Here is a 124,761-nt window from a genome sequence, read left to right as displayed (position 1 = left end):
GGCTTAACGGTCAGCACGGAGCCCCATGCTGAGCTGCAGAGGTCAGTTTCGCCACCATAAGATCATGACCTGAGCCGAAATCAAGAGTCGGATGCTTAACCGATTGAGCCAGTCAGGTGGCCCGCAAATATACCATTTTAGATCCGGAAGGGTCCCCGGTTCCTTCATCATTACTGACTGATAACTTAAGCACTCTTTGGTTCCTGGGGTGCACGCAATGTCACAGCTGCTCCAGACTGTGCCTGCGGGCTTTTTAATCTTGGTTCCCTGTTTCCAATTATAATTTAAATGAAATGGAAGCTTGTTGGCCTTCAGTCACTTTCTGGTGTCATTAAACAATGTGAGAGATGCTCACGCCCAGGGCCCGGCAAGTGCAGGACTGATACTTAACTTGGCCTTGACTCCTTAAATTTTCTGTCCGCCAAGAGCCACAGGCTGCACCCTAATCCCACCCTGAGTCACATTATCCTGATTTTCTTTGTATTTATCGTCATCTGAAACTATCCGCTTCATTTATTTACTGATGTGAATAATGGGAAATAGTTCTCTCTCCCATCAGACTACAAAGCTCCATGAAAACATAAACTCTGACACACAGGGCCTCCAAATCCAGTAGGTTTCGGGGACACAGTGCACAGAGTGCTTGATGCTTTCAGGGGCTCACACGAGCATCTGAATGTTAATTTCTTCTATTATCAGAAACGCTATTTTCATATGGCTTCATTTTTGTTACACTGTTACGCTCCTTAATTTTTGTTTAATTCTTGTTAACCTAACAGGTGAGAAATGGCATCTCTGTAACTTTAATCTGCATCTCTCATGTTCTGAGTGAAGTTGAACATCTTTTCATATGTTTAAGGGTCACTTAAGCTTGTGTGTGCGCACGTGTGTGTTTATGCCTTTTGCTCATTTTTCTATCAAGTGTTTTGATCTTTTCCTTCTTAAATCTGAGTCCTTTGTATGTCAGAGAACTAGCCCTTTATCTATGGCATATGTTGCAAATATTTTTTCCCGTTTTTCATTTGTCTTTTGACTTTGACTAGTGCTGGTTTTTTGTTTCCTGTCATAACATTTTTAAAAAATACTTATTTGTCAAATTTATCAATCTTTTCTTTGATCGACTCTAGCTCTTTTTAGAAATCCCTTGGGACGCCTTGGTGGCTCAGCTGGTTGGGTGTCCGACTTCAGCTCAGGTCATGATCTCACGGTTTGTGGGTTCGAGCCCGGAGTCCGGCTCTGTGCTGACAGCTCAGAGCCTGGAGCCTGTTTCAGATTCTGTGTCTCCCCCTCTCTCTGCCCCTCTCCTGCTTGTGCTCTGTCTCTTTCTCAAAAATAAATAAAAACATTAAAAAAAAGAAAAAAAAGAAATCCCTTCCCTATACACAGGTTAAAGAGAAACCTCTATGTTTTCTTCTTTTATTTATTTATTTAAAACAATTTTTTTTTATTTCTGAGAGACAGAGAAATGTCTCTGTTTTTCAAATGTTTTTTTTAAATGTTTCTTAACTGTCCTTGCATGTTTATTTTACATATAAACTTTATTTCTACTTGTCCTGCTCCATAAACAATGTCTTGGTATTTTTATTGGAACTGACATTTTTATAATGTTGAGTAATCCTATGCAAAACAGAGTATTTGTGCCCTTTTGTTCAAATCTTCTCTTGTGTCTTCCAGGAAAAATTTTTTTTCTCCAATAAGGTTTTAAAACACTTCATGTTAAATTTATTCCCAAGTGATTTTTCCCCCCGTTTTTGTTGCTGTGGTAAATAGAGGTCTGTATACTTGATATGATATGATATGATATGATATGATATGATATGATACTATGATATGATATGTGGCTCAGTCGGTTGGGTGTCCGACTTCAACTCAGGTCATGATCTTGCGGGTTTGTGAATTCAAGCCCTGTGTCCAGCTCTGTGCTGACAGCTCAGAGCCTGGAGCCTGCTTGTCTCCCTCTCTCTCTGCCCCTCCCCTGCTTGCTCTCTGTCTGTCTCTCTCTTGAAAATAAACATTAAAAAATTTGAAAAAAAAAAAAAAAGAAATGCACTTTCTTGAAAATAAACATTAAAAAAACTAAAAATCTCAAATCTTCATATTTAATTATGGTAAAAAGTTTCAAAGTCCTTATTATTCAGTGAAGTCAAATTTGTGGCTGGTATCTGGTAATGTGAGGTATACTTTTTTCACTTGTCTCCTTCCCAGTTTTCTTAGAACAACTTGAAACATTGTTTATAAATATCAAGTCAATTACACTTGTGTAACTATGAACCATTTAAAACTTTAGTGATGTATTGGGGTAGAGAGGGTAAGAAGAAGCCTTCCTACACTTTTCTGATTTCCAAAAGCAATAAGTAGACAAAAGTAGCTTCAAAAAAAAAAAAAAAAATCTGATGTTTAATGTGTTGAAATGTATTAACTAAGGCTAGTACCCAATGAAGCACCTGTGTTGAGAATGCAATTGCACATTTAGGAAAATCCTCCCTAGTTGCAAAGTTGTGTCTGTGCTCCCATAATCATTTCAATTACCCTTTAATCTCCTACTGAAAATATTCATCTCATTCCTAATGAACGCAGTGGAAGCTTCTAATTTAGTGCGTAATTTATTTACACCTATGGCCTGAGTCTCCAAAGCGAGTCACAGCAGGGTCCACAGGGGCATATACATCTCACAACATAAAATACCATTCTAGAACTGATGCCAGTTTGCACCTCGTGCCTGGAAATCGAACGTTGAAAGGAACACAAAAGGAAGGGTGTGAGCCTCGTGTAAGCCTTGCAGCCGCTGTCTTTCTTCCGGCATCATGGGCTTTCTTAGAGTTAATTCAATGAAAGAAATATATCTCGTTATATTTTTCTATGTATCTCTGGTGAACTTTAGGAAAATTGGGTTATTACCTAGAGCCAATTGGTTATTTCAACACAGTCAGATTAAGAGGTAGAGTATTGAAGAACCGGTTTCAAAGAGGATAAATATTGATTCATTTGTTCATTTACGTATTCATTTGGGTATTTTCTTCACCGTTCTCGGTTCTGGTTTGAGGGGAAGGATCGCTTATACGCAGTGAGTGCCTATTTTTTTTCTGACCAAGGTGCTAAATTCTTCACCTGGGTTATTTGATTTAACCTTTTAAAAAATATTTTATTTATTTTGGAGAGAGAGAGGGCAGGAGGGGCAGAGAAAGAGTGGGGGACAGAGAATCCGAAGCGGGCTCTGTGCTGACAGCAGAGAGCCTGACGCGGGGCTCGAACCCACAAACTGCAAGATTGTGACCTGAGCAGAACACTCAACCGACTGAGCCAGCCAGGCGCCCCTGATTTATACTTTTTAAGGGCTCTGTAGAAATGGTCCTCAAATTCCAGATTTTCTGCTTCTAAAACACCCTCCCACTTCCTGCCCAAATGGTGATTACAGAACCCCCAGAGGAGGCCAACAGGAAGTGCTAATGAATGCCTTCAGGACAGCATAGGGTAGAAAGAGCATGGACTTTGGCTCCACATTTATCTGGGTTTGAATTCCAGTGCGGCTACTCACTGGCCAAGTTAACACTTGCAACTTACGCAAACATTCTGGGCACTCATTGCTTTCATTACCTGTCACATGAGTACAATGATATCGTGTATGTAAACATTAAGGTACTTAAAGCAGGATAGCCTAGTATCCACAGTAGATAAAAAAATATTAGTTCCTTTTTTCTGCCTCCCTTCAATTAGAAATGATGCAGATGAAGCAGGGATTGAACCTACTTTGAGGACGTTGATGGAGGAGAAGAGAGCGCTGTGCGGGTTGTGCCCCTTGAGGCAAAGCTCACTGTGGGGTGGAGTTGGGGTGTGTGGCCTGATCCCATTGGAGTTCCTTGTTCACGGCTTTTAAGAAAGGCTGATACTGGGCAATACCAGTTCTCTGGCCCAGTCTCTTTGGCTCTTGTTACCAGTTAAAGAAGGAACTTACAAGAAGGTCTGAATGAGCAGGATTGGGGATGTGGGTAAGGCTGACTTCCCAAGGGAAGCAAAGAATGCTCTGTAGTCAAGGAGGGAAAAATCGCCCCAAGGACCAGGGATAGAGCTGCTGACCTAGAGTCTCCTAATGTCTAGAAAGAAAGGGAAAGTGCTAGAAGAATCTGCAGCCTGGGAATGTTTCTCAGTGGGATCTTGAAATGAGTTCTATTTTGACTCATATAAGCCTTCACTGGACACTGATTCACTGAGCCTGTGTTCGTCGGGCACCCGCTGTGCAGCAGCTACTGGAATGACCCTTAGGAGCTGTGTGGCCCCTGAGCAGCCATTTAACCTCTGGATTCGGATTTGCTCTCTCTGTGAGGTGGGGAGAGTAGTGACCTCTAGAGAGTCTCATGGTGAAGATTAAATGAGTCCATGCGTACAAAGTGACACATACACTGCCTGCCACATACTCAATGTCCAATAAATTTGACCTATTTTGATATGTCAAGCTGGGCCAGAAGACGGAATTTCGAAGACTGGTAAGTTCCAGAGGGCTGCAAGGCACTTAGAAGTCCCTCATCCCAGCAGGGGGAATCTGGGTATCCTTGTCAAGGCAAAGACAGGGTCGGACAGATGCTAAACCCAGTTCCCAGCCCTGCTTTGATGAGGTGCTGTTTGAAAAGCCCAGGTGGCACCCCATGGCTTCAGGTCAGAATCATTCTCCCCTGGTTCCTGACTGGTCTTTTGGACCCATATCTTTTCTACCGCACACAGTGTAATGGGAGGGCCGAGCTTGGGGGAGGCTATGGGCTTGGATGAGGTGATATGGTGACTCTTTCAAGCCTGTGAAGTTGGGTGGAAGTTTTGAAGGTTACGAGCTTAAAGTAGCTGAAAAGTGCCCAAGAGAGCCCTGAATCCTCTCCCGTGCCTCTTCTGTGACCCTGGAACCTGGTGATGGTCAGTGACTCGACCACCCAAGCCAAAGGCAAGGCCAGAAGCCAGTCCCTGGTTCTGATCCCAGTCTCCTGGGATTATAGAATCAAAAAGGCTCCTGGGCTGTGTACTGTCAAAACTTTCTGGGTTTTTTTGCTTGTTTGTTTTTTGTTTTTTTAATGTTTATTTATTTGAGAGAGAGAAAGAGAGTGAGCAGGGGAGAGGCAGAGAGAGAGAGAATCCCAAGCAGGCTCTGCACTGTCAGCAAGGAGCCCGACATGGGGCTCAAACCCACGAACCATGAGATCATGACCTGAGCCAAAACTGAGTCAGACACTTAACCAGCTGAGCCACCCAGGCGCTCCCAAACTTTCTGTTTTTAGAGATGATAACGCTAAGGCTCAGTGATGTTGGAAGACGCTGCTTACTGGTCCTACTTCCTAGCTCCACTGAATCTAAGCTGACTTCTTGTTAATTAAGTTGTATTGGGAAAGGTGGCAACTGATTAGAGAATAAATAAGTTCCTAAGAATGGGCCTGGTGCATAAAGGATATTTTCCCACTTAACACCTTTAGATAGGAGAAAAAAGGTTCATTCTGGTAGCTATTACTCAGACTGAACACAGGGGGTCTCCACTGTCTGGGCCTACAAATAGCTCAGTTTTCTGGTCTTCCTTGAAAACCTTACTACACCTCTCACAAAACTGTTAGGATCTAGTCTTTAAGTCTGGCAGGGATAGAAGAGGTTACTTACTGCTCTGGGAGCTTCATGTTACCAGAAATGCAGCTCTGAGTTAACATTCAGACTTTTCCTTTTGCCTGAAAGTATATAGGTTTAACGCCAGAGGACTATCTAGGCAAATGTTCAATAGTTATTAAATGGGAGCAATGGAAAATGTGGAACACTCCTAATCCACCACATTCCAAGGAAAACGATTTCTTGTGTTGGGGGGGCTCAGGTAAGCAGATACCACGCTGCCATGACCTGAGAAAGATGACACCATTTATTTGAGGGGTGGGGGGCACAGTGAGCAAAGGGCAGAGAGAGAGAGAGAGAAGCAGGGCTCACCTGAAGCAGGGCTTATGTTTACCCAAAGCAGGGCTCGAGCTCACAAATTGTGAGATCATGACCTGAGCTGAAGTCAGATGCTTACCCGACTGAGCCACCCAGGTGCTTAAATGACACCGTGGAACATAGGATTCAGAGAGGAGAGAAGGGAGTATTGAACAAGTGTTCTGTTCATGCATTCCTTAATAGGGGGAGCTCATGAGTGCCGGTTTGCTCAGAAAGCTAAAAGAAGGAAGGAGGTTCTTTTCCTTAAAACATTCCAAGTCTTTAGCAGAGCCGACAAGACTTGCCCCACCTGGAACCAAGACCTTCTGGAGTGCTCTGCTCCCCATATGCCAACCACTCACGTGTCCTCTCCCATCCTGGTCACCTGGCTGACTCCAATCCAAGTCTCCCAATCCCTTTCAGCCTTCAGATTCAACGCCCCTTCCGTTAGGCCCCTTCTAAGTAGATTCCCCCTTATTCTCCATCGCTGGTCCCTGGTTTTATCCACCATGGAACTCCTCCTAGTTTCCAATTATGCTTTATTACTGCTTTTGCTGGGGTACTCGTTTCCTGCTGGTTACGTCTCACAACAAAATATGAGTTGTGCACCTCCATTTACATATCACCTCCGTATCACCTCCATCTACAGCTCCTCTACTGGCCTCAAGGGAGACAACAGTCCGAGTGAGATCTTTGTTTTTGCCTCCGACAGAGGTTCACAAACTTTGGTATCAACAAAAGCAGTTAAATTTTCTTAAGCACTTACTACGTATAGGCACCATGTAAATAATTTTGGGGTGTTATTAAATTTTTTTTTTAATCTTTATTTTTGAGAGAGACGGAGAGAGTGTGAGCGGGGGAGGGGCAGAGAGAGAGAGGGAGACACAGAATCGGAAGCAGGCTCCAGGCTCCGAGCCATCAGCACAGAGCCCGATGCGGGGCCCCAACCCACAAACCACGAGATCATGACTTGAGCGGAAGTCAGACACTTAACCGACTGAGCCACCCAGGCGCCCCTTAGGTATTATTGTTGCGGTTAATTCTCACTACAAAACTTTGCACGTTAATAGTATCTCCATTTATAGGTGAGGAAAAGGCACGGAGAAGTTAGGTAATCAGTTCAAGGTTGCAGAGTTAAGAAGTGGTGAGGTTACTTATTAAATCAAAGCCCTGTAGTAGAATCTATGCTTGCACCTATCTCATTAGAAGCCCTTGAAGAGATCTTCTGGATTAGCATTTCTCTGGGCAGGGCTGGGCGTGCCTGTCTTTAGCATGCTCCTTGGCGATTCCGTGCGCACCCAAGTTTGAGGCCCCCCGGCTCTAGTGAGAGGGGTCTAGAATTCTAACAGCTCCCATGGTCTCGGCAGGACTTTTGTCTAATCAGTGGGACCCCAACCCGTGTCGAGGGCGGTGACTCTAAACGTCAGGCTGGAGGCAGAAGTGTGAACACTGTGTGCAGGACAGAGAAGACTCTTCGGCCTCTTTTTTTTTTTTTTTTTAATGTTTTATTTATTTATTTATTTATTTATTTATTTTTAATGTTTGTTTATTCTTGAGAGCGAGAGAGACAGAGCGTGAGTGGGGGAGGGGCAGAGAGAGGGAGACACAGAATCCGAAGCAGGCTCCAGGCTCTGAGCTGTCAGCACAGAGCCTGACGCGGGGCTCGAACCCACAAACTGCGGGATCGTGACCTGCTCCGAAGTCGGACGCTCAGCCGACTGAGCCACCCAGGCGCCCCTTCCCTCTTCAGACTCTTACAAATGTTGCAAGGTTTGGCCAGAATAAATGCAGCCCAGTAAGTTGGGAATGCAGACGATGAAAATAAAGGAAAGTTTGATAAAGTCTAGCTAAAGACTTTAGCTAGGTCTGGGTGCTAGGGTGCTGGGTGCTGAACGACAACCGTAGTGGAAAGACCATGGACTTCAGGGTCCAGATCGCCCATCTGAGTTCCAGCTTTGCACCTTACAAGGGGGGTGACCTTCACAAGCTTAACCCTTCTGAGCCTCGGTTTCCTCATCTATACAAGAGGGATAATGACTTGTACACAACATCGGCAGCAACCTCAGTATTTTCTAAAATGTGTTTCCTCTCAACCAGAGAGGAAACAAGTGAGAGGAAAAGAATGTGGATTAAGAAAATAAAGAGGCGGGGAGTGGGGCGCCTGGGTGGCTCAGTCAGTTAAGTGTCCGACTCTTGACTTCGGCTCAGGTCATGATCTCACAGTGTGTGGGTTCGAGCCCCACATCAGGCTCTGCGCTGACAGCACAGAGCCTGCTTGGGATTCTCTCTCTCTCTGCCCCTCCCCCACTCTCTCTCTCTCTCTCTCTCTTAAAATAAATAAATGAACATTTAAAAAAAAAAATTAAAAAGAAAAGAACGAGAGGGTAGACCTGCACAGAAAACCTCCACTGCTGAGTGAATTCCTGCCAATTGTTTGCAATTCTAGATCAAAAGGGCAGAATGTTTTGCTTTAAAGATAAGATTAACAGCTAGTATCTATTACCCATTAACACTGCTTTTAGAATACTGACCCATACTAGAGAAGAGCCAGTATGAAGCTGGATATTTATGATGGCAAAGTATTTGTTAAGGACAGAAATAAGAAGGAAATAAAGTTCTTGAGCTCTTTCAGCAGCAGAAGAGGAAGTATTGTCTCACACAGGATTCTGAATGTAGGAGGCAGCTTGCTGTCATTCTCTCAGGTGACAATTTCTGCACCCGTGTGCATTCACATGATTCCCCCTACGGAGCCTTGGGACCATCTGGTCACCCATGCCCTCTGCTTGTGTGTGCAGGTCACCGTTCTGCACCATTCACTTCTTTCTCGAGTTTCGTGTGCCTCCCCTGGCCTGTGGCATGCTGGGGCCATCAAGCTACCTTGCCTTCCCGCTCAGCTCTCTCCCTTGCTTTGAAACATGGGAGTCGCGTTTTAACACGCTTTGGAAAACGTATTTAGGTCCGTGAGTATGCAAGGTTGCTTTATAAAAAATTTTTTTTTGATATTTATTTTTGAGAGAGAGTGAGACAGAGTGCTAGCAGGGGAGGGACAGAGACAGAAGGAGACGCAGAATCTGAAACAGGCTCTGAGCTGCTGGCATAGAGCCTGACGTGAGGCTCGAACTCGGGAATGGCGAGATCATGACCTGAGCCGAAGTCAGACGCTCAACTGACTGAGTCACCCAGGCGCCCCAAGCTGCTTTTGTAATAACGTTAACACAAATGAAAATTTACTACTAATAGTGAGAAGAGCTGTAATTATTCAGTAGTGACTTTTAAATCCTGGCAGCATCTTTAGGAAGCATAAGAATTATCATTTCCATTTTACCAGTGAGGAAACTGAGGCACAATGAGGTTAAGCATCTTGCCCAAAGTCATGTGGCTTGTAGGAGGAGGAACCAGACCGGCACTCAGGACTTTTGATCATAACTCCTCTCCTGTAAGTCAGTCCCAGCACTCAGGCAGGTCTGCAGCCACGTTTCCATGGGCAGGGGTGAACCCTCAAACTTTGCCTGTCCCAACTCACTCGAGGTCTAGGTTCTCCATCTGTTCTCCATCGCCCCTCCTGCTCCCTGCCCCACATTTTGAATCACCAGCCTAGAGGTTTAGTTCCCTTTCCCAACATATACATTTATCTAGGGACTGTGTACTTATGCTCAGTCTATGCATGGTCACAGGATTGCATGGGGAGTTTACAACTGAAAGCTATAGAACCAAAGACTGCTGTTCATCAGGGGCACCAGGGCTAACAGTTCTCTGGTTGACGTTGAAATTTAAGTATCTCCCAGGGAGGGGCACCTGGGTGGCTCAGTCGGTTGAGTACCTGACTTCAGGTCAGGTCACGATCTCATAGTTTGTGAGTTTGAGCCCCGTGTCGGGCTCTGTGCTGACAGCTCAGAGCCTGGAGCCTGCTTTGGATTCGGTGCCTCCCTCTCTCTTTGCCCCTCCCCTGCTCATGCTCTGTCTCTCTAAATAAATTAATAAATTAATATCAACCAGGGAGTTCAGCATATTCTGTAGGAGTCCGGAGGCTGGGAACATAGGACACCAGTGTGGCCTCAAGTTTCGGACCAACCTGAAGGCCTCTCGAATACGAGGGTATCTCCTCCAACCCAGCTATAAATCAGGCTCCCTCAATGTCACATCTATGCCTTGGGTAATTCATCAGTGTCAGCACTGCATATGCTGAGCAGCTGGCGGTGTGGCCATCGTTTGATTGTTTGAATCTTCAGAATTCCAAAGTAGGGTGGATATGAGTAGGGAGGAAATGGTGGCAAAAACCAGACAAACGTGGAATGCACCAGCCAGGAATGATGCCAACCCTTTTCCACCAGGACCCAGAGTGGGGAAGGCGACCCTAAGAACCCGGACTGATCAAATCAAAGGCTAGCCCTCACATGAACGTCTCGGTTCTTTCGCAGGTACCCGGTCTCACCCGCGCGCTGACGTAGTCTGCGTTTTTCATGGTGATTGTAACTGCCAGCCAGTATCAGGGTTCAGCTAGATTCCATTTTCTTTCCGGTGTAGCAACGATAACCATCAGCCTGGCTTGTTGAAGTATCTCATATTTTGACAACTCAAAAGAGAAACCCAGGAGCTGCCCCATCCGACCCATTTTAGTTCAGTTGGCCCTTAACCAGATAACCATTATGATTGGAGAGAAAGACCTTGTTGGCTTCCTAACATGCATCGTCTGATATCTTCAGTAAGTCTTGTGTATTCCCAAAGATTGCTCAGAAGGCAAGAGCCATCAGGAAGCATTTTGCATAATCGCACACACGAGATGCATGCTTCACGCTCGTTTTCTAAAGAAAATCTGGCGTCTACAGTGTGAGGAAGTAACACTTGAATAGTATGCACTGGTATATACATCATCTGGATAGATGATTACAACTCTAAGGCGGAGACGCAGGTCACTGCAGAGACATTCGTCTCGTTCTGGAATAACGTCACATATGGAGCGAGGTGTTGACGTGTCTGCATGAATCCTTCAGCATGTCCAGAAAAGATGATAGGGAAGACCACTCTTGGTACTATGTATGTAGTGATGCTTTTAAAGCCAATTTGTGGTCTCTGGAGATAATGGATATAATCTACTTATGGATGGACCAAAAAGGCTTGGCACTCCAGAGCTCTCCCCAAAAGAGGGCGGGACCTACTCAAGGTATCTGCCAAGAAGAACACGGAGGCGTGACGATAAGCCTGCAGCATTTGACTTGGTGGCTTTCCTACCCTCTCAAGGCTCTGTCCCGACCCTGCCACATCTCTGGGTCTGGGGGTCGCACCCCTCTTTCCATAAATCCCCACTGCAGGAAAACCATGCCGGAAATACGTTCATGTGGAGATGGAAACAATTTGACAGTTCCCATACTGCCTTTCCTGGTGATTCAGTAAGTGATAAAGCCCGTAACGTAAAGGAACTGCATTCTTGTGGAGTTTCTGCCTTAACAGCAACGTGTGGGCGTGTCTGTGCGCGTGCACACGTGTCCACGTGCGTGTCTGTGAATCAAGTGACACGCACACTCTGAATTTCTTGTCCAGATTACTAGCTTCTTCTCAAATCTCCAGAAGTACATTTAAAGTCCCACCTGATTGAGCATGTTTGAACAGTTCCTTCGGACATCGTGCCCTTATGCCCTGCGGCCAAACACCTTCTCAGGTTAATCTCCTTCAAGCACAGCTGTATTCCACCCACACGCTAACCCTTTCCGCTACACTTCCCGCCCCCAACATCCTCACCCTGCTGGAAAAAAACCCAATAGCTCCTCACTGTGTCTAAAAGTAAAACAAGTTTTAACCGACGGGCACCGGTGCCCTTCAAAACTTGGTCCAAACCTCCATCAGCAGCTTTAAAACACCTGCTATCCTAACTCATGCCACTTCTCAGCCACCCTGGGGACTGAGTGTGAACACTGACCCTGGGTGGGCCAATGCTGAGAGCACTGGAGGGTGAGGGGGATTTAGCAAAGGCAGAAGGACACGGCCAAGGAAGTAAGAGAGCAGAGCCAATGGTGTCCCGGAGGCCAAGTAAACAGCGTCCGGGAGGGGGTCATGAACAGTTTGATTCCACGTTGCTAATGGATGGACCTGAGTGAAGATCAGTGGGTTGGACACTCTGAGCTCACTGGCGATCTGGATCAAAGCCGCTAATGGAAGTCAGTTCAAAAGAATGTGGGATGAGTAGATATGAAGACAGAGTAGGGGTGAACTGTTTGAGGTATGACTGCACAGAGGAGCAGAGACACAGGTGGAGGCTAGCAGGGCATGTGGGGCCAAAGGAAGTTTGGGCTTATTTTCAAAAGATGGAGTATATTACCTCATGTTTAAACATTGCATGGGAGTGCGTCCGTGGAAAGGGGGGATGTGTGACACAGAAGAGGGTGGCCGTTGCAGAACCGGATCCTTGCTCTGTTGGGTGGGGGGGTGGGGACCTCGTGTCCCAGTGGACGCCCCCCGGGGGCCAGCCAGCCAGGTAGTCACAGAGGGATGAGCAGGTGGCGGAGGTGGGGGCAGGCGGGAAGCCTGGGACATTTGGTGTTTGAAGGATGAGGAAGTTCTCTTTTGATTGCTTCCATTTTCTCAGCACAGTAGGAGGCTGAGAGAGAGAGGCAGGAGGAGAAGGTGGAAAACATTCCTTCAGGAAAGGGCAGCCGGGTGACAGGTGAGGCTTCTCTGGACCCCCAAAGGCCTATTTACATTTGTGAGCAAGAATCTGAGGTGAGACCAGCCAGCCAAGTTGCGAGTTTTCTCCAGCTAAATTCAGCTGGAACTTTGCTTACACTGAAATTTATTCTTCATTCAAGAGTTACACTGGGTATTTATTATTGCCAGGAGTGCATATCAGTGTAAATTGATACAATCTTTCTTGATGTATGTATATCTACATCCTGTGTGTGTGTGTGTGTGTGTGTGTGTGTGTATATATATATATATATATATATATATTTCCAGAGAGAGAGAGAGAGAGAGAGAGAGAGATTGAGAGTCCTGAAAAAAGGTTTACTCTTTCAACCAGTAATTTGAATTTTATGGATTTATCCGGATGTGACCAGAAGCTTGGACCAAATTTGTATGTGCAAGATTTCCATTGTGATATTAAAAACCAGAAACAATGTCAGTATTTAGTTGTAAGGACTTAGATTCCGAATATCAGTATGTATCAGTTATAAGGAAATAGAATATAACTAGTCCAAGAATGGACTCTTTATATGTCCTCTAAGTATCGTTGAAAAAGATTAGAAATTGGTTTTGAGAAATTCTCACAAAATAACACGAAGTAAAAAAAAAAAAAACCACCATCCTGTTAGGAGTCACAATATCATCTCTCACCTGAAATATTGCAAAGGCTCTTAAGCCTCCCTGCGTCCTCTCTTGTCTGCCTCCAGTGCTGTTCTCTACACCGTCACTGTAGCAAATGGGACTATTCATAAACATCTATTATTTTATTTTATTTTATTTTGTTTTACTTTTGAGAGAGAGCGTGCACACGCATATGCACATGGGAGGGATAGAGGAAGACAGAGAAAGAATCTCAAGCAGCCTCCACACCTAACACAGAGCCCGACGCGGGGCTCCCTCTTAAGACCATGAGATCGTGACCTCAGCCGAAATCAAGAGTCAGATGCTTAACCGACTGAGCCAGTCAGGTGCCCCCAAAACATCTTTAAAAGGCAATCTGGACAGTTCTCTGCTTGTAAGCCTTAAATGGTTTCTCATTTCTTGGTCTCATATTCTGAGCCCCTTAAAGTGACCTCCAGGGCTCTGTGTGATCTGCCCCTCCCCACACTCAAGCTTTCTTGCTCCAATATCATCCAGCTTCACCTGCTCCAGGCCCCTTGGCCAGCCACATGCTATCCTATCTGCTTCAATGGCACTCCTAACCTCCCTCCAGGCTTCGGCCTGCTTAACTCCCATTTGGTCTTTAGGTCACACCTTACACCTCCTGGCCTCAGGAAAACCTTTATACCCCTAATCACCTTAATTACCCAAAACCCTGATAATCCAAACTAGCTCAGATAACTATAAAACCCAAGGTCAGTTTCAGGCTTGATTCAGGTCAGAAGAAGTCACCAGCACCTGATTATCTCCCTACCTCTAGGCCCCATTTCCTTAGCGTTGCCTTCATGGAGAAGCTCAACCTTCATGGTGGCAAGATGGCTGCAGCTGGTCCGGCCTCCTCATTCACCTTCAAACCCAGTAGGAAAAGCTAATATACTGCTCCAAGAGGATTCCAAACAGTGTCCCAGAATTCAGTCTCATTGGCTTGGGTTACTTGACTCCAGGTATTTGCTTATATTAAAACTAAATATTGTCACTGTGACAATGCAATGCTCTGATTGGCTAGGACTAGGTCATGTGTCACCTCTAGAGCTACCAGCTCGTGTGTGGGAGTACAGAAGCAGAGGCATGGATCCAGAAGAGGCAAACGATATACGTACGACAGGAATTTTTTTTACTACAGGTTTGCATAGCACCTTATCCTTTCCTTTCACAGGATTTGTGATAACTGTATATTTACTTATGGTACTATTTGTTCAGTATTTGTCTTTACTATGACCCTCTGCACTTGCTTTGAGAGGGACTGTGTCTCCTGTTCTAACTCTCTTATGCCTGGGAGCCAGCATAGTTCTTGGCACAGAGCAAATGCTCAATTAACATTTGTTTAATAACAATGTTACTAAACAAACCCCAAAACAGCAGACTGTAAAACAGTATATATGCTAGGATTCCATTTTTTGTTTTAGCAACTACGCCTTTCCCCTCCTCTGTCTCTACAGATTGCAAACCTGAAATACACCAGATATAATAGGAGTTATTTCTTGATACAAGAATGGGATTTTAAAACAACGCTTTTCTTGATTTCCCTAATCTACAATGAACCTACATTATTTTTAGCTGAAAAATTTCCTGAAAATGTTCTTTAGAAATACGTTGGGTAAGGTTCTTCCTCTTGGAATAAAAAATGACCTGTTTTGACAAGAAAAGGGATTTTCCAAAGAACATAAGGCCTTAAACCAACTGCTTAAGGACAAGGTGAATTCCTGTACACTGCAGAAGGGATTATTGGAGATGTTGATTACTTAGGACATTAATAGGAGGGCACTGGGGACCAACAGGGCCAGGCTCCAATCAAGTTTGTGTGCTGCAGTGGAATTATTACATAAGATGGCTTTGAAGTTGGCCTCTCTTTTATTGCTTCCTTTATTTTTTAACCTTGTAGCTTGACCCCTCCCAGTTTCTGGAAAGTTAGTATTTTTGGCTTACGGACTATCATGGTTTTACTTTTATTTTCATGTCCCTAATTTCTCCCCCTCCCCCACCTCCCTGGTTGGTGGTGGCTTTTACTGCTTTCTCTCCATCTTCTGTCACCCTGTAGTTCCGGAGCGATCTGAGAAGTGAAACTCATAAATCGAGTCGATCTCTTGCCAGGGCATTGTGTTGTGAATAAACGTACACGTACAGAATTGCGTTCGCCTGCTCTCAACCTCATCCGAAACACGTTAGTGCGCTGTGCACGCCGGTCTCTTTCTTAACAGTAGATTTCGAATCTAAAGACCCCATCTGGATTGCAGCAGGGGCCTCTTTCTACAGCGGAATGTCTTGAGCTATAGGCCTCTGGGTCGTCCTTGGGGTCAGTCTCATTGTTGGCAGACCTGATGTGGAGTTCAAAAGGGAGCAAAGATGGGATAGAGAAGCAAGACCCCAAAACGCAAGTTATTCCTCAGGGGCGCCTGGATGGCTCAGTTGGTTGAGCGTCTGACTCTCGGCTTCGGCTCAGGTCGTGATCTCACGGTTCATGGGTTCCAGCCCCACGTAGGGTCTGTGATGGCAGCGCAGAGCCTGCTTGGGGTTCTCTCTCCCCCTCTTTCCGTCGCTCCCCCACTCGCACTCACTCTTTTTCTCTTTCTCAAAATAAATAAGTCATCCTGAAAAGATGCAAGTTATTCCTCTGAGACACGTGGGCGTTCTGAATAAACATCGCTTACCACCCACTGCTGTGTCCCACTGTCACGTATGAGGCTTCGGGGGGGAACCAGCTTGAGGCTTGGTGCCGTGAGACCAGCCTTAGCTCTCCCTCTTCTTTGCTGCCTGTGCCTGCTTCGGTCTCACCACCTCTGTGTTCAGGCTCTCATCTGGACAATGGGCACAGTACCCCCCAATCCCAAGCAGCATCAGAGCCTGACATGGGGCTCGATCTCAGGAACTGTGAGATCATGACCTGAGCCAAAATCAAGAGGCAGACACTCAACCAACTGAGCCACCCAGGCGCCCCCCAAGATGAGTTTTGAAGTCAAACTCCCCTCATTTTCTAATCAAACGTTCCCTAACACTGGCTACTCTGCGAGGGAGCTTTCTCTCGCTCTAATCTTTTACCTAACCCTCTCGGCAGGAGCACGGGGATTTATCTTTCATGTACACCATTGATACTCCAGCTCTTTCTACTAGCAAAAAAAAAACCCTCAAAGCAGAGGGCGCTGGGTGCTTTTCATAGGCTCAGCAAGGCAAGTGGGGTAGGGCTGTGCGCCGCCCTGAAGTCAGTGGAAGGAAAAAGACCCGCAAAGGTTACGGTTGAACTGGGTGAAGTCGAAAGGCCAAAGACAGGCAGAGAGCACACCCCGGGGTGACAATCAGAAGTTCGAAAGCAGCTCTCCTGAATTCACAGTAAATCGTGGAGCATCTGTCAGAAGGCACACTCACCCCATTGGGATGGGGCATAAACTGTTACACATCCTCTTTCAGAATCCTCTGGAAGATGCCACAACACCAGGGAAGGAAGCCAACAGGAGGCGTGAAGCATGATGGAGGTGAGCTTTCTGAGAACTTTGCGGTTGCCGTCTTGGGGGCTGTAAGCCCTGTACGTGATGCCCTAAAGCAGAGAAGGCCCACAGGCTTCTGGTTCCTGCCATCTCTCTGACGTCCTATCACTTAAGTCCAGCCACAGAGGTCCCCTTTGGGGTCTTTCGAAAAGGACAACTCTCTTCTTTTCCTTCTGAGCACTGGCTTTTCACCTCCAGGTCTTATGTCACTGCCTCAGGGGCATCCTTCACCTGCCCCCCTAGGCTCAAGGTACGTAGCCTTCCCTGAGCCCATCCCAGCCACCTGCACCCACCTTCCTTAGAATCCTTTCACCCACTTGACACTCATCTTACTTTATAATCATTATCTTGAATCATCGTTGTTTATTTACCAGTTTATTATCTGTTGTCCCACAAGAGACTATAAGCTTCCAAAGACTGGCTGGCTCAGTCAAAAGAGCAGGTGATTCTTGATCTTGAGGTCGTTGAGTACGAGCCCCACATTGGGTGTAGAATTTACTTAAATAAATAAAAATAAAAATAAAAAGCTTCATGAGTTCACGAGCCCCACATTGGGTGTAGAGATTCCTTACATAAATAAACATTAAAAAAAAAAAGCTTCAGAAGTAAGACAGCTTGTTTCTTCTCAGCTGGCCCCCCATGCCCCTTCTGTAGGACCCGGCACAGAGTTAGCACTGATAAATGTGTCACCAGTGCATGGACGGATGGAGCATGCCTTCTAACCCATCTTCTCAGCCCACACCCCGTGGAAATTACACAGTAAATCCTAGGAAGGTCTTTGAGCAATTTTGGCCTCCAGGGAGCACCCGGGCAAAGGTTTTTAACCTTTCCGCACCGGATCTCTTCAGGTATTTGATAAAACCAACAGCCTCTCCCAAAAGAACATACACACACACTAAAAACTCTGCTTACAACGTGGGGGTCTGGACACTCCTACCGCCCCAGGTAAAAACTCCAGGCTTAAGAAACATCAAGCGGAGAAGGGAAGAGACTGGACATTCGACGCCACCAAGTCTTAGGAGAGACGTCCTAAAACCAGGCTTGTATAAAATGACCTATGTCCTTGGATTGCAGCATTAAAAAAATACACAAAGACGGGAAGAAATCGGGAATGGGTGGGGGGGGGTGGTGGTGGCAAGGGATCGCTTCTAGTTCCGGCTCTGCCAGCCGCTCCCTCCCTTCTCGGTTTAGGACAAGCCAGCAGCGTCTGGTCTGCCACGTTCCCTAAGTGCTGGGGGCAGATGCACATTTCTGGAATACAGGAATAACATATTCTCCGGGGCAGAATCAGGAAAGCAGCCCCCTCGGGGGTCCCTGCTCAGGGGTTCCCGGTGGCCCGGGGTGCAGAGGCGGGGGCAGGTGCTTATGCACCTGCCGCAGCCTGCGCGCCGGGCTGGGAGGGCTGGGGGGGGGGGTGGGGGTGGGGAGGAGGGAGAGGAGGTGGAGGAGGGAGGGGAGGAAGTAGTGGAGAGACGGAAGGAGGGGAGGGAGAAAGCAGGGGAGGAGGGAGTGGAGGAGGGAGAGGGGAGGGGAGGAGGGAGAGGGGAGGGGCGGAGGGAGGGAGGGGAGCCGCGCGGGGAGGAGTCTGCAAACTTTCAGTTCGAGGGCATTGTGGGAAGCAGCCATGGTCTGAGGCGGGCGCCTCACCTGTCAGCCTCCGGCTCCTGCGCTCGCCTTGCGCCCTGGTGACCCCCGCTCCACGCTCGCCGCTCGCTCCTGGGCGGCCGGAGGGGACGGGGCGGCGGAGGCCCGGCCACCATGGTGAGTGACCCGGGGGCGCGCGCCGGCGGGAGGCACCTGCGGCGGCCGCCGGGGGGACCCCGGGGTCCCGGTCCGCCGCCCGACGGTGCGGACGCGCGGGCCACCGGGACGCCGGCCCGGGACCCTCGGGGCCACAGGCGCGCTCCTTCATTCATTGGCTCGTTCGCTGAGCGCGGGGTCAGTGCCAGGCGCGCGCGGCCAGGTGCAGGGTGTCGCGGGGGACGCGGGGGACCTTCGCTGGCCAGGGGGGTTACCTTCTGGGAGGAGGGTGTGGAGACGAGATGGGGAGCCGGGTGGCAGACCGGGGAAGTAAAGGTAACCGCCGCGAGTGAGTGCTCCCCAAGTCTCCAGTACCACCGGATGGCGGAGGGGAGAGGCCACTCGGGAGGAGATCGCGGAGAAGGCCCTTTGCGGGAGGTGACATCTCAGATGCCGGAGATCCCGCAGGGGCCATGCAGGTGGTGGGAGCCGAGAGAGAGCAAAGAGGAGCGAGAAGAAATCCTTGCTTGTGGCAAAAAGAGAGAGAGAGGGGCCGGGTCCAGTTGAGGTGGGTCGTTAGAAGCCAAGTTAAGGAGTTTGGGTTTTATTCTAACTTAGTTGAGCCCTGGGAGCCTTTTAGCGAGATTACTGGTCTCATCTCATCCCTTCTACACGCAAAAAAAAAAAAAAAAAAAAAAAAAAAAAAAAAGTGCCTGTGGCTGTTGGCGGAGAGTCGCCTGAAGGACACGTGTTCGAGGAGGGGTTTCCATCAAAGTAGAAACAAGGAGACCAGTTCCAGGGCCCCAGGTGAGAGGTCGTGACCTGCCCTCGGGTGGAAGCAAGAGCTTCAGGCGCCTCTTCCGTTGCCTTCTGTCCAGGTTGCCTTCTGTCCAGGGCTAGCGTTTTGACAGTGAGGTGGCCTGAACTGTGCCAGTCGCACTTCCCCAGGTGAGTTCAGGTCCCACATTTAAGTAGGAACAGAAGCGACCCGCAGTCTGAGGGCTTGAGGGCCCGCTGCGGGCTGGGCAGGAGATAGTCAAGGACAGTGTGGAATGCTAAGCCCCTGGACGCAAAGACCACAGATCCTGGCCCCAGGGAGAGGCCTGGCCGCACAGGCCGGAGATGCCTTTTGTTGTTTGTTGAGAATTCCTTGTAAATACAGCACGGTGTAAAAAGGAGGCTGTAAATAATGGAGCAGCTCTGTTCGTTTGCTCGGGTTTCCCAAGGAACAAGGTGACAGCGTGCGGAGCTTGCCAGCATCACTTGCCTGTTGGAGGGGTGGAAGTGGGAATGAACTGGGGCAGGGTCCTCACTCTAGACAGCACTTGCCGTGGAGTTTGGTTTTTTTCTTGCTGGTTTCGTATGATCAGGTAGTCAGAAATGTGTGCAGAAATGTGTGGCTTTAGCACCAGGCCTCGCCCACCAGAAATGCTCATGTGATTGAGCACTTCGGATAGGCCCAGTGGGATGCTCAGCCCTACCATTCACCATCTCGGGCAAATCCTGATGAAAGTGAGTGTTCTGCTCTTTGCATTTTACCTGTTCCGACCTATTTTTAGCAATGTGGCCCTGGACGGTCTCTTGACCTCTCTATGCCACTTGGCTTATTTGTAAAGTGAAGATTGTAAGTGTTCCCGACTTGTTAGAAGGAGTTCTCCACATGCAGTCTGGGGACCCTAAGGAGTCCCTGAAACTTTTCAGAGATCCACAAAGACCCGAGGAATTTCATAATAGTTTATAACAGCACCATGATATTATGTGCCTTTTTCACATTCATTCCTACATGACCGTGTGTGGAGTTTGCTTGAGACTAACATGTCCCGGGATTATGTGACAGATTGAATACAGACACAGCTAGGAGAGTCCAGCTGTCTTCTACTGAGCCAGACATTGAGAAGATTCGAAAAAAATGTAAAATAGGGGCACCTGGGTGGCTCTGTCACTTGGGCTCAGGTCATGATCTTAGGTTCGTGAGTTTGAGCCCCACATCAGGCTGTCAGCACAGAGCCCCCTCTGGATCCTCTGTCTCCCTTTCTTCCCCCCCCCCCCCACCATGCTCTCGCTCTCAAAAATAAATTAAAAAGAAAACGTTTAAATTTTACAAAAAGAAAAACTATAACCATACATAACCTACATAAATAAAAGGTCTTTGGAGCTACCTGTTTTTAAGAGTGTGAAGGAGTCACAGGCAGGTTCTGTGAGTCAGTGCAAGTGAATGCATTTAGGGCAGTAGCTTTGCCCCCGTCCGAGCTCGGGGACTATAACGTCTCCTCCGATATTACTGCCACGTGCTGGGAAGAACCTTCTTGGTGAGGGCCACTTTGTGACCCTCTGTCTTTCTCCTGCTCCGTTCTTGACTCCTGCCAACTCTTCCCTTAGGAAACTGAAAGGTGCTTACGCTATCCTACTTGCTCCCTCCGCACAGGAGATGGTTCTTCATCCCTGTGCCCGTGGGCCAGATTTCTAGCACAGGGATTCTATACCTCCTGAATTTGGGGACTGTTTTTTTATCCGAATTGTCTTGTTTGAATCAACTTTGTACCTCTGCACCCTGTCTTTGTTTTAGAAATCTCTGCCCTGGGAAGCAATGAGAGGGTTATTGTGTTTCAGGGATCCCCGTGGCTTCTGAGCACAGTGTATTTAAACATCTTAGTGGGAAGCCTTTACTGTTGGATGGTTGACAATGTTGGTGGAGGAAGGAGGATTTTATTTTTTTGTTTATTTTTTTTTCCCTGTAAGAAGATAGCAGTGAGGATTTAGAGGGTGAAGTTTGAAGGGCTGTGGGGATGCCTTTACTAAAAATGCAAGCGGACATTGCTTTATGCAGTCCACATGCTTCGGATAATTTGAAATGGCTTTTAAAACCACGTTGCAAACAAAATAGAGGAATTACCCATTGAAAGAAACTCCAGGGGTGACCCATTTTTGAAATATGAAGAATCATCTTCTTGCGATGCAAATGATCATAATGGACGCTGCTTATATCTAAAGTGAGATCCGCTTACGCTAAAAACAAAAAGATCGAAGATTCTTTGGTGTGATTTTAAATCTTAGTTTAGAGAGAGACTCTCCTGAGCTGAACTGGGAAGCCAGTTCTTGATCAGCGTTGACGTCAGTCAGTTTGAAACAGCACGAGGGCACCTTCTCCTAAATCAAGTACATCAGAGTTCCCCGTGTTCGTCCTAATCTCACTGTATCGCCTGGAAACAGGAAGGATGAAGAGGGTTGCAGAGGGCTGAGGAGGGAGAAATCTAACTATGAACCTGTAGATCCTGCTACGATCCCGCCTCCCTACCCAGTATATCAATTTAATCGTCCAAGGCTTAAGTGAACTGTAATAAGCACGTAGTTATTTAGGCAGTTTAAGTTCTAGTTCCAGGGTGAAGTAGTTTATTACAGCAAGGAGCACTTTCCTGCTCCAAAGCCTCGTGTGAGCTGCTGGGCAGCTATTAGTGTGGGGGGGGAGGGGGTTGGGAAGAAGGGAGGGAGGGCAACGTGGCTTCGGTGGTGGTCAGTTATCCCCAGAGGCAAGACCACAGACGGCCCTTCCCCCAGGTCTCCCAACAACACCAGTGAGACTTGTGTTTACCCGACCCCAGGATTGTGATTCCTGAGTTCCCATTCCTGGTTTCTGTGGCCAATAATGTCAACAGCTTATGATTTTTGTGTGACATTTTACAAACAGCTGGAAGGAAATGGTCAGCAGATTGTGTACTCGCCACAGGGTATTTTCGATGTGTGTCCCTTTGGGTCCCATGAGTGATTTCATTATTGACTAAGACGTAACAGATAAAGCAAAGCCCATCCCCCACCACAAAGGACGAAAACTCCTTGAAGAGCCCCCAGAGATAAGCATTTTGGGATCTCCCCATGACCCATTCCTTTGATGATATTTTGTTGTTACTATGGCCAGGCCAGAGGTTCTTGCAGTGATCGGAGACTTCACTGGGGTTACTTCTTCCCTGGGGCCTGCCCGTGCCTATCCTAGCCATTTACCTGGGAGAAACTCCCTTTGGACCATCTGGAGCCCCCAGATCCTGTGCTGTGAGAGAATGGGCAGGGAAACCAGAAGCCAAGCCCCTCAGGCCTCCCAGGGCAGCTCTGACCTGTCTCGCCAGCACCCTGACCGGCCAGAGGAACTGTGCTGATTACGTGGCTGCTGATAGCAGGATAAATGGTGACTTTTAACAATGAAAAGGAAGCGCTACAAATCATTTAAGTTAGAAACGAAATGCCGTTGAATGTTATGAGGAAGCTGGCCTTCGAAAAAGCTCCGACCACGTCCCGAGCCCGGGAACTTTCCGACAGGTAGAAGTGAGTTCTGAAAAAGCTCTGACTAGTTTCTGCAAAGCGCCCGGGGGAAAATGATCAAGTGTCCGGGAGTCTGTCAGTGTGATGGGCCACTGACCTGCAGTACAAGAATAAGGGCACTCAGGATTTCCTATGTTCATGTCCTTGTCGGATCCTCTCTTAGTAGGGCTTCCGGGCTGGTGAGAAAGGATGGGAGTGTGGTGGGGTTCGCTGCGTACTTAAATGCTGCAGGAGGCTTCTGGCCACCCTGGGTTATTAAAGAGGAGAAACTTAAGGCCATGGTTTGCAAGCTGGGGCGCCTTGTACTTGGTCTTGTAGACAGCGGACGTCAAGGGATAATCGTGAGTTGCACAGATCATTTTAGATTTAAAACTTCTTTGCACTAAAACACGAATGGGGGTGCCTGGGTGGCTCATTGGTTAAGCGTCCGACTATTGATTTCGGGTCAGGTCACCCTCTCACGGTGTGTGGGACGGAGCAGCCCATGTCATGCTCAGTGCTGACAGCACGGACCTGCCTCGGATTCTCTCCTCTCTCTGCGTCTCCCCCACTTGTGCGCATGCGTGTGTACGTTATCTCTCTCAAAAATAAATAAACATTAAAAAAAACTCACAAATGCGTTTGAGTCCATGCTGCAGAATTCATACACACTTTAAAGATTAAATAAAAAAACCCTAAGAAGTAGCTTGTGTATGGCTAGTTGCTTAAGACTAGCACTCTACATCTCACAAGGCTACCTGCCTTTTTTGTTGTTTCGGTGATTTGGGTCGAAAAGGTTGAGATGGTGTTCGAAGACGGGGTCAGAAAAATTTTTCTGTAAAGGGCTGGATCGTAAGTATTTTAGGCTTTGTGGGCCCTAAAGTCTCTGTCACTGTCACTTAACTCTTCTATTATAGAGTGAAAGCAGCCATGGACGAGATGCAAATGGGTGTGGCTATGTTTTAATAAAATTTTATAAACACAGGGGGCGGGCCAGAATCGGGCTATCGGCTGTAGTTTGTTGACTTACGTTCTAAAGTAACTTCCATTCATTCACTATATATTTGACAAGTGAATTGGGCATGTGCCCCAGGACAGGCAGTGCACCAGGTAGAACTGGCTATATAATTTGTCACACCTAATACAAAATGAAAATGTAAGGTCCCTTGCTCAAAAAACTGTTGAGAATTTCAAGATGACTGCAGAGCATTAAACTAAGGACTTGCTCTAGGCAAGAACCCTGTGTCCACAGAAACCAGCCCTGGGTCTAGGCCTCAGAGCTTGTGTTAAATAAACCAGAAGCTCCTTGCTGTCCTGGAGCCCATGTTCTTGGTAGAAAGTTCTCGAAACTTTCTAAATATTTTGTACCAATGACACAGAAGAGGATATTATAAAGCATTCATAAATCATCCTCTCATTTTTTTACTTGATGGAAGTTGCAGGTGTTTCTGATGTGGGCAATGTGGGACCCTGTGAGAGCATGTGGAATTGGGGGCAGTCCTGGTGTAGGTGGCCACTTCAGGCCCTGCAATTTCACCCCTTCTCAGCCTGAAGAGGTGGGTCCATTCATCGGGCCAACTCAGCTGGCCCTTGGTCACTTCCTGAAGCAGTTGTGACTGGATAGAGAGTTCAGGAACCATGTCCTTCTATATCCCCTTGGGTACAGGACATCGAGGCTTCCCCAACCCGTTCCAGGTTTGCCCTAAAAGTCCAGGTGTGGTGTAGTTTGTCAGTGTAAATCCTGTACATTAGTTCCCCATTTGTGTAAAATGAGACCGATACGCCTGTGTATAAACTGGAGACTTCCAGGAGGATATGAAAGAAACAGTGATTGTTCCTGGGAAGGGCTCTAAGCATCCAGTGTGATACATTTTCATTTCGTATTGTATGTTCTATTAGATACTTCAGTTCTCTCTATTTGAATGTTAATTATCTTCTAAATTATGTGAAAAATCACTTTTAAAAATATCTCCATTTACATTAGTCCTCCAGCAAGACTCTGTTTGGTTTTTCCCTGTGTTTTGTAACTTTTTCTTAAAGTTTATTTATTTTGAGAGAGAAAGAGCACAAGCAGGTGAGGGGCAGAGAGGAGGGGAGACAGAATCCTAAGCAGTCTCCGTGCCTAATGGCACAGAGCCTGATGCGGGGCTTGACCTCATGAATAGTGAGATCATGACCTGAACCGGCGATCAAGAGTCAGACACTTAATTGACTGAGCCACCCAGGTGCCCTGCGTGTTTTGGAACTTCTTAAGGTTGGATGTGTCTGGAGTTGGGATGTAGGCAGAAGTTTCCTGAAATCTCAAACACACACACACACACACACACACACACACACACACACACACACACAGGCTTTCTCTCTGACTTGAGCTCTTGGCCAGCCTTCTGAGACTCCTATTAGTACCTGTTTTCATATGAGAACTGAGAAAACCTGAGGGGAAAAATGTGAACCATCTTTCTCACTTCAGTGACTCTGAAAACTTTTGGTAACGACATAGAATAATGTTTCTAGTCACTTCATAGAGGACTGAACCATTCAAGTACAGAGATGGGTTGGCAGATCACCTAGGGTTGGCCTTCCTGCATTCAGTGAAGAACTGAACATTCCAGCAAGATTAAGAAGTCACGTCCCTGAAAAAGTCAGGAAGGCCCCATCAAATGTGGCATCAGATAACGACTGTCACTGATTTGTTGTGCCCCTGGTTTCAGTGTCTGCTGCATATCCCCAGCTTCCCAAGCCTTCCTTAAAAAAAAAAAGGACAAAAAAAAAAAAAGGCAGCAACGTTTCGTTATATGGAGGTGAAGCTGTAAAAGGCTTGAAAAAAAGGTTTCTTTGAAGAGAAATGTCCGAATTTCATCAGGTGACAGAACGTGTTATTGGAAGACACATCTCTGTTGTGAAAACGTTCAGCTACTGGTTCCCTGTGGAAGTGACACGCGGGGCATTTTGCCCAGCTTCCCCCCACCCCTTAAAGCCTTCATGTGTTCATTTCCAGAGGCAGGTGTCAGATGTCAGTGCAATGTGTCCAGGAGGAGCACATGATGAGGCCGACAGCCCCAAGCCCTGCATGTGTGCCCTGTGACCTTGACCACTTGGGTTATCCCTTTCACACGGGGCCCACTTCCTCAGTTTACCTGCAGATTGAATGAGATAATCCAGTTCAAGCCCTTTGCATGCGGTCTGGCACCTGGAACACATTCCATAAACGTTAGCTAGGCTATTTTTAAGAGAAACAGGAAAAAACCCTAACAAAATGTTTAAAAAGGGTTATAAGTTGATTCCCGCCTCCCCCCCACCCCCCCAGTAAACTTATCTGAACCAATGAAATAAACAAAATATCATAGACTGTAAACACTGGGGAGATAGGAGAAGGTAAGGGTTTTTGTAGTATCACAGTGTTTTTCCAATGTGATTCAAAACCCAGTGTATGTATAGGACATTTTTCTTTTATTTCCTAAACAAGTACTTTCAGTTTCTTTACTAAGAAGCCGAAACCTCAATTCTAAGTGCACTGCACGTGCATCCAACCTTTTAAAGTTTATTCGGCCTCATGACTTTTATACTTTAAGGATTCAGATAATCTATATCAACAGTCTTGGTAAAAAAAAAATAAATAAATAAGCGGGAGAGGGAAGACTTGACTATATAGCAAGCCAGGTCTTTCTCTCAGATTGAACCTGAGCTTTGAAAGAGGATGATGGATGTGCCATTGCCCACCTCCTAACAAATTTTGTTCACCGGTGTAGACCTTGTTGTCAAGGTATAAAGGCGCGAGGGACAGATTTTTATTGAGTTCTGAGTAGTCTCCAGTAGGAGGAAAATGGAAGTTCTTAATAAACATTGAAGTGGTCATTACCATCGAGGTTAGCATATTAAGCATAGCCTCTTAAAGTTCCTGATCACAAAAAAATTCACATTAAGAATGATTGAATGAGCATCACTATGAAATACGAATAGGGTCCCAAGTTATTCATGTTTCGTTGGACTTCACAGTCATACTGAATGTTGCCTGGAATTTCTACCCACTATTTCCAGTTATCTTTTGGTCCTTAAATGATTTGAAACAGAACCAAAGGCCGGTCTGCCTCTCAAAAGACTCTAGAAGAAAATCTAATTGGAGTTATAGTTACTCTAAGACAAAAATGAAGCAGTTAACAGGTATTGTTGGTATGTTCTAAATTGATTACTCTGCCCAGAGGAAGTAATGAATGGAGAAATCATATATGAACCACTTCTCAGGCTTTTTTTTTTTTCCTCCTCACTTGTGAATCCTTGAGCTCTTTTAATTGGGGAAGTTATTAGAAAAGAAAACCCAAGGGCTCCTTGGTGGCTCAGTTGGTTGAGTGTCTGACTTTGGCTCAGGTCATGATCTCACAGTTCACAAGTTTGAGCCCCGCATCGGGCTCTGTGCTGACAGCTCAGAGCCTGGAGCCTCTTCAGATTGTGTGTCTCCCTCTCTCTCTGCCCCTCCCCTTCCCCCCGCCTCGCTTGTGCTCTGTCTCTCTGCCTCTCTCTCTCTCAAAAGTAAGTAAACATTAAAAAAATAAATACAAAAAAAGAAAAGAAAAACCCACAAGTGTAGATCTGTTTCTTGATTGCAAGATATGTGTGTTGTGGGGAAGAAATTTCTCACATGCACAGGAGTGGATGATTAAGCACTGAAGTATATTGTTCAGATTATATAATTGCTGCAGAAGCAGGACACAGTACGAGCTCATGGGAGAGATGGGCACTGGGCTGAGACCAGAAGGGCAGGACGATCCTGCCTGCAGCTTTTCAGAAGAGCACGTACTGTAGATACGCTGGATGTGCATGTGAGTGGGAAGGGTTCATAAGCAGACCGTAGAGACAGGCAGTTTGAGGGAAATGCAAGTCCTGGAGGAGAGCCTGGTTTCTCATCGACTCCACCTTCTCCAACTTTGCTCGTCCATCAGCCCCAGTGGGACAGGATTCATCCAGTATCATCTGGGAATGACACTTCTCCCAAGTGGATTTTCCAGAGAGCAAAATGGACAAACTTTTTTTTTTTTAATTTTAGAGTTAAAAAAGTGTTAATACCCTCCTCAAGCATTTGGGGAAGTTCATCAGAAGTAGTTTGAAGCAGCCTCACTTCCCTGCTTGGTTTTGGGGATGAGTTAGTTGCCTTCTAAGCAGCCAAAGTACAATGGTACAGAAATTGCGTGTGTGTGTGTGTGTGTGTGTGTGTGTGTGTGTGTGTTTTATCTCTGAATGGTTTAGTTCCTTTAAAATACTGGGGTGCCTGGGTGGCTCAGTCGGTTAAGCGTCTGACCGGCTCAGGGCATGATCTCTCGGTTTGTGAGTTCGAGCCCCGTGTTGGGCTCTTGTGCTGACAGCTTACAGCCTGGAGCCTGCTTCGGATTCTGTGTCCCCTTGTCTCTCGGCTCCTGCCCCATTCATACTCTGACTCTCTCTTTCTCAAAAATAAATAAACATTAAAATACCATCTGCTGTTCCTTCCCTCCACTACCCTGTATGTCTGCCCCCAAACTCTCTTCCTCCAATCACTTTCATGTATGTTTCAAGAAGGAAAGTTCATTTTTAAAAAAAGTTTGTTTATTTTGAGAGAGGCGAGGGGCGGAGGAGAGAATCCCAGGCAGGTTCTGCACTGTCAGCATAGAGCCCAATGTGGGGTTCCGTCCCATGAGCCAAATCATGAGATCATGACCTGAGCTGAAATCAAGAGTTGGTCGCTTAACTGACCAGGCCACCCAGGCACCCCCAAGACAAGGGAAGCTCATTATAATAGCAGCTTAAGACAGATATCACTAGGAAGACAGAAGAACATAGCATTGGTAGGGGTTGCCGCATTGGGAATGAGAGAACTCAGGGCCGTCACCCGGCTATACCAATGACTGTGACCTTCACTGCTCTCCTGCCTTCCTGGCTCTGTTCTTGCTGTCACGTGAAGCAAGCTTGGACCTGAGGCATGATCTTAAAAACTCTTTCTGGCTCTCACAGTCTGTTACCTGCTGCAAGAAAATCCCATGTCTCTCTAAACCTAACGTACACTGTTTTCTGAATGTGTCAGAACCAGAAGCAGGGCGGGGGTGTGATGTTGAGTTGTCGATCCGTGTGTCTTTACGTTGCTGTTGATGCCTGACATGTCCTAGGTGCAACTTGCAGGTGCAGTTTCCATGTCTGCAGCTGGCCTGAAGGTCTGATGGCCATCCCAACACTGAGGGTACATAACTAGGTGGTGAGTCATTGCATTCCTCACACATCTGTCTGTTTACAGCGCGTAAACGTCACGAGTGCATCGTTAAGTGCACGATCGTAAGTGCAATTTTGGCTTCAGTCAGCATAAGTGTAGAAGAAGCACAGCGTTATTATTCTGCTTTAGGTACAAATTTACTGAATACCTACTGTGGTCTAACCCCGGAAGTGGAGATTATTAAGCGCTGTAAGGGAAACAGAACTGATGATGCTTCTGGTCCCACGGGGAGGGAAACCTATAAATAGAGCAGTTTGTACTGCTAAACCGTGGGTTTCTTCAAAGAACGTTGAAAAATGAAGATGTGGTCAGGAGGCACTAGGGTTCAGAGGGAAGTGTGAATCTGGAGAGAGGTTTTGAAAGGATGTTACTGATGTGCTTTGGTGATGAGTGTATTTCAGACACGGGGCTCGAAGGAGGAGCCAGCTGCTGAGGTGGGTCCCAGTAACACGTGTTCTAGGGCCTGTAAGCAGATTGGCATGGCTGCATGGGGGAATGGGTTGGAAAACACACACACACACACACACACACACACACACACACACACACACACACCCCAAATACTTGGGAGCTAGATATCTCCCAAGAAAAAGTAGAATCCTTGGGTGCTTTGGTGGAGGGCATTGAAAGACAGGAGATTTTCTCTGTGCCATTCTGGAGGACAGTCCCGAAAGGTCTGTCTTTTCTGTTTTCTGTTCAGAACCATCATTTCACAGATGTGGAGTGTGAACAGCGGACAGGCACTGCTTGAGACAAACACCTAAACGAAATCTCCGTCCCTCTGTAGTATTTTTAGATGGTAGGGGGTAGCGTGTGCACATATAGGTGTAACTGATTTGAAGTTTTAAAGTGAAACAAAGTTTTTTGTTCATCTTGTTTGTATTGGTAACCACACCCATTTCTCGGAAGAATTTGAGCCTATCTTTGCCAATGATCATTTAAAAAAATTTTTTTAATATGAAATTTATTGTCAAATTGGTTTCCATACAACAATCAGTTTAAAAGAAAATTCAGGCAATAAATATTTATTGAGCAGCTGTTTGTCCATACCTATTAAAATTCAAGCCATTACACTTGCTCAAAAGTAAAAAAAAATTTAATTTTATTTATTTTTATTTATTTTGAGAGAAAGAGGGGGAGAGAGAGAGTGAATAGGGGAGGGGCAGAGAGAGAGACGGAGAGAGAGATTCCCAGGCAGGTTCTGCAAGGTCCACGCAGAGCCTGACATGGGGCTCGAACTCATGAAACTGTGAGATCATGAGATCATGACCTGAGCCGAAGTTAAGAGCTGGATGCTTAACTGACTGAGCCACCCAGGTGCCCAGGCACATAAGGGACTGAAAGTGAAAACTTCAATTCTGGCTCCTTGTGTAAAGCTTTGGAAAGGACTCTTATTCTTTGTCAGTTGCAAGATAAGTAACTATTGGTCTGAGAAAAAAAGTTTTTTAAAGTGTCTTTCTTTAAAATAATGCGCTTGTCTGATTAAGTGATGTTTATCCATATTTATCAGTTTCAGGGTCAAAATGCTGATACGCTAAAGACCACGCTAAATCTTTCCAACACAGTAATGGTGAGACTTTTTTTTTTAAATAAAACTACCCTTTCAATCCCATTTTCCTGAGCTCCTTCTTATAACCAGTGAGTATAATCATATTTTATCAGTAAGAGTTCAAAGAACAGAATATTTAAGATCAATAGGTTTGCAATAATGATTATATTTTTAGCAAATATTTACAACGTGAATGTTTCTAAAATATACTTCCAATTTAGAATTATATTCTGTACTACAGTCTTGACTATGGAAGCTAAAAATTTTAGACCTTGAGCAAAAGTGACCAAAAAAAAGGTCTAAACTTCTTTTTTGTTAACTGTGAAATAAGATAGTCATAAACACAGTAGGATTTCCTTTTTCTTACAAAGCATCTTTTTTTTCCTCCCCAGTTTTATTGAGATATAATTGACCAAAGCATCTTGGGGTGGTATTTTTTTTGTAACATCATAGAAAGATTTATAATTAAATATCAGTTTTACTGAAAATGCACACAATTATTTATGGGAGCCAATGACTTTAGAGTTTATTCCATAGCTACACGTTGCTAAAATTGGGTTTGATTTCTGAATTTTAAAGTAACTATTTAAAATGTTGCACAAGAAAAAGAAATGAGAAAACAGACTGTACTTATCTTACATTGCCGGTTTCTCTACCGAGTGGTATAAGGAATGGTGATTTCCAGCAAAAGTGACCGTAAAACATCTATTGTATTCTCCCGTAATAAAACTTTATGCTACATGGGAAGTCTAATAAAAAAGAAACAGGTGTTCAAAATGGAAGATGTTAAGCCCATCTTCAGCCCTACCTGCACATGGCTGATTGCTATGACCCCAAAATGGGCCAGCCCAGCGCAGGCTGTAGTCTGATGCTCCCTTTTGGGTAGGGAACTGGAGGCCACCAAGTAGAGAATAGAAACACTTCGGCCAATGCATGTGCGTATCACCATCCACCCTTAATTACTCACGTCTTAAGAATAGAAGGAACCCGGAGAGGAATCATATAATGAGCTCTGAGCAGAGGTCAGGTTCACTATCAAGTAATTAGCACTATCAGCAATTAATATAGCGTTAAACTATTTGCCTGTGACTGAAACTTAAATTGGTAACAATTAAGTAATGTCACCTTAGTGCATGTAGCCTGCACAAAATACCGTGCTGGTGGTTCTTAAAGTTTTCTGGGATAAAAATCCTTCTTAAAATCTGCTAAAATTTCTGGACCTGATTTCTAGAGTAATCGCTCATCTAAAAGTTTGCATCTAAAAGTTTGCATAGACTTTCAAGTCTACCAACACTCCTTTCCCTTTTAAATTACCCTTAGACCTTGGGCATTTATTATAAAGGTATAGAATCCTACCTGAATTCAATACCTAGCCCTGCCACCTATATTTTGAAGACTCCACGAAAGTCTTTGAAGTGTCAATAACTAATTTTTTTTTGTATTCAATATGATACGTCACCTAGGTATGTGGATTAAACAATACAATAGGACCCACATATAAATGTGCCCCAAACCGTGTCCGCCGTGCAATGGATTGTCTTTATTGATAAATAAATAAATTTGTCATGTGGCATAGTATGTTCATATGGGTTGGTCTGTTAATAGACTGGAGTCTTCCTGGAGAAAAGGGACCCTGAGAAGTCAGATGGTGATCAGAAAGTTTCTTGGAAGAGTGCAGGATCAGAGTAGCCAGATGGGGGGCCAGTGACAGTGTCTGTAGGGTGATCCCCCTCATAGCTGTCGTATCTACCTCCACTCTAGGTAAACAAGTCAACAGATGCTACTTGGAGAGGCCACACAGGTGCCTTTGTCCCTAGAGATGTGTTCACAGATTCTTCCAAATTGTCCTATTTTTTCAAGAACTCTAAGCAGACCACTGCTGCTAACACAGCTTTCTTCAGACCAGCTCCTGTAGAATAGGAGCTGGAGGCCCTTTCTGGTTGTCATCCCAGCCGTGTCATCCTGTGACCACACTGTGGCTGATTGAGCTGTGTCTTCTGTAGAGAGCTAATCTCACCACTATGGGCTATTTTATTTTCATTGCCAGATTATGAGGGTTACCTGCAGTCTTTTGTGAACAGGCTGCAGTCTTGTGGACCAGAGTGTTATGTATCTGTTTAACAGAGATTCAAAAGCCTCATGTAGTATGTCCAGCAGTCTCACGGGCGCTGTGCACATTTGAAGACTGCCTTTGACTGGCGGATTGTGTGGGAAAACCTCAGGCTTTAGAGTCGGACGTATCTGTGTGTTGGAATCCCTCTCTGCCATTTACTGGCCTTTGAGCTGAGTCCCTGACATAGGTATCATAGACCATCTATCCATGACCTCATATGAGTACTATCTGTTCCTTGCTGGTGGTTATCATGATTGTGATGGCTTGTGGCTACTCACATTTCCTGCTTCTCCTAGCAACGCTGCATGTTCATGGCCCGGAACCCTGGCTTTGCTCGAAAAGGACCATCTGATCTCTTGATTTGTTTTTGATGGGTTATCAGTTGAAGTAGTTTTTTTCCAAATGTATGGGGATGAAAAGAATAATCATCCACTCTCTGTCATAGAGGCTTATCACCACACACGTCACACTACGTTCCTAATTTAACCAATTAACCTGAGATGATAAAAGTTCACTCTGATAGTATTGTGTTCTGTGGAATGCAAAGCGATGTACCTATAAGATTGGTTTATGTGCTTGGATTTGCTGTGGAGTTAAAACCGTTTCAGATTTCTTAGAAACCTAGGACCCATTGCTTTAGGTTTTCTTACAAGGTTCACATGTTAAGTTGGTTTTACAAATCTGTGCATCATTTATTTTAGGTTAGTACTGCAGTCCTTAGGAATCTGATGTCGGTTCATAAAGTTAGGGGGAAAGTGATTGTTATCTGACCCTTAAAGCAGAAGCTAAAGATCTGTTACTTTGGGTCTTTCTGGAGTTAATTAACCCAGTCTCTCTGCTTTCCTTGGGTTGAATCCAGCATCAGCCCTGGACGGTTTTTCCCAGACTTACCTTCCCCAGACTCTCCCTCCCGAGGAATACGTGTCTTACACTGGAGCCCAGGACTAAAATTTACCATGCAAGGTGAATCCGAGACTGTCCTTAGTTTTATAGCAGAAGATACCCAAACATTTTCCAATGTGGTTTATAGAACATTTACAGAATCAATGGTATTGTTTCACTAACTCAGTCAATCCCACTGGTAAAATGGTTTAAAAGTCCAAGTCAAAAATTATATTGATGTTCATTTAAAATAAAATTGGGGGGGGCGCCTGGGTGGCTCAGTCTGTTGAGCGTCTGACTTCGGCTCAGGTCATGATCTCGCGATCTGTGAGTTCGAGCCCTGCGTCGGGCTGTGTGCTGACAGCTTAGAGCCTGGAGCCTGTTTCAGATTCTGTGTCTCCCTCTCTTTTTGACCTCCCCTGTTCGTGCTCTGTCTCTCTCTCTCTCTCTCAAAAATAAACAAACGTTAAAAAAAATTAAAAACAAAAAAAATAAAATAAAATCGGGTCTTTGTTATTACTGTCAGCCTGAAATATCTTGCACAGTCTTAGAATTCTTGCTATAGTTTTTAGTTTAATGTGCAAGCCTCATTTGGATTGAGGTACAGCTAGGAGTTGCTGTGTTTGAAGCCTGAGATTGTTTTGCAAATGGTGGATGTTCACACGATCAGTGAGAATTTTGTTCATGACGTTTGTTGGGGTCTTTGGAGAATCCGTCCTGGGCACCTGCCTCTGATTATTTTGGCCTAGGATGATGACCAGGGATGGTTTAAATGTGACTTTTCAAGTACATTTGGTTTCAGAATTTGGTAATGTCAGTCCCTAGGCTGTAGGCTGTGAACCAGACACAATGAAAAACAAAAGCAGAGAAGGGCCATTTCCTATTGTTAACAGAGCAGAGTGTAAGATTCCAGCTATTACCAGCTGTACCCACCACAGCCTCTTATCTATGATTTTTCTCAAACTTAGCATAGCCTTCCTTCTAGCGAGAGTCACAGGGAGTCAGGGCATGGATTGCGGGGGTGGGGGGGGGGCGCACAGGAAACGCAGGCTACTTCCATATTCTGAAGCCACCTGCACATGAAAAGAAAGAGAGTGCCCTAACAAGGCTGTGAACATTGTGGCACCTTTTCAAGCCTTAGGCTTAGCCAGTTAGCACAGGCAGCATGCATAAAATACCGCGCACTTTCGTCTTGCCTTTTGCAAAATGTTTGAGGGATTTGTAAACAAAACAAAACAAAACAAAACAAAACAAAACAAAACAAAATATATTGATTCACTGTGTATGCCAGGAGCTTGGACTGGTAATGGGCACACGCTTATGTCCGTATGAAGAACGTCTCTGCCTTTTGACCTCAGTGGGCCTTTTCTGTGACATCCTGAGTAGTATCCAATTTTAAGTTTGAGATCCTTTGTGGATGTGAGGCCTGCCCCTTCCTTCTAACCCCTTTCACTGAGATGGGTACCTCTGATTCTGAGGATGACTTATGTGTCATTGCTGCCCCACTCATTGCCACTTAGGGTCCATGTGTTAGAAAATGGCTTACAGGAGGTCAGAATGGCATACATGAGGCGATGGTGGAAGAAAAGGACATTTTTTCATTGGCTTTTTTTACTAGTTTTGATTCCAGTTTACTTGTTTTTGTGACTTTGTGGCACATTCCTGATTTCACTCCCCCTCCTTTCTCTGTTCTTTGAACAAGTAGACAGTAGTGGTCAAGCAAGGCTCCATGGAGACCCCCGGAAGCCTCCCACATCTCTTTCACCATAGCTGCTCAGATTTCTCTTTGACTCTTTGTGATGAACTCTTATTTCACTCTAGACACTCTGTGTTTTAAATAAAAGCCCTCTTGAAAACCCCTTCTCTAAGGGCAAAGGATAGAAGAGAACTAAATTTTGTTGCACTTGCCTTTTACCAGGTCAACAATGGCTCACATACCTACATGCATAAATGGGGGAAGACTTTGGTCAGTGAATGGGAGACTTTTGTTTTTCTATAACATTTGATTTCCGAAAAGTGTGCAAATATGCTTTATGACTGCTGGTCTGAGAATCACTTTCTGCATCCCATTGTTTTAAAGAATGTATGGGTGTCATTGCCTTGTATGATAGATAGATATCTAACGTCAGACTGTTGGGGTTGAAGGGAACTATGGAAATTATTTTAGGTCTAGCACCCCAGAGATACTCGTCAAGTTGCATAATCACATGGGACTAGTTCTTGGTTAAACCTGGGATTGTAACCACATTTTAAGCCTCTAGGCCATGCTGTTTTTCCTAAGGCTAATTATTTTACTGGCTCAAGAGTAAATAGGTAGAGAATAAGCAAGCCTTAAACTACTTACAGGGCACCTAAAAACTACCAAATCACGTATTCCAATGTCTACAGCTTATGTCCAGGAGACCCCAAAACATAAACACAACTCCCAAGTCCCAAATAACCATTGAATCAGAATGCCCCCACCGTCTACAATTATATGTAGGTGGAATTGTTAAAAATGGAGCCCAAACAACTCAATGAAGAAATAGATAAAGGCCTTGAATAGACATGTCTTGAAAGATGATATCCACGTGACCAATATGCACATGAAAAAAAATACTCAGTGTCATGATTCACTTCACACTCATTAGATGGCAACTATTAAAAACAAACAAAATAACAAGTGTTGGTGAAGATGCAGAGGAATTAGAATTTTTGTGCAGTGATGGTGGGAATGGAAAACGGTACAGCTGCTTTGGAAAACAGCATAGTGGCTCTTCAAAAAATTAAACATAGAATTACCATATGACCTAGCAATCCCCCTCCTGGATATGTACCCCCAAAAAATCGAAAGCAGGGACTTGAAGGGATTTGTGCACCCATGTTTATAACAACATCATTCACGAAAAAGTGGAAGCAACCCAAATGTCCATTGATGGATGAATGGATAAAATGCACTGTATATAAATGCAATGGGAATATTATTGAGACTTAAAAAAAGAAAAAGAAGGCAATTCTGACACATGCTACAATGTGGATGAGCCTTGAAGACATTATACGAAGTGAAAGAAGCCAGTCACGAAAGGAAAAATACTTTGTAATTTCACTTATGTGACATCCCTAGAGTAGTCAGATTCGTAGAGACAGAAAGTAGAATGGTAGTTGCCAGGAGCTGGGGGGAGGGAGGAGAGGGAAAGTGTTGTTCAAGAGGTACGGAGTTTCACTCTGGGAAAATGAAAAGGTTCTGGAGGTGGGTAGTGGTGATGATGAATGCACAACATTATGGATGTATTTCATGCCGCTTGAACTATACATTTAAAAATGGTTAAAATGGCAAATTTCAGGTTATGTATATTTGACTACAATAAAAAATTTTAGATCATTAGAAATGGAGCCCAGGGGCGCCTGGGTGGCGCAGTCGGTTAAGCGTCCGACTTCAGCCAGGTCACGATCTCACGGTCCGTGAGTTCGAGCCCCGCGTCGGGCTCTGGGCTGATGGCTCAGAGCCTGGAGCCTGTTTCCGATTCTGTGTCGCCCTGTCTCTCTGCCCCTCCCCCGTTCATGCTCTGTCTCTCTCTGTCCCAAAAATAAATAAACGTTGAAAAAAAAAAAAAAAAAAAAGAAATGGAGCCCAAATTTAAGCCATAAGAAAAGGATAAGGTACTTCTGGAAAGAATATTGCAGTGAGTGGATCTGTAAGAGAGGAATCTTTAATGGTTTATTATAAATAATGGCTGTCTAATTTATTGGGCATTTTCTATTCATCACAAAGTATTTGTGGAGTGTTTTCTGCATAGTAGTTTTTTGGTAAGTGGAACAGCAGATCTTTGCATTTAGGTAAGTAGACATTACTTCATGTGCTATTTCTTTTTTTTTTTAATGTTTATTTATTTTTGAGAGAGAGAGAGAGAGAGAGAGAGGGAACGAGAGGGGGAGGGATAGAGAGAGAGGGAGACACAGAATCCGAAGCAGGCTCTAGGCTCTGAGCTGTCAGCACAGAGCCCAACGCAGGGCTTGAACCATAAACCTTGAGATCATGACCTGAGCCTAAATCGGCCACTCAACCGACTGAACCGCACAGGCGCCCCTTTCATATGCTATTTCAAGAAAGGAAATTACAATGCTTCCTTGGGCCAGCTGCAAACTTAAGAGTCGTGTATTTCAAAAACTACAAAAGAGAGGAGTTGGGATGGGGTCAGGTATCATTTATTTTCCCTCTGTCATGTATAAGCCATGTAGTCTAAATTTTCACTGCCCCAGCTGCATTTCGCTTTGGTCAAAAGACAACTGTGTACTGGAATTTAAAACACACACACACACACACACACACACACACACACACACACACAACGGTGTTTGTGGTCACGGTCTCCAGGCAATGATCCTGAATCATCAGCTTATTAGTGATGCAACTTTGGGCAGTGGCCTCTCCTCTAGAATTGAGTTTCTATTAGACTGTATCCAATAGTCTATTCAGCTTTAGCATTTTGTGAACTCTATGCGATTTTTTTAGCGCATATACAAATTTTAAAACATCTTGCTCTTGACTCTTGATCCATCTAACTCTTTTCTCATTTCGCAATTGAGAAAGTTCTTGAAGATTGCTTTTGAGTTAAATGTAGGAAACCCAGTGGACTCAGGTAATAGCCCAGACCTGAGAAGAGGTATGGTCAAAGATGTAAAAGCATCTTGGTGTTAGGAGGATTCTCAGTGTTGTTAGAGAAACATTTTTGTGAAAACCCCTCTTAAGCCCCCTTGATGCTAGTGCTGATGGGATTCATTATTAACTCCCTCTCGAGTCCCGTGGCGGGTGGGCCCTGCCACTTTTCTGCCATTCAGACGACACCTGGAAAATTCATAAGCAAAACATGAAGGGATGGATGGTGACAAAAGCTTGGCTCTCCATTCCGAAAATACTGGCTCGGAAATTGAAACAATTTTTTTTCCAGGGAAACAGAAAAATGAAATGGCTACCTCTAATGAGTGGTTTTAAGAAAATTCTTTTATTTCCTCCTTAGCTAAATTTTCACATGTCCTTAGAGGCTTCCGTTGTGCTGGCTGTACAACGGTCATTCACACAATCTAGGTACATGTTAGACAGCACAGCCCAGTGTACTTTTGTGTTGTCAAGATATTTCCTTTGGCTGTAACTTTTTTTTTCTGATAGTTGATCGTCTCATTTTCTGGGAAGGGTAACGTTGAATGTCCTGGAAGAAGAGATACTTGGTTTCCAGTTGAAAAGTTAAATGTTAATCAACTAAATGTTACATCCCCATGGCGATTACTCCATGATAGTCTCTCTCTCTCTCTCTCTCTCTCTCTTTTTTAAAACATTTCTTTATTTTTGAGAGACACAGAGAGACAGAGAATTGAGCAGGAGAGAGAGAGGGAGACACAGACTCTGAAGCAGGCTCCAGGCTCTGAGCTGTCAGCACAGAACCTGACGTGGAACTCGAACCCGCAAACTGTGAAATCATGACCTGAGCTGAGGTCGGACGCCCAACCGACTGAGCCACCCAGGTGCCTCTACTCCAAGATAGTCTTGTCGGTAAATGCACTAAGGGAGGTTTTTTTGACTATATGTGATGGATTCTTCTTTTTTTTTTAACTGTAAAATTTATAGGAAGAAAAATTCATAGTGTTCTCATGTTGCTTTCTCATCTGTTGTCCTAGGCTTATCCAAGAAGATTGGCACCAAATATACTTGTAGGCTGATTAGTAGATCAACATCCCCTAGAAGAAATTAATTTATCTTCTCTCCCACAGGCACAATTCTGCCATTAAAATGTGAAGCAATGATTGATTTAGACATAATTATATAATAATAACCCATCAATATTATACTAAACATTAATCTTCTAAATCCTCACAGCTCTATTGTGAGTTAACCAAATAATTACATTTTACACGCTACCTTTTCTCTTTTGTATTATGGAACTACTATTGAGTGAATTACTGCTTCATCACCTACCTACAAGAGCAGATCTGCCATAATCACTCATTCATTCAAAAAGTATTATTTGAGGGCCTACTATGTGCCAGCCACTGTTCTGGAAGCTTGGGATACATCAATAAACAAAAGACAACATGACTACCTCATTGGGCATATATTGCATGATGTGTATTGAGTATAATAAAATAATAAAGTAAAATATTAAGTCGCAAGTACTTTGAAAAATAATGGAGTAAGACTGGAAGATTAGGAGTATTGGGCCAGGCCAGTGATGGGGTAGTACGTTTCATGTAGAGTGGTCAGGGTGGCTTTACTGAGAAGTAGATTTTTGTACGGATTTGATGGAAGTGAGGGAGTGACCCATGAAGATATGTGGGGGCAGAGTGTGCTGGGCGGGGGGTACAGCTAGTGCCCTGAGGTAGGGTGTGCCAGCGTGGCTAAGGATAGGGCGAGTTAGGGGACAAGTGGCTGGTGACGTCAGAGGTAGAGAGGGCCTCATTGAGTAGGGCCATGTAGGTCACAGTGAAAACTTGGCTGTTTCTCGGAGAGAACATGTTGAGCAAGGGAGTGGCCTGTCCTACGATTGTAGTCTGGGTGCTTTATTAAGAACAGATGGTAAGGGAGCAGTGGATGAAGTCATTGTTACGACCTGGCTAATGAAGTCTCTTAAAACTTCACCAGCCTGTTAACATTTATTGAAAAGAAAATGTTGAGTATTCTAAGGAAAGGCAGCTGTATGGTTTTCCAGTGCTAATATTAGCCTGGTGCATTCTGGTTGATTGACCATCAGAGTACGAAAACTGAGGGCTCGTTTTTGGTCTGCCTTTTAATGAAAAGCTGAGCTATTTAAAAGTGGAAATTACACATCATGCAACTTTGTAATGTAAATGTGATTGAGAAGAGTCCTTCCTTCTGCAGTGTTTCGGGGGGCCTATGGAATAACCAGAAGAAAAAAACACGCCCCTCACTTCCATGTAGTATTAGATTAAATTCTCCGTAATAGCCTAGATTTTCAAATGTATCCAAAGGGAGGGGGGGTGCACAGCGGGGGGAGCAGAGACTTCATCCCATCCTGGGTATCCGGGGCCTTTGGGACGGTGTTGGCTCGAAGCTGCCAGGGAAGTCATTGCAGCAAGATAGGGGTCTCCGGATCCTTGGAGCTCAGTTCTAACTATGTCACCTCCCTGTGTTCTGGGGTCTTACTTACCTCCGAGAAGAATTTATATTAACGATGTTTTCACTTCTTAATGAGGGGAATGCTTACAAATACTGGGTGGGCTATTTCTTGACCTAAAGCCCGAGTCAGCAAAGCCGTATTTTCTTGGGCAGGTGTGTCGGGCAGGGGTGGGGGTGTGTGTGGCAGAGTCCTTGCTCTGATGTCCCTGAATAACAGCTCTGCCTCCAGCTGCCCAGCACCCCAGGAAGCCCCTTCCCTTGTTAGAGTGGCTCCTGCGTTCTGTGTTTCCCTAGCAATCTTCACTTTGATTTTTAAAACTTAAAAATTTGGAAAAAGCAGAAATACAAAGGGGGAAATGCGAGCGAAGCTTGCAATGTTGTTTATACAATTACTTTTTCATTCAAATATAAAAAAATAAAGATGAACAATATCTGATACTATTGGCTCCCCCCCAAAAGCACAGTTACAGTCTCAATCACGTGTTATAAATGAATACACATATGTTCTAAATACTGAAAGTGTAAAGTCAACTTCCTTTTTTTTTTATTAAAAATTTTTTTAATGCTTTATTGATTTCTGAGAGAGACAGAGAGAGAGAGAGCAGAGTGCAAGCTGGGGAGGGGCAGAGACAGAGGGAGACACTGAGTCTGAAGCAGGCTCCTGGCTCTGAACTGTGAGCACAGGGCCTGACACAGGGGCTTGAACTCACGAACCGTGAGATCATGACCTGAGCTGAAGTCAGATGCTGAACCGACTAAAAGTCAACTTTCAAAAGTAAGATACATAAAAGGGAGAATCTAAAATGATGTAAAACGATATGCAGCAAAAAGATACAAAACACGGGTAAATGATGTGATATAAAAATAATCAGCCAAGTCATATAAAATATCTAGGTAAAATGATATAAAATAATGCTTTGTTTATATCAGAAACTGAAATGTGACCGTGAATTTTACAAAGCGTGCATTTCACTTTACTGGGGTGATTACCAGGAGGGGTCATTTGGGTTTGGCACATTTAGTAATGAAAGCATGTGGTCATTTGGAACCTGTCTGGTTTCTTTTTAACTTGGCAAGCATGCCTGCTGGAGAGCCATGAAGTTTTTTCTAGTGTTTGTAACCAAGTCTGTCTGTGTTTTTGTTTTTCTAGAAGTTAGTTTGACATTCTTTCTCTCTCTCCAACCTTTACTTGGAACAGTACCAATTCTCCTGTAACATTTGTGATTCGGTCCTTGATCAATCATTGTTAGAAATGGAGGTTTCTGGTGTACTCAGACTAGGGAAGGCACAGAAGGTGCCTGCAGATTTAATCTCAGAATCATCATCATTTGCAAAAGTTCTGAAAAACATTATAACTAAATTATGTATGCTGCTTGGGCAAAAAGCATAAGGCAAAAGGGAAGAAAAAAAACAACCTCAACTCATCCAAACTTGCAAGCAGCCTAGGTTAAGGATCAGCCGGCAAGATCAGACTACATTTTTTTAATGTTTTAATTTTTATTTTTTTATTGTTAAAGTTTTTATTTAAATTCTAGTTAACATAATATTAGTTTATATATTATTATATATTTATTATATTTATATAATATTATTTTATATTTATAAAAATATATAATATATAAAAATATATATTATAAACTATATATATTTATAGTTTATATATTATATTATATATTTATTATATTTATATAATATTATTAACATAATATTAGTGTAATATTAGTTTCGGGAGTAGAATTTAGTGATTCATCACTTACATATAACACCCGGTGCTCATCATAGCAAGTACCCTCCTTAGTGCCGTCACCCATCTAGCCCATCCCCCCCCCCCCACCTCCCTCCAGCACTTCTCGGTTTGTTCTCTATCGTTCAGAGTCTCTCTTAGGGTTTGCCCCTCTCTCTCTTTTTTTCTTTTCCCTGTGTTCATCTGTTTTGTTTCTTAAATTCCATGAGTGAAATCGTATGGTGTTTGTCTTTCTCTGACTTATTTTGCTTAGCATGATACACTCCAGCTCCATCCACATCATGGCAAAAGGCAAGATTTCATTCTTTTTGATGGCTGGGTAATATTCCCAAGTAGAAGAAGGGAGCTGTAATGCTGACCTACAACAAGGTATTAGCATATGCTTGTTAAAGTAACTTACAACGGTGCCGGATACACACCTGAAGCTTCTCGTAGATCACTTACTTGGCAGAATAAACTTTGAGACCAAATGCTTTTGTCTTGACTTTAGCAATGTATGTTGGAAACGTAATGGTAGAGAACAAAACCGTCCGGAAGCATTTCCGGAAATTGCTCGTAAACACGTGTTAAAGCTGTAGTAGTCACAATTGCCTTCTTCCTAAGCCCGCTGACAGGTGTCCAAGGCTTCTGTTCAATGCTGGCCTTTTCTTTGCTGGGCCATTCAGAGGCAAGTCCTTTCAGTGGTGGTTTCTCCTTGACTGTTTACTCCTGGTTTCTTTTTTTTTTTAATTTTTTTTTTCAACGTTTATTTATTTTTGGGACAGAGAGAGACAGAGCATGAACGGGGGAGGGGCAGAGAGAGAGGGAGACACAGAATCGGAAACAGGCTCCAGGCTCCGAGCCATCAGCCCAGAGCCTGACGCGGGGCTCGAACTCACGGACCTCGAGATCGTGACCTGGCTGAAGTCGGACGCTTAACCGACTGCGCCACCCAGGCGCCCCAACTCCTGGTTTCTTTTTACGTGACTTGCATTTGACACGTGTTTCAAGCCTATATAATTTCAGGAGTTAGCGATTTCCAACTAACCAGCACCAGAGTGCCCATTCCTGCAGTGCTGCTGCAAAATTAAGTCTTCTAAGATGCAGTATTGAAGATGGACGTACAAACACAAGTTGCAGATTTTACCATTAATATCCTTACTTTAAAAAACTTCCGTTTGTTTAATTTGATCCGGAAGATCCTGGTCTTTTCTGTCATCCCATAGTTTGGAATCAGTGGGTGGGAAACTGGAAGAAAGGGAATTATGGCATTGGCAAAGCGGGCGTGTTCACTTGAGCGTGCATTGTGACGTTAATTAGTGCTTACACCTCCCAGTGGGCAGCTCAGATCCACAGCCGCTAATTTGGGGCACTTGGGACGTGTGTTCAGCCCCCACCTGACGGCTGTTCTGTCATGCTTGAGCCACAGATGGGACCTAAATTTAAGTGTGTGAACGTAGACATCGATTGGGAGGCTCTAACTTTACCTGGCTCTCATTGCAATAGTTTTTAGTTGTTTTGTTTGTTGTTTTTATTTTCTTTAAATGTTTATTTATTTTGAGGGAGAGTGCACCTGCACATGCATGAGGGGAGGGGCAGAGAGAGGGAGAGAATCCCAAGCAGCACGGAGCCCCACTGGGGGCTTGGTCTCCTGAACCCAGAGATCATGGCCTGAGCCGAAATCAAGAGTCCAGATGCTGAACGACAGCCACCCAGGCGCCCCTGTTTTGTTCTTAAAGGCTATTGTTCAGCCTATAGGAAAGGGAGATGCAGAATAGGGTGGGTCACAATTCAGCATTCTATTTGAACTTGAATAATGACAGCCTTGCATCCCACGTTGCTTCTGTCCAGTCCTCCTTTCAAAGGCCGATAAAATTATATCCATTATTAAATACCTTTTGGAGCTTTCTATCATCATGGCTCCTCTCTCTTGTTTTAGTTACGTCAACTTTCCCACATGTTTTCTGAATTCAGGCACACAATTTTCACCCCAGTGGTAATAAGTGACCTGCCACCCTGGGACTTGCAAGAGCAGTTTTCTTTAAGTACACAATATGGCTGGACCCATCACCTTTACCCTCACGCTAGGTGCCATGCTGTTAGGATAAAACCAAGTAATTGTCGCACGAAGCGAAAAGCACTTACATACGGAATTCTGAGCGGTGATATTTAGTAACACTAAAACGCATCGTGAAATTGGCGCATTATAAACCTGATGGCATCTAATTTTTGTATGCCATTTTGGCTCCTCTTGACTCATCTTGGAGATAAATGAAAAAACCTACTGGCTGCATTTGACTTCGAATAAAGCTTTGGCTTTCTGAAAGAGGAAGATCTCTACCTGAGTTTGTGATCTCTCTGAGGCTAGATCTTAGAGTTGGGGTGAGTTGTCCACACCGAGCACGAGTGATTTACAAGAAGAAAGAAGAAACTTGACGGCTGGTAGATGTATTGGTTCACAGTTGATATCATTGCAGTTTCAAGTTGCTTTAAGCAGGGTTCAGGCAGTCATAGAAGAACATTGCCTTCTAGTGACAAATGTGCTTCAGTATCATATTGACTTTAAAAGTGGTGAAGGCCAGCCCAGTGGGTGCCCACGGATGTGTACTTGCTGTCTTCAGGGAGGCGATGTTGTAGAACCATTTAAAGGGTGAACTCTAGAAACAAGCCGAGCTCTGGAGTCTTCTAGCTGATTGACCTGGAGCTAGGCACTTCACTTTTTGGGGGGCCCCAGTTCCCTTATCAGTAAATGGGGGTAATAACAACATGCTGACGAGGATTAAATGAGGTGCTGCATGGAAAGTGCTTGGTGTGGTTACAACCACATGTTCCCACGTGTCAACCATCGTAAATAGGTTTCTGGTGTTAGCATGAGACTTGCTTGCTTGTCATTATTTGCACAAATAGAAAAAAATGAAGAAGAGTAATAATTTTAGCTTTGCTGGAAACCAAAAGGGGTTGAATGCATCGAGTGCAAACAGCCTTGGGAGGGGAGACAGGAGATCATTTTAACTCTGCTGCTCAGTAGCTACCCAACTGAGGGTCCAGCCCCCTAGCTCTCTGGGTCTGCATTTCCTCATCTTCAGAGGAGAAGGTTTGCCCCAGCCCAGCTCTGTTGTCCTTGCTAACGTCAGCATTTCGTGCGTCCAGGAATGAGCGATTATTTCATTTAAAATACCTCACTGTGGTAGACACTGAATAAATATTTGCAAAGTTGAGTGGAATCTGCCAACTTTATCTCTGGAATGTAGATGATGTGGTTTTAGGATAGGCATTATAATGGCGTAGAAAACAGCAGTCGTGCTTTTTGAGATTAAAAAAGAAGACATAAAATTCAAAGCCACAGAGAAGCTGCTGTAATCAAGTACCACAGACTGAGGGGCCTACACAAGAGAAATTTATCACCTCAAAGTTCTGGAGGCTAGAAGTCCAAAGATCAAGGTTTCCGCAGAGCTGGTTCCTTCTGGGGGCCCAGAGAGAATCTGTCCCACATGTCTCTCCTAGCTTCTGGGGGATTGCTGGCCATCCTTGGCACTCCTGGTCTCTGCTGTATCACTCCCACCTCTGCCTCCATCCCCCCCTGGCATGCTCTTTGTGTGCGTGCCTGTGTCCAAATCCCCCCCCTCCCCTGCCTTTTTTAGAATGGTGCCTATCATATTGGAGAAGAGGCTCACCCTCTTCAATACGACCTCATCTTAACTAGTTACATCTGCAGTGACCAAGATCACATTCTGAGCTACTGGGGGTCAGGACCTCAACATATGAATTTTGGGGTGATGCAGTCTACCCCCAATAGGTTACTTGTTCCGTCTTCTAATGCTGCTCCCCAGCCAGCCATCCTTCCATCCTTCCCCCCAGTAAACACTACTGCTCAGTACAGGTGGGTGGATACCAGACAGTCTTATGAGGAATTTTCTTCACAGAAGGATCTTTAAAGTCCTACATAAATGGTCCCCAGCTGGTTCTCAGTAGTGAATCCTTTAATTCGCGGCTGACTGGTGACTTTTGTTTCTATCTCATTCCTTTTGCCTTTTCTCTGGCTGTCCCTCTCATTCTGCTCTTCCTCTCTCCTCCTCAACCTGTTCGCCTTCTTCACCGAGCATGTCACTTGTCATAAGCAGACCATTCTGCCACCAGATGGTGTGCAAGGATTGGGAAAAGAATCGAAAGATGTTGGCCAACGTGGCCGCTTTTCAATATTTTGTTTCCAGGAAAAGGCTAGCACTGCCAGCCCCAAATGAGATTCTCAGATTGTGTAGATTTGACTTTCCATATAAATTTCATCTTCTTTTATTGTGGAGACAGAAACCAGAACTGGAAATCTTGCAGAAAAGAAGCCTGTGTAATTTGATGAATTAAGTTCAAAGGAGATTCTGATTCCGAATGGATTTGACAGTATTATTAGGCTGAGATGTGGGAGCAAGACTGTCGGGTCGGAGGGCCACCTCCTCAAACAGATAGATTCAGAAATCGCAAGGAAAGGGAAATCGGTTGAGGGCACGCATGCTATGGAACGACATTCGTGACTTGAACTGCCCCTCATTCAACACTGTCACATGAGGCCTGCGGCCTGAATGCCATTCGAGGCTGCAGCCACTCACAGTCTGCTTTGCTCAGCTTATATAGTATTTTCTTAGAATTATTATTATTAATTGCCAATGTTAAAATAATCACGGTATTTTCCATAATCACCCAGATTTCGGGCTTCTTTTGGAAAAGAGAAAATCTGAAGACCCAGTGAGACTGGCTCATAGTTTTTCTTGGCAATACTTTCGTATGGCTGAGTTATGCCTGTCCCTTTCGTCGGAATGTGTGATTTCCAGTTTCACTCTGTTTCCTCCACCCCCTCTTATGTTATCCTGAACCTTTACGTTTGTTTAAAATGTTACCTGCCTCTGCCCAGCCCTTGAAAGGTATTTGAATATGTGACCCTGCTCTTCTGTTCCCTAGGTGAAGACACGGGGCCTGGAGAGGGGAACTGATGGCTGACTCAGTGCCACATGCATGGTTCCTGCTAACCCAGGCTGCCCCTGTGACAACCCGGCACAGAGGAGCCCTGCCTTTCAAACAAAGAGCTAGGAGAGAAGGCAAACACTAATAATTAAAACATGAATCGCCAGGGGCCCTTGGGTGGCTCGGTCAGTTGAGCATCTGACTTCGGCTCAGGTCACGATCTCACAGTTCGTGGGTTCGAGGCCCGCGTCGGGCTCTGTGCTGACAGCTGGGACCCTGGAGCCTGCTTCGGATTCTGTGTCTCCCTCTCTCTCTGTCCCTCCCCTGCTCACGCTCTGTCTGTCAAAACATAAAATAAAAAATGTTAAAAAAGGTTTTTTTTTACAACATGGGCTGCCATTACTTGGGTGTAGAAAAGGAAACTGGAGACACACACACACACACACACACACACACACACACACAAAGAAATGGGGAACCCTAAAGTAAACACCTTACAGAGAACTTGGAGAGAATGGGTAGATACACGATCAGAAGACCATCGGTCTCCAGAAAGAAAGGAGCTCTGAACGATTTACATGCAAGTTTGGGCTGTCTTTGGGGCAAACTCATGATTAAGCATTAGGCAGTTTAATTAAGGAGACTAGGTAGCAAGTCAGCTAGAAACTGGATGGTTTATCATGACGCCAGGAATCAGCAGAATGCCTTTGTGGGTGCCTGGCAGAGACTCTCCATATCAACGCGGGGACCGAGGAGGGAAAACAGACGGGGTAGCAGTGATTCTAAAGGAGGGAGCAGAGAATTTTTGGCCCCAGTGAAAACCAATGGCAGTATCAGCGGGTAGAGCTGACTCCTGGGTGATTTATTGGCAATAGCAAGACTTATTGAGAGTTTACTCTGTGCTAGACTCTGCACTGGGGTTGATACGTGTGTTATCGTTGCAGCCCCCGGAGGCTCGGCCTGGTGACAAATGCCCTTAATCAAATTTGGGCTGGCCGAGTGGTAAATGCACAGCATACATAGGATGTGATCCGCAACAGTGGCTGAGACACATGGTTTTGGTTGGATGACAGGTCACAAGTTTTATTTATTTATTTTTTAGATGTTTACTTATTTTTGAGAGAGGGAGAGGGGGACGGGGAGGGGATGAGTGGGGGAGGGGCAGAGAGAGAGGGGGAGAGAGGATCTGAAGCGGGCTCTGTGCTGACAGCCGAGAGCCCCGTGCGGGGCTCGAACCCACGACCACGAGGTCATGACTTGAGCCAAAGTCAGACGCTCAACGACCAAGCCACCCAGGTGCCCCAACAAGTTTTAAAGAAGTAAAATTTTGGGGTGCCCAGGTAGCTCAGTCGGTTAAGTATCTGATGCTTGATTTCGACTCAGGTCAAGATCTCGTGGTTTGTGAGATTGAACCCCATGTTGGGCTCCGTGCTGAGAGCACGGAGCCTGCCTGGGATTCTCTCTCTCCCTCTCTCTCTGCTACTTCCCCACTTGCATGCATGCGGTCTCTCTTTCTCTCTCTCTCTCTAAATAAATAAATATACTTTAAAAAAGAAGTACAGTTTTAATTTCTGGCATGTAACAAATTTCCAAAGGGTCACTAAGCTGGAGACTGACAGATTGTCAGTGAACCTTTATCCTGAAAGCACGATGCAGCTTTTGGGAAAGCGTAGTCTAGCAAATCTTATTGCCACTCAGGGTGTGCTGGTAAAATCTGTAAAAAGGGCACCTCACTAAAGAGCTAAGCAAATGACCTTTGTGGAGAGAGAGAGAAGATTGCTGGGCTTCTAGAAGAGGGAGCTGTGTGTGGCTGGAGCCCTTTTGAGGAAGGGAACGCATGGGGCTGGTAAAGAAACCAGGTGGATGTCCCGTCCCACCTTCCAGAAGCCCCTCTGATGCTTCAGAGGCGGCAGCTCTGAAGGAATGAGTGCCCAGACCCGTTGTGTGTAACGTGGTTGTAATTGATCTAGAACAGTAGCTGGATCTCTCTGTTTGTGGATGCTGTTAAGCTCTTTGGACCAGAGGACTACTAAACCAGTCGGGAAAAGCTGCCAGAATTCCTGGAAGATACAAATCCTAGACGCATGTATTGCGTCTGGAGAAGAGTGATTCCAGTTGTAAACTTACGATGCCCCATGAAACCCCAGGCTTTTTTTTTTATTAAAATGTTTTTTTTTTTTTTTTAATTTTTTTTCCACGTTTATTTATTTTTGGGACAGAGAGAGACAGAGCATGAACGGGGGAGGGGCAGAGAGAGAGGGAGACACAGAATCGGAAACAGGCTCCAGGCTCCGAGCCATCAGCCCAGAGCCCGACGCGGGGCTCGAACTCACGGACCGTGAGATCGTGACCTGGCTGAAGTCGGACGCTTAACCGACTGCGCCACCCAGGCGCCCCGAAACCCCAGGCTTTTAAAAGGTCCGCTCGAGAAAACCGTAATGTTCTCTAAGCCTTAAGAAAACTCAGTTCTCAGAATATTACTACAGGACTAGTTGCCATTTCTCAAAATCCAACAGTCCCACCGATAGGTATTGAGTCCCTGTTATGGGCACAGAATGGAACTGGACATAATTCGGGAAGAAACCTGCCAACTGATCTTTCCTCCTTGCTTTCTTACTGTGTCCAGTGGTTTGCTTTCTTTTTCTATTTGTTCTAAGGGCAGAGTCACACCCACGGCGGAGTGAGGCATTTCCCTCCATTTTACTTGCTGTTTTAGTTTGTCTGCATTAAGAAAAAAGAAGTTTGAGTTCACTCCTACTCCAAAGAGGGCATCTTCCTGTTGTCACAGCGGACTTAGTTATTTGACCTTATGCTGCTCTTATCAAAAGTCGGCTTTCTCACTGTTTGCGATATCATGGTTGCTACACCCAGAGATCCACTCCAAATGGCTGCTTCTCATATTTGGGGAAAAGAAAAAATTTTTTTTTAATTTTAATTTTTTAAAATAATTTTATTTTTTAAAATGTATATGCAAAGTAGTTAGCATCTAGTGCAACAGTGATTCCAGGAGTAGATTCCTTAGTGCCCCTTCCCCATTTAGCCCATCCCCCCTCCCACGACCCCTCCAGTAACCCTCAGTTTGTTCTCCATATGTATGCGTCTCTTCTGTTTTGTCCCCCTCCCTGTTTTTATATTATTTTTGTTTGCCTTCCCTTATGTTCATCTGTTTTGTCTCTTAAAGTCCTCATAGGAGTGAAGTCATGTGATTTTTGTCTTTCTCTGACTGACTGATTTCACTTAGCATAATACCCTCCAGTTTCATCCGCGTAGTTGCAAATGGCAAGGTTTCATTCTTTTTGATTGCCGAGTAACACTCCATTGCATGTATATCCCACATCTTGATCCATTCATCCATCAATGGACATTTGGGCTCTTTCCATACTTTGGCTATTGTTGATAGTGCTGCTATAAACATGGGGGTGCATGTGTCCCTTCGAAACAGCACACCTCTCTCCCACGGATAAATGCCTAGTAGTGCAATTGCTGGGGTGTAGGGTAGTTCTATTTTTAGTTTTTTGAGGAACCTCCATACTGTTTTCCAGAGCGGCTGCACCAGCTTGCATTCCCATGGGGAAAAAAATATTTGTATGTGAGTATTCTTTCTGGTACCCCGCATTCTCTAAGAGCTTAAAATATTAATGCTGAATAAAGGGCTATTTTTATGTTAACATTCCCTTACTGAGTAGCCTCACATAAAAATATTTTTTCCTGGGGCGCCTGGGTGGCGCAGTCGGTTAAGCGTCCGACTTCAGCCAGGTCACGATCTCGCGGTCCGTGAGTTCGAGCCCCGCGTCGGGCTCTGGGCTGATGATGGCCCAGAGCCTGGAGCCTGCTTCCGATTCTGTGTCTCCCTCTCTCTTTGCCCCTCCCCCGTTCATGCTCTGTCTCTCTCTGTCCCAAAAATAAATAAACGTTGAAAAAAAAAAAATTTAAAAAAAAAATAAAAAAAAAATATTTTTTCCTTATGTTTTTACCTTCAGTGGACAACCTTTTCACTAGGCTCAGTGTCTTTGTATTTGTCTCCTCCTCCATTTCCTCCTCCTCCTCCTCCTTCTCCTGTCCCTCTTTTAGCCACAACCAATAGCAAGAAATGTACTTTACACGACTACTCAGTATAAGTATACACAATAGGAACAAGTTTCTTGAACCACATACCTTTAAGATATGTGGTTGCTCTGCTATGTTCTGTTCTGTCCTTTTTCATTAAAAATATGCTGATTGGGAACAAACAATCCCAAAGACCCCACAAGCAACCACAAAAGACCCCAAATAGCCAAAGTAATGTCGAAAAGGAAACCAAAACTGGAATTATCACGGTCCTGGACCTTAACCAGTACTACAAAGCTGTAATCGTCAAGACAGGATGGTATTGGCACAAAAACAGACACATAGGCCAGTGGAATAGAATAGAGAACCTGGAATTGGACCCACAAATGTATGGCCAACTAATCTTTGACAAAGCAGGACAGAATATCCAGTGGAAAAAAAAGACAGTCTCTTTAGCAAATGGTGCTGGGAGAACTGGACAGCGACATGCAGAAAAATGAAACTGGACCACTTTCTTACACCAGACACAAAAATAAACTCAAAATTGATGAAAGACCTAAGTGTGAGACAGGAAACCATCAAAACCCAGAGGAGAAAACAGGCAACAAACAACCTCTTTGACCTCAGCTGCAGCAATTTCTTGCCTGACATGTCTCCTAAGGCAAGGGAAACAAAAGCAAAAATGAACTATTGGGACCTCATCAAGATCAAAAGCTTCTGTACAGCAAAGGAAACAAGCAACAAAAGTAAAAGGCAACTGATGGAATGGGAGAAGTTATTTGCAAATGACATCGTATAAAGGGTTAGTATCCAAAATCTATAAAGAACTTACCAAACTCAACACCTGAAAAACAAATAATCCAGTGAAGAAATGGGCAGAAGACATGAATAGACACTTCTCCAAAGCAGACATCCAGATGGTGAACAGACACATGAAAAGATGCTCAACATCACACATCATCAGGGGAAATACAAATCAAAACCATGGTGAGATGCCACCTCACACTGGTCAGAGTGGCTAAAATGAACAACTTAGGAAACAACAGATGCTGGCGAGGATGTGGAGAAATGGGAACCCTCTTGAACTGTTGGTGGGAATGCAAACTGATGCACTCGCTCTGGAAAACAGTCTGGAGGTTCCTAAAAAAATTAAAAATAGATCTACCGTATGACCCAGCAATAGCACTACCAGGAATTTATCCAAAGGATACAGGAGTGCCGATTCATTGGGGCACATGTACCCCAATGTCAATAGCAGCACTTTCAACAATAGCCAAAGTTTGGAAAGAGTCCAAATGTCCATCAACTGATGAATGGATAAAGAAGATGTGGTTTATATATACAATGGAATATTACTTGGCAATGAGAAAGAATGAAATCTGGCCATTTGCAACAGTGTGGATGGAACTGGAAGCTATTATGCTAAGTGAAATAAGTCAGTCAGAGAAAGACAGATATCATATGTTTTCACTCATATGTGGAATTTGAGAAACTTAACAGAAGACCATGGCGGAAGGGAAGGGGGGGGGGGGAAAGAGTTCAAACAAAGATGGAGGCAAACCTTTGTATTAAGAGACTCTTAAAATACAGAGAACAAACTGAGGGTTGATGAGGGGGGCGGGGGGAATGGGAAAATGGGTGATGGGCATTGAGGAGGACATTTGTTGGGGTGAGCACTGGGTGTTGTATGTGAGGAATTATGGGAATATATTCCCAAAGCCAAAGGCACACTGTATACACTGTATGTTAGCTAACTTGCCGATAATTATATTTAACATACATACATACATACATACATACATAAAACAAATGCTGGTTGGGTCCATTGAGTTTGTCAGCCTGTCGTAAAAGCAATACTCTCATTCGTGTGAGTAAAGCTTAACCTGTAGGTCCACTTTTGCTCCCTCTCCCTTTCTTCATTTCGTTGTCAGAGTTAAATAGCATTGTTTTGAAATTAGAGAAAAATAGCTATCAGGGCCCCCATGTCAGTATGGCAACAATGATCATTTCGCATATTCCTTCCCTACCGTCCTTGTCCTTATGCTTGTATAGTTGTGTGGCCAGGACACCAGCTGTGAGCCCCACTTGTCTGATTACATAGTACTGTAGGGTCTCTTGAGTAGAGTACGGTCTCCTTGAGGTATAGTTTTATTTGTTGCAAGCACCTTGACATTTACGTGGTGTTCGGCCGCCAGATAGAATGCTGACTGATTTTTATTGAATTTGCTAATATTCTTTTCATTATGCATTTTTTTTCTAATTATAAAATCACGCATATGAATTTGGGAAATTCCAGGCGAGTACAAAGTAGAAAACAGCATTTAGAATTCCACTCTTCCAGGATAAACACTATGAACCATTTAGTGTCTTTATATAATTTCTATGTGAGTATAGTTTGAGATTGTTGCTGTAATACTTCATGTACTATCTTATATTCCTTTTTTAAGCTTGACATTGTACTATAGACAGTCTCACTTACTGAAATCATTTAACAAATACCACTTAAAAATTTCTCCATTATTGCTAATTTAGGTAGTTTATAGTTGTATTTGTTTTGTATGTATGTGTGTGTTTCTATAAAGAACTACAGTAAGCATTAGGGCCTAAATACTTATCTGCATTTTAAGGCACATCCTTAATATAGATTTAAACAGTAGGCTTATTGGGCCAGAAGGTATGGGCACTTTCTGGACTCTTGACACTGACTGCTGAGTCCAGGTTGGGATTCTAGAGTGGACCACTGTGTTTTTAATTTTTTTTGGTAATGTTTATTTATTTTTGAGAGAGAGAAAGGTGGGAGGGGGGGAGCGGCAGAGACAGGGAGACACAGAATCCAAAAGCAGGCTCCGGGCCCTGAGCTGTCAGCACAGAGCCCCACGCGGGGCTCGAACCCACGAACTGTGAGATCATGACCTGAGCTGAAGTTGGACACTTAACCGACTGAGCTACCCAGGTGCCCTGAGGATCACTGTTTTTTTTTTTTTAAACATGAGAGGGAACTTGGAATTACTCAATATCTACATGTAACGTGTCTCAGAAGGGAGGGCCAGTGTCAGAATGACGGATCCACACTCCTGAAGACATCAGTGAGGGTTGAAAGCCAGGGCAGAAGATGATGTCGTGTCCTCTGACACAGGGAGAAAATAAGTTGGCAGGGGTGGGGGGTGACCGAGTTTGTGCATGTGAGTATACAGGTGTGTTGGGGGCGGGAGAGCTAAGGAAACCCTGCAGAATGATTTTTATCCTCTTGACTTTTATCTTCCCAGAGTTAGGGAGTAACGGTGGAAGTAGGGAATAGGAGGGGCATTACGGTGACTTGCAATAACCCCCTTGAGAAATGGAAGGGGGAGTTGCCTAGCAACCCTTTATATGAAGAGGTGGATGGAGAGTTCCCAAATAACACTGGGGAGTTCACTGAGCCGGACCTTCATACATCTAAAGTAGTACCAGTCTGCAAAGTCCTCTGATTTTTCTATGATCGGGAGTGCCTGATGCTTCAGCAGGGAAGCAGAGAGGAGAGTGGATGGGCTGATCTGGGCTAGGAGTTTGTAGAGTGCCTGCCGAAGTTGGGAATGAGGCTAAGGAGGCAAGGACTGTAGCAATAGTGTTGTTTAACTGAGGCATCATGGGATACAGGGCACCAGAGGGCCTATCAAGTTGATAGAATGGGAGGAAAGGAGCCTATTCTGTGTATTTATATTTGCAGCTCAGATCCTGAAATACAGGCTAGCCTGGGGTAACGGTGTTGGAGGTAGGAAGAGGCTCCTGGAGACCTCTCTCCTTAGAAGCTAGTTTTGAGTCTACTCCATGGGTTCAGGTCAAGAGCAGGGAGATTTGAAGACATTAAGAACTAAAGCTGCTATTGGATGCTTTCGTCTTTTATCTTCGACTAGAAGGAAAATGCTAACAGTGGCTCAGAACAGCAGACTAAATAGTTCGGTGCTGGTCTGCTTGGCACATCATTAAAAGGCCAAATGGTGCCTCCCTGGACATACTTCAGAAATAAAATTAAGAGAGTGCCCAGAGCAGTTTGCATTCTGGGTCAAAGTGAGAAATTCCGGCTATCTTCCATCAGGTCGAGGATTATACTAGTGGACACTCTGAGGACCGGGCATTCTTGGATTAACCTGACATGTTTGGATTTAAATTTTTTTTTTTCAACGTTTATTTTATTTTTTTTGGGACAGAGAGAGACAGAGCATGAACGGGGGAGGGGCAGAGAGACAGGGAGACACAGAATCGGAAACAGGCTCCAGGCTCTGAGCCATCAGCCCAGAGCCTGACTCGGGGCTCGAACTCAGGGACCTCGAGATCGTGACCTGGCTGAAGTCGGACGCTTAACCGACTGCGCCACCCAGGCGCCCCATGACATGTTTGGATTTAAAGGATCGTTTGGGACAGAACCAGACCCCTCAGAAGGGCTTCTGGGGTAGGGATGAGAGATCTTGGTGAAGCAAAATGGCCACCCGAGGCCAAAATATTTGGGCCAAATATAGGAAGTCAACGTTGCGCATCACACTTCATTGGATTGTGTGGTTATTTCTGGAGTTGGCGTTTTCCGAAAGAGTATTATCAGTCTGCCTCTCCATTACTCTTTTTGTCTCAGCAATATTAATGTCTGGGTATTGTATTCTGAAGTCAGATGAAGTTTGTTTATGACATTAACTGAAATGTAAGTTGGCTCTTTGTAAATATTGGAAAAAACCCTTCCAGCTGCTCTTTTTCCTGCTCTCAAGCTAATGCTAATCAATGAAGGTATTTGATTAACCTCTTGAAGCTTATTATTCAAATAGGCCTTGAATGACTAGACTGATAAATTGGACAAAATTAATTGCGGGAGGTGATGAACTCTTGTGCGTCACCACAGTTCATACAGCTCATTCTGCCGGTTCTCTCAAGCGAGACCATTAACTCTGGGGTGTGATAGACACCAGACACCTCAACACAAGCCATGTTTCGTTTCAGAGCAGAACTTGAGAGGACTAAATCTCTCAACACTGCCTTATGCAGTGCAATTATGGGATAAACTTGAATCAATTTGTTGCTTCTTTTGAATTTGGAACGCATTTCTGTATTTTATATGGGCTTTATAGATGTGTGTATCACGTTCCTAATCATCCTTCTCTTTGAACTCATGGTTAGAGTAAGGAGTTGCTCTTTGTTCATTGTCCTACATCGGTGATCCATGTTTAAGAAGGCCGGCAGGGGCTCCTGGGTGGCATCCGGCTCAAGTTATTTAATGTTTATTTATTTTTGAAGGAGAAGGAGACGGAGTGTGAGCGGGGGAGGGACAGAGAGAGAGGGAGACACGGCATCCAGAATCCAAAGCAGGCTCCGGACTCTGAGCTGTCAGCACAGAGCCCATCACGGGGCTTGAACTCACAAACTGTGAGATTATGATCTGAGCCAAAGTTGGATGCTCAACTGACTGAGCTACCTAGGCGCCCCACATCTGACTCTTGATTTCAGCTCAGGTCATGATCTCATAGTCATGAGATCGAGCCCTGAGTTGGGCTCTGCTGGGCCTGGAGCCTGTTTGAGATTCTCTCTTTTTCTCTCTCCCTTTGCCCCTCCTCCGCTCATATTCTCTCTCTCTCTCTGGCTCTCTCTCTCTTCCTCTCTCAAAGATAAAACAAAGGCAGGAACCCAATCTTGAGAGCATGTTGCAACGTAGAAGAACTAGAAGGGAATCCACAATTAAACTCAGACCTAGTTCCAGCCTCTCACTGGAACTTTGGACATAGATCTGAGCGCCCCCAGTTAAAAGTAACATTTAGCCTATGGAGAAATCTTGGAGGAATCACAAGAGTGATTTCGAGATCTGCAAATAGAACCAATATGAAGACAACATGAAACCAGACTTATTTCTTCTGGAAGGAAAAAGATTTATGGTAGACCAAAAGGCATCTTCAAATATGTGAAGGGTTAGCTGTTACTCCTGGGATAGCATGATATTGTGTTTTAATATACTCTCTGGATAAAAATCAGGGAAAATTGGTGTAAATGGTAACAGATGGGAGGAAAAGAATTTTCTGACGGGAAATGCAAAGTGAACACTAACAAAATGTGTGGATTTCATTTCTCTAGTGAAGGTCTGACCATTTTCTAGACATTGGATTGAATAGATTTTTCCATTGGTGGTGACCTACAGCTGAGTCTTGTTCTCAAGATGCTGAGGTTTTATGATTCTTTCACCATTCAACTTTGCCCTTTTAGAATGTCACTTTTACTATGATCTCTTCTTGGAAGTAAAAATATCTTTCTCAGGTTAATTCTTAGAAAACGGTAACGGTGTTCCATTATGGAGTTATTTATACCTGTGTTGATAGAAAAAGCTGTGTTCGGGGCGCCTGGGTGGCTCAGTCGGTTGAGCGTCCGACTTCCGCTCAGGTCATGATCTTGCGGTCCGTGAGTTCGAGCCCCGTGTCGGGCTCTGTGCTGACAGCTCAGAGCCTGGAGCCTGCTTCAGATTCTGTGTCTCCCTCTCTCTCTGACCCTCCCCCATTCGTGCTCTGTCTCTCTCTGTCTCAAAAATAAATAAACATTAAAAAAAATTAAAAAAAAAAGAAAAGGCTGTGTTCTGAACAGATATTTAAAACTCCAGACTGAGGGTGACTTTTTTTTTTTTTAATTCAAATCCAAGTTAGTTAACATATAGTGTAATAATGATTTCAGGAATAGAATTTAGTGACACGTCACTTACGTATAACACTCAGTGCTCATCCCAACAAGTGCCCTTCTTAATGTACATCGCCCATTTAGCCCATCCTCCCACCCAACATCCTGAGGATGATTTTTCTTAAAGTTGCTAGATGAGGAGGGCTTTTACATTTGCTTTCTCCTCACTTGTGATGTCGTGGCCCTCAAGTCCTTGTTTTCAGAGATGTTTTCTTTGTAAGACAGAATATAACCTTATTAAGAAGACCTCAAATTCTATAGGCTGGGGGCAGGGGGAGCTCTGGGGAAAGAGCCTGGTTTCTTTTGGTCCTCAGATATCACCACCTAGTGAGTTTTTATGACTTATGCCCTGACATTCAGAGCCAAACCCCTTCAATAAAAGAAGGTGAATATTTTATTTATAAAAATTCTTTAAAATTATAAGAATTTTGGTTTCTAGTATATATTGTTCTTCCCTCCCTGACACAATTAACCTCTACAATGAATTTTATCAAAAAAGGATAAAGCAAAAAACATGATAAATTATGATTCTAAACTTCTTCTCATATAGTACATTGAGAAAACGTCATCTCCCATCAGATAAAGATTATATACCATGTGACAATTTCCAGGAAGCATAGTGACTATACCTCCAAGGTAGCAAAGTAAATTTCTACATGTTATGGTGTTTTCTAGTTATTTAAAACTTTTAAAATTCATTGAAATGTGGGCATTTATTTAAAATGCAGACTTTGAAACTTCACTGAAAATCAAGATTAGGTTGCTTCCTAACGTGGCCAACACACTAAACTGTTAACAGTCTATTGTGGTGACAAAGACAATTGTTACATGAGATGGTTGATTCTAAAGCTCTCAGCCAAGTTACCCACAAAGTGGAGTAAAGAGCTTATATGTAAGACTTAGTTTGAGGGGCATTTGGGTGGCTCAGTTGGTTGAGCATCTGACTCTTGATTTTGGCTCAGGTCATGATCTCTTGGTTCATGGGATTGAGCCCCCTGTTGGGTTCTGCACTGACAATGTTGAGCCTGTTTGGGATTCTCTCTCTCTCTCTCTCTCTCTCTCTCTCTCTCTCTCTCTCCCCCCCTCTGCCACTCACACTCTCTATGTCTCTCAAAATAAATAAATAAGCTTAAAAAAACCAAACAAACTTAGTTTGATCTTCAACAAAGTGCCAAGAACACACAATGGGAAAAGGACAATCTCTCGATAAGTGATGCTCGGAAAACTGGTTACCCATGTGGAAAAGAATGAAATTGGACCTTATCTCACTCCATTTTAAAAAATCAACTCATGGGGCGCCTGGGTGGCGCAGTCGGTTAAGCGTCCGACTTCAGCCAGGTCACGATCTCGCGGTCCGTGAGTTTGAGCCCCGCGTCAGGCTCTGGGCTGATGGCTCAGAGCCTGGAGCCTGTTTCCGATTCTGTGTCTCCCTCTCTCTCTGCCCCTCCCCCGTTCATGCTCTGTCTCTCTCTGTCCCAAAAATAAATAAACGTTGAAAAAAAAAAATTAAAAAAAAAAAAAATCAACTCATGTTGTATGGAAAACAATTTGACAATAAATTATATTTAATATAAAAAAATCAACTCAAAATGGATGAAGACTTAAATGTTAAGATCTAAAACTGTAAAACTACTAGAAGAAAGCATAGAGAGAAAGCTTCATGACATTGGTCTGAGCAGTGATATTTTGGATATTGCCCTGAAAGCAAGGGCAACAAAAGCAAAAACAGACAAATGAGGTTACGTTAAACTAAATAGTTTTTCACCACAAAGCAAACAATCAACAGAATGAAGAGACAGCCGAGGACTGGAAGAAAATATTTGGAAACCATATATCTGTTAAGAGGTTAATATCCAAAATATATAAGAAACTGAAGTCAATAGCAAGAAAATAAATATCCTGATTTAAAAATGGGCAAAGGACTTGAACAGATATTTCTTCAAAGAAGATATACAGATGGCTAACAGGTATATGAAAAGATGCTCAACATCATTAATCATCAGGGAAATACAAATCAAAACCACGAGAGGAGATCACCCCACACTGATTAGAATGACTGTTCTCAAGAAAACAAAAGATAACAGTGTTGGTGAAAATGTGGAGAAAAGGGAACCCTTGTACACTGTTGGTGGAAATGCAAACTGGTGTAGCCATTATGGAAAACAGTATGGAGGTTCCTCAAAGAATTAAAAATAGAACTACTATATGATCCAGCAATCTCACTTCTGGGTATATTTCCAAAGGAAATTAAGTCAGTATTTTAAAGGGATACCTGCAGTCCAACTTCACTGCAACATTATTCACAACAACCAAGATATGGAAGCAACCTAAGCGTCCATTGATAGATGAATGGATAAAGAAAATGTGGTATATATGTGTGTGTTTATGTGTGTTTGTGTGGGAGGGTGGGTAATAATAGAATATTTTCAGTTATAAAAAAAAAAAAAGAAATCCTGTCATTTGTGATATCTTGGATGAACCTTGCTCAATGAAATAAGCCAGGCATAGAAATAGAAATACTGCATGATCTCACTTCCATGTGGAATCTAAAAAGTTAAACTCATAGAGGCATATAGACTAGAACAGTGGTCACCAGGGGTGGGGAAATGGGGGAAACGAGGAGATGTTGGTTGAAGAGTACAAAGTTGCAGCTGTAAGATGAGCAAGTCTAGAGATCTGCTCTTCATGATGACGACGATAGTTAATAATGCTGGGCTGAATACTGGGAGTTTGCTAAGGGAGTAGATTTCAGGGTCTGTCATCATACACACAAAATGGTAACCATGTGAGGAGGTGAAATGTTGATTAGCTGGACTATAGTAATCACTTCACTATAGACATGGATATAAAATCATGTTGTACACCTTAAATGTATACAATTTTTATTAAAAAAAAAAAAGACAATGTTGTCCCTTTCTTTCTCACTCTTTATCCTCCTTCCCTTCTCTCCCTTTTTTTTTCTCTACTATCATTACATTGCTGTAGTTGTGATGGGCAACTGGGGTGTAATTTTTAGAGCAAACTCTTCTGCCATTTTTTAACACTTTATTTTTGGCTTGGGAAGGAAGATTTTGTTGTTTTCTCAAAAGAGTTACATGCTTCCTCAGTATCTTTTTCTCCGTGTAATAAATTTGTGACTCCAGAAGGGAGTACTTTTTACAAATCCTATCTTTCCCCACGAATATAAATAAGCCATGTCTGTAATGTCCCCATTTCTTTATTCTTTAATGGGTTAAATGTAATTTGCAGATGAGATCGTTTTCACGCTGGTGAGAATTTTTTCGTTTGTTCATAACTAGCATCCTTTGTAAGCCCTGCCGTTTAATTTCCAGTGTCTATGTAGAATGACGTAGCTGATAAAGCTCTGTTTTTCTCTGTGCTTTATTTGTTCTAGATACATTTCATATTGCTTTTCAGTCGACAGGGGAAATTACGGCTGCAGAAATGGTACACGACTCTCCCTGACAAAGAGAGGAAAAAGATCACCCGGGAAATTGTCCAGATTGTTCTCTCTCGTGGTCAGAGGACAAGCAGTTTTGTTGACTGGAAGGAACTAAAACTTGTTTATAAAAGGTGTGAGTAACTTTATGAGAATTGTCTTTCTCATTATGGCTTTGGATTGTTTTAAATACCGGGCGTTTTCGATTGCAACACCAATTCCATCATTTACTGAAAGTTTTGGAGGCTGGAGCCCAAATATTTATACCCATAGACTAACAAAAAAGAATTCGCATTTATTGAGAGGTTCTCCCTGTGCCAGGATGGCTTCTAGGTACTTAATCTACATGTGGCTAATATACAAGTGCATTCAAGGAATAGCTTATGGGCACCTATTGTATTTCCAGCACTTCTAATGGCTGTGGGCTCAGTAACTACCCGGCAGGGCTCAGTGCCGCTCTCTTGGAGCTTACTCATTGGTCAGGTAAACAAAACCTCTGTTAATAACAGATGCTGCGGAAAAAAATGCAGGTTAACGTGCTAGAGAGATGGACGGCTGTTATTATTACTCATATTTGCAGATGAGGAAACTGAAGCCACAGAGAATGCAAGTAATCAATTAGTCTTCAGCCACAGTAACTAAGTGACAGTTTGGTAGAGCCAGGCTTTATTTTTTTTAAGTTTATTTATTTATTCTTTTGAGAGAGAAAGAGAGTGCTCGAGTGGGCGAGCATAGGTGCATATGTGGGGGAAGGGCAGAGAGAGAGAGGGAGAGAGAGAGAATCCCAAGAAGGCTCTGCACTGTCAGCTCAGAGCCCCATGCGGGGCTCAAACTCACGAATCATGAGATCATGCCGTGAACCAAAGTCGGGGGCTTAATCAGTTGAGCCACCCAGGTGCCCCCATATCTTTCTGGCTTTAAAGCCTATATATTCTCTCCTGATAGCACCTGCTTGCCATAGCAAGACCATCCTGGAAAGGGACCTCAGTTTATGGATGAGGAAACTGAAGCCCTAAGACGTAAAGCACTTTTGCCCATAAAGACCCAAATAACTGATGCCTAAGCCAGGGCCAGAACCCAGCTGACCCGACCCTGCATCCAACATCCTACTGCCACTCCCAGAAGGAAAATGCACATTAGGAAGGTTCTTGCACGGGGTGTTTATAAAACCTGAAAGGAAAAGACAGAGGCGACCTTGTGGACCATATTTAATGAAGTAAATTACCAGGAGGTGCCTGGGCAAAGCTTCTGCTGCTGAGTCCCAGGATTAAAGCTTTCAGTACTAGCATCCAGAGAGATGTCAGTGAAGGCCTCTTAAAATGAACATCCCAGGGACAGTAAGGCAAAGTCCCAGGAAGCACTTGCCAACAGGAGGCTCGCCCTTACTCTCTGCCTGCTGGTTTTTTAAAACTTTAAGTTCGTTTGTAATTTAAACCATTGTATAAAGAAAAGGCTTTAGCGGTTTTCTCAACAGATACTTGCAGCTCCTGGGTTTATGATGCTGAGCAAGGCAGACTGAGGACCTGCCTTTGGGAAGCCACTGATCTCGTGGGGCAGAGACAGGCCACTAAACGGGCAGTGCTCTGATGGGGGAGGCACAGGAGTGCATAGCAGGGCATCTGGTCCGGTCGGAGAGGTTGGAGATTTCCCAGAGGAAATGACATCCAAGTTCAGAGCTAAGGGAGATGTAGGCAGTTATCCACACAAATGGGATGGGGAAGAGTATTTTAGGCAGAAGAAAGAGTTGCAGAGGGTAGACTGGATAGACTAAAGGCGGGACGCATACAGAAAGAGGGCAGCACAGTGTGAGGCGAGAGCCCTGGTCAGGGGGTTGAAGTTTAGAAAGGACAGTTCACAAGCGGGAGAGGGGCGTGAGCATACCCCCATTCCAGTGGGCCAAGGACTCTGTCCCCAATGGACTGTTTCCTAGGGGTAAAATGGTGTTGAGAGTCTTTCATATAGTTAACAGAAAGAACCCAATGGTCGCCATGTTTTTACATATTCTATTTCACATTTTGGGAACATATTGGATGTGGTGAATGATGATTTCCTTTTTTGATTTGGATGGTTGGGGGAGACTCTCTGAAGAAGAGGTAACTTTGTGTATTCACTGCGGAAAACACCAACTTCAGGTTATTTGATGTGTCATCATATTTTACTTTTCTTTCTTTCTTTCTTTCTTTCTTTCTTTCTTTCTTTCTTTCTTTCCTTCCTTCCTTCCTTCCTTCCTTCCTTCCTTCCTTCCTTCCTTCCTTCCTTCCTTCCTTCCTTCCTTTTTTTCTCTCCAAGGTATGCTAGTTTATATTTTTGCTGCGCAGTCGAAAATCAGGACAATGAGCTCTTGACGCTAGAGATTGTGCATCGTTACGTGGAGCTGCTGGACAAATACTTTGGAAACGTAAGTGTTGTTCTCATCTATTCAGAATCAGTCCCTATTTCAGTTCTTACACCAGTGCTATCTTTCCTTGCATTGCTTCTCCCTCTCAAGTCTAAAGCATGAATTGCATGGGTACAGGGTCCAGAATGTGAGGCGTTCCCCCACTTCCCATGATTCTTTGTAAACAAAAGACCCACAGCTTTCAAGAGGCAGGCCGTGTCTCTGTCTTCAGACCACAACCGCACTAGAGACCCTGTTCGATGAACTGGAATTTAGTTGTGAAGGATTCCTCGATCTTTTCCTTCTCATTCTTCATTGACTGTCATCTCCCTTCTGTTTTGACTTTTCCATCCCCTCTCCAGCTTCTTTTACTAAGTTCCAAGTGTTCTTTTATATTCTTTATATGTTAAAAAAATGCCAAACAAATCAACAAGAGAAAACCCAAATCCTTTTCCTTCCTATTGTTATTTAGTCTCCATGCATTTATTGCCAAGTAGGATTCCATACAAGGGGCAGCGTCCTCAGAACCCATGTGCTCTGGGGCCGCTTAGAGCTTGGGTTCCACCTTTCCTGCTCCAAGGAGATCACAGAGTTACCGCCGGCCCCTTCCTAATGGTCAACACCAGTGATGCTTCTTAAATCTTTACCTGCTCACCTCCCTGCAGTGCTGGATCCTTGCTCGTCACCACACCTCTTTATTTTGCCACAACCCCGAGTTCTGATTCTCATCCCGTTTCTAAAGGCCCCTGCTTGGTTTCTGCCCCCAGCTCCCTTCCTTGCCCTGCCCTTTCTACTCTCCTTGCAGGTCTGCCTGACTGTCGCTTCCAGAATCCATGACCCTATGGCTCTCTTGCGCTCTGCTGAGGACGGTCTTCACTGGGCTTCCCACAGCCGTCTCAGTCTTTTGTTTTCTTCTTACAACCATCTCAGCCTCAACACGTCAAGAACTACAGTCACCTTCTGCAAACCTGTTCTGTCTTGTGATTGAGTCTATTGTGTCCCGGGATCCTCCAATGCTTCCTTCTTTCTTCTTTCTCCACGCTTTGCTAAAGGCGGCCTTTGTCTATTCCGATTGGACTACAGTCCATCTCTTTGCTCCCACTCCCACCCGGTGTAGGTTTACTTGGGATGGCAGTTTTCCTTTTCATTGGGACCTCACCTCTGGCCCTTTCTGCCTCTGGGCTCATCTCTGCCTCCCTTTCCTGGCTTGTCAGTTACCATCTTCCTTGCAATGCACAGATCCAGGGTGACAGACATCCTCAGTCACTTTCCATCGTCTATAATGAGTAACAGCCAAACATTGTAGCCTGGCACGTGAGCTTTCTAAACATCCATCCCAGGCCACTTCTCCGACCTTCTCGCTTTTCTCTTTTTATCCCTGACGTGCCCAGTGCCCCAGCAACGTGGAACAGCCTGGTATTACCCGTAACTTGTGCAGGGTTTGTGTGGCCCCCAAACAGCACGTCTCTCGAGATCATGACCTAGGACTTAGTCGTTTGATTTTTCAACACGTGCAAGCAACTCTGGGCCAGATTTTAGCAAATGTTCCAGAAACATGTCATCCAGTTCACAGTCTCAAGAAATAAGTCATTGGATTTGGAGTGTTTTCTCTCAGTAATGTTCTCTTCCCCATTCCCCTGCTCGCTGGTTTTTATTAAGCGTTGTTGGGAGAGTTTGCTTCCATAAGACATTTTGTTCTCTGTCCAATGGAATGAGTAGCGTTTGCGGTATTGGTTGGGGTTTTATCAGATTTCTTGCAACGATTTTCACCAGCGTGAGCACTTGAAAGGTTTTTGAAAGAATTTTCTCTCCCTCCCTCCCTGTATCCTTTTGATTCTCCTTTATTCCCTTTATAAATGATGTTAGAAGATGACCTTTAATGTTGCTTCAGAGATTCAGGTTGTTGGTCAGTATACAGAGTAAGACAGGCAGACCATTTTTCTTTCTCTTCCTCTTAGGTTTTCTCTAAGTTTTTATTTATTTATTTATTTATTTATTTATTTATTTATTTATTTTTCAATATATGAAATTTATTGTCAAATTGGTTTCCATACAACACCCAGTGCTCATCCCAAAAGGTGCCCTCCTCAATACCCATCACCCACCCTCCTCTCCCTCCCACCCCCCATCAACCCTCAGTTTGTTCTCAGTTTTTTTTTTTTAATTTTTTTTTTTTAACGTTTATTTATTTTTGAGACAGAGAGAGACAGAGCATGAACGGGGGAGGGGCAGAGAGAGAGGGAGACACAGAATCTAAAGCAGGCTCCAGGCTCTGAGCCAACAGCCCAGAGCCCGACGCGGGGCTCAAACTCACGGACTGTGAGATCGTGACCTGAGCTGAAGTCGGACGCTCAACCGACTGAGCCACCCAGGCGCCCCTGTTCTCAGTTTTTAAGAGTCTCTTATGCTTTGGCTCTCTCCCTCTCTGACCTCTTTTTTTTTGCTTCCCCTCCCCCCATGGGTTTTCATTTTTTTAAAGAGAGATTTGCAAACATATAATAGGATGTTTTCAAACTTGAGATTAGTTAAATTTATGCTTTCCATTATTCAAATGAAGCCTGACATTTTGAAATCCACTGCAGACCTGGCCTTTTGTAAAGGCCTGCAGGAGTTTTTGTGAGGCCCAGGCTTCCCTAGGACCTTCTGCCCCTAATTTCCGCACTCTGGTTTGAACTATATGTTTTCCTAGATTTACCCAACTGTGATAACGTGAATTGGGGTTAAATTTCGATCTTAGTCTTATCATGACACATTGGATTCTTAAGACGATCTAAATCACCTTCACCAGTGCTAAGCTCAGTTAAGATATAAGGAGAATCAAAATGAATTCCTATTTCTCTAACATTAATTTTTCATCCTATTGTGGCGTACCTTTAGAAGCTCTGTCTTTGCCACGGACCAAAATTTAATTCACTAAAAAATTCAATGAATCTTTTATTAAGCTAAGAGCAGCTAAGAGCAATTCAAGGCTATGTGCCCAGTAGGTGTTCAGTTCTTATTAATTAACTGTGATGAGCAAAGGCTACCAGTACTGATTCTCACTGACATCATCTCAGGAATAATCTATTTCTCTTTGGCACTCTTTTTTTCTTTGTTAATACTGAAGGTTTCCTTGAATTCTGCCCTTGATATTATCCAAGAGAAAACTTTGTACTGTGTTTCTCTTACAACAGTGGAAAATATTACCTTCCTATGGCAGATCAATCAAACTCTCTGGCTACTAACTTATGTATTTTTTGAGCATTTTTCCATTCCAGGGAGACTTACACGGATTAACTAGTTAATCTTTCAATCTTCCGTAAACAGCATTAACCCCAATTTACAGAGGCTACGAAGAGATGCCCCAGAGTCTTTGAGTAGATAAAGGTCTGTTTGAGGATTTAGCCACCTGCCATATTGTCCCATTACAGGCTGTGGTATGAGTTTTTGCTGATGTGCTCAGAGGGTATGGGTGTTGCTATCCCAAAGAGGCTTGATCTTGATTTAGGAAGTTTTCTTCTAGGAGGAGGAAGGCTCTGAGTCCTGCTAGGTCCTGAGTGAGTGGTGCCCAGTCACCCACTAACCAGACCCGTGATTTGGCTTATGATAGATCTCTAATTTCACAGATAAGAAAGTAACACTCCAAAAGGTCAACAGAAATATTTACTTTGCTAATCTCATGGGGCTGTTGTGGGGATCAAAGAGACAGTGTGATCGACAATACTTTATAAACTGTCAATTGCTATGTCGTTGTACCTTAAACTGTAATTATTATTTTATATATGGTTTTATACGTTTGCTGTATGTAATTTAAACTTTCTGTACTTACTTTAGAACAGAATTCAGTAAGAGAAGGCTCTTCTTAGACTCTATCCAAAAGTATTTAGTTAATGAAATGTCAGAAATACTCTTACGAAGTCATGTATTCTGCTCTAAGAGAAGACCCTCAAGCCAAATTAAAGCACAGGCTAAGAGATCAAGGGTGAAATTAAATTATCACTGTTTCTGCCTTCTTATAAGCTTTCTTCCAGAGTCTATATATACACAAGAAAATGTGAAAAAAAAATTCAGATGCTCACGTGTTTATAAACACGGAAACCATTTATTTTTACATAATAGATGAAATGTGGTAATTTAAGCATCGAGGGCACATTCCTGATGTACTGGGACAGTACTCTTAAGTGGAATCACCAGTATTTGAGTAATTGGGCAGTTAGCTGAAGAAACCTGCATTTGGTCTAGGGTGCTCCGGGAGGTGTTTCCTGTTTCTGCTCTCAGATACAGTAACCCCTTGGGGTTAGGCTCAAAGAATAACCATAGAAGTAGCATTTTGGAGTTGCTGTATACAAAATCGTTGCTCATATGTGACACTCCCTACAGTTCCGATAGAACTTGTACCCCTGTTTCCTTATAACCTAGAGATAGTCACTGTACATCCAAGTTGCTGCTGTGTGTGTGTGTGTGTGTGTGTGTGTGTGTGCGTGCGTGCCTGCGCGTGTGTGTTCTCTATCGGACTTTGCGTGCCTGAGACTTTATTCCCTTCCCTTGAAAATAGATGCAGTCAATTAACCGCCCCATGGCTGTCTGCGAGTGGGGTTTGAGACGTTCCTGAAAAACTTGCATTAGTATCTGCCAGGTTCACCTTGCAGGATCCCAGCTGCTGGTTTCTCCTAATGAGGCTCCCATCTGTCTCCGATTCCTGTCTACGCCTGCCTTGAACTCTGAGGTTCCTCAGCTTTTGCTACTGTTACTCCTGACTTCCTGCCTCTACTGACCTCTGGTAACTGCTTGCTCCTTGTGTCTTCTTTAACCAGACATACGCAGTTTTATTTCTAAATGGGATTGCATTACGCATGGTAGTCTGCAACTTGCTTTCTTTTCCTTCCCCTCTCCAAATGTACCTTGGAGTTCTTTCCCCATTTGTCCATGGAAATCTCTCTCATTCTTTCCAACTTCTACATGGAATTTCCACACCGTCACAACAGACAGAGAGGCAGACGGACTGTTGTGGGAGGGAGGAGGTAGAGATAGATGTATACACCCACTTGTTGTGGATTTACCCGCTTACTGCTGTTTTCTAGTGAATGAGGAGACCAGGACCTTTGCAGGTAGTTGGAAGAGTTTTTCTGAGCTGACCATTTATGGTCGTGATATTTACCTAATGATTTACCTCGTAGAGTCTGCAACTTCATTGACCTAAGTCCTAAATACGTGAAGCAGTTTGCTAAAACGTTGACATCCGCTTCATGTAACGTTATAGCCCTCAGTAGGATCAGAGAATCAGTGATCTGGGAACCCATTAATTCCCAGCCTCATAGAAACAAGGCCTAAATAGTGACTGACTCATTTGTCCTACAGATATGTCCTGCATCCTATGATGTGCTGGATACCGGGGATATTAAGATGACTGAGGTCTGTGCCTGAGCTCACAGTGCTGGGGGAGAGATCGATAAGTAAGCATACACTAGTGCCCACAGATGTAAGAGAGAACACAGAGCAAGTGGTGTGAAATCTGAGTGGGGGAAAAGAGGCTTTGGTGGAATCTCCGGACCCCTGACTTTTGAGTTTGGCCTTGGAAAAGTGAGCTTCATTTTGCCAGCAGCGTAAAGAAAAGGACATCTGGGGTGTATCCCAGGAATCGCTCGTATGTGCAAAGGTAAAGGCATAAAAGAACACAGTGGACCGTGGCTGTAGCACGGGGGTGATGCTGACACAGGAAGCTAGAGAGAGGGGGGCCCAGGCTAGGTGGTAAAGAGTCCCAAAAGGCACGTAGAGGAATTAAAACTTTGTTCTGGACATAAGACCTTACACAGGAGAGGAACGAGATCAGTACTTTAGCAGAGCGTTAGTCATTGTTGGCCTTGAGTGGGGACCGACGCCACCTAACAGGTCATTGCAGTGGCCTCGGTGAGAGAGGTTGCAGGCCTGAGAGAAGGCGGCGAAAGGGTAGCAGACAGAAGAGGCGAAGGGGTGTCGTTTATTTACACGATGGAATCAACAGGAACTGATGACCAGACTGAGCGGCATGAGACCCGAGGCAGGGGGAAAAGAATGACGGGGAGGGAGAAATCAGTGGCACTGTGGAGTGAATTCGGTCAAGCCCCAGATCGAATTTTCAGCTACTAAGCAAAATGGTCTGCGGGGAAGAGAATACGCTTAGCTTCAGTTTGGCAGATGGTGACTTGGACTGAGGAATGTCCAGGCAGACATGTCTCCTGAGCAGGTGAAGATATTGGACTCGCTCCAGAAGGAGATCAGGGCTACACATCCAGGTGATGGGACCCTGGAGGTGAGACACAGCCATAGAGAGTCTGTGAGGTTGTCTAGAGTATATGTATCGCAAAGAGAAGAAGCTCTCATGAAACATGCCAATGCTGAAGAAGAAGGTGGGTCACCAGAAGGTAAACGGCCTGAAGCAGCGGTGTTGATTTTGCTGATGTCCCAAGCCCCCCTCCAGAAATACTTCTTCACCGAATGCAAAGTAGCGGGGGAGATAAATCATCCAGAGAGTCTGAGAAGGAATCACCAGAGATGTTGGGCAAGAACAGGCCTTGAATGGTATGGCCCAGGTCAGGGAGCAAGGGAGAGATTTTTCAAGCGAGACATGGTGGCGTGTATCCAGCGCTACTGAGAGGTAAAGGAGGCGGAGGGCAGAGGGCGAGAAACTTGCAGTTAGCAGCAACCTTCCAGAGGGTGTGGAATAGGAACGGGGATGTCGGGGAGTTGAGGAAAACGTGAGAAGGAAAACACCAGGAGAGTGCCAGTGTGGCCAATCAGGGAATTGGAAATAAGCCCTATTGGGATCATGAGGGGCGGCTCTCTTGCCTCTGGCTTCACTTGAACCACGAAATCTATTAGGCTCTGCTTTGGTCTGTGACAGTGGTTCTCCCCCTGTGGTCCCCAGACCTCCATCATTAGCATCGCCTGGGAACCCCTCACACGTGCAGACTCTCGGGCCTTACCCAGACCCGCCGAATCCCAACGTTCAGGGTGGGGACCCAGCAGGTGCCTTCCGTGTGGATTCAGTGCGCTCTGAAGTTTGAGAACCACTGGCTTGTGGCATAATTTTGAGAAAAATTAGCACAGGTGAGCTGATTTGCCTCTGAGGCGTGAGCTGCTGATAGTCCTGTAGCTAGGAGCCCAGACTTTCGGACCAGAGAGCGGGAGGAAGGAGGCGAGGCCCTCGTGCCTGACATCACTGGGGACTCGGCCTCTGTTCCGGCAGGTGGAAATAGGAGCCATGCTGCCCGATCCCTCTCCCGAGTCTCAAATTTCTTGTTGTGACGTCAAAGAATGTTATTTAAGGACATGGTCTGCCTAATAGAATGTGGTTTTACTTTTGCTAAAGCGCCTGGGATTCCCCACTTCTATTTTTCTGTCCTTAGAATACCATTTGATAGTTTTCCCTTTGGTGCGCCACCTGGGTGTGGCTGTTGGAGAAGCTTGAGGCTGATACGTGTTTCCCCTGCTGCTCCTGCAAGTTCACCGACACGTTTGTTTTTGTCTGGCCAGGTCTGCGAGCTGGATATTATCTTTAATTTCGAAAAGGCTTATTTTATCCTCGACGAGTTTATAATGGGTGGAGAAATTCAGGAAACGTCCAAGGAATCTGCTGTCAAAGCCATTGAAGATTCTGATATGTTACAGGAGGTCAGTACAACGGGGACAGATAACGATGGGGACGACTGTGTGTTGGCCGACACTTCTTGAGTCCTTGACGCTGTGTGGGGTGCGGTTTTTAAGCAACTTACCTGTGTTCGCTCTTAAGAGGCGAGTGAACGGAGACACAGAGAGGTTAAACAACCTGCCTGATGTCACACAGCTGGAAAGTGTGGAATAGAGAGTTGAACCCAGGAACTTGGGCTCCAGAGTCTTGGCTTTTCATGTTTGGCTGAGCTCTTTAGTGAGGATACCTCAGTTGTCAACAAGGAACCAAAAGCTGGGTGCTGTTTTTTTTTTCAGACATTTAACGAGAGGTATAAAAAGACTTTCATTAAAATATCTGTGCTCCCCTGGGAAAGGAGAATAGCAGTGCATTGTCACTCCGTTTGCCAGGGATATTAGTTTATTACTGAAGATGGCATTTATCATTGTAATTAAAATTCCTTACACCTCCTGGCGAGGCTGCACGTGTGCTCCTATTTGCATAAATAAATTGGGAATCCTGTGGTTTGCTTGCCAAGGTATAAATGGGCCCTGAAGCATCCATGTGGTCGTGCTCCTGACTCTGTGATATTTACATAAAATACAGTGGGTCTTTTATTTTATTTTTATTTTAGAGAGAGAGAGAGTGCCCATGAGTGAGGGAGAGGGGCAGAGGGGGGAAGAGAGAGAGAGAGAGAGAGAGAGAGAGAGAGCAAGGGAGAAGGGCACAGAGAGAGAGAGAGAGAGAGAGAGAGAGAGAGAGAGACTCTCAAGCAGGCTCTCTGCTCAGCACGGAGGCCTGATGTGGGGCTCGATCCCACAACTCCGGGAAGGTGACCTGAGGCGAAATCAAGAGTCAGACACTCAACCGACTGAGCCGCCCAGACGTCCCACGTGGGGCTTCTAGAAGCAGTGCAGATTTGCACCATACATCACACCTAATGAGGGAACTTACCTACATCGGCCCCTTGACTCCTCCCAAGGACACTGACGGGGAGCACGGCACCCCGCTGACCTTTGGCCTCCTAATGAGGTGATCCCACCAACCCTTGCACAGGCCACCTCTAGGCACTTCTTCCCACAGCGTCACTGGGTCTTTCCACCTGCCTGTCTCACAATGGCAGGTCATGAGATTCCAGAGGATTACATGCTCTCTTTTAAAAAATGGCGTCAAAGCCATTCTTCCTGCTGTTCAAGAAATAGGAGACTGGGTTAATGAAACAGCATCAGGGATGGTCTCCCAGCAACTTTTCTGGCACCTCGCTGAGCTGATGACTTATTCCAGCCCATCCGGGGTGGGGGGAAGCAGAGCTCAAGTGAATGGACTCTGAGGAAGACACCTGTTGGAGTAGGTGCCCGGAAGCATCCGCGTGTGCCTTTGAGGAGACTGGTTCATCTCGCTCTGGAGGTGTTCTCACCGCAAGAAATGCATTTAAACCCTCTGATGTTTGCTTGGCTCTCTCCAAACGCCAAAGGAAGGGAATTTTACAAGGTGCTTGAGAAATCAGGGGTTTGGAAATTCCACAGGACAACCTTTCTTAAAATATGCCAAGGGTTATTTATAACCCTATCCTCAGGGCCCTTACTGTGGAGTCTACTTACGGGAGAAAGAGACTTTTTAGCGGGGTCTCGGGCACTAACGGTAATTGCAGCTTTCTGAACTGGGGCCAGGACACAATCTGGGTTATTTTGAATTCCTGCTCTGGAAGAAATACAGGGTTTTAAAGAGCTGGGAGTGCATCTGATGCTGCTAGTTCCACAGAAATCTGGGAAGCAGGTATTTCAAGAAAGAGCCCTTCCACAATTAAACGCTAACTGGTAGCTCGCGTTCTTGCTGATCGAGCGGAAGGTCTTGATGGGCAGGGCTCACGGGCCCCTCTGTTTAGCCTCTGTGTCCCCATGGTGACCAGGCAATGTCATGACTGCCCTCTAAATCTCTCTGGGTAAACTAACAGCACCTGCCAAATAGAGACGACGTTATCAGCATTCTCTTGGGCTCCGGGTACTTCAGCTAAGTCAGTGAACGTTTGGGGAGCTGGCTGAAAAATGGGCTGTGTATATCCGGTCAGAAAAGCGTAGAATGACTAGGCACAAGCCACGTAATTACAGAAAGAAGAAAAAAAATACTGCTTCCTTTTTTCCCCTGTCCTTTGGACCTAAGCACATATTTTAGCTACTAAAGGTTAAGGGAGGCCTTTGTAACATTGCTTTCGCTTTTAGCCCCTAGAACTTTCCCTGACCCCTAATTAATAAAGGTTTCTTAGAATAAAAAAGCCATCCTCGCATATTTAGTAAGAAGACACAGAGTCTTAAATTTGCAAATGCTCAAAGATTATTCTGAGTGTCCTGGGGCTTGGTGTTAGTGATATGGATTAAAAAAGAACAGATTAGGGGACCTGGGTGGCTCAGTCGGTTAATGTCCAACTTCAGCTTGGGTCACGATCTCACGGTTCGTGAGTTCGAGCCTCGAGTCGGGCTGTGTGCTGACAGCTCAGAGCCCGGAGCCCGCTTCGGATTCTGTGTCTCTCTCTCTCTCTGCCCCTCCCCTGCTCATTCTCTGTTTCTCCCTCTCTCAAAAATAAATAAACATTAAAAAAAATTTTTTTGGGGGCGCCTGCGTGGCGCAGTCGGTTAAGCGTCCGACTTCAGCCAGGTCACGATCTCGTGCTCCGTGAGTTCGAGCCCCGCGTCAGGCTCTGGGCTGATGGCTCAGAGCCTGGAGCCTGCTTCCGATTCTGTGTCTCCCTCTCTCTCTGCCCCTCCCCCGTTCATGCTCTGTCTCTCTCTGTCCCAAAAATAAATAAACGTTGAAAAAAAAAAATTTAAAAAAAAAAAATTTTTTTTTTAATAAAAAAATGCAAAGAACAGTTTAATTGGTTGGGGGTGACTTTTGGAGGTGTCTTATTTTGTGGGTGACAACCTGTGGACAGTGGCTTGAAGTGATAAGAAAACAAACTGAAAGAGGAAGGTAGTTAGCTTATTACCTGCAGGGGTTGCAATTCCTGGCATCACCAGTGGGGGCGACGGACAGAAGAGGTTTCCCCACAAAATGAGGAGCCCGAGTCAAAATGGTGTCTCATTGGCTCAAGCGAGAGAATACCTTGCCTGTGTATGCGTGGAGGCATGAGAATGGCATAGGTGCATCCCCACATTGTCACCCTGAAAAGCACAACCCACGTTGGGGTACCTCGGTGGCTCAGTCAGTTAAGTGTCCTACTTCCGATCTTGGCTCAGGTCATGATCCCAGGATCCTTGGGCTCCACACCGAGCATGAAGCCTGCTTGGGATCCTCTCTCCCTCTCTGCCCCTCCCCTGCGCGCTCGCTCTCTCTCTAAAACAACAACAACAACGACGACGACGAAAACAAAACCCACAACCCATGTTAACTGCTAAGCAAAGCCATAAAGCAGTAAAAACTTACAGTATGTACAGTGCGAAATCCACAAGAAACTTGGTGGTGCAAGAAGGGGTCCTGAGGGACAGATCCTGGTCCTCTTGTGAAACACAGAGCTCTTTAAGGTTGTGCCAGCCTTGAGTGTCTATTCCAACCTTGAAAGCAGGAAGCTCAAGAAAATACCAACCTTGTACGCTATTGATTCATGTAACTTGAGTAACAGCATGGCCCAGAAAGGGCAGTCAGTGTCGTCTGTAGCCGACTGAGGTAGCCGGTGGTGGGAGGTGGTGCCAATAACTAGAAGCCGGCAAAGTGACAATTCCAGAGGCTTTTGCTGGCCCAAGCCCCTTCCGAGGCTGCAGGCTCATGTGGTGGAATTTATAAAGGTAAGATATCGTAGCCGCAAAGCGCATGTAGCCATACAGTGAATACATTATAGAAGCATGTCAGACACTTAATGAATGAAAACCTTAGGCTATGGTTCTGGATTTTGGGATACTTGTCCTTTAAAAACGCATAATCTGTTACTGCCTTCCTCATTCTAAATCAACTTCATACCCAATTTTGTATTTGCAACTTTGTATTCCTTTCCAAATGGTATAAACTCTAGGTGCTAAAAAACAGGCGTGGGCCCCTGGCCAGTGTGATAGCCCTGCTAAGTTTGAAGACACCGGCAGCAATTGTAAGAGGAGATGCAGACAGGGCAGAGGGCTGGGGGTGTGGGCTTCTCTTGGCCAGTGCTCATCTGGAGGCGTAAGAGCTTTATAAGAAAGTGTGGGTGACCGAGCGCAAGTGTTTCAGCATAGGAGCCCTGGAATTCTAAACAGAGCTGGTGAAAACCCGTTGGAACGCCTGATTTCTAACCTTGGTTCCCTCTGAGTGATATTGCTTAGCCATGGCCTTGCCGTTTGGCCCATGCGGATCAATTGTCTTCCTGGCCAGATGCAAGTGAATTATGCACCCTGAGGTTCAAGGTTAAGCACAGTTTGATCACTGCTGATGGAGCTGACTGGGGCTTACACGAAAGAGGCAGGGGCGTTTCCCCAAGGCTGCCCCCTTGAACTTTTGTATTGATTCGACACAGGAGCCACTGTGTTACACAAATATATAAGTCTACAATAGAAGACAATGCAAGAGACGACCCATTTATCTTGCATGGTAAAGGGCTTGCCCATCACGGTATATTTCAACTCTACCTGCAATTGTGAATCTGGCCGAACGTTTCTTCAAAAGTACTGGCAAAAAATTATGGCCTTCTGGCATGTTAACAAACTTGCTAACTGGTGAGGAGGATGAAGGAAGTTCGCATACTTTGGAGGAAAGCCTTTTCAAAATACATGGGAGAAATCCTTAAGAATCCTAGTTTGTGTGTGCTTTTTATATCTTGCCAACAAGCGTAGAAAGATGCTTTGCACAGTATCTGTAGCAATTCTGATGTTACAGAGATACAGTCGAGATTTCTCTACTACGTGTGCCTGGAGGTGGGTGCTCATGATCATTTAGGCACGTTTACCCGAAGTCAACAGTGGCATATTGGCAGCTATTGCCTTAGAATTTCTCTTATCGGACATTCTTTTTGGGATCAAGCGTAGCTTTTTCCGTGCAAAGTTATTAAGTTCCAGCCACATGGATGTGTATGCACGTTACGCTCAAACTTTGAACCGCTGTTCTTGATAACTTGTGTTCAATAACCGCGAACAATAAGGAAGTAAAAGAATGACAAAGGTTTCACATTCTGCTAAAGGCTGTCGAAGGGGCTCTTGTTCTAATTTCTCGTTCTCTTTCAGACGATGGAAGAATATATGAGCAAGCCTACGTTTTAACCGCGCGTCTACTTGAAGACTCCCGAGTCCCCCACGCTGTGAGCCTGTAAATTAGCAGAACCTGCCGTCCAGTTCCTTGACGAGCTTCTGGCAGCATGCCAAAAATAACCTAAAAGGGATCCTTCGTTAACTAGCAATTAAGTTGTTTCACATAACATATTTATCGTTATTACATATCTGTATTATGCTGTACGTAACTACTTACTATGGCTCTGGATGTTCAAGCAACTGCTTTATGACTCAGTAGACTGGGTATGTGTCTACAGTGCTTTAATTCCATGTGATATTTTTAAGCTAATTTAAGTAAAGGTGTTGCAATATGTTTATTGTTGCATTCCATTCTCTGCTGACAGCTGAATAATAACCCATGGTTTTGAACATGAAATACATGTTGTATTATGAGTAATTCTTTTCTAAATGTTCAACTTTTTAAATTGTATAATAATTCAAAATTATGTTAATAGTTCAGAGTTCATACATAATGCTAGACATTTTTTTTTTAGATACAATTAGTAAAATGTAAATTTCAGTCCAGGTACAATGTATCTGATTTTAATATCCTGCATTCTTTATTTTTTCAGGGTTGGAATTAAGGAAAATAACCAAAGATAGTAAGGGACTGAAGTGGTTTTGATATCATGGAAGCTGCTATCTAGTCGAGATTTTCATTTTACCTTTTAATTGAATATAAAGGGCATTCCATTATAAGGTTATATTTTCCTATAAACTCTCTGTATTTATTAAGGATTTCAGACTTCTGGAGATACAGTGTCTATGACTTCCCTTATTATAACAATAATATAATAAAGATGAATAACAGTAGCAGTAATTATAATAACTACTACTATTTTAATAAGTTTTAAGGTTCCAAGCACTTAGCTGCTTGAGAGATTTTGCTTCAAACATGTTTTAATGTGCATCTACTATGTTTGACGACTGATTGTTTATTAGACTTACTTATTATAACAGCCTATATAGTAGATGCCCTTCCTCCTTTTTTACTTCCTCATGCCCCGAATTAAATATTTGCTGCTGATCATTATTATTCTCAATATGTTGCATTCCTGATTTGCCGGAATGAAAGTTCTCTGTAACCAGGTAGTAAACGTGATCAGACATTACAGGGAAATAGCTCGTGACACTCTGTGTTGATGTCCCACCTCTGATGTCCTACGTGTGCATTTTCCATGTTCATTTTGAGGTCTGGTATCATTCGGGTTGGCGTGGTTAGGGATCCCTCATGCTTTTCCTAAGAGAGCAGTGTGCTGGCTGCTGTATTCTTTCCCTAGAAGATCCTATATGGTGGACCTTTAGAGAACATGAAGGAAAAATGCCCTCTCTGATTCATCTTGCCAGATATATTGAAGGAAAAATAAGACACGAACAGAAGAAAAACTTGGCCAATTCCTCAATAGAGCCGTTACTAAAAAGAAGGAACTCAGATTAGTATACGAAGGAATTATTGGGCTTTTAATATCTGTTTACTCAGGCTAATCCTGTGATTACAATGATGGCTTGGATTGAAGTTTAACTGCCATTTTTGATCACTCTGTTTATTTGATGTCTTCCGATTTGTGTTGTCAATATGGTGGAACTCTTTTATTTTTAAAAAGGTTTGTGGGGCCCCTGGGTGGCTCAGTCGGTGATGCGTCCGACTTCGGCTCAGGTCATGATCTCACGGTTTGTGAGTTCAAGCCCTTCATTGGGCTCTTGTGCTGACAGCTCGGAGCCTGGAGCCTCCTTCTGATTCTGTGTCTCCCTCTCTTTTTCTGCCCCTCCCCAGCTTGTGCTCTCTCTCTCTCTCTCAAAAATAAACATTAAAAAAATAATAATAAAAAGTTCTGCAAAGGTAGACTTTATGTAAGCCATTGTGTTTTCCTGGTTCTTTTGAAGTTTTCGGCCATTTTTGGGTGAAGGTATTTATTCATGTATTCTTTCAAATGGGCTAATCCCACGTTAGACATTATCAAGCTGTATACTGGGCTTTCAGACTCCGTGTCGGTGTCTCACATAGAAAACGAGCGAAATGATAGAGCACGCTGGGTGAATATGAGGTATTTGGGGGACATTTTATGTGGGTCTCGGTGAAAGCAATCATTATATTTTCTTTATATTATACAATTATAATAGAACTACCAAGTGAAAGATAATAAATGCTAAATTTGTACAAAACTTCCAAATAAAATGTTTTTACATTTTGTAACGAGGAATTTGAGTGTGTTTTTTACGAATAGAATTGGTTTTTGATCAAATTTTATGCTAGAAGTTTCTACTCATAATTCCTGGTGATAGTCCCTTCAATGTGATCTCTGTGGTTTCTTGGCACTTACCGTCAGGAAGCAGCTTCGCAAGCAGGTGAGAGCAAATGGAGAGAAGAGTCTAAACCGTTTTGCTTCGACTGACTTCTCATCATTCACCCACAGTTTGGTAATCTGATCTCTTTGCGTGTAGTCAATGATGCATTCTTTAAGTCTAGTAATTTCTTTCATGAGCAAACGTTAAGTTGGGACAAAGTAAGGGAATCTTTAATTCATTCAAACTTTTTTTTTTTTTTTTTTTTTTTTTTTTTGCCAAATCAAGTCTCCTAAAGTAATGAAAATCCTTTTCATCAAACACACAGATGTTGTTCTACTAGGCCTAATCATACCTCCTTAAGATTCATATTGTAACACCTAGGAAACATCACTGAGGAACTGTGTTTACTTTTCTGAGATTGAATCAATGAACTTCGTTGGTAAATGTTACCGTATTCTTTCACATGGTCTCTGCAATTTTGGATGAAGTCCAGTCAGATGCTCTGGGAAGTAAGTAACATAAGCCAATGACTGTTTTTCAGTAATTAGCAAAGTGTGGGCCATTAAAAATCTTTCTCTCCTTCCAAAAAATAGGGGGGCGGGGGGGGGGGAAGTGCTTAAATTACTATTGAAGTAAAATAAGGATATCTCACATTTAAAATCAAGCAAACTCATAATTTCTTTTCTTCAGCATAAATGTCTTATTTACTTCCAAATATTATCAAGTAAATCATGGTGGCCTCTTTCTACTAAATATTCCTTTTACACACAAGATTAACATTTCAAACGTGCAAATTATCAAGTAAGAAGCAGCATTCCAAGTTAGAACAGTACCAGGTGTAGCTCAGAAAGTCAGTTGGAAGTCAATGCTAATAATAAAAAAAGCTCACAAACTCACATAGTGCAGAATCGCTCATTTTACCAGCCTCCGTGGAAACTCTCAACACTTTCCAAAGGAAAGACGAACATGCTTTTTGAATAATACTATGAGTGTATGGATAAGAGGCCGTGTCAAACACATGGAAATCATTCTAATCTGGAAGATGGTTAGGCTCCAATTTTAATAAATTTTTTTTCATTATGGTGGAAAAATATCTATAAAATTTAAGACTCTATAAATGTGAAGAATAATTAGTGTACTTGCAGGGGTTTGTGATCCGAAAATGAAGTTTGAAAACAAATTTAGGTCATTAGCAGTTTTTAGAATGGTATAAAACTAAACTGAAAAATGAAAGTATGATGATACAACTTTGCAAGTTAATGCAGTCAGAATTGGAAGTATTGGAACATTAGTTTTCATTAAATAAAATAATCAAACTTCTAAAAGCATCTTAAAATATAATTACTTTTACTTATGTATGAGTAAATATATTTTGGAGAAACTGTCCAATGAATTGATTAAATTATGGTTTTCTGGATTTAGAAATAGGCATCTTTTTATTTCTGGAAACAAGTTTTTAAGGATACTTTATCAGGAATCGCACTGTGGCTAATTGTAGCAATTTCATTACTATGTATTCATCCAAAGGATACAAAATTACTAATTTGATGGGCTACATGCACCCCAATGTTTGTAGCAGCACTATCTACAATAGCCTAAGTATGGAAAGAGCCCAAATGTCCATCAACAGATGAATGGATAAGGAAGGTTTTATATTATATATATAATATACAAAGTTGAAAAAATATCTCATGGAATATTATTCAGCCATAAAATAATGAAATCTTGCCATTATGCTGAGTGAAATAAGTCAGAGAAAGACAATTAACACATGATCGCGCTCATACATGGAACTTAAGAAACAAAACAAATGAGCAAAGGAAAAAAGAGAGACAACTCAAGAAATAGACTCTTAACTGTAGAGAACAAATTAATAGTTACCAGAGGGGAGGTGGGGGGCGAAGGGTTAAATGGGTGATGGGGATTAAGGAGGGCACTTGTGATGAGCCCCGGATGTTGTATGTAAATGTTGAATCGCTAAAGTCTACACCTGAAACTAATATTACACTGCATGTTAACAAATTGGAATTTAAATAAAAACTGAAAAAAAAAAAAAGCCAAAACTGACACAATGGATGGATGAATGAATAAACCAAAGCATATTATAAGAAGAATGAATAAAATCAATTATGTTCTACTTGGAATACCTAATCTCATATGAAAATAGTAACAGTTGTAAAGAAAGCAATTTTCACGTTCTCTCCGTAGTCATTGAAAACTTTACTTCAAATATAATAAGGGCATAGAACCTATTAAGTTGGAAGAAAATTTAAATCTTTAGCCTACACACCCTCCAGAATGATAAATCGTAAATGAGACTAAGTCATTAGTTTAGAACGTGCTACATGTGTGGACACTTCTTCCAGCCTTCTGCCTTCTGTCAGTGTGTCCTATATTCAAAATTGTAGGAGCCAGAATATATAATTGCTAAATTTCCCTGAAGTTGTTTTTCTGAGGCAGCCATCCAAATACTATTCAAATATAATTTCGACTCTTGGGAGCTTTGGAATCGGTGGGAAATAATGGCTTGATTTTTAAAAATCTCTCTCTCTATAGATTTTCAGCCATCAGTTTCTGAGCAAACAAGTCGATCACTACTCGCTGACTGGGACCACAACTCTCTGATGGGATTGTTTGAGCCACAAGACTGTCCTCATTTGTGGTCAGAGCATCAGAATGGACTAGAAACCGGGCAGGGCACCTTTATGCTGGCCCCGGATGTACCGCTGAAAAGGCCCACAACCTTGCCCTTTGGAATGGATGGAAAGTTAAGAGTCAGATGGGATTTTGGAAGTGAGCTAGTCTGCGCTGCTCATTATACGAAGAAGACGAGAGTAGTCAGTGCATTAACATTTATGCTTTGATCAAGTCTCAGAGCTAATGATTTAATTAAACCTTGTCTTGATCAAAGGTGTTACCTGATGGAAGTATTTGATGAGCTTGTTTTCCTGGTATGAACTACAAGCCTAATGACATTTAAACATGTTTTTCACCCTTTTAAATGATACAAATGAAGTACATTGCGGGCACTTTAAATAAGGGATGCCATTATAAGAGTAGAAAAAAAAGGTGGTGCTGTAACAGGTAAAGGGTGAATTGCCAAATTAGTGTTGTCGAATTTTAGAGGTGGGAGATCTTACATGTTTCAGAGGGAAGGGAGAACAGAGGAGGAATAGTTTTGTTTTTGTTTTTTGGGGTTTTTTGTTTGTTTGTTTGTTTTCTGCTGGTCTTGAATCAAAGGGACTGATGATCTGGAAAAATCCCTGAATTCAGTGACTGTTTCCTGCATGTAACGAAGGTGTGTCGTTTCAACACTGTACCTACCTGTGAAAAAAGACCTTCCTTTGCGTTTGGTTGTGAGCTGTGAGGCCCCAGTGCTGGATGAAACCAAATGCCGCTTGAAAATGAGGCAGATCCCAGCTGTTCACTTACCAAATCATTTCCTGTTTCCTCCTGGGCACAAGGCTAGGCTTCATTCCCCAGCCTCTCTTGAAGTGTGGTTTACCCGTGGCGAAATCGTGGCCGGTGGAATGCGGGTTGAAATAACACAGGCCCCACCGCAGGTCTGGCTCATCGAACATTCCCCCCCAGGACCCTCCATGTTCCGTCTTTCCCTGTTTACACCTGAAGGAAAACACGACAGCATCCAGACAAGGCAGAGCCGTGAGACGGCAGGAGCCTGGAAAAGGTGGTCAGGAAAGCCAACCGGGGAGGAACGGCCACACTGGACCTTCACCTGCGACAGAAACAAACAATTGCGTTAAGCCACGGAGCGCCTGAGGTTGTTTGTTTCAGCGAGGAGCCCACCCCGAAGCAGGAAACAATCCTGGGCTCCCATCGGGAGGATCAAGATATGTGTAATCATGTTTCTTTTCAGGTAGTGGAAAAACGTAGCCCCCTTTAGGGCTAATACGAGCAACTAATTATCTGGAAGAGGGTGCCACCATTACACCTGCCCCCGTCACCGAGTTACAGATTCGCCTACCCAGGGGACATGTTCTTTTTGACCCCTGTACTAAATTTTCCCTGTGCTTCTGCGGTGGCTGATGCAGCTTCTTAGTCTGACTTTTGAGACCTTTCATGATCTGACCGCTTCTGGATTTTTTTTTTTAATTTTTTTAACGTTTATTTATTTTTGAGACAGAGAGAGACAGAGCATGAATGGGGAGGGGCAGAGAGAGAGGGAGACACAGAATCGGAAGCACAGAGCCCGACGCGGGGCTGGAACTCACGAACCGTGATATCATGACCTGAGCCAAAGTCGGACGCTTAACCGACTGAGCCACCCAGGCGCCCCGCTTCTGGATTTTTTAAGTCTCATATTCCACACTCTGATAACACAGGTCAGTGTGTTACTCTCTCTCTTCTTTGCTGAGGCTTGTTCCATTTATTTCTTCACCTGAAGCGTTATTTGCGCCAATTGTATCCCGATTCTTTAACACACAACCCAAGGTGTCCCTTTCTTTATGGCTCTCGCCTCCTTCCACCCTTCCTCCCCTTCTCTGCAATCCCTTTGCATTACATAGGTTCCCACGGGGCACTTGCCGCTTTAATATTCTATTGTAAATATTTAAATACATGTCTTATCTCTTGCTGAAAAATGCTAGAGAGCAGGATATGGGTGTGTGTGTGTGTGTGTGTGTGTGTATGAGGAAAAGAGAGAGAGAAAGATCACTTTTTTGGCTCTCCTAAAGGGCCTGTCAGGGTATTGCATACATGAACACAATTACTGACATCTACTGGATCAGGCTATGAAAACCTCCCCTTTAAAAAGGTACATTTCCTGGGGCGCCTGAGTGGCTCAGTCGGTTAAGCAGCTGATTCTTGATTGTGGCTCAGGTCATGATCTCACAGTTCGCGAGTTCAAGCCCTAGGTCGTGCCCTGCACGCTGACCTGAACGAGCCTGCTTGGGATTCTCTGTCTCCCTCTCTCCGTGCCTCCCCCACTCACACTCTCTCTGTCTGTCTCACACTCTCTCAATAGTTTATTTTTGGCCAAGAGGGTAGGTACTATCTCATATTGTCTTAAGTTCTGAAACAACATTAAAATCTTCTACTTCTTTTTAAAAAATTTTTTTAAATGTTTTTATTTTTGAGAGAGAGACAGCATGAATGGGGCAGGGGTAGAGAGAGAGGGAGACACAGAATCCAAAGCAGGCTCCGGGCTCTGAGCTGTCAGCACAGAGCCCGACGCGAGGCTCGAACCCATGAGCCACGAGATCATGCCCTGGGTCGAAGTCCGATGCTTAACTGACGGATCCACCCAGGCGCCCCTAAAACCTTCTATGTCTGATGTATGCCTGGATCCCAAAACTTCAGGCAGCACTGCTCCAGGTGACTCTTTCAATCTCACCTACTGCTGGGTCCCCAGTGCCCTTAGTGGTGCCCGACAGAGACTAAAATATCAATACATGTTTGCTGACTGGAAGCTTAGTGATAAAAGACTCCATGCAACATGGCAACGAATTGGCCGCGGCTGTTTCTGTGATAGCAGCAAAGTGATTAAAATTAAAACTGAGCACTTAGCGTTGGTGCCATATGGATCTGTTTTGTTTCTTGTGAAAGAAGAAACAAGAGAACTAGTGGGCTGGGACCGGGCCAGCCTTCACTCAATATACCACTTCCGTGAGGGGCACACAAAGCTTTTATATTGGGGCCACTCATCTGGTGGCAAACCTGTCGTCAACTCTTAACCGGGGTGATGAAAGAGAGCCACAAGGTTTGCTGATGTGGTTGTGCACAGAGGAATAACTTCTTGAAACATAGAGAATTTACTTCTACCCAAAGATGAGTACTTTCAATATGTTTATTTTATTTTATTTATATTTCATTTCATTTCACTTCATTTCACTTCACTTCACTTCACTTTATTTTATTTCATTTCACTTCACTTCACTTTATTTCGTTTCATTTCATTTCACTTCACTTCACTTTATTTTATTATTTTATTTTATTTATTTTTTTATTTCATTTCATTTCACTTCACTTCACTTCATTTTGTTTTATTTTATTTTATTTTATGTTATTTTATTTTATTTTAAGTTAACTATTTTGAGAGTGTGAACAGGGGAGCAGAGAGAGAGGGAGACAGAGAATCCCAAGCAGGCCTCATGCTATCAGTGCAGGGCCCAACATGGGGCTTGATCTCATGAACCGTGAGATCGTGACCTGAGCCGAAATCAAGTCTCTGACATTTAACCGACGGAGCCACCCAGGCACCCCAGTACTTTTTTTATTTTTAACTGGGTCACGTGGATGATGACCCTGCTACATGATTATGCCAGGGCATGGCTTTTTGTTAGAATGGAAGTTCCCTTTTCGATAATGTTTCCTACCTCATGAAGTAGAAGGCAGTGATGTGCTCGTCCCTCTCTTCTCTTCACGTCCTTCCTCTGCCCTCTGCTATGAAAATGAGTTGGCCTGCTTTTTGGATCCTCTGTAAGATCTGCACGAATTCAAGCTATATGAAAAGAAAGCTATGAAGGCACATTTATAAACAGAAGTGAAAGAATGCCTTTTACAGACGCTTACTGTAGCAGAGAGCGGTATTTGCCATAGGAATGATTGACTACCAATTACGTTTCACACCAAACCTAGCGAAGATAGTACTCACAAGGGACAAGAAAAGCAGTTTCTATTTTAACAGGATCTTTTAAGTTTAGGACAGATGAGGAAGCATGGGGGAACAGAGAGCGGTAGAAGAGAAAATGATTATTTTCTGCTGGCCAATGTAAAGATTCCTTATTTATTGAATCTCATTTCACGCTCCTGTTTATAGATGGAAAAGTAGCAAAACAAGAATTTAGAATGCACAGCCATTGTACAGGAGGTCTGAGAGCCAAATTGGATAATTTTTCATTAGTGCCATGACATAAAAAGGTTGAGAAACTCTGTCATAAACTACTTGGTAACAATCAGCCTTACAAACTTTCCCTTACGGAGAGGACTTAGGAAAGGAACCTTCGCAGTACGATGGTCCAGAAACCCCAAGGCACCTTGCAAATCCTGTCTCCAATGCGTGTGTTGAACCCTTGACCCGAAATATCCTACCTTTCTCTTTCCTGCTCTGAGAGTGCCCTGCTCCCTGTTGACCTGGCAATTCTTGGTCACCAGCCAGTCCCCAGTTCAGGTGGCAGACCCTGTGAGACTGTGTCCGTTACCCCCTTTCCCCAGGATCGATGGATTATGTGGATATTACAGAGCTGAGAACGTTGTGGCTTATCCGTATGTGACCACACACTGACAGCATGGGGCCCCTTCTGCGAGACTGTGAGCTTGTCGGGGCATAGGCTCTGAGATTCACGCTGCTATCTCGATAGCTGCTTGACGTTTGTTACATAAATAAACACGTCACACTTTTCATACTCAGGTGGAAGGAAGAAGGTGGAAACCTTGGCCCACCCACCACATCCCCCCCGACACAGCTCCTGGAGACTCAAGGTCCCACTGTTCCTTTTTATTCCTTGATATTATGGATGAGATCATTTTAGGAGGTATAACTTTTTCTCTGATCATAATGTGTACAGGAAAGGTTTAACTCAACAGGCCTGGGGTGCTCAACCCTTCACATTCTAAATAAAAACCTGCCTCCAGAATGGGCTGGCTCTTGGGGAATAGCCTCGGACTCTTTGGAATGTTCTGCCTGATAAGAGCGGTTTTTTTTGCACGTCTGAGAACTTGAACCATGCTCTACCAGTGTGGCCAGGTAAGTTTATCCTGACAGAGTGATTTATGGAGAACGCTTGTTTTTGCTCTGGGTTAAGGGCTGGAGCGTGAGTACATGGGATCAGTCGCATGGGCCTTGCATACCAGCAGGACTGGTTCTCAATAAAACTGGCCACCACGACTTTGGGAGCTTCCCTGATTGGTACCCTTGGCACATCGTTGCTGGAGGACTGAGTGTGTCCCCGTGTGACACCACCGAGAGGGACACTGAGAAGCTTGCCCCTGGTTCCTCCTGGACTTTACCCCGTGTGCCTCGTCCCTTGGCTGACTCTATTCTACAACCTTTGACCGCAATAAGCCGTAACAGCGTGCGAGCCCCGTGAGTCCTAGGAAATCACCGTGGGGACTCCCAGAATGCCACCCATTCAGATGCCATCATCCGGGAGGATGATAGGTGAAAATAAATAATTACGGGGGCACCTGGGTGGCTCAGCTGGCGAAGAGTCCGACTTCGGCTCAGGTCATAATCTCACAGTTCAAGAGTTTGAGCCCGCGTGTCAGGCTCTGTGCTGACAGCTTGGAGCCTGGAGCCTGCTCCCGATTCTGTCTCTGATTCCTCTGTCTCTGGGTCACCCCCACTCATGCTCTCTCTCTCTCTCTCTCTCTCAAGAAAACAAAAATAAATAAAGAGATAAATAAGTAAATAAATTAACAAGCAAATAAATAAGGAGACCAGAAAGGAGGAGAGTCCGGAAGATGTTTGGGAGGCCAAATGCAATGGGTTCTGTGACAAGTGGGTCTTTCCACTTTACTGGGATTACGTGCCTAGAGCCAGTGTGGACATGGCCGTGGTAAAGACTCTCCGCTGTGTGTCTTTTGACACAAAAGGTATCTCCATGTTCCCACGGGAAGGAAATGAAGCGAACAAACGGTTCGTATCCACAACTGGCAACTCTCCCGATTTGGGGGGGGGGGTCTAAGTCCGCCCAGGGCAGCTTGTCCATCTAGCACTGGTCCGTCCAGGGGGTGCGAAGGGCAGACAGACGTGCATGGGAGTTGAGGGCACAGGTGGCCAGTGCTCTAAGACCAGGGAAATGTCGTTTCACAGTGGTTTTTATCAACCCTTGAAACTAGCACCCAGAATCCCTGAGTTGATTAACAAGGTGGGTTTTGCACCCGGAGTCTCAGAGCTCCTCCCCCGATGCTGTTGCTCGCCTGTTGTGTGACTTTGGCAGGTAACTTCTGCCTGCCTCAGTTTCTTCATCCGTGCTCAGGACAGGGTCAGGAACCTAGGAAATGTTCATTACATGGTAACCGCGGTCTCTGGCTTCTCTTCTGGGTCTCTCTGAGAAGCAGCAGAAGAGCTCTCCTAATGGTATTGTTGGGAAGAGGGTTTGTGGTTGTTTAAGAGAGCTTTCTGGGGCAGGACTGGAACCGAGTCAGCATTTTGTGAGTTGATTACAGAGATTGCACTTGAATACCATTCCTTCCTTCCTTCCTTCCTTCCTTCCTTCCTTCCTTCCTTCCTTTTTTGGAGAAAGAGGGTGCAAATAAGTGAGGTGCAGAGAAAGATGGAGAGGGGGGGGGAGAGAGAAGTGGGGCTCAAGCTCTCCCAACTGGGGGCTCCAACTCACGAGCTGTGAGATCATGACCTGATCATGATCTGAGTCGGTCAGATGCTTAACCGACTGAGCCACCCAGGAGCCCCGGAAGAAGATTTCTTTATGACAAATAGGTTGGGATGTGTTCCCCTGGTGACCCTTCCTCCTCCCCTCTCCCCTAAGGCTCCTTTCCAGCCCCCCCCCCCCCCCCCAGCAGCAGTGATGGGGCCTCGGGCATGCAGCTGGCCAGGACAAATTTCTTGCTTCACCAGACAAAGCAAGTAGGAGGCTAATATCACCCCGGAGGCCAAGAGGGCAAACTGACAAAATAAGAACTTGAATCACGGGGCGCCTGGGTGGCTCAGTCGGTTGAGCGTCCGACTTTGGCTCAGGTCATGATCTCGTGGCTCGTGAGTTCGAGCCCCGCATCGGGCTCTGTGCCGACAGCTCGGAGCCTGGAGCCTGCTTCCGATTCTGTGTCTCCCTCTCTCTGCCCCTAACCCACTCTCATTCTGTCTCTGTCTCTCTCAAAAATAAATAAACATAAAAAAAAAAAAAGAACTTTAATCACAAACAGGTTTAAAATAGTCTCTTTCTTTTTTTTTTTTTAATTTTTTTTTTTCAACGTTTATTTATTTTTGAGACAGAGAGAGACAGAGCATGAACGGGGGAGGGGCAGAGAGAGAGGGAGACACAGAATCGGAAACAGGCTCCAGGCTCTGAGCCATCAGCCCAGAGCCCGACGCGGGGCTCGAACTCCCGGACCGCGAGATCGTGACCTGGCTGAAGTCGGACGCTTAACCGACTGCGCCACCCAGGCGCCCCTAAAATAGTCTCTTTCTTTGACATATTCAGGATAATCCCCAAATGATAAAGCTTATTTTCTGCACACATTTGAAAGGCCACAGGCCAACGTTTTCCGGAGCATAGTACCCTCAGCGTGCTGAGGGTCTGATGGGACACGATACCTTAGGTGACCTGGCGAGGCTGTCCCTCCACAGGACAGGAAAACAAAACAAAACAAAAGGCATAATGAGGCATTTTAATTCTCTAGGGTTATGGGCTCCGTTTCCAAACCTCTTCAAAGTTTCAGTAAGAGTGGCATGTTTAAAGAAGTGAATAAGAATTCCTAGCAAATCCTGCACACAAATTCAAATTATATTTAGTGGAAAAAGAAAAACTAAACATAATACCCAATATTGGATGACACAGGTTACCAGCATAGACTGCTACAAAAGAGGTTGTTAGTGTGTATGAATAACACCGTAACGATCGTATCCCTTGACCCGGGGGCTCTGAGAATCGAATGCAGAGTTTGGCACGTGGTCCGTGGGCCAAATCCAGCCTGCGACCCGTTTGGGTATGGCCAGCAACGTAATGATGGTCTGTAGGGTTTTAAAGAGATTTCAAGGGGAAAGAGAAGAAAGGGAAGGGGAAGGAGCGGGAGGAAGAAGAGACAGACCGCGTGGCTCACAAAGCCCATTTTTACCACCTGGCCCTTCGCACAGCCACCTTACCTTAGAAATAACCCCAAACGTGGAAAACCTACACGAACGAGGGTGATCTCTGCGGTGGTTTTACGGTAGTTCAAGAGACCGGGAACAATCTCCGTGCCCGGGGATAGAAGAATAGTTCCACAACTAGTAGGTACTTCGCGTAAGAGGATATTTTTCCACTACTAAAGTGATGCCTCTCCAGGCCCACGGGTCTGTGATTATGTATTTGGCCCCTTTTGACGAAGGCTTTATGGACTTCGGGCTCACAGACGCCTTTCTCACTCCTAAACGCTCAGGGCAGATATTTTATAAGCTGTACATTTTAAAACTTCGTGATGTTCTGCCTTGAGTAGGGAGGTCATGGCTTAAGAAGTCGACCCTGACTGGGGCTCCTGGGTGGCTCAGTTAAGCATCTGACTTCAGCTCAGGTCATGATCTCATGATCATGGTTCTGCCCCGCATTGGGGCTGTGCTGTGCTGACAGCTCGGAGCCTGGAACCTACTTCAGGTTCTCTGTCTCCCTCTCTCTCTGTCCCGTCCCCCACTCCGCTCTGTCTGTCTGTCTCTCTCTCTCTCTCAAAAAGATAAATAAACATTAAAAAAAATAAAAGAAAGAAGTAGACCCCGATGGCTCTTGATACCCAGACTGTTAGGACCCTTTGTAGTAGGGAGATTATGCCCAAGGTCACTTGGGAACATGTTCTAGCTCAGGCCACTCTTTTCTCCTCACTTAAGGAAGCTTCTCTTTTTCCTGGCAGCTCCCAGGGCCCCTTCCTCTATATTCTGCAGACTATGAGGTGGGTGGTGGGATTCTCATGCTCTTTAATTGATTTATATGTCCTTCTGAAGGACATATATAATATATATATATATAATTATAATATATACATAGATAAATATATAATTACAATACATACATAGATAAATATATAAGTATAATATATACATAATAAATATATTTATAATTATATATATATAATTATATATATATATATTATAATATATATAATTACATGGAACTTTTGTGGTTATTTCTCTAAGAATCTGGCTTCAGAGCCTTGGCCAGGAATATAATCAGGGTCACATTTTTGTTGAAAGACATCAGATATCATTTACATTGTTTGCTCTTTTCAGAGAGAGAGACAGTGTTGACTGTGTCTGTCTTTCTAATGAAGATTTGAGAGGAATTCCCGAACCCAGGCTCTGCCCGGGCCATTTCTTTGTGATTGAACAAAGCACAGCTGAGCTACAGGTCAGACCCATGTCCTGCGTTGCCCTTAATCCTGCTGTGGGTCCCTGGTGCCCGTAAGATAACGTTCAAGCTCCCCGGTGTGGGGCTGGGTGTTACCACATTCCCTCCAGCCTCACCGAGTGCTCTACCCCTCATTCGCCTGTGCCCCCAACGTGTGATGCACTCTCGCTTTCTTCTGCAATCTTGCATGTTCAGAAACTACAACTTCTGTGTCCCCTCCGCAGAGTCCTTCACAGATCACTCCAGTTAGGTGGCAACCTGTCTCCCCCACCCTTGTCACGTTGCTCCCATGGTCCCGTTTTGTTTTCTTGACAACACTTGCATGCTTTGCAATTATCCCAGTGCTTTGTTCGGTTGTTTGCATATTTATCTACCTGTGTTTGTAGTTTGTATGCATTTACTTTCCCCCTCTTCTCCCTCACGAGAACGTATGCTTTTTGAGGGCAGGGACTCGTATTCCCAGCCCCTAGATGTAGGGGCTCTCTTTGAAGAGAGCTCTCTTTGAAGAGAGCTTGGCACACAGTGGGTTCCCTAAATTTCCATCTTCCATCGTGTGCCAAAGGACATCTTCTCATCTGTTGGGTCACCCTCGTGGACCTTCCAAGGTCGAGGAGGATGCCTCGTCCTCTGCATTCTGCCAACACAGTTGGCACGGTCAAGATATGCATCAGATCCCCCACTAAACTCTGAGGAGCCCGGGAAGGCAAAGATTGGCTCTTTGAGCCCATAGCTCACAGTCTGGCATCAAACAGGGTCAGGTTTTTATTTCGTGACTGGGCCGTGAATAAATCCATAGTAGTTTCCCGATGCTGAGTTGACTTGAGTCTATAATTTCTTGGTTCCCTTTTCTTGAAAAGAAATAAAAAAAAAATAAAAAAAAAACACACCTTGCTATATCTGTTATCCTCATATCGTGCTGTATGTATTAACCTACCATTATTTTCACTCACGTTTAAAAATATGTGCCTCCGTGGAGAATGCTAGCTTGGTTTATATTTGGCTTAGCTTTTGTCTACCTCTGCCTCTCCTCATTTGACAGACAACCAAAAACTCTAGAAGTTATGTGGAGGCATAATACTTCCGGTGATTATTTCGCCATGTTCCCCTCTTTCTCCCATTTACAGTGACGTAGAAAATAGAGTCCGTGAAGCAGCTTCGTAGAGTTCATTTCATGATTCCATGCGACGAGACTGTATTTGGGCCGGATACCTCCCATACAAAGAAAGAGGAATCAATCACAATCAGGGCTGCACAGTGGTGGCATAAGGAGCACACACCGTCCAAGTGTTTCAGATCCCGGAAATATGGGAAGACTGTCCGCTGATTCATTTCTTTGTTCGTCCATTCGCCTCTTACTTAGTAGCGCCTCACCTGAATACGTAACAAACTTGGAGCGAATTATGTTCGTGGACAAGAATCAAGGAGCTTGAAACAGAGCAACTAGCTTGGGCTAGGAGAGATCCATGGGGGACCCAGTTCAGATCAGAACTGGTCCCAAGGAAACAACCACAGAGCATTCATTCTTCCCTCACTTGCCTGACCGCTAGTAGGGCACAACCGGAAGAACAAAGCCAGCTCAGGTGAGAGGTTCAGCAGAACCGGGCTCAGCAACCACTCTGGGTGCCTCTAAGTTTCTGGCCGCTTTTAAAGCTGAAATGCCAGGGCCTGAGATCCAAATGAACGCTGGCCTCATGCGGAAGAGATGTGCGCTTAGTCCAATCTGCTGCCACTGCTCGCACCCACATGGGAATCCTCTTCTGGAACACCCCTTCGGAATGCCACATTTTCAGCCACTTGATAACTGAATGAATACGGAGCTCCCACCACATGAAAGCTGTTTGTGTTCTTACTTGCTGAGTAGGTATTGTTCCAATTTTGCCGCTAAGGAAACTGAGGCACAGAAAGTGATCGACTTGAGCCTGGCACCTCGGTATTAGGAGGAAGAACTGGGACTTCCGGCCAAATCTTCTGACTTCGAATCACTGGCCAGCAATTTGATACCTGGAAGTTTTGGGATGTCAGGTCTGGTGACTGTGGAGGAGGGTTGGCTTGGGTGTAAACCATCTAGGTGAAAATAAGGCATGTCGATTTGATGAGACTGGTTTTCTTGTGGGTGTTATAAAGTGAGTTCGAAGGCAACTTCAAAAGGGTCGTTCATTCAGAAAGAAAAAGAGTGAGAGAGGAAGGAACAGAAAGAAAAGTGATAGAACCGAAAGGAAAAGGAAGGAAAAGGAGAGGAGGGAAAATGATTGGCCGGTCATCCAAGAGCACACCGTACCGATGGGCAACACAGGAAACCAGCCTGGGGAAAGACAGAACCCAACAGGAAGAAGCGGCCGCTCAGAAGCACCCCCACTACCCAGACTGTGCCCGGGGCCACGTGTGGCAGAGTAGGAATTGCCCACAAAGAAATGGAGAGAACTTTGGAGAAGGGGAACGAATCCTGGGCATGCAAGGGCAAGGGACAGAAGGGCTCCAGCGAAATGTCCAAGACTGCCTCAAAGGGATGAATGGGGAAAAAACATCCAGAGCATTTAACTGCAAATATTTTCAGGAAGAAAAATGCCATGGGTTACCCTTTTATCTATGGATTAAATTTGGAAACACCAAGCACAAGGACTACAGACTTACAGTTGATAGGATTTTGAATACGATCATCTCGTAACCCCTTGTCTGTATTATAAATCAATTTAAAATAAATTTATTTTCAGCAAGTGACTTTCCCATTTAGGTAACGAATTGCAGAGTTAGAATTGGACTCCGCATCTCCAGATTCCTACTTTAGTGCTGGGGTTAGGCTAGAGTTTCTTGTTCAATGTCATATTCAAGGCTGTTGAGTTGGAGCTGGTTTGAATCCCAGCTCTGCCACTTACTCTTAATGGGACCTTGGATTTTGCCCAACTTCTCAGTTCTTTTCATCAGTAAAACTAGGGGGCAGTGGGGGCAAATCCCCTCCCCTTTGTTAAGATTCTTGTGGGAGTTACATTAAATAAATCTTGTAAAAGCTTGGTTCAATGCCTGACAATTAGAAAGCGCTCAATTACGGGTGCCTGGGTGGCTCAGTTGGTTAGTGAGTGATCTCGGTGATCTCGCGGTTCGTGAGTTTGAGCCCCGTGTCGGGCTCTGTGCTGACACCTCAGAGCCTGGAGCCTGCTTCGGATTTTGTGTCTCCCTCTCTCTCTGCACCTCCTCTGCTCGTGCTCTGTCTCTCTCTCTCTCTCACTATCTCAAAACTAAATAAACGTTAACAAAAATTAGAAAGTGCTCAATTAATGTTAGTTGAACCCAGTTATGGGGACTTGAATGAGCGGGATTGATCTGTTGCAGTGACATCGTCCTGAGATATCCATTCCGCAGTCAAAAAATAAATTGATTCGTGATACTGGTGAGTGGGTGGATGATAAATGTGTTAAGGAACTTGCCAAAGAAACAGCTGAGTGAAAGACCAAATTCCTGGCTCATGGTGGTTTAAAAAATGGCCAAGAATATGTTCCAAACAGAAGAATGGAACTTCGAACGTAGGAGGAGGACAAGAGAGGAATGGGGCTGTGTTTTTTTCAGGTGCTTCAGAGTTCTGGATGTTCTCGGAGGTATCCAGGTGCTACACAGGGCTCCTCTGTGAACTTGTGACCTAGAAATGGGAGCAATCACAACGGGCTCCAGCTGAGCCTGTACAACACGGGGAAATGAGCTCTTCACCCTTGGAGCCCATCTCTGGTTCCTCTCTGCACCATCCTGCTTGGAGCCCCCCACCCCCCCAGCCCTCTTTATGGGCCTCTACACGTTCGCTGCTCCAAAAGACGTAGCTGCTTTGCACCTGCCTTGACCCATTTCTGTCCATCAACAAATCCATGCGAACCTCCTAATCGTCTGATCTGTCCTTGCCTCTGAAAGACCTTGCCGTTGGTCCAAACAGAAAATGCCAAGTCAGGGCCACCTGGGTGGCTCAGTTGGTTAAGCATCCGACTCTTGATTTCAGCTCAGATCATGATCTCAGTTTGTGGGTTCAAGCCCCACTTGCTGGCAGGACAGCGTGGAGCCTGCTTGGGACTCTCTCTCTCTCTCTCTCTCTCTCTGAAAATAAATAAATAAACATTAAAAAAAAAGAAAATGCCAAGTCAAAGATAGGGCATGGGCCACAGGTTCATGGTCACGAAGCTTGCTGTGAGGCAAGACCAAGCTGCCCCCCATCTCTGATGCCCTGTATTCAACACTCCTCCATTCTCCCTCTTCTCTTAACTTTGGGGCTCTTAGAGGTGGGGGTTCCACCTCTGACCTCTGACCTCAGACTCCCTGGTTGCATTCCCCTCCCAGTTCCATGTGGCCCCAGTACCTGCTCTGGTATTTGGCCTCTTGGAATTAGCCTCAGAATCCGCTCCTCGGAAGCGCCTGCCCCTCCCTCGTCACACCCACTTCCCTCCAGAGAGTGAGTGGGTTGATGGTTATTTCTGCCGAATGTTTACCAGGGGTCCTTGGGGGAGGACTGCTTTTATCCCAGTGCTTCCCAGGGTGTGACACATCCAAGTCATTGCAAAAGATATTCAAGAAAATAAGGTCCTGTGCTGAAAGCTGCTTTAAAAGTCACAGTACGAGGCTCCTGGTGGCTCAGTCGGTTAAACCTCCGACTTCGGCTCAGGTCATGGTCTTATGGTTTGTGAGTTCGAGCCTGGTGTCAGGCTTTGTGCTGACAGCTCAGAGCCTGGAGCCGGCTTCGGATTCTGTGACTCCCTCGCTCTCTTCCCTTCCCCCCACTTGCGCTTTGTCTGTCTCTCTCTCTCTCAAAAATAAAGATTAAACAAAAATGTTTTTTTAAAGTCACAGTGCATCTTATTCTATTGTAGGCTCTGGAAACCCCAATTGTGAAGAGGCTTTTTTTTTTTTTTTTAAGTTTATTTATTTATTTATTTTGGGAGAGAGGGAGAGAGAGAATCCCAAGCAGGCTCCGAGGTGTCAGCACAGAGCCTGACGTGGGGCCCCCATCTCACAAATTGTGAGATCGTGACCTGAGCCGAAATCAAGAGTTAGACCCTTATCCGACTGAAACACCTGGGCGCCCCGTGAAGAGACCTTTTAACTTGGTGTTTTATAGCAGTATTTGAATATAGGAATGTTTTCCCAGAAAGTCCTTACCAACAACCCAGAGAACTAGTTTCCTGGGGAATGCTGCCTGCACTTCCTGTAACGGTGGCACTCCGAGGGGAAGATGTTGCCCCATGGAAGGAGCTCGCCCTCATAGTTTTCTCCTTTAGTCTCACAGCAACCCTGTAGGGCGGATGTTATTGTCCTCGTTTTATGCTACTATTTTGTAAGAACTTATTTTATTAGAGCATTTTCAGGATTACAACAAAATCTATGGTGTTTTCCATATACTCCCTACCCTGACGCAGGTATAGCCTCCCGCCTAAATTAGGAACATCACTCACCAGAATGGTATTCTTTTTTTTTTTTTTTTTTTTTAAATCAAGGAGAAACCTATATTAATACATCGTAACCACCCCAAGTCCATGGTTCACCTTAGGCTTCGCCCTTGGTGTTGTACACTCTGTGAGTTTGGACAAATTTATAATGAGACGTATCCATCATGATAACATATAGAATATCCTCATTGCCCTGAAAATTCTGCCCCGTGCTCTGCCTATTCGTCTCTCCCCCACCTCAACCCTGGCAACCGCTGATCTTTTACCGTCCCCATAGTTTCGCCTTTTCCAGAATGTTGTATGGTTGGAATCACGCAGTACGTAGCTCACATTGGCTTCTTTCACTTAGTAACGTGCATTTAAGATTCCTCCGTGACTTCGTGACTCGACAGCTCATTTATTTTTAGTACTGAATAATCGTCTGTTGTCTGTATATACAGTTTGTGTACCCCTTCGATTACTGAAGGACGGTATACTTAACTTTTCTTAAAATAATTTTTTTAATGTCTACTTATTTTTGAGAGAGGGAGAGAGACAGAGCACGAGCAGGGAAGGGGCAGGACAGAAAGAGGGAGACACGGAATCTGACGCAGGCTCCAGGCTCTGAGCTGTCTGCACAGAGCCCGACGCGGGGCTTGAACCCACAAGCCACGAGATCGTGACCTAAGCCGAAGCTGGACGCTTAACCGACTGAGCCACCCAGGCGCCCCAGTATGCTTACTTTTTAAAGAAACTGCCAGACTGTCTTCCAAAGCGGTTGTACAATTTTGGATCCCTCATCAGTGATGAATGAGAGTTGTTGGTTCACATTCTCACCAGCATTTGGTGCTGTTAGTGATTACTTCCATTTTATTTATTTATTTTTTAAAATCACTTTCCTGAGGTCGGATGGACCTATGAAAAGCTGTGTACATCTCATGCATACAACTGAATGAGTTTGTAGGTAAGTATACACCCATGAAGCCATCACCACAATCTATGCCAGAAACATCTCCATCACCTCCCAACGTTGCTTCAAATTCTATTTATTATTACTATTTATTTATAGTATGAGATAAGAACACAGCATACAATCTACCCTCTTGGCAAATTTTTTTTTTTTTTAAATTTTTTTTTTTTTTTCAACGTTTATTTATTTTTGGGACAGAGAGAGACAGAGCATGAACGGGGGAGGGGCAGAGAGAGAGGGAGACACAGAATCGGAAACAGGCTCCAGGCTCCGAGCCATCAGCCCAGAGCCTGACGCGGGGCTCGAACTCACGGACCGTGAGATCGTGACCTGGCTGAAGTCGGACGCCTAACCGACTGCGCCACCCAGGCGCCCCTTGGCAAATTTTTAAGTAGACAACACAGTATTGTGTTTTTATTTTGTTTTATTTTTCATTTTTAAAAAATTTACATCCAAATTAGTTAGCATCTAGTTCAACAGTGATTTCAGGAGTAGATTCCTTAGTGCCCCTTCCCCATTTAGCCCATCCCCCCTCCCACAACCCCTCCATTAACCCTCAGTTTGTTCTCCATATTTATGAGTCTCTTCTGTTTTGTCCCCCTCCCTGTTTTTATATTATTTTTCTTTCCCTTCCCTTATGTTCATCTGTTTTGTCTCTTGAAGTCCTCATATGAGTGAAATCATATGATTTTTGTCTTTGACTGACTAATTCCACTTAGCATAATATCCTCCACTTCCATCCACGTAGTTGCAAATGGCAAGATTTCATTCTTTTTGATTGCCAAGTAATATTCCATTGTGCGTGTGTGTGCGTGTGTGTGTGTGTGTGTACCACATGTTCTTTATCCATTCATCCATCGATGGACACTTGGGCTCTTTCCATACTTCGGCTATTGTTGATAGTGTTGCTAGAAACATGGGGGTGCGTGTGTCCCTTCGAAACAGCACACCTGTATCCCTTGGATAAATGCCTAGCAGTGCAATTGCTGGGGCGTAGGGTAGCTCTATTTTTAGTTTTTTGAGGAAGCTCCATGCTGTTTTCCAGAGTCGCTGCACCAGCTTGCATTCCCAAGTATTCTTAACCATAATCACTAAGCTGTGCGGTAGAGCTCTAAGACTTACTCATCGTGGGCAGTTGGAACTTTGTACCTAATACCTCCCCGTTTTCCTCTCCCCCCAGGCTCTAACCACCACCATTTTACTCTCTGCTTCTATGAGTCTGACTCTTTTAGATGCCTCATACAAGTGGTACCATGTAAGATTTGTCCTTCTATGTCTGGCTTATTTCACAAAGCATAGTGTCAAATGGGAGGATGCCTTTCTTTCTCTGAGGCTGAACAATATTCCACGGTATGTATGCACCACATTTTCTTTACCCATTCACCCAGTGGGGAGCATTTAGGTGATTTCCATGTCTCTGCTGTTGTAAATAATGTTGCAGTGGACACGGGAGTGCAGCTGTGTCTTTGAGAGCCTAATTTAAGTTCCTTTGGATGTATAGTTGAGAATTGGAGAGGTGAAGTTTTACGGAGCTCATGTTTAATGTTCCCACTGGCAATCAGGGGTGAGGAGCACACCATCTTATGTCGAATCTGCCGGTGCCACGAGAGTGGCAGAAGAGGGGTAGTGTCACCTCCCTGGACACGTGTCTGGGGCAGCAGGTGGAGTGGTTAGTCTAGCTTGCAGAACCTGCCTCTAGAGCTTATCTCCCTCTCTTTCATTGACCCACCTCCATCCGGTCCATCTGTAAGACATGTTGCGTTATCTTCGAAAAGATTTTCAAAAATCTTCCTTCGCTACCCCAGATCAAGCCACCAGAATTTATGGTCAGGAGCTCGTAAAGGCTCCTTAGCCAATCCCTTCCACTCTTGCTTCACTACAGTCTACCCTGCAGTCGCGAGTGATCTTTTTCAAGTAATAATCACATCGTGGCACTTCTCTCAAAAGCCTCCGAAAGCCGCCCGTTACGTCTTCTATCAAATCTGTGTGAATCTGGCCCCTGCCAGCATCTCTGTCTTCAGGTTGCTCTCTGTCTTTTCGCCGTGGCCACGTGGGACTTCACTCCCGGTTTGTGAGCCCAGCCAAGGTCAGTGGAGCCACCTAGGCAAACCCCCAGATGTGTGGGCAGCACTAGCCCAGTGCTGTGTTCCGGGTGACTGTTCGTGATTTGTTACAGGCACCGTTTGGCAAGAAAGCCAGTTGTCTGGCTTCCTCACTTTGCTCATTTATATTTGGATGCCTGCTGCTTCGAGTGGCTGTTCTTGTCTATGGGATCACTTTCTATTTCTTTATTTTTTTATGATTTTATTTTTTATTAAAACAAATTTTATTTTGTGGTGGTTCACTGGGTTGGGCGTCCAACTTCAGCTCGGGTCATGATCTCACGGTCTGTGAGTTCAAGCCCCGCGTCAGGCTCTGTGCTGACAGCTCAGAACCTGGAGCCTGCTTCGGATTCTGCGTCTCCCTCTCTCTCTGACCCTCCCCCGTTCATGCTCTGTCTCTCTCTGTCTCAAAAACAAATAAACATTAAAATTTTTTTTTTAAAAATAATAAAATAAATTTTATTTTGTGGTGGGTTGGGCATCCAACTGCGGCTCAGGTCATGATCTCGCAGTTCGTGAGTTTGAGCCCCACATCGGGCTCTGTGCTGACAGCTCGGAGCCTGGAGCCTGCTTCGGATTCTGTGTCTCCCTCTCTCTCTGACCTTCCCCTGTTCATGCTCTGTTTCTCTCTGTCTCAAAAACAAATAAACATTAAAAAAATTTTTTTAAAAATAATAAATTTTATTTTGTGGTGGTTCAGCGGGTTGGGCATCCAACTTCGGCTCAGGTCATGATCTCATTTTGGGTTCGAGTCCCGCTTCCGGCTCTGTGCTGATAGCTCAGAGCCTGGACCCTGTTTCAGATTCTGTGTTTCCCTCTCTCTCTGCTCCTCCCCATTTGTGCTCTCTCCCTCTCTCTCTGTCTCTCTCTCTCTCTCAAAAATAAATAAATAAACATTTAAAAAATTAAAATAGGGGTGCCTGGGTGGCTCAGTCAGTTAACTGTCCTACTTCACTCAGGTCATGATCTCTTGGTCTGTGAGTTCGAGCCCCGCATTCGGCTCTGTGCTGACAGCTCGGAGCCTGGAGTCTGCTTTGGATTCTGTATCTCCCTCTGTCTCTTTCTCTCTCTGCCCCTCCCCTGCTCACGTTCTGTCTGTCTCTCTCTCAAAAGTAAATAATTAAAAAAATTTTTTTAACAACAAAAAAAATTAAAATAAATTTTATTTTAGGCATATGATCACTGTATTCCTATTTCTTCATTTTCTTTGCTTTAGTTTCTGTTAGCAGTTATCACTACCTCAATCAAGACTTCGTATCTGTCTCCCTATTTATTGTAGGTCTCTCTCAATACGCAATGGGAGGGCAGGAGTTTTGTCTTGTTCATCACTGTCTCCCCAGGATCTAGAACAATGCTTGTGCAGATGGGGCGCTCATTAAAGATTTGTGGAATAAAAGCTGATATTAAAGTCTTTATCTCAGCGTATATGTCACCCTTAGAGGCCTCCTCTTATCCCCGCCTGCCCCCATTCAGTGCTGACTACTCAGGTTTGGTACTTTTCTCCTCTCTACTACTTTCTTATCTTAGCAGTTTCATTTTGCTCGCTTATTCATCTGTATTTCTCTCTAGACTCTAAGTTCCTGAACACCAGGGTCTCTGTGTTGGTCATCTTATTCCTAGAGCTTAGTATATAAAGGCACACTCCATGGCGAGGGTCACTAAATACTTTCTTTTTTAAAATTTTTATTTATTTTTATTTTTTTAAATGTTTTATTTATTTTTGAGAGAGAGAGACAGAGTGCCAGCGGGGGAGGGGCAGAGGGAGAGGGAGACACGGAATCGGAAGCAGGCTCCTGGCTCCGAGCTGACAGTACAGAGCCCGTCGCGGGGCTCGAACACACGAACCGGAGATCATGACCTGAGCTGAAGCCGATGCTTAACCGACTGAGCCACGCAGGCGCCCCGGTCACTAAATATTTTCTGAAGGTGTAAGCATATATTCAGCACATACTCAGCCCATTCTGGGATGAATGACTTTGGCTATTGTGTTAAGAGAGGAAGCAAATAGAATAAAAATACCCCCAAAGAAGAACAGGATGTTTTTATGGCCACTTGTTTTATTTGTACAGGATCTGTACTTTATGAAAATTTAAAAATTTTACTTTTAGTTGGCTGAACCGTCTACCCACAGATAATTTAAAGCTACCCCTGGAGAGGGAATGACGCAGAAAAACAAGAATAACGTGTTGACATGTGAATTACACCCCTGGAAGGCAACAGCAGCCTGTATATCAGTTACATCAGGCATCAGCCTCCTCTTAGTGACTGTATTTATGATGTGGACTTATTCGGAAGGCTAAATATAGCAGCGAGAGCCCCAGGCAGTTTATAGGAGCCTTGGCCAAAAGTTTATCTCATGTTTTCCATCAAGCTCCCACTTGAGCTCGTCCCTCTTGTATTGGCTTTTTATCTGGTTTTATCTGGATAAACCAGGAGCAAGGAACATTTTATTCAAGATACCCTATTTAAGGTTAAAAAGCACCCCTGCCTGTGACATATTCAAAGCAGGGTTTGATTTTTGTTTCTTGTCACTCTTTCTTTTTACGCTTTCACTTTTTCCTCCCTTCCTTCCTCCCTTCCTTCTTTCCTTCCTTCCTTCTTTCTTTCTTTTTCCTTTTTTGGCTTTGTCAGCTCACCTACTTTCTGCTGGAGTGTAATCCGCAGAGATGTTGATCATCTTGACACTCCACAGAATAACACACTAGTCTATGACGTTGATGGCATCGTGTTGATTGGACTTAGGGAAGCCACCAACCTCTTTAGGTGCCTTGCTCAGACACAAGTGAGCCAGGGGGTGGGAAAGATTCCTATGTCTGGTATCAATTACTGTGTCTTTAGACAAGACGGAGGGTTGAAAAGGCTAAAAGGGAATTCCGATGAATTGCAGAGGTGCTAGCTGCAGGAAGCAGTTCTCACTCTCAGAGAACAAAGGAGAGACATTGGAGTTATCAGAATCTAGAGTATTGGAGAAGGAACCTTCCAGAGCTGGGCCTGGTCCTCTGAGGAGTTTCAGAAGAAACTCCTTGGAAGGAGGCCCTGCAGAGTCACTGACATTCAGACCTCTGATGAGACAAGAACGAGAGAGAGAACAGTAGGAACTATGTTGGATGAATTGTGTGGCCAGAAAATGAAAATTCGTTCAAGGATGTAGGAACATCAGTTTCTTCTTAACGTGTTGGTTAACTTATTTGACTTGATCTATTTTAGGAATGGGCTAAGGAAGTAAATGTGTAAGATGGGATAACGTTCAATAAAATTTGGGATATATTTCATGCAGGTACCTCTGACTTTTACTATTCACTTTAAAATCAGTATTAGCAGAGATGGAAAGCATATAGAAAACCAGTAGAAAGTCAACAGAACTATAGTGGCTGAATCCCAGAGCTGAGAAACAGAAACATTTGGGCTCAGCCTACAATGGGAAGTTCAGGGAAGCATGAGTCAGAGAGAATTTAGTTCAAATCTCAGCTTTGTTGCAAATTGTAAAATCACTCAGGTTATTTCACCTTGGGTTTCTTTTTATAACTGGGATTATAATTATACCATTGTACCTTGACTTCTATAGAGTTAAAATCAAAGTGTCATTATGCCTCCTACATTATTACATACTTCCTTTTAGGCCTTCTCCTCCCCACCGCCCCCGGTTAAGGCTCTGTACTTAATAACCATAAACCATTTGTGTATTCTGATCTCCAACGATTATTTATGATGCTCCTTTTCTTCTCCAATAGAAGCCTGGAGTTTGGATCTACTAGGAATTGCTTCACTTTCTTGATGTACCCCCAAAATTGGGAGATTCAAGACTGAACATAGAAAGAGAGGGCTACCAGGCAGGTGTCCTCCAAGTGTGAAATAGACAGAGTCCCACTGAGAGTGATGGTAACAACTAGCACAGAAAGGCTGCCCTGGGGACAAGGGAGAAAGGCAGAGAGTTTTGAAATAGGATGAAGATATAGTATTCAGAGGATGCAGATTCACATAAACTTTAGAAAAGAAAGTCAGAGAATAAGAATTTGTCATGGTGCCTCTAGGCATTTCCCAAAGGATTGGGGTTCCAATCGAAGAGACCACAATGTGATCCTTCTAGAGAAGGGAAGGGCCATGCAACAGCTGTCCAAAGTCCGTTTATTGAACGTTATCCCATCTTACATATTTACTTCCTTCACTCTTCTCCAGTATTCATCGGGCATCTACTTCTCAAGCAATTTGCTTTCCTTAGCAGACTTGCGCCATAGGAAGGAAGCGCCCTCTGCTAGTGTCAAGTTCATAGGCCAGGTCCTTCTCACTACAATTTAGTGAATTTCTCATTTGTTTCCTATTACACACCTGTGTGCACGTGGGTGATGATGTCACGCTGAGGCAGTAAAAAAAAGCAAGACAGTGATAAAGTAAGTTGATCTTCCTCAAGAGCCACAAAACAAATCATAAGAGAGGATGGAAAGTTACTGTATCAAAAAATGTTCAAAGAGTAATAATGCTTATGCAATAAAAATTCGAGGAACTAAGAGATCGGTGGATACGGCAGTGGCCAGACATATGACTTGAATGGAGACATCACAGGAAAACCAAGAAACCCATTGGTGGGCGTGAACATTTTGGGTTAGGGAGAGATCCAGTCTCCTTGGAGAGAAGGTACTGCCCAGGGGATAAAGCCATGAGACAAGCCCGGATCGGAAGCACTAGGACAAACACCTCGGAAGCAGAACTATTACATAGCCAGAACGTTTCGAAGAGAGTATCTGTTTGACTATTTGCGCAGGGATGTCAGAACGTTGTTGGATTGTGACCCAAAGGTCACCTGACGCACTTGAAGCTTTGAGTAAGTGTCAGGGTGAGTGGTGGCATGGCCCCACGCGTAAGCTGGTAAAATCCTTGGAAATCTTGCCGTGAAAAAGGCAAACTGGAAGTGGTCACTGTTAGTGTGTTGTAAAGAAATCGTTGTCGACTGCATGTTTGGTCTCCCCCAAATCATATGTTGATATGTGATGGTATTTAGACATGGAGCCATTGGAGGTCAATTAGGCTCAGATGAGGTCATGATGGTGGAGCCCTCATGATGGGATTAGTGTCCTTTAAGGAGAGAAAGAGACCAAGGGGCGCCTGGGTGGCTCAGTCAGTCGAGTGTCAGACATCGGCTCAGGTCGTGATCTCATGGCTTGGGAGTTTGAGCCCCACATCGGGCTCTGGGCTGACAGCTCAGAGCCTGGAGCCTGCTTCGGATTCTGTGTCTCCCTCTGTCTGTGGCCCTCCCCTGCTTGTGCTCTCTCTCTCTCTCTCTCTCTCTCTCAAAAGTAAATAAGCACTTAAAAAAAAGAGAAGAAGAAGAAGAGAAAGAGACCAGAGCTTGCTCTCTACCTTGTGAAGACACAGCAAGGAAGCAGCCATATGCAAACCAGGAAGAAGGTCTTCATTAGACGAGAAATCTGCCGGCACCTTGATCTTGGACTTCCCAGCCTCTAGAACTGCGAGACAGAAAACGTTTGTTGTTTCGAATACGGTATTTGTTAGAGCAGCCCCAGAACTAAGACACACGTCAGTACAAAACACTGTATGCCTTCAGCATTTTCCGAAGGAAAAGAACTCACAACACAGACTGGGTCTTGCTTGACAAGGAGAGACTTGCCTTTTGCCAGTTTTTCAGTCAACGTTTGACATTGAAATTGTGGGACGTTCACAGTTTAAACTTTCTTTGGGTTGAAATCATCGTCGCCGGGCGTGGGGAGGAGGAAGCTGTTATGACCCACAGGGGACTCTGGAGGGCATCTGGGTCATTCTACCCGGGACGTTACTGTTCTTTTCCGAGTCTTCTGAAAGAAGCAGAAGCTTGGCGTCAGGCGCTGGTGAGTCATCTCTCCTCACAGGGGCTCTGACTGGGATTTGCAGGCTGCCTTTGCCGCAGCCACTGTTAGTCATCCACAAAAAAAAAAAAAAAAAAAAAAAAAAAGCATATTGGAAAAGCTGAAGGGAAATGCTTGGGTGAACAAGTGATTAAATTTCTATTTTCATGGCGGTGAATCTGCTTGCTTGCTCACAAAAGCAGCTTCATCCAGTACCAGGCGCCCTGAGGGCACTCGGTAAATACTTGTTGATTGACTGACAAAAGGATCTTCTGGGTCCTGGTAAATGGGGGTGTTGAACCGAATTGTCAGATATGATTATGTGGTTGGTACACAGAAGTTTGTGCCTATTCGCTTCTCCGTGGAACGTCAGCTCAGATTGATCAGATTTACATAAAGAGGTTAGTAACCCTGCTGGCCCTGCTATCATGAACTTCCTGAAAGGAAAATGGATAGGGCCCTTTCTGGAGATTCATCCACAAGGGGATTTATACAGGTGGGATTCCCATACAGGCAGAAGGAAGGTTGAATTGCGCTCTAAGTATTATGCTTTGTTTTGCTCTAGGAGGCACCGCCCCTCCTCCCCTCCAAATCTTTCAACCAACTTCAGAACCTGCGAGGGAAAAGAATAAAAATCTCTCCTTCCTTGCCAGGAATGTAGAGGAACAATCAAGAACGAAGGAAAAGAAAGAGGGTTAGTCCTGGATTCCTTCAGCCCGAGGCAGGAAATACCATTATTGCTTAACTGATAGAGAATCTGACAGCCATTCAGAGAGCGAATCTGAATTAGCCAACAATGTCTAAGAGCCAACAGTGTCTAAGAACTATGGCCCGTGCCTTTTTGTTTCTTCCCTCTCTTAGGTGATCTCCATGGCTTTCTGCATCGTCTGTGTGTCGATGACCCTTGCGTTCCCCTCCTCTAGCCCTAAGCTCCAACCTCACAGGTACAACTTTGTGCTTTACACCTTCATAGGAAAGTCTGAAAGGTAGTTCAGACGTCACATTCACGCTGGAGCTTGTGACTTTCCCCTCCAAATTTGCACCTCCCTTCCCTCCCTGGGGAGGAACCATCATTTGCCGTCCTCTGAGCCAAAACATCTAGGAGTCATCCTTGGTTCCTCTGTTTCTCTCATTCTCTACGCCCAATGCATGAGCAAGACTTTTCATTTCTATCCCTTCTCTCTCCGCCCAATGTCAACACCCTACCATAAACCACGGTTATTTCTGTATTGATAGAAGTCACTCTGACCTAGTCTCTCTTCTTTCACTCTTGACTCCTATTATCTATTCTCCAAACAGAAGTTAATGGGAAAAATTAAAAATATTAATCAGATCCTTTTTATTCTGGTCCTTGCTTTAAAAAGTCCACTGGCTTCCTGTTCCCCTTCAAATGACACTCAGACCTCCCGCCGGGCACAGGGTCTTACCTGATCTGCTTTCTCTCATTCCACTCTCATCTCCTTGCTCTGGCCTCTCTTGGTTCCTCCCACATGCATCTTGCCCTCCCTCAAGATCTGTGCACTTGCCTCTTCACAGAGCTCTCTTGTCCACATTTGAGATCTCAGTGCTAAGGCTCCTCGCCCGAGAAGCCATTTTTGAAAATGCTTTTGTAAGTGGTATCCCTTGATCTCTCCCATTCCCTATGCATCACATCACTGTTTACTTCCTTTGTAATGTTAATCACACACCCTAATTATCCAGCATATTTATTTACTGGTTCATTGAATTTCCACCATCATCCTGCCTCTTTGTAAGTAGGTTGTAAGCTCTATGGGAGCAAGGACTTTTGTCCTTACGAGATACAGGATGGGACAGTGGTTAAACTCGCACAGTCTAGAGATAGATTTCTTTTCTCTTTTCTTTTCTTTTCTTTTCTTTTCTTTTCTTTTCCTTTCTTTTATTTTCTTCTTTTCTTTCTTTCTTTCGTCTTTCTCTCTCTCTCTCTTCTTTCTTTCTTTCTTTCTTTCTTTCTTTCTTTCTTTCTTGTGAGAGAGAGAGAAAGCATGATGGGGGGAGAGAGAGAGAAAGAGAGAGAGAGAGAATCCCAAGCAGGGATGACTGTGAACTCAAGACCTGAGCCACAATCAAGAGTCAGATGCTTAACTGACTGAGCCACCAGGCGCCCCAGATTTCTTTTTTTTAGTTTATTTCCCCCAGTTTTATTGAAAAATACTTGACATGGATCTGTGTATACTGAATTAAAAGCCCACTGGGAAATTGTCTAACCTCTCTTTCCTCCTAGGTAAAATAATAGCAATAAAAGGACCTACCTCACGAAATTGTTGGGAAGAGGCCACTATCCACACAGCACTGCGGACACAATGGTAGGTACTCAGCAACTGTTAGCTGTCACTACCGTTAACTCCAAACCTGCCTAACCTGTATTGGTTGAATGGCCAATACATTAATTTTACGGATTCAAGGACCCCTTCTGCCGTGTCACAGATCAGATTTTAGAACATTCGTTGAAGGCGGCCTGCTGGAAGCCGAGCTGTCCCAGCCTGAGTGGCAGGGCCCGGGCTGTGGACAGATTGGTGACTGCAGGGCGGCCTGCCGACCACGAAGCTTCTGGTCCTCCCGCTTTTAGGTAATTTGGCCTTAATAAGAGTACCTGGGGTATTGTCTGTTGGGGAATTGCTCTCAGCAGTCCCCCTGGGAAAAGAACCATTAGGGAAGAAAATAAGGCTCGGTGAGAAATTGTGCGGCCTTACGTTTAGCCCTTGCCATCCCCTGTGGAGACTCCTCTACTTACAGGAAGGATAGCCTCATGCATTTGCCAGCAAAGGAGGCTGACAAAGGAGAGACGTATGGATTTGAAAGCCTCACTCCGGCAACTAAGGAGTGTATCTCTGGGCACAGGCGACTTCAACCCCTAAGCCCCCCTGGCCCCCCGGAGGCATTCCAGATGATGACTGAACCTAGTCGGTTAAGGTACAGAATGGTTCCTTGGTCCCTAGGTGCATTGTGTCTCTGAGAATGTATGAGGCATGGGTTTCTAAGGCCCTTTTGGCCCCTTCCTGGCACCTCGGACCGAGGCAAACACATTGTTCTTCTGGCCTCAGGTGGTCAGGAGGTCATGTCCCTGTAACTGTTCCACTTGAGGTGTTGAGAAATGGAGGGCCTTTCACGAGAACAGGAAAGCAAATGCTTCGTAGATTATAGATAAACACAGATGCATAATGGAATAATGTAAGAAATCTATAATCAAAGGGTATGCGGGAAAGTTAGGGGAAGATCGCCGTGTTATTTCTTAAAAGTTGTTCACACACGGGAACATTTTCAAAATTAGGTAACGTTAGAAAAACATAGATGACGTGTGCTACAAGGAAATCACTAGCACATCTAATGCCACATTTACTGCAATAAATCGGCCAGTTCAACACACTGCGGTTGTCTGTGTCCATTTTTATTTTGTTTTAGTTTTTTATTTTCTAGTTTTTTTTATTTTAGTTTTGTTTTCTTTTCACCGACGCCGTTCTTCCTTGGGGAACCCCTGGACCTCCCGGAGCTGGACTCCGGCTGGGGCCCCTGCCTGGGGACTGAGGGATAAGTTCAGAAACTGGCTGGGTGAGCAGCCCCTGTGCTGAGAGGAGGGCGACAGCACGTTGAAATGGGAAGTGATAGTCATAGAAGCCGGAGTTTATTTAGCACTTACTCTGCGCTAAGCACAGTGACCCATTTTTCTTTTTTTCCTCTCCAAAATTTTTGACGCATTACTATGAAGTTATCTTATGAGGCACTTCTTGTAGTTCTTCGTTATACCAGAAGGTTCTTCCTCCTCTTACAGAGACTGGGTACTGTCCACTCACTCCCCTGTACAATTACCCTTCCCATCCCCTCCCCTCATGCCTAGTTACAACGTTCTCTTTTTCAGCTCTCAACTATAATGCCACTTGCGTAGAGAAGCCTTCTCCGAGCCTGATAGAATGTTCCATATCTCCCTGCAGCATCTCATCATACCACCTACCTTTCCTTTCTTGCGGGTACCATTGCTTACATTAAATTCCATGCTTATTTTGGGGTGCCTGGGTGGCTCAGTCAATCCGAGTGTCCGAGTCTTGATTTCAGCTCAGGTCGCGATCTCACGGTTCGTGAGTTCGAGCCCCACTTCAGGCTCTGTGCTGACAGCATGAAGCCTCCTTTGTATTCTGTTTCCCTCTCTCTCTCTCTCTGCTTCTCCCCTTCTCTCTCTCAATAAATAAATAAATAAATAATAAATAAATAATTTTTTTTAAATGTACCTCATTATTTAGTTAATCTGCCTTCCCGACTAGATTCTATAGTTGTGGGGGCCAGGTCTCTGTCTTGTTTTTCTCACCATGGAATTCCCAGAGTCCAGCAACATTCCTTTCTGATGGTTGGTATATCAGAAATATTTGCTGGATAAGTAAGTGAGCATCAGTACAGCAGCCGAATGAGGGGCCCCTCAAACCTAACTGTCACTCTCCTTTCAAGATGGCAACATGCAAAAACCGTTTCAGTTGAATTGAAGTTTTGTGCTTATCACTTTCCATGCTTCTCACTTTCTTCCCACCTGAATGTAACCTGAGATAATGATGAAAAATGAAAAACAAAATTTGTCTTGAACTCTAGAAGAAAGAGAAGTCACTAAAAGAAGGAAACGGAAGACGGCTATGGTACATGAAAGATAAAACCAGGATACTTTCAGGGCACTTGGGTGGCTCAGTGGGTGAGGCGTCAGACTCTTGATTTCGGCTCAGGTCCTGATCTCATGTGAGATTTAGATTCCCATCAGGTTCTGCACTGTCAGTGTGGAGCCTGCTTGGGATTCTCTCTCTCCCAATTTCTCTGCCCCTCCTCCACTTCACACTCTTTTTCTCTCTCTCTCTCAAAATAAATAAACGTTAAAAATAAAACAGAATACTTTGAATTTTTTTTAATGTTTATTTTTTATTTTTTGAGAGACAGAGAGACAGAGCACGAGCAGGGCAGGGGAAGAGGGGGAGGGGGGGAGACACAGAATGTGAAGCAGGCTCCAGGCTCTGAGTTGTCAGCACAGAGCCTGACAAGGGGTTGAGCTTAGGAACCATGAGATCACGACCTGAGCCGAAGTTGGACGCTTAACCGACTGAGCCACCCAGGCGCCCGAGGATACTTTATAGCATCTTTCAACTTCTTATTCTATTGAGAATATTTCAGAAAAAAAAAATTGTACGTAATTGTGTTTTCCTCTTTGAAGCTAAACAGTCTCATCTGACTTCTGTACAGTTATCAGTACATTCATTACAACCCCTCTAGAAGGAAAGCTTGATTTTTCTTTTAATTTTTAAGTAGCAGTAGAAAGAACTTCTGCTGATATCATCAAATTTATAAATGAAAAAACAGCACGGATCTGATTAACATTATTTCTTAAGAGTCTGGCTCAACAAAAACCCAAGGAAATTCAAGAAAAAAAGAATCATCAAGTAGAAGTCTGTTTAATTATCTCTTGGTAGCACAGGGCATTCAGCACTTTATTATTCTCATTAAAATAAGAATGACTAATTCAGCATGACCCATACAAATTGTTTACAACTTTCGATTATTCAGGTCGATAATTTCCATTGGGGTTTATTATGAAACTAGACGGAAGCCTGATGGAATCCAGAAAAAAGAACACAAAATAGTATAGCGATGATAGTATCTTCAGATATGCAAAGAGCAGGGTAATGACCAAAAGAAGCTATTGTTTGATGGTTTATAAAACAGTGCAATGCTCCTGAGGGGAGAGATCAGAGCACTGAGATGGCTCTTCTAGGAGTTCAGAAGGAAACGTGACAGGTTTGAACTCAAAGACAATTCATAAGACATTTATCAAGTCGGACTGTGAAGACACCTATTTCAAATTTAAAGACAAATCTCTTGTCTGGAATTTGATGTTTTTTCTTGCCTTTAACAAATAAATATTCAAGCAGGGGTAAGATTTTTCAGGGGTGTGTATGAAAGGTATATTTTCCACTTGGGATGAGGTGGAGGCACCATGAACTGAAGTTACATCATTGATGAAGTTACCGGAGATCTCTCAACATGAACTGGAGCCCCAAGGTGATGTTTACATAAGAATGTTCTTTTTGAGGGGCGCCCGGGTGGCGCAGTCGGTTAAGCGTCCGACTTCAGCCAGGTCACGATCTCGCGGTCCGGGAGTTCGAGCCCCGCGTCGGGCTCTGGGCTGATGGCTCAGAGCCTGGAGCCTGTTTCCGACTCTGTGTCTCCCTCTCTCTCTGCCCCTCCCCCGTTCATGCTCTGTCTCTCTCTGTCTCAAAAATAAATAAACGTTGAAAAAAAAAAATTAAAAAAAAAAAAAAAAAGAATGTTCTTTTTGAAACAGAGTTCAACCTACAACCTATGGACTCCTGTGAATGGAGGGAAACCGCGGAAGAGAGTAACAGACAGGAACAAAATAAAACAAATCGAAATGTGAACTACTGTGGAATATGTGGTTGCCCATCTTTTAAGTTTATTTTAAAATTTGTTGTTTTTTTTTTTTAATTTTTATTTCTTAAATTTGAATTTGTACCAGCAAGTTTAGGAACTTTCTGTTTCTTCTACAGAAGTTTTATCTTTTTGAAATCTATATCTAATGGGGTCAATTTTGAAAAACCGTGTTTTCCTATTTTTCTAGAACACTATCCATTTATCCAGGGTTTCAGGTGTATTTGTATAGAGGCTTGCAAAGTAGACTTATCTAAAAAAGAAAAATTCTTCTCTTTCAATGTCATTAATTTTGTATAGTTGTGTTTTCTTTGCTCAAATTAGTTAGCTAGTGCTTTATTTTGTTTAAAAATATTCATATCTTGTTTTACTAATTAGATCCGCTATTTTCCTGTTGTCTTTCTCATGAATTTGTTTTTATATTGCTTATTTCTTTCCTTTTGTTATATTTTGGTTTACTTTGTCATTGTACTGATGGATGTTTTGTTTGGCTTTTATGAAACCAAAATTGGAAATTTAGATTATCTTTTATTCCATTCAATGTATTGATACAGCATTTTAAGGCTATGAATTTTCCCTTATAATCAGCTTTAGATATATCCCATAGATTCTGAATTGTAGTGTTTCAATCATCATAAAGATTAAAAAGGAACAGTGAGTCTTTTTTGGGCTTCCTTTGCTTATAGCTCTGGCTATATATCAAAAGCATTTGAGCCCTCAATTTTGCCATCATAATCCTTTAATAGTATGGCTTTTAGTGTTGGTTTTGGTATACAGACTCTAGAAAGCATAATACACTTTAGATATTTATGAATGATAAGTAGGCCCATTTGGTCATGCCTTTCAGAGTAATTAATAAATATCTGAGTTAAAAATAATTTTTAGAAATTCTGTTATATTGGTTGTATATTTATTTCCTTCTACTTGATAGCTATTTGATAGAAGTGTTTTTCAGTTTAAAGGTTTTCAAAACAAACTTTTGATTTTGAAATAATTTTATGTTCACACAACAGTTGAAAAGATACCATGGGGTTCCCATATACTCTTTAGTAAGTTTCTCCTACGGTTAATAGCTTATATTATCATGATAACATCTAAGAACCAACATTGGTACATTACTTTGAACTGTACTCTAGACTTTATTTGGATTTCTTCAGTTTTTCCATTAATGTTCTCTTTCTCTTCCAAGAATAGATCCAGAGTATCACATTGCATTATATTATGTCTTCTTAGTCTGCTTTGACCTGTCATAGGTTCCACCGTAATTTTTACATTTCCAGGGTGGGGAGGGACTTTTAGCTTTTAAAAAAAATATTTTATTAATAATTACTGACTTTGTTGCATTGCCATCAATTTTTTACTTTTTAATTTTGTATGCCTTACTTTCCTTTCCTTTTGACTTATTTGATCATGTTTATAAGAATTCTATGTGTGCTCGAGGAAAAAGTGTATTCTGTATTATCAGGGTCAAAGTTCAGCGTAGATCCATAAGATCTGTCTTGTGCTGGGAGTGGTCTGTTAAAGTCTCTTGTTTTTAATAGGTTTCCACTTATTTCTCTTTTTGGGGGGTTTTGCTTTATAAAGGTAGTTTCTGGGCGCCTGGGTGGCGCAGTCGGTTAAGCGTCCGACCTCAGCTCAGGTCACGATCTCGCGGTCCGTGAGTTCGAGCCCCGCCTCGGGCTCTGGGCTGATGGCTCAGAGCCTGGAGCCTGTTTCCGATTCTGTGTCTCCCTCTCTCTGCCCCTCCCCCGTTCATGCTCTCTGTCTCAAAAATAAATAAACGTTAAAAAAAAATTTATAAAGGTAGTTTCTAATTCCTTTGGTGAACTAATATTCATAACTGTTTGAACTTTATTGTGAATTTTAACACTTAGTACTTAACATGTTACCTTTGTTTGTAACCTTTAATGTCTTTTGACTTGGACTCTTTTTATTTGATATATCAGAGTCTGAAAGCTTGCTTTCTTATTATTTCCATTTTCCCGGTTTATCTTTGCCCATCACTTCATTTAAGCCTTTATGAATCACTTTATTTTAGTTGTGTCTCTTGAATACAGCATAAAGTTACGTCTTGCTTTGTGAACATAATTGGCTTTTTTGTTTTTGTTTTTGTTTTGTTTTGTTTTTAATATGTGATGAAGCCCATTCATATTAATTGGCATGATTTTTGTGTTTGGTCTTTTTCAAATTATTTTATAAGTATTATGTATACTATATATTTTTTATGTGTTTTTTTTTCTCTATATGATGTTCTGTCTTTCCTTTTTAAAAAATTTACTTTTATATTTAGGAAGTTTTTATTTTTTTCTAGTAGTTACTTTTTCTGCTTTTTTTAGTAGTTATTTTTGTACTTTTGGGGGGATGGTATCTTTTTTAGTTCCTTTTAAAAATGTCTCTAGCCCATGTTTCCTTGTTTAATCTTTATTATCTGGTTTGTGAGTTGTTGTTTTTTTTTTAATATGTCTCTTGGCATAAGGATTATTTTACATTATAATTTTATTTTATTTTTTAATTTCTTTTTTAATGTTTATTTTTGAGAGACAAACCAGAGAGGCGGAGGGGCAGAGAGAGAGGGAGACACAGAATCCAAAGCAGGCTCCAGGCTCCAAGCTGTCAGCACAGAGCCCAGTGTGGGACTTGAACTCACAAACTGTGAGATCATGACTTGAGCTGAAGTCAGTTGCTTAACCAACTGAACCACCCAGGCGCCCCTGGTTTGTGAGTTTTTAATGCTTTCCTATGACGCCCACCAATTGTCTATTCACCAATCAGTGAACTTACTCTGCTTTCCTCTTTCTAGTCCTCTCGTTTTCATTGCATGATTTATACCTTGTCAGAATGGACAACACTGAAATATCATTCTTCCATCTTTTAGTCCCAAATCTACAACTATATATTAAATGCTCACCATCTATTCTATTTCCACTGCTTCCTTAATTCTCTTGGTTGGGCGAAGCTCCTCTTCCAGGAGATCCTCAGGAAAGGCACCTGTATATTGCACCCCGAGTTCTGACACATTCAAAACTGTTTTCTAGATCCTTGACATACAAAGGACCTCTTGACTGAGTATAAATCCCTCACTTCCCACCTTCTTTCCATGAAAGTAGTACATGTGGAGGGGCACCTGAGTGGCTGTCAACTAGTGTTATGCCCAGAATTCGTGATCCCCAAAGACCGCCAGGGAGCCGAGTCCGATGCAAAAAGCAAAGAGCCTTTATTCGAGCTAGCTCGAGCTCAGTCTCCTACCTGCACTGACACAGCGGTGAGATACCAGAGAGAGAGAGTTTCAAAAGCACAAAGGTTTTATAGGGATCATGGCCTTAGCCGATTGGCTGGGAAAGGGTCGTGGCCTCAGCCGATTGGCTGGGGAAGGATAGAACAATGGCTGCCAAGGTGTGGTCCCAGATCAGCAATTATCAGCGTCACCTGGAACTTGTTAAAAATGCAAATATTGGGCCTGGTGGTCACAGACCTACTGAATCAGAAACTCCGGGGGTGGGGCTCAGCAATCTGGGTTTGAACAAGTCTTCCAGGAGATTCTGATGCACCTGAAGTTTAAGAACCACTGTGTCTGAGGATCTCTAACATGTTTGGCCTCAGTGTATACAGAACGTTTCTCACTGGTCACCTATTAACCACTGGCTGTCAGCCTTGCTGCGCTATATAAATACCTAGCACCAAACACCATCCCCAGAGACTCTGATGAATTGGTTTGGGGAGGGGTAAAATGCTCCCAGGTCATTCTAAGCCCGGACAGGGTTGAGGGCTCCTGCCTCTGGCCCCTACCTGAGAGAATCCCCCCCTCTTCTGCTCACACTTTCCACGCCTCTCACACTCCCCTTCCTTCCACCTCAGACTTCGGAAGAATGCATCAATCAGTAGCCTGCTTTCTTAGAAAACATAAGTTACTCAAGGGGAGGAGGCGTGGTCTGAGGTTGGAGCGGGAACCTCTTTCTGCAGCCATGTCAGGGATATAATCACTAGTCAGCCGGCCTAGGTCTGCTTTTTCACTAGAGAGTTTGCCGGAGGTAAGGGGGTAACCAAAACCATTTGTGTCATCTATGCATATTCTCCAGGCTGGCAAGGAAGTCCCAGGTGAATATGTAACTTCAGTTACGCTGGCCTAGGTACTTGTTTAATATTAGTTCTCTTATGTTATCTTTATCTTAAGTTATCTTTGGAGAACTTTAGATGTCCGAAACTATCTTCAGATAACTTAATCACTCAACCCTCTAGGTGTGTATAATTATTTGCACTTTCTGATGGAGCTCAGAATATTATATGTCACACCAACCTGGGACGTAAGCTCTAGGTCAGATGGTACCCAAACCTACACGCGTTGTGCTGTGAGGGGTTATCGAGTGTAGTGGTTGGGGTCACAGACTATGATGCCAGGCTGCCTGGGTTCAGATCCTGACTCTTTTTCCTCCTCTGTCAAATGAGGATGACTACAGCTTCTGCCTCATGGAGATGCTGTGAGAGGGGGTCTCCAAGTACATGTCAAGCATTTGGAACATTTGTCTCCGTGAACTAGTTCAACTTCCTCTCTGATATTAATTTCCATCAAAATTCATCCATCTATCCACAAATCCATCCATCTATTTATCAGCCTATCTATATAATGATTATTCCATTTCATGCGATACCCAAATACACCATGCTCTTTCATACCTCTGTTCTTTTCTCTGTGCTCTTCCCACAGATCGAAGAATACCCGTGCCGTACAAATTCTTACTTTTCATTCAAAACTGAGCTCTGAGGGTGATTGGTGTGAAATTTTTCTCAGGCCCCTCAGGCTGGATTAGGTGACCCTCTCATATTCAGCCCCTCAGCCCAACACTTGAAGCCTCCCAAAAAACCTCGTCCCAAATTAGTTTCAGGCTTTGTCTCTCACCATGGCCCATCACAAGTTCATAGGCAGAACTGCATAATAGTCAAGAGAGAGGGTTCTGATATCAGCATGCTGGGACTGAAATCCCGCTTCTACTATTGTTATTTGTGTGACCTTGGCCAAATTTCCTAACTCTAAGCCAATTTTTTGTGTGTAATACGGAGATTTTAATATATCGCCCACCTCCTGATAAAATCAGGTGTCATGATAAAACAAGGCAATCCACTTTGTAAATTGTCCCACTTACTAAGCACTTTTCATTTATTAAATATTGTCGTTAGCAACTGTAATAGTGTGTCCCATGCTGAACTTTGTTTAGTTTTTCTAAACTCTGATTGACATTGGAAGAATCTGAGGAACAAGAACTTTCATTATGTTAAAAGTTCAATCAAGGGGCGCCAGGGTGGCTCAGCCAGTTAGGCGTCCAACTTTGGCTCAGGTCATGGTCTCACGGTCTGGGAGTTTGAGTCCTGAGTTGGGCTCGGTGCTGACAGCTCAGAGCCTGGAGCCGGCTTCGGATTCTGTGTCTCCCTCTCTCTCTACCCCTCCCCTGCTCACACACAAACACACACACACACACACACACACACACTCTCTCTCTCTCTCAAAAATAAATTAAACATTAAAAAAATAAAAAAAGAAAAGAAAAGTTTAATCAAGAGAAAAGTACACAGAAAGAAGGAAGTCAAGATGTGTTTGGTGATCTAGAGAAGGCAGTGGAAATCAAACCTGAGAAAACGTACCAAGAATGAATTAGGGCTTAGAAAGAAAGTGATTTGTGAAGCTTATTATAGTGGTGGAGAAAATTTTAGTCTGGCCAGAGGTGACATTTGAATCAACACAGGAATAGTATAAATGAGAACTTTACATCATGAGCTATTGCAAGGTATCCTTAGAAGAGGCTTTGGATTAGATTATACTGACTTTTATTTTAAAGGACTAAAAGAAACCATTAAAATTTGTATTTTATTTTATGTCATAAACCAGATTAGAGATATTACATATTGCATATATTTTATTTTTCAACTTAAAAAAAACCCCGTAGGTAATTCACATATCCCGATGAATTTTCTTTCTCTTTATATCTAGCATTTATAAAATAATGTAGTTAGATGGGAGGATCTCTAAGGCAGACTATAATCTTTAAGATTACCTCTATCGCTGACATTCTGTGATATTCAACAAAATTGTTTTCCTAAGAAGATTTCTATGGTAGAGAAGGGACAGTAATATAGCAACAACCTTCCTTCAGTGAGCTTTCTTCAATGGGATGCCATTTAGAGTTTAATGGGATTAATTTGGCCGACATGTTCCATTTTAAAAGAAATTTCTGTTCTCGTGCCAGGCAGCATGGGTTTCGACAGGCAAAAAGCTCCGATCCTGCCAATTTCACCCAGGAGTATGGCCCTTTAAGCCATGCCTCTGGCTGAAAGCCACTGGCAGACATTGGTTGCTTGACAAAATAGACAGTTGGATGAAGAATTCCGGGGCTCTCAAAAAAGATCAAATCCTCCTGATCCCCCAGGCTCTCCAGCCCAGGCTCTGGGACCTTCTTCCCGATCTGTGCTAAGAGGACAATCAGATTCAGATGGAACAGTATTCCACTACCCCAGGCCCCATACGCAACTGAAGATGAATTTCATACTAGGGAGGTTCATTCCAAAAGGCAAAGCAAACCCTTTCTATGCGGGAAGCAGCCTTGGCAGCCGTATAATTTCCCTCTCCCCTTCCGGCCTTCCCGTCTATGTGCCTTCAGGCTCACGCAGATAGAACTTTCTGTTAGCGACGCGGGTATTTTCAACAGCAACGGCTCCTTTACCTTCCTCTGGTGCTATCAGGGCCATTTCGTGTTAAACTCCAGCTCCTTTTCATGCATTTTGCACAAGAGGGATGGTCTTAACGACTGAGGGCAGGGCAGCTATAAATAATTAGGGCCAACCCAGCAGAAGCTGAACCCACCGGGATTCCAAATAGATCTTCCCCTTGCCCAAGAAAGTATCACCAATTAGCTGGATTCCATTTTTATCTTTCCTCTAAAGCTCTGGGTGAAGAAGGGCGTATGAGAATAGGCCAGGTATTGATCCCCGGAACACATTTCTGAGACCACCGTGTTTTCGCACATTGGCTTTAATTGATTTGAGAGGACTTGCCCTGGAGCAGAGGCACAATGATGCCATCAAGCTGCCAATGGGCTCGCTGCCCAGCCCCTGGAAGCTGTTATTTGCCGCAGTAAAGGCTTATACTTTAGACTCGGAATTGACTCAGTCCAGGCCCCACTTGGTACCGTATGTATATCGGTTCCATGGGCAAGTTAATTTCTCTCTATAGTAGTCTTCCCTTCTCTACAACTAGGGTAATAAAATGTCTCCTTCCTAGAGTCGTAGTAAGGATGAGACAAAATAATTGAAAATAATTTAAGTGCTCAAACCTCACCAGTTACTGAGTTATTTGCAATATCTTCTTTACTTTTATTTTATTTTTTTTAATGTTTATTTTGTTTTTCAGAGAGAGAGAGAGAGCGCGCGCGCGCATGAGCAGGGGAGGGGCAGAGACAGAGGGAGACACAGAATCTGAAGCAGGTTCCAGGCTCTGAGCTGTCTGCACAGAGCCGGACACAGGGCTTGAACCCAGGAATCGCGAGATCGTGACCTGAGCCAAAGGTGGATACTTAACCGACTAAGCCACCCAGGTGCTCCTCTTCTTACTTTTATATTCTTTATCCTTGAACCCAGGCTTCTTGGCCCCAAGTTAAAGGTCTTAAAGCCTGAATCAGATTGAAGGCAGGGGGAAGGGAAAGACAAGGCTAGCTTTCAGAGACTTTGCAATGAAAAACTTGGCAGACCACAGGAAATACTTTTCTGGGAGATGAGAGTGAACCCAAAGATAATTAATAGGTTTAAAACTTCAGAGCCAAGGAAGATAGCAGTATCAAGGAATGGGAACTTAGGAGAGGAAAATGTTTTAAGACCAAAGATAAGGAGTTTAACTGCTGATACAGAGACACTGAGACCGTGGTAGAGCGTCCAGAAAAGCTGTCCAGCAGGCAAATGCAAACATTGGGAAAATAAATTTTTGTTACTTCTAGAAATTATCTTAAATGTCTGACTATGACTTTGAGGACTTTATGTTGAAGATTTAGCTCTAGATTAAAAAAAATGTTTATTCAGGGGCGCCTGGGTGGCTCAGTCGGTTGAGCAGCCGACTTCGGCTCAGGTCACGATCTCGAGGTCCGTGAGTTCGAGCCCCGCGTCGGGCTCTGTGCTGACAGCTCAGAGCCTGGAGCCTGCTTCAGAGTCTGTGTCTCCCTCTCTCTGACCCTCCCCCGTTCATGCTCTGTCTCTCTCTGTCTCAAAAATAAACGTTAAAAAAAATAAATAAATAAAAATTGAAAAAATAAAAATTTTTATTCATTTTTAAGAGAGAGAGAGAGAGCTAGTCAGGGAGGGGCAGAGAGAGAGGGGGACAGAGGATTCCAAGTGGGCTCCATGTGTGGGGCTTGAACTCGAGAACCATGAGATCATGACCTGAGCCGATGTCGGATGCTTAACTGACTGAGCTACCCAGGCACCCCTCACTCTCGATTTTTAGTAGTATGTAATGTCCTTTTCCTGTTCATCATTTGAAGTCATTTTTAACGTCATTTTTAAATTATACTTTTCTTTTTGGAGGAGTTCTACATTATAATTTGGGGGACAGGGTTTAATTGTTTCTCCTTAAGAATTTTGCCCTTTAGTGAATATGTTTTGGTCTTTATTTTAACTAAACGTTATCACAGTCAATGCACAAAGTACATTTCCTGGAATCCAGGAATTCTAACCACACTAGAGAAAGTTCATGGATTAGCAAGAAGCCCATTAGGAAAATATCTCCCTTTTAAGAGACGTTCTGAGAATAATCCTATTAAGCTAGAAGCTTGCTAAGCTTATCAACTCCAGACACATTTCTCTACAAAGGGGAGGAAAAATCCAAATAGAATTTAATGTGACAAGTAAATGTTGATAGAAAACAGATATTTAACCTCAGAAAATAATAATCACGTTATATCCAAATGTTGGTTTCATACCAGGAAAAATGGATGACCTTTTAAGATCTAAGCTTGAGAACATGAAAATGTTAAAATGACGCATTTTTCACTTTAGGTGAAAAACAAAGAAATCAGTCTATCTTTAAAGAGTTGGATCGGTGTGATTCCTTAAATAGTCATATGTATTTTTTTTTAAGAGGAAAAATGTCTTTTATATATTTTTTTATTATTTTACCAATTCTGATGCTTTTCATTATTTCCTGAAGATTTGGTTTTCCATAGGACCTCATTCCCCTTCAGCCTGAAGAACTTCCCTTACCATTTTTGGCAGTGCAGGTCTGTCGGTTGTGAAATCTTAATATTTTCTTATCTGAAAATGTCTTTATTTAACCTTGATTTTTGAAGGATATTTTTGCTGGAGATAAAACTTTACATTGATTATTAAAAAAACATATTTCAGTACTTTAAAGATCATCCTTTCTTTTTTTATTTTGTTCAATTTATTTGTAAAAATTTTAAGTTTATTTTGAGAGAGAGAGAGGGAGAGAGATGGAACAAGGCGGGGGAGGGGCAGAGAGGAGAGATGGAATCCCAGGCAGGCTCCATACCATCAGCACAGAGCCTGATGTGGAGCTCAAACCTACAAACCATGAGATCATGACCCAAGCCGAGCCCAAGATTTGGATGCTTAACCGACTGCGCCACCCAGGCACCCAAAAATCGTCATTTCTGATGAGAAGTCAACGATCATTTGAGTCTTGTTCCGTTGTGTGCAATGTGTTATTTTCCTTTTTCTGTTGGTAAGACATTTTTCTTTACCTTCAATTTTCACCAAATTGACTGCGATGTGTCATCGTATAGGTCTCGTCATATTAACACCTGCTTGTTGCTCACTGTAAATTTATGTCCTTCCTTAAATTTGTAAACATTTCAGCAATCACTTCCTAAGAAAATTTTTTCTATCCCATACTTTCTTTCCTCTTATACTGGAACTCAGATGACACATACAGACTTTTTGATATTATCCCACTGGTGTTCCTTTCTTAAATTTCAATCTTCTTTTCTACTCTTTTTTTAGATTGGATTACTTCTGTTGATATATTTTCAAGTTAGCTGGTTTTTCCTCCGTCGTCTCCGCTCTGATGCTAAGCCCATCCAGTAACATTTTTATTTCAGATATAGCATTGGCTAGGTGTAGAAATTACATTTGATTCCTTTTTATAGCTTCTATTTTTCTGTTGAGACGCCGTAATTTTCACACACTATGAGAATGTTGTCCTTTACATCCTTGGGCATAATTGTAACAGCTGGTTGAAAATCTTAGTCTGCGAATTGCCCAACACCTCTGTCATCTCAGAATTGGTCCGCACGGATTGTCTTTTCTCTGGAGGATGGTCCGTGTTTTCTTATTTGTATGTTGAACAATTTTGTATTGTATCCTCAACATTGCAGAAAATGTTATAGAAATTCTTGGTTCCATTATGTCCCTTTGAAAAATATAGATTTTAAAAACCATCAGGCTGATTGATAACTTGACTGAGCTGAAATGGAAAACTTTTGTTTCCTCTGTAGTAGGCAGTAGCTGAGACATCAATTCACTTCTTTTGCCCTTGTGACTGCCTTCCATCAGAAAGTTATAAAAACTGGAATTTTACCCAGTGCCTCTCTGTTTTAATAAATATTGTCTCCACTCCATTTTCTGCCTGCTTTTGTTCACTCTCTAGTACCTTTAGTTGGTTGTTTTTCTATCTTGTCCAGAGTTTATAGTTGTGATTTACTGGAGGGTTGGTCTGATAGGAACCACTCAACCTTAGCAGAAGTTGAAGTACACCATTTCTTTCCTTACTCTCTTGAAAATGGAATGGCTATTTCCACTAATTCATTGTCTTGAGCACTCTTGATTTTTTTCCATTGCCTTCCTGAAAATAGAGCGTGGTCTTGCATAAGAGGATAAAATGTTTGAGCAGATGGCAAGAAAATATCTATTCTTTTAGTCTCTGTTCTCTCCGTATCATTAAGCCACAGGGATTTGGCCTATGCCTCTGGGTAAGTAACACTCCAGAAGGGAATGCATTGAGAATATTAGGTAAATAGAAGTAAAACGGAGTGCAAGTCTGAATTGCAGAGATTTGAAATCTGTTGCTTTTCTTTATGCTGGGAAGGCTAATATTACGTCTTTGACTAGAAAACCACAGGTGATGAGTATAAGAAAATGGGTTTATAAAAAATTAAATACAATATACTAGTCACTATTATCTTGTATAGCATTTCGCAAATTTCGTCTCGATGAACACATACCCCATGATATTTTTTTTTTTTTAGGAAGGGCTATGTAGTTGAATACATTTGAAAAAACTATTTGGGGGAATAGAAATGTGGTTTTATTACCACCCACAAGTTATAGATTTACCAAGATGGAGAGCACAATAAAAGTACTCTTAGCACTGGTTCACTAAGCTGAACATGATTGGTTTATTCTTGGATGATTCAGAAAGAACCGATCTTTCCTTGTCTTGTTTTTCCATTCTCTATTCTCTGCCTAGGTAATTTCATCCATTTCCATGGCTTTAAATGCCATCTATGAGCTGATTACTCCCAAATTTATCTTCTCTGAGTACATTCAAAGAGGCTGACTGGCAGTTTTTTTTTGAATTTTCATAACACTTCAATCCAGAAATTTTAATTCTACCCCTCATCTCCAAATATGCTCCTACCCAGTCTTTCCCATGTCAACAAATGGCATCACCATTTACTTACGTTGGGAAGTCTAGAGTCATCATTGATTCCTTTCTTACATCCAACTCATTAGTGAGTGTGTTCTGTTTGGTGTTGATTTTCCTCCAAAATATATTTTTAACTCATCTGCTAGTCTACGACATTACTATCAGTTATAAATATGGAGAGAAAAATGTTTCTCATATTATTTCCTGAAGAACTAAAGCCCTGTGAATGATTCTCATGCCTAAGATTTACTGTTTCATATTTTTTCACTTCTGCATTATTACCTGGATTATTAGTGAAGAGTAGGAAGATATTAGTAGGATTATTAGTGAAGAGTAGGAAGCATAAAATCCCCTGTGGTTATTTAGATCAGGGGTCAGAAAACTATGATTCTGCACCATTTCCAACCTGCCATATGTTTTTGAAAATAAAGTTTTATTGGAACACAGATGAGCCCATTCCTGCAAATACTGTCCATGGTTGTTTTCATGTTACAACAGCAGAGGTGACTAGTTGTGACAGAGGCTGTATGACCCCCTAAACTGAAAATATTTACTATCTGATTTCTCTCGGAAAAGGCCAATTTGCCAATGCCTGATTTAAATAAATGCCATGATACTTTGAAGAGAGTGAATATTTAGTAAAAACAACAACAACAATTAGTGAATCTTTAGGTCATTATAATTTTCTTTTCTGTACCAGACAAGGCTAATCTCTCAGGAGATGTCAAAACATGAAGATAATAAATGGAAAATGAAAATCTGGGCTATTTGATTTTCTACCTGTGAAAGGTAACTTGTATATCCTGCCAATACCTTTAGGTGATGATGGTTGGTGAAGGATTTTAAAAACCATGAACACACTCAATGTTTGATGTTGCATATTGAAGCCAACTTTTCTCTCCTTTTCCAATTATACTCAAAACCTTATATAAAAATAATTGATGGTAGAAAGTGTGTGGGACGTGGATCAAAAGTGCTACCCACCAAATTCAAACATATCCTTTATAGCTAATGATCATGATCACATTGAACTTTCTGACACTCCATTTTTTCATCAGTTAGATGAGACTAAAAACCAGTCATAGGTTATATGAAAAGGTTCTTGGCAAGAAGATATATTTTTAGAATCTTATACAGTTTTTCCCTGCTAGGATGATTTCTCCTAGCCTCTCCCAATTCCTCAGCCACACAGATCACCTCAATATTCCTCTTCAGTGGACCTATTCTCGAATATTTTGCTTCACTGGCGTGCTGAATATTCTCTGCTGCCTTCCCAGACTCCTACAAAGTTACTCTCATCTGGGAGTGAATGCTGACATTAATGCTCTGCAGTAGAAAACTCCTGGCTTGCCACTTTGCTG

At 43.8% G+C, this 124,761-nt stretch overlaps 1 protein-coding gene across 2 annotated transcripts; it reads left to right on the top strand.

The window, feature by feature from the left end:
• Nucleotides 1-18,353: 18,353 nt before the first annotated feature.
• On the top strand, nucleotides 18,354-78,377 carry AP1S3 (adaptor related protein complex 1 subunit sigma 3). Of its 2 annotated transcripts, none has more exons than XM_030325660.1 (5): nucleotides 18,354-18,503; nucleotides 61,455-61,633; nucleotides 63,789-63,897; nucleotides 71,368-71,505; nucleotides 76,681-78,377. In XM_030325660.1, the coding sequence occupies exons 1-5, from the start codon at nucleotides 18,501-18,503 to the stop codon at nucleotides 76,714-76,716; spliced, it is 465 nt and encodes a 154-aa protein (XP_030181520.1). In that variant the 5' UTR covers nucleotides 18,354-18,500; the 3' UTR covers nucleotides 76,717-78,377. The 2 variants fall into 2 exon arrangements, with proteins under 2 accessions (XP_030181520.1, XP_030181522.1); XM_030325662.1 differs by lacking the exon at nucleotides 18,354-18,503 and adding an exon at nucleotides 30,304-30,577.
• The last annotated feature ends 46,384 nt before the right edge of the window (nucleotides 78,378-124,761 follow it).

Source organism: Lynx canadensis, chromosome C1 (assembly GCF_007474595.2).
Source record: "Lynx canadensis isolate LIC74 chromosome C1, mLynCan4.pri.v2, whole genome shotgun sequence".
Lineage (NCBI taxonomy): Eukaryota > Metazoa > Chordata > Mammalia > Carnivora > Felidae > Lynx > Lynx canadensis.
The sequence above is the reverse complement of the archived record's forward strand: the minus strand, read 5'-3'. Positions and strand labels throughout refer to the sequence as shown.

What these genes read in the sequence shown, in the direction of transcription:
- AP1S3 (XM_030325662.1), top strand. Translation starts at nt 30,497, where the DNA reads ATGTTTATCCATATTTATCAGTTTCAGGGTCAAAATGCTGATACGCTA. An exon ending in TGGACAAATACTTTGGAAAC is followed by an intron (nt 63,898 to 71,367) that starts GTAAGTGTTGTT and finishes TTGTCTGGCCAG; the next exon opens with GTCTGCGAGCTGGATATTAT. An exon ending in ATTCTGATATGTTACAGGAG is followed by an intron (nt 71,506 to 76,680) that starts GTCAGTACAACG and finishes GTTCTCTTTCAG; the next exon opens with ACGATGGAAGAATATATGAG.